A 120,095-nucleotide genomic window follows, 5' to 3' on the forward strand; every position below is an offset into this window, starting at 1 on the left:
GGAAGACATATGGTTGAAGAGTTTAAAATTTGTATTAAATTATAATTTAAAATAAATATTTCATAAAATTATGTATCCTCTTACTTAACCCTGATAAACTACCAAAGATATATAAAGGAATTTCAATTACGTGTTTGAAATCTAAATGTAAAAAAGGAACTTTTTACCAACTCTGCTGGACTTGTGACAAAGGAAAAAAAATACCGGGGTAAGATTTATATTTCACCTGCAACTCAACCTGCTCCTTCTTCTCCTCCGCCTGGCTCAGGAGGAAGCCTTCCACCAGGGCCACCGCCTGGGAGCTGGTCTCTGCTCCACACTCCCGCACCCAGCTCTCCATCTGCAGGGGCAGAAGGGCCAGGAACTGCTCCAGAACCACCAGGTCCAGCATCTGCGCTTTTGTGTGCTTTTCTGGTTCCAACCATCGACTACAAAAGAAGTGGAGCCGACTACAAAGTCCTCGGGGACCCTCATCCTCCTGATATTGGACGCTCCTGAAGTTCCAGGCCTGAACTTGTGAAACGATGGTTCCTTCTTCCAGCACCTTCTGCCCAGTTCTTGCCCAGATCTCCCCACGGATTCCAGACTGAGCAATGGAAGGGCCTTTTCCACTTCCCTCACTTGCTAAAGGAAGACCAGCCATTCTCTCTCTGCCCTGTAACACAATTCAGAATTACTGCAAGGAAGATTGTGTATGTCCAAATGCTTTTTTCATTTCTTGAGAGAAATATCCACCTGCTTCAGTTCCAATACAGGAGGAAGGCATTGGGAATAAAATGGAGGCTGGAGGCTGATTGGAAAGAAAGCAGAACCACCAAGCACATGTCATTCTGGGACAGCTGACAAAATGGAGTTTAGAGTGGGTGGATTTTATACCTTCTGGATTCCATAGAGGTCATGTAGGGCTCATGGGTGTCACTTTATAAGCAAAAGGGGAAATGCAAATCCTAGGTATTTGTCTGAAAACATACAATTTTGTCTAATGCCCACGAGTACAAGTTCTGGGATTATCTTTCCATTCACATAGATTCTAATTTTCTCTTTAAGATCTGAGCAGGACTGGAGGATTACAGAAGGCACTTGTGTTACTGTCATATGACCATGCATGGTGGGCATTTCTAAGCTGGAGAACCTTTATAAAAAGTCTCCCATCTTTGTGATCTGGATTCCTACCATCCTGTATGTTTTCTTCCTTCCTTTGGGGAGTTCTGCAAAATCTCCAAATGGCTATACGTTATGAAACATTATGAAAAACAGGGGAAAGGAGAGGACCTTGTCAAGATTGAAACCACTGCTCTAAAAACACTAAACCACAACCGGTATTATGCCATTCATATATCAAGGCAAAGCCCAAGTTTGTCAACCTTTGGCTTAATTGTGTTGCTTATCTGAAGTTTCTGACCCAGTCTTTCTGAATGGATTACCAAATCTGCATTTCTAAAAGCTGCCCCCCTAAGTTTCCCCTTGGGGCAGGGAGACTGAAGCTGGCTTCTGCCTCCCTTAAGAGCATGTTTCTCCATTTCTCCCTTAGGGGAAATATAATATTCTGATTCTTTTTAATATTCCCCCAAATAGTTGGTTCTCCGGGGGAGGGGGGAGGCTTCCCACACATTCATAGCCATGTTCATCTAGCCATGGGAATACCTAAAGTCCTCTTACCCAAAGAAATAACATTGTCTCTAAAGAAGATGAACAAAAGACCTCCATTTTGTGATTCTCTCACAAAAAAGGGAATATATTCAAAAAATCTCCAATTAGGACACAAATACTACAAATGGCAAGAGACAAAACATTGAAATACAAAGATTGTGATTCTGAAACAGGTACCAAGGAGACTGAGAGAGATAAGAAGAGAATATCAATTTTTGACTAAAAATTCTACAGAAAAAAAAGAGTTAATTATAGATGGCTGATCCCAGAAGGTTTGATGTTTCTATGGCAAGGACAAAGACATAGAATAGATTCAACTGATAAAGCAGAACTATTCTATGCAGAATACTTTAGAGGGAAAGAGGGGGAGACAGGAAAAGAAGAATCATTAATTGAACTACAAGATAATGGCCAGGCTGCGACTGGAAAAGAAGAAGGCACTGTGGATACTAAAGAACAATGAGAACCAAGATCTACTAGAGCAGTAAACCCTACGTATAAAACATAAACATGGAGGAGAAAAAATTAATTTCAATAAATATAAATGGACTTAACTCAGCTATTAAAAGAAGGAAAACATTTCATAAATTAGAGAAATTAAAAGTGGATGTAATTTGGCTTCAAGAAGTTCACATTAAAAAACAACAGGAACAATTATTGATACAACCTAAACTAGGGAAAATATTTACTACATTGCCACGATGCAAGAAAAGAGAAGTGGTTCTGTATATTAAGGCTACAATTTCAGCAGAGCAAATCTACACAGATGACGATGGAAGAATCTTAATGGTGGAAATTATGGACAATAACAAGAAAATACTTTTAACAGCAATTTATGCTCCTAACGTTAGCCAAGAGGAATTTTATAACAAATTACATATGAGAATTATTGAATTGGACAATGTTCATATTTGTATGATGGGAGACTTTAATGGAAATGTAGATCAGAATATGGACTATAAAACACACAAAACCCCACAAAACTAAATAGAAAGACTCTTCCTAAATCCATTTTTAAAATAACTGATGAAATAGACTTAAAACCCCACTTTTTCAGCTCTACCCTATGGATGAGTCAACTTCTTCCTACCCTTCCTTCATTTCTGAGGATGTGGATTTATTCCCGAGGACAGCATGCTTGGTCACTGCTTTCCCCCCATGCCTGTTACAATCACGCAAAAGGGCGGTTAGACGGGAGGGAACCATAGGATCTGGGAAAGTTTCTCAAACTCAAAAAACTGAACCTGGATGAAAAGTAGGCATGTTCCTCTACCTCTTTTTTTAGAGTGAGAACCCTCCGTTCTCCCTTTCTGTGAAAAGAACACGCGCACACACACAAACACACACTTACCTTTCCCACCTGTGGAAATTTAAGAGTTTCTCTCCGCCTTTCTAAACTCCTGCGCAGCACGTGTGTTTAAAGAGAGAGAGAGAGAGAGAGAGAGAGAGAGAGAGAGAGAGAGAGAGAGAGAGAGAGAGAGAGAGAGAGAGAGAGAGAGAGAGAGAGAGAGAGTCTCGTATCCTAGAAAGAAAAAAACAGAATGACGTCACTGCCTTCCCAACTTGTAACCGGGGCTCAAAACTGAGCCCCCCCTGGTGGATTTTCTGTGCGCGCAAAGTGGAAAGAGCGGAGAAATGGTGCATTTCCCCATGGGGGGCCTGGTGGGGCTCCTTGATTGGGAAGATTTTGGCAATGTTATACTTCAGTAGATAGCTTTGTATTTAAAGTACTGCTATTAGGAGAAAAAGAAAAATCTCATTTAAATCTGTTGCTGAGGAAGAAAGGAATAAATCAACCAAAACAAGAAGGAAAAAATGAAAGGTGGCTGTACAATGTACCCCGGCTTCACTTTCCGAAAGAAAGGGAGAATACAAATCTAATAAATTTCCTTCTCTTGCAGTGAGTTGGAATTTTGGCCACTTTTTCAGCTCTACCATATGGATGAGTCAACTTCTTCCTACCCTTCCTTGTTAGGGAGACTTAGCAACAAAAACGTTGGGCTCAATCCAAGGCTACCTATAATATGTACATCATCCAATTTCCTGAGGGACGGGGAGATACTAATCGAGTTAGTGAAAGTCCTTTTCAATGCTTTTTCAAGTATAGCAATGTTCATCTATCCAGGTGTTGCAGAAAATGACAGACTTAGACTTCTCAGGATACAGGAAAAGTTTATTTGGCAAGCCCTTAAGCCTGTGATGGTGAACCTATGGCACATGTGACCAAAGTGGCACACAGAGTCATGTCACCTGGCACATGTGGCATTGCCCTTTCCTCTTCCGGGTTTCTGCCCTGCATGCGCAGGCAACAATCAGCTGGCCTTTGTGCGTGCAGCAGTGCCAGAAACCGGAAGAGCTGGTCTTCTGTTTTCCGCCATGAGCATGTGTGCTGTCCAGCTGATTGATGCGTGCACATGCCTGCCAGAAACCCGGAAGAGGAAGGGGTGATGCCGCACATGCCAGGCGACATGGCATGCGCACATCAGAAAACGGAAGTTCATTTTCCCCTGGTAGCTCCTCTTTCTCGTTGCACTTAGTGCCAAAAATGTTTGCCATCACTACCTTAAGCCTTCAACAACCATTCAGCCAAACTCATCCCCCTAGAAATAGTTTTCTGAGATGGTAAATGGATGCCTTCCACCTAGGATATTCAGTGTATTTGGCATTTAACAAAGGATGAAAATTCAGTCCACATCAAATGAAATGCCAGTCAACTGACCCTAGTTTAGGATGCTCCATTTCTCTTTCTTCCTACACTCAGCAATGCAAGATGCTTGAACACAAACAAGTCAACCAAATCGAGGGGCTCAGTTCACATGAAACACAAAGGCTTAAAAGCACACAGCTGAACATGATGATCTGGTTCACTACCCCCCTATGGCAAATTGAACTGCTGAAGCACCAAACCTAGTTTAGTGTCATCCAGCACATAATGGGAATGCAGGCATAATCTTTTGCATCTCTTCCTTCCTAACCTTTTCTGACTTCCTGCTCGAGATTTCCCATGCAAGCTCACCCACGTCCCCTATGCAGGAGCTGAAGAAATGGGGCAGAAAAGACTATCCAGTTCACCCCTTTTCTTTTCTGGGACCTGAATTTATTCCTGGTCTGGACTTCTGCTTCCCCCCCTGCCTGTTAGAATCATCAAAAAGGGTGGTAGGGAAACATGGGATCTGGGGGTCTCCCACTCCCAAGACTCAAAATATCCTGTCATGAGTGGATTTCTGCAGGCAGTATTTGCTTTGCTTATGAATGGAGCCATCCAGATAGTTGGGTTCCTGTTTCAATAAGCTCCTTATCTCCTTCAGTGTCTGCATCCCTTTGAACTTGGCTTCTTGTTATAATGTTTTCTTTAGGCATCTGGCTGAAATGTGGAATGGGCTTCAGACGGTTTTTAGTAGCATCTTTGGGTTTTTTTTGGCTTTTCTGAAGCTTTTCCTTATGGATAATATTTGAAAGGCTTTTCCTTATACTTAATATTTTATTTGGGATAATGGGGGGGGTTGATTTCTGCTTACATATGGGAAGAACTCCCCCCCCACACACACACACATGCACACACCAGCCCTTTCCACATCTGGCTCTCTTTCCTTTAAGACATTCTTGTGGCCTTTTTAATTGCCTGCGAAGCTCAAAGACCTTAAAGAGTTAAAGAGAGGGAGATTAATTAGAGGGACTCCAGCGTCCTGGGGAGGCAGGTCTTATGATCTCACTACTTTCCAAATATGCAACAGTGGCCCAATGATGAAGTACCCTTCTCTTCGCAGAATCAACTGGTGGAATTTCTGTGGGCCAGAGGTGCTGCTACAAAAATTAGGGAATGGTGCATTTCCCATGGAAAACCAGGAGAGGGCATTCATGCTCCCTTTCATCAGGAACCCTTCACAATCCATCTGCTTTTGGCAGAGTTACACTGCAGTAAAGAGTATTGAAATTAAAAGTACTAGTTTTAAAAAATAACATTTGCTAATAGGAATCTCTCTTAAGTTTTTGTTGCTCAGAAATAACCCTTTTCCTGACAGTTAGAAAAATGGATCAGTGGAACAACTTCCCTTTAGAAGTTCCAACACTTTCAAAGAAGAGATTGGAAAACCATTTGTCTGAAACAGAATAGGGTTTCCTGCCCGAGCAGAGGGTTGGACTAGCAGATCTCCAAGGTCCCTTCCAACTCTGTTATTCTGTAAAAGAATGACTCAGAACAAACAAGAAGGAAAAATGAAAGGTGAAAGTGTTGCAGAAAATAACGGGACTTGGACATTTCAGGATCAAGGAGAAGTAGTTTTATTTGGCAGCCAAAGGTTCAGAATAATTTAGCCAATATAGTAAGGTGACCAGATTTTAACATTGGTAAAGAGGGACACCATTGAGGGGAGGGGGCGGGGGTGGTGGTTTCTTGATTAAATTTTTTAAAAAAATCAGGACTATTTTAAAACACCACAGGACGCGGGAGAAATTGTTCAAAAGCGGGACGTCTGGTCACCTTAATTTAGATGCCCCTCAAAGGTAAAACTCAGGGGGCTGAATTCTACAGGGCGAGGAGTAAAGGGGGGGGATTTGAGGGGCAGCCCAAAGCTATTTTTGGCAACTCTTTATGGACTTTCCGGTGACATTAACACTGAAAAGATTATGTTTTATGGATTTGTTTGTAGATAAGAGCTTGAATATGGGATGTATATTTGTATCCTTAGAGGGGTGTGAAGAATCACTAAATTTGTTTATAATTCTTGCAATGAAAGTTAGAAATTACATCTTTATTTCTTTTCTCTTTCATTATTACATTCCTTTTATTTGTAGTGCATTTTTTACTTTTTATTCTTTTGTTTCTTTACATTTAAATTGTATTATAATCAAAATTCTTAATAAAAATTATATATACGCACACACACACACACACACATATATATGTGTGTGTGTGTGTGTGTGTGTGCGTATATTTAAATATATATATATGTTTTTTATTTGTGCTGATAAATAAATAAAGGGAGACTAGTATAGATCTATTTCAAGCTATTTAGCTCCCATCAGCTAGCCATACCCTTACTGGGATTTGAACCTGGGCTATATGGCATACTAGGCACACCAGGCAGAGATCTTAGCCATTAGGCCACAGGCTCTTATCCGTTATCAGCCGAAGCCAGGGTGAAAGGTATCTATTAGATTTTTACAACCCCTGGTAAGCCCCAATTATGGGAGGAAGCTAACTGCTTCCATCATCTGTCAATCGGCTCGTCACAAGAGTCCATCACGACAGAGACCCAATATTTTTACTGTTGCCTTTGTTATATTTGTGTTTTTTTATTTGTGCTGATAAATAAATAAAGGGAGACTAGTATAGATCTATTTCAAGTTATTTAGCTCTCATCAGCTAGCCATACCCTTACTGGGATTTGAACCTGGGCTATATGGCATACTAGGCACACCAGGCAGAGATCTTAGCCATTAGGCCACAGGCTCTTATCCGTTATCAGCCGAAGCCAGGGTGAAAGGTATCTATTAGATTTTTACAACCCCTGGTAAGCCCCCAATTATGGGAGGAAGCTAACTGCTATATATACATACATACATACATACATACATACATACATACATACATACATACATACATACATACACAAGTAATTCTTGACTTACAACCATTCATTTGGTGATATTTCAAAGGAATACTTTGAAAACAGGACTGAAAAAGATGACATATGATTGTTTTTCCTATGGCCACTGCAACATCCCCATAATCACATGATCAGAATTCAGGTGCTTTGCGAGTGGCATGTTTTTGAGACAGTTGCACTATATTAGGCTCATGTGATTACCATTTCTAACCCTTTCCAGCCAGTTTCCGACAAGCAAAGTCAATGGGGAAACCAGACTTGCTTAATGACCTCATGATTCACTTAAGAACTACAATTATTTTTTTAACAATGATGGCTAAAAGATTGTAAATTGGGGCAAAATTCGCTTAGCCAAAGAAATATTGGGCTCAATTGTGGTGTTAAGTTGAGAATCTTATGTTTGTCAGTGTGTGCCTGTTTTGCAGGAACGATGGGAAATTATTCCTTGAGGATATGCTTTGCAGTCACCAATTTGTAAAAATGGATTAAACTTTGAGTATTGCCTCTTACTTTGCAAAGGAAAAAATGAATTTAATACTGAAAAATATACTCTATGCATGTTGAAATAGTCTACTTATAAACCATGATTGTCTGAACTCAGCTAATTGCAGTTTATTGAAGAAACCATAATTAAGCAAACTAATGGAATACTGTGTGAACACAGCTATTATTTTTCACAAAGGAGTACTATGAAGATAAAATGAAAAAATAAAATGATAAAAAAATCGGGACTTTTTAAAAACGCCGCGGAGCGCGGGACAAATTGTGAAATATCGTGACTGTCCCGCTAAAAGCGGGATGTCTGGTCACCTTACAATATAGCCATTTGAAAATCTAAACAGTGTTCTGAAGGAAACATACATTCTTATACTTTGTCAAAAGCAGCACAACACGGAAATAGTTAACCCATTTCTGATTGGTTACCTTGAGGAAAGAAGCCTTATAAGCAGACACCGTCTTGTTTCCCCTTTTGTCTGGGCCGCAGGTCATAATGGCTACGTGGCTTTGTAAGAACTTTAGCTGAACTCTGTAGTTGTAGGGGGTCATCTTCTACACCCAGTTGTCTTATATGCAGGAAAATATGGTAATTGCAATGTGATTCTTATCAGAGCTCAGGCTGCATAAAGGTGAAGAGGAAATCCATCAGAAGCGACTCCTCTGTGTTCAGGGAGGGAGGTGAAACAAACCTGGGAGACATAAAACTACACAGCAGGACAAAAGAAAACTGAGGAAGAAGAACAAGGGGCAGAAAAGTTTTTAAACCTTGGTTGAAACCTGAATAAACTTCTCAATATAAGTGCAACTTTCAACTATTAAATTTCTTTGGTTATTATATAATTAAATTTCAGTCCTCCCATGGACTATCTGGTAATCTCCTTATTTCTCTTATCCACTTTCTATCTTGTCTTCCCTTGCATCTTCTTCATTCATCCATGCTACGCATAATTCTTTTCTCCTTATTGTAGGTGATCGTTATGGCTTGTGACAGGTCCTATCCCTTCTGGATTACCTCTATGACCCACAAATGCCTTTGAGAGGCAAGAAAGAACCTGGAGCAGCCTGAGCAATGATACCCGGATTCATCAATCCACAGATCGCGAATAAACAGAGAAAAACCTTCCAAACACAAGACCTGAAGATTTCCCAATGGTTTGAAGAGATTCCTCTGGATATGGAGGTGAGGAAAAAAGAGAGATTTAGCTACAATTGCAAGAAAGAATGTAGATCAAAAGAAAAAAAGGTTAAAAAAAAAGAATTGAATTAACCTCTCTGCTCTTTTCAGTCTCTTTACTGTCCAACTTGACCCAAAACTATTACTGACAACTGAGCTTCAAACCAACATGAGCCTCTCAAATCCTGAAATATGCTCCCTCCAAATCCTTCCCAAAATCTTGTGTTAATACATTTTTAAAGCAACTAAAGAGTTTAATACACAAGAATAATACATAATTAGAACAAAATCACACAATTGATATTTAATTGATTTTATTTAAATCGAATTTGGACTTCTTAGCCCTCACCATACTACAGAAGAGCAAAACATGGCCATAATGCTTGAAAATAAAATTACACAAGCACTTGGGGCACTTCTGGCTCCTTTTGTGAGAGAGGAATTGTTCATCCTTTCAGCTCTTCCCACACGCTCCACATTGATCTGCATGTGAGAATTCCCTCATATCATGAGGCCTTTGACTGAATAATGTTCAATGTTTCTGCACAGATACCGGCTGACTCAGGTCTCAGTTCTACACTAGGGATGCAAATTTAACTACTGTGGAGGATCCCAATTCTCCCAAATAATGCAATTTGATTATTTTTTTTTTTATATTTCCCTTTTTGGGTTAGGGAAGCAGCATCTGTTAAATGTCTTCGCATCCCTCTGAGAGCTATGAATAACGGGGGGAATAATGACAGTTGGGGAATAGGAAGCTCATTTCTAAAAAATAAAATAAAATGAATGTATATACCACGGATTTCAAACTCCATGTGTCAAGTGGCCATCATGTGACATATTGCAACAGTTTCCCTATTCCTGGAGCTGGGGTGGGAGTGTCCTCCATGTAGCACAACCAGCCTGTGTTCTGCCAGTTTGACATTCCTATATGCTTTATATATATATACATTAAAAATTTATGAATTATAATTATAATGATTCATGCCCATTGTTTCTTTTAACATTACTAAAAACCTTTTTCAGAGTGCAGGCTGTAAATTTGAAATCCATTCATAGAACTCATTAAATGAATAATTACCATACATTCTCATCCAAATGTATCTTTGTTTTGGGGATTCTCCAGTCTATGAATCATGCTATGGGAAATAAGACTATGGGGTGTGCTGAAGCCCTTTCCACACTCCGTGCATTTACCAAATTTTTCGAAGTATAAGAAGCACCTTCCCCCCACCCTCCCAAAAAAACAGAGTGAAAATCTTTATATGGCTTCTCCCCTGTGTGGATCCTTTGATGGGATGTAAGTTTAATCCTTGTTCTGAAGCCCTTTCCACACTCCATACATTTATGTGGTTTCTCTGCTGTGTGGATCCTTTGATGGGATGTAAGACTACTGCTTATTCTGAAGGTCTTTCCACACTCCATACATTTATATGGCTTCTCGCCTGTATGGACCCTTTGATGGTATGTAAGTTGACTGGCTGTTCTCTCCTGTGGATCCTTTGATGGCGTGTAAGATTACTGCTACTTTTGAAGTCCTTCCCACACTCCATGCATTTATATGGCTTTTCACCTGTGTGGATCCTTTGATGGGTTGCACGATCTTTCGTTGTTCTGAAGCCCTTTCCACATTCCATGCATTTATATGGCTTCTCCCCTGTGTGGATCCTTTGATGGGTTGCACGATCTTTCGTTGTTCTGAAGCCCTTTCCACATTCCATGCATTTAAATGGCTTCTCCCCTGTGTGGATCCTTTGATGAGATGTGAGTTCACTGCTTGTTTTGAAGCCCTTTCCACATTCCATGCATTTATATGGCTTTTCCCCTGTGTGGATCCTTTGATGGCGTGTAAGATCACTGCTACTTTTGAAGTCCTTCCCACACTCCATGCATTTATATGGCTTTTCCCCTGTGTGGATCCTTTGATGGGTTGCACGATCATTCGATATTCTGAAGCCCTTTCCACACTCCATGCATTTATATGGCTTCTCCCCTGTGTGGATCCTTTGATGGGATGTAAGTTCACTGCTTCTTCTGAAGCCCTTTCCACACTCCATGCATTTATATGGCTTCTCCCCTGTGTGGATCCTTTGATGGGATGTAAGTTCACAGTTTCTTCTGAAACCATTTCCACACTCCATGCATTTATATGGCTTCTCCCGTGTGGATCCTTTGATGGGATATGAGTTCACTGCTTGTTTTGAAGCCCTTTCCACACTCCATGCATTTATATGGCTTCTCTCCTGTGTGGATCCTTTGATGGGATGTAAGTTCAGAGTTTCTTCTGAAACCATTTCCACACTCCATGCATTTATATGGCTTCTCCCCTGTGTGGATCCTTTGATGGGATGTAAGTTTAATCCTTGTTCTGAAGCCCTTTCCACACTCCATGCATTTATATGGCTTTTCCCCCGTGTGGATCCTTTGATGGGATGTAAGTTCACAGTTTCTTCTGAAACCCTTTCCACACTCTATGCATTTATATGGCTTCTCCCCTGTGTGGATCCTTTGATGGGATGTAAGTTTACTGCTTGTTCGGAAGCCCTTTCCACACTCCATACATTTATATGGTTTCTCCCCTGTGTGGATCCTTTGATGGGATGTAAGTTTACTGCTTGTTCGGAAGCCCTTTCCACACTCTATGCATTTATATGGCTTCTCCCCTGTGTGGATCCTTTGATGGGATGTAAGATCACTGCTTGTTCGGAAGCCCTTTCCACACTCCATGCATTTATATGGTTTCTCCCATGTGTGGATCCTTTGATGGGATGTAAGTTCACTGCTTGTTCTGAAGTCCTTTCCACACTCCATGCATTTATATGGTTTCTCCCCTGTGTGGATCCTTTGATGGGATGTAAGTTTACTGCTTGTTCGGAAGCCCTTTCCACACTCTATGCATTTATATGGCTTCTCCCCTGTGTGGATCCTTTGATGGGATGTAAGATCACTGCTTGTTCGGAAGCCCTTTCCACACTCCATGCATTTATGTGGCTTCTCCCCTGTGTGGATCCTTTGATGCAATGTAAGTTCATTGCTTGTTCTGAAACCCTTTCCACACTCCATGCATTTATATGGCTTCTCTCTTCTGGATGTCCTTTTATTAACAGTTTTGCTTTCATGTTCATTGCATTTATTTGTCTTCTCTCCAATGTGAAAACTTTTCTGTGATTCAAGAGACCCATTTTCTTGAGAAAGTGTGAACATCCCACTGTATTTTTTTTCTCTGTCTTTGTCCATATTGGCTGCTCCTTTGTCTTGTGATGGACAGGGTCTATTTACATCTAATGTCTCTTTCAAGATTCTTACACCTTTCTCAATATATTTGTTGTTTAGTTTTTCTTGTTGATCAATAAAATCCTGCACCTGAGCAACAATCGAAGGACATGAGCTTTCCTTATTCCAGTTATTCAACAGGTTTCTCTCCTGCCTTTGGAAATCTGTTTGAATTGCAGGTTTCTCCATTACATCTCCTTGTCTGTACACTTTGACTGGTTCTCCAGAACCTTTATTCTCATTCTCATTATCACCTTCAAAAGAAAAGAGGAATGAAAGGGGAGAAAGGTTAGGGGAAAAAATCACTCTGTCAGAAGTCATATTGATTGCCTTCAGGTATTGTTCAAAATTCTAATATATACTGCATATTTCTATCCTAATATTGGCCTGGTATAGAAATGATAATATCTCTTTGGATGAGGCATAAAATCTTGGAAAAGACATTTAAGTTAAAAAAACCTGAATGGCAACTCTTGATAGGAAGCATCTGGGCCAAAATAGTTGAAATCTGTGTGATGAAGTTTGGCATTACCTCAAACAAAGGAATTACTTTGTCATAAAATGTTTATATAGAAATATAAATTAGATAAGATATATCTAAGGAAAATGCCATTGATCTATTTCTTTCCTAGGAGCAGTAGAAAAACAGAACTTTCCCTTCTGCCTCTGAAGATATCAATTTATAAATGTTTTCATAAGAATTAGCTAATGGCATCTAACTACAAAATGTCTTCCTGAACTCTCTGAGGGAGAGTGGGAAACCCTTACCAAGAGAGGCCACATTCTTATAATTCTCCAGCATGACTTCCCAATGCAGAGCTTTTTGGTCAGGATCCAGCTGAGACCACTCCTCCTCGGAGAAATAAACAGCCACCTCCTCAAAGGGCAGAAGACCCTCCTTGAAAGGAAAAAAAAATACAGAACAGACCAAGAAAGAACTCCAGGATCTTTCCTATTATTAAGAATTTTATATAGCAAACATAGACGTTAAGATAAATGGCTCTATGCTTAGTAAGGATCTGCGGTTTAGATGACAAAATTGACAGAACCAAAAGCATTTGACTAAAGAAAGATTTTAGGCAGGTTTTATCAACTTGGATGATTCTGTAGGACTTTCAGTGCCATTCAGGTTAAATAAGCCCTGTTTTCTTCTGGATCAATTGATCTACCAAACAGCCAGCCAGACCTCATCAAAATACTCTTCCTTCTGGATCTATTAATCCATCCATCCACAATCAAAAGGTCCTAAGTGACTGGAGAGAATCAACTGGCTGGTGGGCCTTGGAAAACTCACCAATCAGTGACACTAATCCTTCCTTGGATAGTGTTCCTGATTGGTGGGTTTTCCAAGGCCCACTTGCCAGTTGATTCTCTCAAGACACTGAAGGCCTTTAAACCCTTCCTGCCTTTAAAAAAGGAAATGTGCCTGTAGGGGAAAGGATTCTTTGTAATGTTTTATGAAATGCCTTATGTTGTCCTAAGAAGGAGCAATCCTGTTCATCCTCAACACCTTCATGAAAGTGCTGGGAGAGCTCAACCAGGGGTCTGTGTGGTGTGCCATTAATACGCAGAGACTCTGCTCCTCCTCAGATTGCAAGGAAGTTGCTAGTAGTCTGAGCCATTGGCTGGACAGTAAATAAGAAAATGAAGAATGTTTTCCATTGAAGACAATTCTTAGCCTGTGCAAAGTTGGATTGTTTGGCTTCCTTATCCAGGCACAAGTCAGAAGATTAAAATTTACTTTCTAAGCTAATGGGGCCTTGGCTAATTGTTCTTTCAGAACACTTTTCACTTGGAGATGTTTCTATATTTTGACTGTCCTGGGATTTGAATAATCTTAACTGTTAACCATGTATTTTTTTTATTAATGATTGTAAATGAAGCATTTGAAAAATGGAAATTTGCTAGTTTGAATATTTAAATATTTTTGAGGCTCCTAGAACAAATTCAAGTCAAATAATTATAAAAGGGGCACCATGTAGGATAGTTTAGGGTTGGGTAGGGTAAGATAGGATAGGATAGTTTAGTTAGAAGGGATCTTGCAACTCTTCTACTTCAACCTCCTGCTTAGGCAGGAAACTCTATACCTTTTCCGACAAATGGCTATCCAAGTTTCCACCCATTGCTTCTTGTCCTGCCCTCAGGTTCTTTGGAAAACAGCTTGACTCCCTCTTCTTTGTGGCAGCCCCTGAGATATTGGAACACTGCTGTCATCTCACCCCTAGTCCTTCTTTTCATTAAAAAAGACATAACCAATTCCAGCAACCGTTCTTTATGTTTCAGCCTCCAGTTCCATAATCAGCTTTATTGGTCTTCTCATCTAGGGTGGACAGGTGCTCACTTACCTATTTTAACTTCTGTTCCTAAACTTGTGGTGCTGTTTTTGATAAGTTGGACTGGTTTTTTTCCCTTTGCATAAAGGCAGATGAAAAACACGAGTTAAGTAGTTCTGCTTTCTCCCTGTCGCTTTCTTACCACCTGTTTGATTGCAGATTGTATGGCACTCACGATTAAATGCTTGATTTTGCTTGACAGCAAGGTTGATATTCTTACCCACACAAACATCTATGTTATATGCACTATATTAATCTATCAATTTTAGATTGCTGGGGACAGAAATGTTCTGTATCAATTAATTGTCTGTCCCCACTGTTTAGTTTAAATGTTTATTCATAGAATCTGTGAATGTAATGCCAAGTAATCCATTTGTTTGATGGACACAAACCATCTCTTTTGTACAGTTTTTCATAGGACAAGCTGCAGACGTCATGACTAACATAAAGAATTCTGTAAAACATTATTTATTGAAAAGTTGGGAGAATCATTAGCGAAAGGAGGTTTTAGTTTTTAAAGTGCTAATCTTAAAAAAAATCCTAAAAAGAATCTCCAACCAAAAGGAAAGGGGAAAATGGCAGGAGACAGTACAGGTAGTCCTCAACTTATAACAGTTTTTAGTGATTTACAATGACAAAAATGACGTATGCCCATTTTTCACACCTACGACTGTTCCAGCATCCCCATGGCCACGTGATCAAACTGACTCATATTTATGATAGTTGCAGGGTCCCAGAATCATGTGATCCCCTTTTGTGAACCTTTGACAAGCAAAGTCATTAGGGAAGCCACTTAACAACAACCATACTTCTAACTTCAGCACTTCACTTAACACCTGTGGCAAGAAAGGTCGTAAAATGGGGCAAAGTTCACTTAACAAATGTGTCACTCAACAACAAAAAATTTAGGTTCAATTGTGGTCCTAAGTCAAAGACTACCTATAATATGTACAACGGCTGATTTCCTGAGGGAAAAATAGAAATCTAATAAATCAAAGTTATTATCATACCTGAGTTGAAGGTTCAATCATGGTTTCCACTCCCCCTAAACAAAGAGTCGACTTCCTTCTATGCTTCCCTGTGAGAGAGACAGAATTTTAAAAGGCCTAATTAATAAAATGGGAGGAGGTTTGCTATAGAGGAGAGGACACAGAGAAGATGAGAAAGTTAGGATTTATCAAAGGAGTGGAAGGACCTTATATTACCTCCTGAGGTGTCCTGAATTGGTTCTTCCTGAGGGATCCTCCTGAAAGGCAGTTCTTGAGGGAGATTTGACAGATGTCTTTTTGTCTCAGGATCTCTGATCTCCATTGCAAAGGACTTGAAATAGGATGCAGGAAAAAAAGAATTAATGGACATTACATATCATGAAGTGGTGTGTACCTCTTTTTAACACCTGATAAACTGTCAATGATTTTTCAAATCTCAAAGGAATTTCAAATACACGTTTGAAATGTAAATGTAAAAAAGGAACTTTTTACCAACTCTGCTGGACTTGTGACAAAGCAAAGAAATACTGGGGTAAGATTTATATTTTACTGCAGAAGATTCTCAAAGTGGGCATGAAAATCAAACCAGAGACTTTTCTTTTAGGTTTAATAGACAAAGAGATGGAAAAACATTCTCGAACTTTGCTGTTATTTATGTTGAGAGCAGCAAGGATGCTCTTTGCAAAGTGGACAGATATTTTAATAGCCACAAAGGCGAAGTCGTTGGGAAAACTGATGGACCTAGCAGAGATGGAAAAATTAATTGCTTTATTTAAAGAAAAGACCAAGCCAACCTTGCTTCTACTTTGGAACCACTGCTGGGTTTTGTTCTTGAGATCGAAAAAAATGAAACTTTGATTGAGTTTTGCTGATTACATAAGTTTGTTGTTATATAGAATTTGCTAGTACATATTAAGTATGTAAATGTAAAACATTGAACCTGTAATATTACAGTTGAACCCATTTTATTCAACTGTGCTAAAAAGATTCAGATTTTCAATTATTTTGTTTTTTCCCCTTTACCCTACTCTTCTTTCACTTCACTTCCCACTTTCCTACTATTTTCATTTTCTTGCATTTTATATCTTAATAAACCTACAAAAATTTGATATAAAAATTTGAACATATTTTTATTATATTCAGGCCCAAGAAGAAGTCCTCTCACCGGCAACTCAACCTGCTCCTTCTTCTCCTCCGCCTGGCTCAGGAGGAAGCCTTCCGCCAGGGCCACCGCCTGGGAGCTGGTCTCTGCTCCACACTCCCGCACCCAGCTCTCCATCTGCAGGGGCAGAAGGGCCAGGAACTGCTCCAGAACAACCAGGTCCAGCATCTGCGCTTTTGTGTGCTTTTCTGGTCTCAACCATCGACTATAAAAGAAGTGGAGTCGACTACAAAGTCCTCGGGGACCCTCATCCTCCTCATATTGGACGCCCCTGAAGTTCCAGGCCTGAACTTCTGAAATGATGGCTCCTTCTTCCAGCATCTTCTGCCCAGTTTTTGCCCAGATCTTCCCACAGATTCCAGACTGGGCACCAGAAGGGTCTTTTCCAGTTCCCTCAGTTGCTAAAGGAAGGCCAGCCATTCTCTCTCTGTCCTGTAACACAATTCCAAATGGGTGCAATGAAATCTGTGTATCTTCAAATGCTTTTTCATTCATAGCAATGTTCATTTAGTCTTGGGAATACCAGAACAAGCCATTAAGCCCTCCTTGCCAAAGGGATCATTTTTTTCTCTACATGAAGATCAACAAATGGCCTCAATTTTACAATTTTCTTAAAGAAGAAAGAATAAATCTAAGCTAGTAGATCAGATCATTTATCAACACTCATCCTCACAGAAGGAAGCATTATTCTGACCTGTAAAGCGGTGACTTCCAGCAAGAAGATTCAGTCTATATGGGCATTTTGGATAATTTAAATTTCTTTTTACTCAAAGGGAAAGACTTGCATTTTAACAATATAGCTCTACGTTTACCTTTAAGCAGGGTTCACTCAACATACAACATAGAAAAGCCCAGAACCAGTTCACAAAGCAGGAAAATTCAGTTCACAAAAAATGAGGTGCTAATCCTTTGACTCTGCTCCATTTCTCTTTCTCCCTTCACGCAGGGGGGCAGGGTCGCACAATGTGTCCTAAGCACAAACAAGTCAATCAAATCAAGGGGTTCAGTTTGAAATGTTGCAGAAATGAGATCAGACCAGCTCTTTATCAGAGGGAAAGGTTTATTGCACAAGGTTCAGCAAGGATAGGTCAAGCAAAATCTGAACCCCGAAGGGCAGTTGTTTACAGACTTTAGCCAGCATATCAATCACCCCAAAGTACATTGCCTTCCTGTGCCACATACACCTCTTTCCTGTGCCCAGCCCCTCATACTGTGACAAGACATTCATTCAGCTTACTCAATTGCCCCCCAAAAGGTAGTACTTGTACCAATATCCTGGTTCCTTTGTTTTAGCTTGGAGAGGCAGACAAAGCAATTAATCCTTGCCCTGTTCCACATGGTCAAGAAACTTTAATATCCAGCTTTATTTATCTAGTTGCCAATTTCTCTTTTACTATGAAATATAAAAGATTAAATGCACACAGCTCAATACGATGACGCGATTGACTATCTTCCTGAAACAAATTGAGTTGCAAAAGGCTCCAAGCCGAGATTGATGTCATCCAGCACAGAGTGAGAATGTAGGCAACCATCTTTTGCATCTCTTCATTTCAAAGTTGTTTTGCCATACAAGCTCCCGCTCTCCCCTATGCAGGAGCTATTCCCACGAAATGGGGAGCTAAGGACGATCCCTTTTCTTTCTCCTAAGATTGACTTGGTATATAAATATATATCCTTTCCTTCTCTAGTGTGAGAACCTTCTGCCTTTCCTTGTATACACGCTCGCACAAGGACAGTAACACACACACATACACACACATACATTTTAAGTATTGACGGAGGGACAACGCACAGCCAGGGTTTCAAACAAGAAGAACTCTTTATTCGGTTGAAGGCGATTCAAGGGACGGGAAACTCCCGCCAAGGTATTTATATTCTAGTTTAACCAATCACAGGCCGGGGACGCGACAGCAACTGCTGACGTCAGTCCCTCGGCCAATCAACAATAACAGTGTGTCGGCAACACCCTCTGGAGCTCTCAGCCACTCAGAGAGCTCAGAGGATGTTACTGACAGTCAGAACAATTCAACAATATTTAACACCCCTTTCCCCCAGTTCTGCGCATGCCCGAAACAGAGCATGCGTAGTCCTTAAGATATGCTGGGCGGCGCCGGACCCGCCCAGATCTTCTCATTGCAGGAGAAGTCGTATCATAACATACCACAAATCATAACTAGCAACTTTGAAATTTCAAGAACATTGTAAAATTTCCCTTTACATTTTCCCCAGGTTAAGTGCCCATTTTTATTAATTCATTCAAGCAGTTTCCCCATTTTTATTAATTAATATCACACATCAGTTCCTTGAATGTACAACTACATGTGTGTGCGTGTGGTTCACTTAATACATGTGTGTGTGTGATTCACTTAAGAAGCAATTCTATGTCTCTTTCTCCTTCCCTCCAGCTCATTTATTCGTATTTGCATTGCTCCTCCCTCCAGTAATTTATTCCCATTACGTTACGTTCCTCCTTCCCTCCAGTTAATTTATTCACATTACGTTACGTTTCTCCTTCTCTCCAGCTAAGTACACTTTATTCTCTATTAGCCCACTTTTTCCGAGTTCTCAATTCATATTCCTCCCTTTCCCTCCAGCTAATTTATTTGCATTACGTTTCTCCTTCCCTCCAGTTAAGTACACTTAAGTCTTTATTAGCTCAATTTACATTTCCCTTTTCTCAATTCAGATTTCATTCCTCCCCTTTCCCTCCAGCTAAGTACACCCTTTGTTAGCTCCATTTTAAGTTCCTCATTTCTTCGTTTCCCCCAAGTTGCTTTACACACATTTTATTTATTTAAATTTCCCCCAAGTTTACTGCGCATGCCCAACAGAGTTTTTTTAACAGTCCTGGCTTGCAAAACGGCCCTGGAGGCGGCTCCCGGCTTGCTGAGAGCTTTCACGGAGGTGTGGATTGGCCAGGCAGCATGGAGATCGTTGAGGCAGGCAGGAGGGATTTCAGGCCCCTGAAGGCAGCTAAGACAGCTGAGGCAAGACAGCGCGGAGGTCTTGGAGGCTAGGAGGAGCGTTGAAAGAGGCTCCTTGGCTTCCCGCTGGGAAGCAGGCTCACGGGGAGGCAGGGAGGGGCGGCTTTCCCTCCAGGCAGAGAACGGAGCTAGCAGGCAGGACAGGAGGGAATGACAGCTTCCCTCCCAGCATCGGGAGGCTTTGGCCGGAGGAGAGGCACAGCGGCAAGGCTCGGGGAGGCCGTGGAGGCATCGGGGCCCTTCTGGGAGGGCGCGGAGGCCGTGGGAGGCCGTAGAGGCGACGGAAGGCCGTGGAGGCGTCAGGAGGCCGAAGAGGCAGGCGCGGAGACATTGGGGCCCTTCTGGGAGGCGGAGAGACGACGGGAGGCCGTGGAGGCGGGCGCGGAGGCCGAGGAGGCAGGCGAGGAGGCTGCGGAGACATCGGGGCCCTTCTGGGAGGGCGGAGAGGCCGTAGGAGGCCGTAGAGGCGACGGACGGCCGAGGAGGCTGGCGAGGAGGCCGCGGAGACATCGGGGCCCTTCTGGGAGGGCGGAGAGACGACGGGAGGCCGAGGAAGGAAGGCAGGAGACGGATGTCAGTCCTCCTTCTTTCTCTCTCTCTCTCTCCGGGTCAAGCAGTTCTTTTTGTATGCAACGAGGCTTTAATGGTTGGCTGGCAGGCAGCTTCCGCAGCCAGGCTAAGATTCTGGATCGCGACGCGGCTTGGGCGATCAGAAAAGCTGGCTTGCTCCGTGAGGTGCACGGGCAGCCCCACGACCTCGGGCCCAGACAGTTCCAGCTGGCTTTCGCAGATTGAAGCCTCTCGAGTGCTGGTAACTGCTTAAGCTGGGCGCATGCTGGCCGTGGGGTCCGGCGGTCCTTCACGAGCCCTTCCAACTGTAGTTTAATCAGGTAGCCTCTGGTGTTGCGCTGCGACTGCTCTCTCCTCATTCCAGGCTCTGCGGAATCGCCGGATCCCACCCTCGTCGCCAGTTTTAAGTATTGACGGAGGGACAACGCACAGCCAGGGTTTCAAACAAGAAGAACTCTTTATTCGGTTGAAGGCGATTCAAGGGACGGGAAACTCCCGCCAAGGTATTTATATTCTAGTTTAACCAATCACAGGCCGGGGACGCGACAGCAACTGCTGACGTCAGTCCCTCGGCCAATCAACAATAACAGTGTGTCGGCAACACCCTCTGGAGCTCTCAGCCACTCAGAGAGCTCAGAGGATGTTACTGACAGTCAGAACAATTCAACAATATTTAACAATACACACACACCTACCCTTGCCACCTCTTTCGTCAAGACTTCCTTGCAGCCTTTTTAATGGCCTGCGAAGCTTAAAGGGTTAAAGAGGGAGAGTCCTGCATCCTAGAAAGGCAAGACCTAGTGACGTCACTCCCTTCCCAACCTGCAAGAGCGGCTCAACGCTGAAGCGCATGCGATTCCTTTCTCTTTGCTGAGGGAGCCTCGGATATATTTTCTGTGCATGGAAGGTATTCATGGAAAAAGGAGAGATGGTGCATTTCCCAAGTACGGCCAGGAGGGGGTGATCTCGAGAAGGCCAGGAAGCCTTCTCAATCTGCTTTGGGCAGTATTATAATTTAGTGAAGAATTTTGTATTTAAAGTACTGTCGTTTTTTAAAAATCCTAATAGCAATCTCACTTAAATTTTTGTTGCTCAAAAAAAAGAGCAAACGCAAACAAGGGCTGAAAATGAAAGGTAGTATTCATACTAGCTTGACTTTCTGAAGGAAAGGCATAATACAAATAATTTCCTCCTCTTACTTTACTTGGAATTTTAACTTCAGCTCTGAATTTTTAACTTCATTCAGGAATTTTAATTTCAGCTCTGCAATAGGAAGGGTCAACTTCTTTCTACTCTTCCTTGTGAGGGAGACACAATTTTAAAATGTATAATTCGTAAAGTAGGAAGAATTGTTCTATAGAAGACAGAGATGAAATGGTTGGGATTTCTATGGGGAACAGGAGGACCTTATATTAACTCCTGAATTGTCCTTACCTGGATATTCCTGAAAAATCCTACTCAAAAAAACAGTTCCTGGGGGAGATTTGATGGAAGCTTCCTTCAGTGTGTGTGTGGGGGGGGGGTTCCAATTTTTTTACTACATGTTTGCTCGTGTGGGTGAATGTGCTTGTGTGCACTTCTGCACTTGCCCAAAAGTGTTGGGATGGGTGGGCGGAGCCTTCCGCCACCACTACTACAGGTTCGCTCGATCCGGGACAAACCAGGAGCAACCCACCTCTCATTTCCTTCCAGTTGTGGGTTTCAAAAATTTTTGGAACCTATTCTGTGGGTGTGGCCTCCTTTGTGAGAGTGGCTTGCTGGCCATGTGACTGGATGAGAGTGGCCAACTTGGAAAATGTGATGAAACTCACTTAACAACACTCTTGCTTAGCAACCAAAATTTTGGGCTCAATTGTGGTCATAAGTTCTCTTTCTTTCTTTCTTTCTTTCTTTCTTTCTTTCTTTCTTTCTTTCTTTTATCTCTCCCACTTTCTTTTCTTTTTTCTTTTTTCTTTTTTTCTTTCTTCCTTTCTCTCTCTCTTTCTCTTTCTGTCTCTATCTCTCTGTGTGTGTGTGTCTGTCTGTCTGCCTGTTTCCCTCTGTGTGGATCTGTATCTCTCCCCCTCCTTCTCTCTCTGCCTCTCTGTCATTCTCTCTCTGTGTCTGTCTCTCTGTATCTCGCTATCTCTCTTCCCTCCCCCCCATCTGTTCACTCTGTGTGTGTGTGTGTCTGTCTGTCTGTCTGTCTCTCCCTCAGTCTGTGTGTGTCTCTCTCTGTCTCTCTCCCTCCCTCTCTATCTCTCTCCCCTCCCTTTCTCTCTCTCTCTCACTCTGTGTGTATATGTGTGTGTGTGTCTGTCTGTCTGTCTGTCTCTCACTCACTCAATCACTCACTCCTTGTGTGTGTGTGTGTCTCTCTCTCTCTGTCTATCTGTCTGTCTATCTGTCTCTTCCTCCCTCCCTCCCAACCCGCAGATGGGCTCCGGACCAGCGGAGGCTCTTCCTTCGTTTTAACCAAGTGATCTTTCCTAAGATATAAAAAAGAACCTTAATTGCAGGCTCAACAAAAGAAGCTGGAAAGAGATACTGAAGCCAGGAAGCTGAAACCTGGGACTGGAGAAAAACCTTTTCTATCCCCTTACCAGCCCATCCAGGAAGATGAGTAACACGAGGGGGATCCCTCTCCCCGCGGATGGGTACCAGACCAGCGGAGCCTCATCCTTCTTTTTAACCAGGCGGTTATCTTCTTTTTAGACAGGCGATCTTTTTAACTAGGAGATCTTTAACCAGGAAATCTTTGGCTGCTGCACAAGCACATGGGGACGCACTGCCCTTTTCTCTCTGATAGCTGCCTGGTTAAAAAGAAGGAGAAGGCTCCGCTGGTCCGGAGCCCATCCGTGGGGAGAGGGATCTCCCTCGCGTTCCTCGTCTTCCTGGAGGGGCTCCGGACCAGCGGAGAAGAAGCGGCAGGGGCTGTCGGGCTGGAAACCCAAGCCCCATTAGCCCCAAAAGCCTCTTCTGGATGTCTATTGCAGTTGCAAGGAGCCGAGGAGAGCGCGGAGAAGGTTCTCAGTGCTTCGGAAAGCTGCGAAAGTGGCTGGGAGAGGCGAGCGGCTTGGTTTAGCCTCCTTGGACGTCGCAGCAGCAGCAGCCCCAAATGCGCTGATCTCGACATTTTTCGCATCGGGGCGTGCTGCAAGAGGGAGGGAGTAAAGACCTTTTCCAGCCAGCACAAAGGACTTCCCCGGACTTGCTTTGCTGAGCAGGGGCGATGGGCCCACACCTCCACCACCAGCATTCTGTAAAAAGTCTTCACTCACTCCCTTTTGCAGCACGCCCCGATGCAAAAAATGCCGAGATCGGCGCACTTGGGGCTGCTGCTGCTACGAGATCCAGGGAGGCTAAACCAAGCCGCTTGCCTCTCCCAGCCGTTTTCATGGCTTCCAGAAGCACTGAGAACCTTCTCCGCGCTCTCCTCGGCTCCTCGCAACTGCAATAGACATCCAGAAGAGGCTTTGGGCGCTAATGGGACTTGGGTTTCCAGCCCGACAGCCCCCGCCACGTCTTCTCCGCTGGTCCGGAGCCCATCCGGGAAGACTAGGAATGTGAGGGAGATCCCTCCCATCAGTGACATGCGGTGAGGTTGATACCTGGTGAGGCTCAGCAGGGCAGCAGTCGGCCTCGGCGGGGGGGTGCGAATTTGCATCGCGGGAGCAACCAAGCGCCCGGGTCTGCAGCAAAGGCGCTTGGTGGCTCCCGCGATGCAAAGTGCCCCGCTGCCCCCCCCCCCCGCTGTCCCGGCCTGTGTCCGCTGCTTCTCCAAGCTCCGCCGCTGGAAGTCCCGGATCGCCTCTGGGGGAAGGCTGAGTGAAAAAGGGAGCGAAGCTTCTCTGCGGCCTCCCGGCGCTGCCCAGAGGCTCTTGCAGGAGCACGTGTCAGCGGCCGGCGGTCTGGAGTGGCCCCGGCTGTGAGACAAGGGAGCACTTAAATTAGCCGCTGCCGCTGCCGCCACCACCGCCCCACTTCTCACCCAGCCTTCCCCCAGAGGCGATCCGGGACTTCCAGCGGCGGAGCCTGGAGAAGCAGGCCAGGGCAGCGGGCGGCAGCATCGGGGATGGTGGGGCACTTTGCATCGCGGGAGCCGCCAAGCACCCAGGTCTGCAGCAAAGAGGCAGCCTCCTCCTCGCCCACTCCTCTCTCCTCTGAAGCACGCCCCGCCCAACGTAAGTGTGCTCAAGAAGACACGATTGGCTGCTTCCAAATCAGGAGGCGGGAGAATTAGTGCCTCTTTTCCATCTGAACTTCTTTGCCTTTTAACTCTTCATTAACTTTTAGAAGGCGAAAAATTCCTTATGGAAAAGAGGCCCCGAGTTCTCTCGCCTCCTGCTTTGGTTAACACTAAGCAGACACCAAGCCACTGGGACCTGGAATCTGGTAGCAACTATCTTGGCTTTAATTATTTAAAAAAATATATTTAAATTTCTTTCTTTTTCCTGAGGAGACTGGTGAGGCTCCGCCTCCCTTGCCTCTAGTGACTGCACGTCCCTGCCTCCCACCATGAATGGGCTCCGGACCAGTGGAGCCTCCTCCTTCTTTTTAACCAGGTGAAAAACGCCAAGATCGGCACGCTTGAGTCTGCTGCTGTGACGTCCAAGGAGTCTAAACCAAGCCACGTGCCTCTCCCTGCCGCTTTCGCAGCTTCCCAGAGTGCCAAGAACCTTCACGCTCTTCTCTGTGCTCTCCTCAGCTCCTCGCAACTGCAATAGATGTCCAGAAGCGGCGGGGGCTTTATGCTCAGAAAAGCAACTTCAAGAAGGTCCTTTGCTAGCAGGCAGGTTTTAGGATGCCTGCCGCCACCAAAGGACCTTCCCGAAGTTGCTTTTCTGAGCATGGGGAAAACGGACGGTATTTTGTCCCTTCTGTCTCCCCGCTGCTTAGAAAAGCAACTCCGGGAAGGTCCTTTGGTGGCGGCAGACATCCTAGAACCTGCCTGCTAGCAAAGGACATTCCTGAAGTTGCTTTTCTGAGCAACGGGGAGACAGAAGGGACAAAATGCCATCTGGCCTGACGGGTATACAGGGCTGGGGGCGGGGCAGGCTTACTTCCAGGTCCAGTCACCAACTGGTTCGTGAGAACCGTCGGGGACCGGCAGCAACCCACCCCTGCTTCTTTCCCTCAGGATCTCTGATCTCCATAGAGAAGGATTTGAAATGGTAGACAGAAGAAAAGAAGAAGAAATGAACATCATACCCTCATCTCATGCTCCTCCTCAAATTTGCAGATGACACCAAGCTGGCAGGAGCAGCCAATGCCCCAGAAGACCTGTTCAGGATCTGAAAGATCTTGGCAGGCTTGAACAATGCGCCCCATGCAATGAAGTGAATTTTTTTTTAATTGATCATTTTTGAAAAAAACAAACTTTAAAAATGTTTAGTTCCCACCATCCCCCTCCCCCCAAGCCCTCCCCCCAAGCTTCCCCCTCCCCCCGACTTCCCAGAACTAATACAGGGTATAAATCTTTAACAAGATCGCCTAGGTTTGTTATTTTCAATGTCCATTCTTGAATAGTAGGCAAATCTTCCTTCTTCCAGTATTGTGCCACCAACAATCTAGCTGCAGTTATTAAATGCAATATCAGATCAGTCTCTACAACTGTACAATCAGTAAGTATGCCTAACAAAAATAACTCAGGGGTCTTTGAGATATGCCGATATTTTAGCCATCTTGGCTAAGTTTGTTACTTTCAATGTCCATTCTTGGATTGTAGGCAAGTCTTCCTTCTTCCAATATTGCGCCACCAACAGTCTTGCTGCAGTTATCAGGTGCAGAATCAAATTGGTCTCTACCACTGTAAAGTCAGTACATATACCTAGTAAAAATAACTGAGGAGTAAACTTTATCCTTCTTTTAAAAACATTTTGCATGACCCACCATATTTTTATCCAAAATGCCTTAACCTTTTGGCAGGTCCACCATATATGAAAATATGTAGCGTCCACACAATCACATCTCCAGCATTTAGGTTGTAAATTCAGATACATAGAAGCCATTTTTTTAGGATCTAAATGCCATCTATAAAACATCTTATAAAATTTTTCTCTCAAGTTTTGGGCTTGTGTAAATTTTACATTTCTCACCCAAATCTTTTCCCATGTATCCAACATTATTGGTTCTTCAACATTTTGAGCCCATTTTATCATACAGTCTTTAACTAGTTCTGTTTCCGAGTCAATTTCTATTAATACATTATATAATCTCTTTATATGCATTGGACTTTGATCTCTAATTTGTTTAAGTAACTTATCCTCGACTTGCATAAAGCCAATTTTTTTATCTATTTTCCATCTAGCCTGTAACTGCCCGTACTGAAACCATGTTTGAATTACCTTTTCCTCTTTTAGTACATCCAAGGGTTTCAGTTGTAGTACACCTCTTTCTAGGGTAAGAAGCTGTCTGTAAGTAGTTACATCCTGTTTTTGTACTATGTTCATATTTTCTATTGCGTGTCTGGGAATAGCCCACATGGGTATCTTATCGGTTAGTTTATATTGATATTTTTTCCAAACCCGCAGTAGAGCATTCCTTAAAATATGACTTTTGAAATTCTTATCCACCTTTTTGTTGTATAGCAGATAAGCATGCCAATCATATACCAAATCATGTCCTTCAATATTAAGTATTCTATCATCTGTTAAGTTAATCCAGTCACTAATTACAGATAAAACTACTGCATCGTAATATAGTTTTAAATTGGGTAATTTCAAGCCTCCTCTTTCACGCACATCTTGCATTATTTTTAGTTTTACTCTCGGCTTCTTCCCTGCCCATACAAATTTATTAATACCCTTCTGCCATTCTAGCAGGCTTGCATCTTTTTTAAGTATTGGTAACGTTTGAAAAAGAAATAAAAATTTAGGTAGAATATTCATTTTCACTGCTGCTATTCTTCCCAGCAAAGATAACTGTAATTTCTCTCATTTTTTCATCTCTGTCTGTATACTATGCCATAGTGGTTCATAATTATACTTATATAACTTCCCGTTTGAGGTTGAGATATAAACTCCTAAATATTTGGCCTTTTTAACTATTTTACATCCTGTCATTCCTTCTAGTTCTTCCCTTTGTTTAGTGTTCATATTTATAGCTAGTATCTTTGTTTTCCCTAAGTTTATTTTAAATCCTGACACTTGACCATATTGATTAATCATATTCATTAAAACCTTACTAGATTCCTGTGGTTGGGTTAATGTTATAACCAAATCATCCGCAAAAGCACGTACTCTTGCTGCCTAATCTTGATTCCCTGTAAGTCCCCTGAACGCCGTATTTTATTCAACAATAGTTCCAAAGTTATAATAAACAATAATGGAGATAAGGGACAACCCTGCCTTGTACCTTTCTCAATTTTAAATGAATCTGTTAGACTCCAATTAATTATGATTTGAGCTGTTTGTTCCTGATATATTGTTTTAATTGATTGTAAAAAGTGCTCTCCTATTTGCATTTTTTGCAATATTTTCAGCAGGAATTGCCAATTCACTCGATCAAAGGCTTTTTCAGCATCTAAAAATATAAGTGCATCAGGAATTTGGTTGTTCTTTCCCAGGTATTCTAATGTATTGAGAATTAGTCTTATGTTAGTTCTCATTTGTCTCCCTTGAATAAAACCTGTTTGATCATTATGAATCAATTGCTGAATAGCCAACATTAACCTATTCGCTAGTATTTTAGTGAAAATTTTATAATCTATATTGAGTAATGATATGGGTCTATAATTTTTTGGTTGAGTAAGATCTTGATCTTTGGGTATCAAGGATATAAAGGCTGTGTTCCAAGATGGGGGTACCTTCCCTTCCACTTGGATCTTATTAAATAATTCCTTAAGCGGTTCTACCATTTCTAATTGCAACTTTTTATAGTAAGCTGCCGTCAAGCCATCTGTACCCGGTGCTTTCCCTACTTTTAGCTGTTTTTTTATTATGTAAAATATTTTATTCAATTTTCAATTTTCACATTCCATTTGCAATCATTTATACACAGGGTATTTACTATAAGAAAAGAAGAAAAAAAAAAGGAATAAAGCGAACAAATAAAAAGAAAACACATCTCATCGTTCACAACCCCACCTAACCCTTGCATCCTCCATACACCCCATCTACCCCCTCCAACTTTCCTTTCTCCCTCTAACACTCCCCTCCTACTTCCCTTTCCCCTCAAACCTTCCTTCTCCCCTTACTCCCCAGACACCCTCCTTACATTCCCCTTACTCCTTACATTCCCCTTACTCCTTCCTTACTCCTCCCTCTTCCTTCCCTCTACCTCCCTCCTTGGTGTATGCCTTTATTCGAGTGTTGTTTGATCTAATAAATGTAAAATGAACCAAGGAAAAAAAAAGATAATAATAATAATAAAAAAAGGAACCACCGTATATAAATACATTCTTGTTCTTATTAAGACTATGTTAACCCCCCCCACCCCACCCCCCACAATCCCCATCCCTATTCCTCCCGGCTTCCCAGGGCCCACACCTGGCACTACCTTCTATCTAAAATATCTTGTATACATATGGATTAAAAAATAAAAGTAATATATAAAAAAGAAAAAAAAAGAAACCACTCTTTGTGTTGATCTCAGCCCCCCATCTTTATCTATGCTTAAATAGTATAAATCATTCTATCTATATTTTATTCTCGTCTCTTACTTCTTTGCTATTTACCCCGATCTTCTGTAGACTCTCCCGTTCCCTTCCTAAACCTCATGATCCCTTCCAATAAGATTTAAGCAGCATAGTTCCTGCCATACATTCAAATATAACCTTACAGACAAGTAATCAAACTTTCCCTTCTAGTAAAATCCAAACAACGTAAATGATCTTTCTTTACCCCTTCTTCAAACCGTAATTCAAAATAATCTAACCAGATTTCCCCTTCCTAGTAAAGTTAAACAGCATAGATCAGATATTACTTTACACAGGAATCAATTTCTATCTTAAGATAATTCCAACCGACTTCCCCTTCTAGTAGAATTTAAATAACTCAGTTCATTCCACATGCATTTTACCCTCATCCCCCACCTGTCTGATATTTACCACTATCAAATTTATACTAACATTTGTTTAAAATATAGCTCAGAGCGATTTGTAGCATGAATCATTCCACATATTCCAATAATACTTTCAGCAAGAGTCAGTTAACCTTCTATTTTAAGGTAGTCCCTTCTAACAAAGTTTAAACAACATAAATCATTCCGCATTCTTTTTACAGTTATCTTAAGATAATCCTAAGCGGCTTCCTGTTCTAATAAGAAATTTTGCCCTCTTCCCTTGCTTGTCTGGTATTTACCACAAATAACGTAGTTCATTCCACATGCATTTTACCCTCATCTCTTGCTTGTCTAATATTTACCACTATCAAATTTATACTAGCGTTTATTTAAAAAGTAACTCAGAACTATAACAACCAACTTTCCCTTCAAATAAAAGTTAAATAGCATGGATCATTTTCAAATAATACTTTCAGCAAGAGTCAGTTAACCTTCTATTTTAAAATAGTCCCATCTAACAAAGTTTAAACAACATAAATCATTCCGCATTCTTTTAACCACTATCAAATTTATGCTAACGTTACTTTAGAATCTAGCTCAAAGTAGTTTCACCCAACTTTCCCTTCTGATAAAAATTAGTCCACTTTTTCTACCGGAGAGAGGTCTCAAACCCCCATTCAGTCCTCAACTTTAGGAAGTCTTTTGAAGTATCTAAGTTCTCGATCTGCGTTCTTCTGTTTCTCCGAGGGAGGAGGGGCTGCCCCCTCCATCTTGCAGCCGCATGGCCAGCCGTTTGCTTTCTCCTTCCGCTTGTCTCTCCTCTCTTCCAAGCGCGTCAGGAAGTCCCGCCTTCAGAATCCTACAATAGAAATCTTGAGCCTCCGAAACAGAGTTAAGACGAAATCTTTGATTCTCAAATGTAACCGTGATGCCGGCAGGGGCCTCCCATCTGTATCGAATCTGTTGACTCCTAAGCTCTTTAGTTAAAAAGGCGTAGTCCCTTCTTGCTCTCAACATCTGGGAAGGAATATCTTTGAAGACAATCAGGTCCTGGTCATCAACTCGGAGACAGTTATTATGAAAATTTTGCACAATCGCGTTTCTAGATTCTTTTGTAGAGAAATGTATAATTATGTCCCTCGGGAGCTGTCGCTGTTCCGCTATCAATGAGTTCTGGCGATAGATTTTCCGAATCTGCCAATCAAAGTTAAGTCCCGGGCTTCCCAGCGCATGGCTGAAGGCTTCAGCAAAGGTCTGTTTTAAATTCTCTTGCTCCTTTTCACGGAATCCTCTGACTCTAATTGCAAATGCCTTCCTATTAAAATTTAACATCACAAGCTGTTCTTCGTTATTTCTAATTTTTTCTTGTAAAATTTGAATATTGGTAGTCAAATTAAAATTAGCCTTCTCCAGACTTTCCAATTTGTTTTCTATTTCAGCAGAGTAATCTGACAGGGCAGACACAGCTGCAAAAGTATTCGCCTTCATTTGATTAACTTTAGATTTTAAATCATCATATAATTCCAATACAAATTCCCTGATTTCTTTCTTAAAAGCGTTAAGCATTTTAAGGAGATATTCCTGTGTTAAAAGTTCCCCAGCAGAAGGCATAGGAGACAAAGGCTGTGTTTCCAATGAAAATTCTTTAAATTCTTTTGTAGCAAGACGCTTCTTTGATTTGGGTGGCATAATAAGTAAGCAAGTAAGCAGAGCTTCGCTCCCCTCTATTTCCAAAGAAGAAAAATTTATTTTGTTAAGGAGCAGTCTGCAGGAAGATAACACCGGCTAAGTATATCAATCATCCACGGAGAGAAATCGCCATTTTGAGGTCTATTTAGACAAAGAAGTCTCTAAGACGAATGGTGCTGGTATTTACGATAGTACTGAAAGCATAAATCTCACAGGGGTGGGACCCGCCCGTATCAATTCTAGCTTGAAAAAACTTTGTCTTGTCCTGGGGGGGGCTAGCCTGTCTGGGGCTGCCAAAAAAAAAGGCAGCTGAGAAGAAATGGCTGGAGATAAGAGCTCCGCTTCGGCCGGAACTAATCTCTTTCCACAGCCAAAAAAGAAAAAAGGCTGTGGTTTACGATTAGATCCTGACCTACGGGGCTATCCTCCCTGCCCCTTTCTTAGCCAAAAAGGGGTGCTATCTATGATCTTATTTAGATATACAGACCAGATCTCTGAGGAGCTCGGTGGAGCCCTCCTCGGCAACAGGCCACGCCCCCGGAAGTCTTTTAGCTGTTTTAATTACCTGGAGAATTTCCCCCGAAGTTATTGGTTGATTCAGTCTTTCCCTCTGCTCGTCTTTTAACTATAGGTATTTTTTTCTTTATCCAGGTATCTATCTATATCTAACCTTTGGATTTTATCATTCGTGTACAATCCTATAAAGAATTCACGAAAGCACTTTTGAATCTCATCTTGTTGATACACTTCCTTCCCTTTAAAATGTAATTTCTATATATTATGAGACTTCTGTTTTTTCCTAATCAAATATGCTAGCCATCTACCAGATTTATTTGCATTACAGAAAGTGTTGTGTTTTGCATATAGCAAATTGGTAGTCAACTGGTCTGACATCAGCATGTTAAATTGCTCTTTTAATAATGTGATTGTTTCTTTGATCTTTTTGTCTCCTGGTTTTAAGATTAGCTCCTGCTCTCTCTTCCTAATTTCATTTTCAAGTTCAATTATCTTTTCATCCTGTTTGCGTCTATGTAATCTATTCATATTTATCAGAACTCCTCTCATATACACTTACTTGCATCCCTTACCATTTCCATAGATGTACCCTTATTCATGTTAAAAACAAAATATTCTTTTAACAACTTTTTACATTCATTAATGTTTTTCTCATATTTAAATAAGTTTTCATTCAGTCTCCAAGACCTTCTTGCTTGGATCCCAACTCCCAACTCCATCTAAACCGCAACGAAGTGAAATTTAATGTGGAGAAAAGCAAGGTTTTACACCTGGGCAGAAAAAACCAAAGGTACAAGTACAGATTAGGAGAAGCCTGTCTCAAAAACAATAACTGTGAGAGGGACCCTGGTGTTTTAGTGGACGATCAGTTAAATGTGAGTCAGCAGTGCGTGGCAGCAGACAAAAAAACTAATGGAATCTTTGGTTGCATAAATAGAAGCATAGAATCAAAATCATGTGACGTATTAGTATCACATTCTAAAGCCTTAGTAAGGCCACAGCTGGAATACTGCAACCAGTTTTTATCACCACATTATAAAAAAAGATGTTGAGACTTTAGAAAAAGTGCATAAAAGAGCAACTAAGATGATTATATGCGCGGAGACTAAAACACATGAAGGATTTGGATTTGATTAGTGTTGAGAAAAAGGACTGGGAGGGACATGATAGCAGCATTCCAGTATTTGAGAGGCTGCCACAATGAGAAGGGGGTCAATTTATTTTGCAAAGCACCAGAGTGCAGGACAAGAAACAATGGATGGAAACTAAACAAGGAGAGAAGCAAGCTGGAATTAAGGAACAACTTCCTAATAATGGGTACAATTAACCAGTGGAAAAGCTTGCCTTCAGAAGTGGTGGGTGCTTCTGTTTCATCACTGGATGTTTTTAAGAAGAGACTGGACAGTCACTTTTCTGTAATGGTATAAAATCTCCTGCTTGAGCAGGGGATTGGACAAGACCTCCAAGGTCCGTTTTAGCTGCATTCTGATTGATGGATGGATGCTTACTCTCCCACATTTTTCTAGTTTACCAAGAAGCAGGTTGTGATCTACTTTGTCAAATGCCTTGCTGAAGTCTATTTCCACAGCATTATGCTGATCTTCTAATTTAGTCAGTTTGAAAAGCATGAAATAAAATTGGTTTGGCATGATGTTTTTAACAACCCTTTGATAGCTACTAGTTTTAAATTTATTTGTTTATAGATTTTCACAGATCTGTTTTTTCTTTTATTATTTGCAGCATCGTCCCAGATATTGGCGTTAGACTGATTGGTCCTTAATTCCTTGGGTCTGTCCCCCCCCCTTTTTTTTTTTTGAAGGTGGGAACCACATCAGCCCTTTTCCAATCTTCTGGCAGTTCCCCAGTGCTCCAGATTTTTTAAAGATATTCTACAGTAGTTCTGAGATAACATCTGCCAGTTCTTTAAGAACTCTTGAGATGTTATGTGATTTATACCGGTATCTCTTGGATAAGTTTTCCTCCGTTATTTCTTATGCTGTCGTTGGTTCTTTGGAGAATAGATTGATCTCTTCTTATCCGTGGCAGCCCCTCAGTATTAAAAGGCTTCTGTTATGTCATTCCTAATCCTTCTCTTCCTTAGATTAGACCTATCCTGTTCCTGCACCTGCTCTCAATTCCTGAAATATGCCCCCTCCAAATCCTTCCAAATATCTTCATGTGTTAATACATTTTAAAGCAACTACAGAGTTTAATACATGAGCATAATACATGACTGGAACATAACCACACCGTTGATATTTAATTAATTTTATTTAAATCCAATTTAGACTTCTTAAGAAGAGAGACAAACATGCTCCAAGAAAATTGAAGCCGATTCTACCCATTTAATCATCACCCCACACTCTCAAACCAAGTGCCCAAGTGCCTGCTGAGAAGCCAGACTCCATTTCCCTTAAAATTTGGAGAAGGCAGAACCCACCTTAATCTGTGGAACATGGTCATCCAAGGACAAACCCACGTCCCACCCAGAGCATCGTTGGTGAGATTTAAATTGATGCAAGGTGGAAATGTTCGAGAGAAGGAAATTGCGAAAAATATTTTTTTCTTTTTGTCTTTTTTTTTAAACTGTTCAATAAAGTATTTTTTTCAAAAAATAAATAGCTTGTATTTATTCCTTATGTTTAGCAATAACTTAATGCTCTGTATCTTGTATTTGTTCTCATTGTATGTATCCCTATTTTCCCCCGTTTCACCATATCCTATTCTTTCAATAAAGCATTCAGATCTACACACACAGTCTGTTTTATTGGAGGATAGGTGGATTTAGCTGCCTGTCGAGCTGCACACAGACTAAGGTGCAGTGGGGACAGAACATAGCTCTCCCGCCATTCTCTCTTCTTCTGCAGAGATCTGTCAGGAGAGAAGTTGAACTCGGAGGAAACTGCTTCCTGCAAACTTTCTCTTATCCCAAGTCAGCTGAGCCCAGCAGCGTCCAGCCGGCCATGCCTACCCAACCATGCTCACCTGGCACTGAATCATCATAATCTTCATTGCAACTGGTCCTTTGAGAGCAACCATAATGCTGATGAGGCCCTCAATCAATTGATCTTGATATCCCCGCTTTAGAGAGATACAAAGCCAAAAACTCTGTATATTTTCTGATGCTTCTATCACAACAACAGCTGCTGTTACCTACTTAAAAACAATAGATACTAAAGCACAATGTCACATTGGATTTGTTATGGGCAAATCTGTGCGCACTGTGCAGTCTGAAACCTATCCCAAGAAATTCACTGTATGTTAAACTAAAGACTTATCCCTAGAGAGAGCTCCCTGAGGAAACGTGACCTGTTTTTCGATCAAAATGGTCTTTTGGGAATAGGTATATGCCCTAAGGAAGAAAAAGAGAAAAAACCCTCCTGGCAATCATCACATTGCTTCTTTGATTGTGCTGCACTTTCACCATCAAGTCAAACATGATTATTTATAGAAGAAGCTTTAAGAACCTCTGGTTTGTGGATAGTTGGAGCTAAAAAGGTAATCTTTGGGTGTATTACTTGTCGCAAGCTCCATGGTAGGTTACAAAGAAAAAATGGCTCATCTTCCAGCTGACAGACTCAGCACAAATCCTCCTTTCACTAACGTTGGCCTTGATGTCTTTGGCCCCTAGTCTGTGACCACAGATCACACTAGAGAGTGTGAAGCAAACAGTAAGAGGTGGGCAGCCCTATTCACCTGTATGACCATTAGAGCTGTCCACATTGAAGTTATTAAGCATGGACACTTCTAGCTTCATAAAGGCCCTCAGATGTTTTATTGCTATCTGAGGCCCTTCAGAGCCGAGGTGGCGCAGTGGTTAGAGTGCTGTACTGCAGCCACTTCAGCTGACTGTTATCTGCAGTTCGGCTGTTCAAATCTCACCGGCTCAGGGTTGACTCAGCCTTCCATCCTTCCGAGGTGGGTAAAATGAGGACCCCAACTGTGGGGGCGATATGCTGTCTCTGTAAACCGCTTAGAGAGGGCTGAAAGCCCTATGAAGCGGTATATAACACTGACTGCTATTGCTTTAAAAACATTCGTTCAGAAAGAGGCACCAACTTTTGGGCGGCAGCCAAAGAACTGCGTGTTTCTTTGAATATTGACACCAAAAGCATAGAGCAGAGGTGTGAAAATCAAGGCAAGGACACCAGATCTGGACTGTGGGGTGCTTAGAACTGGCCCATGGATCCACCCTGCAAATAACAAACGAACGACCTGCGTTGCCTTTGCCAGAAAAAAAGGAGCTCAGGAGAGCCACATGTTCAGGAGGAACATGGCCCTTGCAAGCTCCATTTTCGTGGGCTGTCGCAGTCAAAAGTGGAGCATGTAAGGGCCATGTGCAAGACTCCTGAGCTCCATTTTCACTGGCAGAGGGTTTCAGTAGGCTATCACAGTCAAAAACTGAGCTCAGGAGCCTATTTTTGTTGGCAGAAGGCTCAAGCCACAACAGCGATTGACACAACTGACATCCAGTTGGCCACATCCATCCCAGCCCCCTGAGGTCAAACACAACTCTGATGCAGCCCTCAATGAAATAGAGTTTGACACCCCTGGTATAAAGAGATATCTAAGTGACCAAATATGCACATGGAGTTAAAACCCAGTTCAATCTTCATGGCCAAACAAGATCCGGTCATTTGACCAGCCAGTGAAGCACCAAGTTTGTTTTTAGTTTTTTGGTGCTGTACGTGACGCATTGCAACATTTTCCCTATTCGCGAGGGCTGGGTGGGCGTGTCCAGCACGGGATACAATTAGCTCAAGAGCCACCAGTCTGACACTCCTATATACTGTATATAGATACAATAAAAATTGTATAAGTAATTATAATGGCTCATGCCCATTGTTTCTTTTTTATTATTAAAAATCCTTTTCAGAGATCTGTCTGTAAATTGTAAATTCATACATAGAATCCATTAAATCAATAATTAGCATACATTCTCATCCAAATTAATCATTGTTTTGGGGATTCTCCAGTCTATGAATTGTGTAATGGGAAATAAGACTATGGGGTGTGCTGAAGCCCTTTCTACACTCCATGCATTTATATGGCTTCTCCCCTGTGTGGATCCTTTGATGGGATGTAAGACCACTGCTTATTCTGAAGCTCTTTCCACACTCCATGCATTTATATGGCTTCTCCCCTGTGTGCAACCTTTGATGGGATGTAAGTTTACTGCTTATTCTGAAGCCCTTTCCACATTCCATGCATTTATATGGCTTCTCCCCTGTGTGGATCCTTTGATGGGATGTAAGTTTAATCCTTGTTCTGAAGCCCTTTCCACACTCCATACATTTATGTGGTTTCTCCGCTGTGTGGATCCTTTGATGGGATGTAAGACTACTGCTTATTCTGAAGGTCTTTCCACACTCCATACATTTATATGGCTTCTCGCCTGTATGGACCCTTTGATGGTATGTAAGTTGACTGGCTGTTCTGAAGCCCTTTCCACATTCCATGCATTTATATGGCTTTTCCCCTGTGTGGATCCTTTGATGGCGTGTAAGATTACTGCTACTTTTGAAGTCCTTCCCACACTCCATGCATTTATATGGCTTCTCCCCTGTGTGGATCCTTTGATGGGTAATAAGGTTAATATTTTGGCTAAAGTCCTTTCCACACTCCGTGCATTTATATGGCTTCTCCCCTGTATGGATCCTTTGATGTGATGTAAGAACACTGCTTATTCTGAAGCTCTTGCCACACTCCATGCATTTATATGGCTTCTCCCCTGTGTGCAACCTTTGATGGGATGTAAGTTTACTGCTTATTCTGAAGCCCTTTCCACATTCCATGCATTTATATGGCTTCTCCCCTGTGTGGATCCTTTGATGGGATGTAAGTTTACTGCTTGTTCTGAAGCCCTTTTCACACGCCATGCATTTATATGGCTTCTCCCCTGTGTGGATCCTTTGATGGGATGTAAGTTTAATCCTTGTTCTGAAGCCCTTTCCACACTCCATACATTTATGTGGTTTCTCCGCTGTGTGGATCCTTTGATGGGATGTAAGACTACTGCTTATTCTAAAGGTCTTTCCACACTCCATACATTTATATGGCTTCTCGCCTGTATGGACCCTTTGATGGTATGTAAGTTGACTGGCTGTTCTGAAGCCCTTTCCACATTCCATGCATTTATATGGCTTTTCCCCTGTGTGGATCCTTTGATGGCGTGTAAGATTACTGCTACTTTTGAAGTCCTTCCCACACTCCATGCATTTATATGGCTTTTCCCCTGTGTGGATCCTTTGATGGGTTGCACGATCTTTCATTGTTCTGAAGCCCTTTCCACACTCCATGCATTTATATGGCTTCTCCCCTGTGTGGATCCTTTGATGGGTAATAAGGTTAATGTTTTGGCTAAAGTCCTTTCCACACTCCGTGCATTTATATGGCTTCTTCCCTGTGTGGATCCTTTGATGGGATATAAGTTCACTGCTTGTTTTGAACCCCTTTCCACACTCCATGCATTTATATTGCTTTTCCCCTGTGTGGATCCTTTGATGGGTAATAAGATGACCGTTTTGAATAAAGCCCTTTCCACACTCCATGCATTTATATGGCTTCTCTTTTCTGGAGGTCCTTTTATTATCAGTTTTGCTTCCATTTTCATTGCATTTATTTGTCTTCTCTCCAATGTGAAAACTTTTCTGTGATTCAAGAGACCCATTTTCTTGAGAAAGTGTGAACATCCACCTGTATTTTTTTTCTCTGTCTTTGTCCATATTGGCTGCTCCTTTGGCTTGTGATGGACAGGGTCCATTTACATCTAATGTCTCTTTCAAGATTCTTACACCTTTCTCAGTATATTTCTCCTTTAGTTTTTCTTGTTGATCAGAAAAGTCCTGCATCTTAGTAACAGTCGAAGGACATGAGCTTTCCTTTTTCCAATTATTCAACAGGTTTCTCTCCTGCCTTTGGAAATCTGTTTGAATTGCAGGTTTCTCCATAGCATCTCCTTTTCTGAACACTTTGATTGGTTCTGCAGAGTCTTTATTATAATTCTCATTATCACCTTCAAAGGGAAAGAGAAATGAAAGTGGGAGAAAGGTTAGGGAAAAAGATCACTCTGTCAGAAGTCATATTGATTGCCTTCTGGTATTGTGCCAAATTCTAATATATACTGCATATTTGTATTCTAATATTGGCATGGTATAGAAATGATAATATCTCTTTGGATGAGGCATAAAATCTTGGAAAAGATATTTAAGTCAAAAAACCTGAATGGCAACTCTTGATAGGAAGCATCTGGGCCAAAATAGTTGAAATCTGTGTGATGAAATTTGGCATTACCTCAAACCAAGGAATTATTTTGTCATAAAATATTTATATAGAAATATAAATTAGATAGGATATATCTAAGCAAAATGCCATAAACCTATTTCCTTCCTTGGAGCACTAGAAAAACAAAACTTTCCCTTCTGCCTCTGAAGAGATCTATTTACAAATCTTTTCATAAGAACTAGCTAATGGCATCTAATTACAAAATGTCTTCCTGAACTCTCTGACTGGAGAGTAGGAAACTCTTACCAAGAGAGGCCACATTCTTATAATTCTCCAGCATGACTTCCCAATGCAGAGCTTTTTGGTCAGGATCCAGTTGAGACCACTCCTCCTCAGAGAAATAAACAGCCACCTCCTCAAAGGGCAGAAGAACCTCCTGAAAGGGAGAAAAAAATACAGAACAGACCAAGGAAGAACTACAGGATCTTTCCTATTATTAAGAATTTCTAAAGCAAACATAAACATTAAGATAAATTGCTATGTTGAGGAGCCAACGTTGCAACGATACGGATGTGCAGTCTCGATGCTCCGAGACCGCAGACAATACTTTTGCCGCTGGATGGTCCAATCGGATCTAAACCTTCCTGAAGAGACGGTGAACAGGAAGAATACGTCTTGCTGACGTCAGGGACATCACAAAGTCCCTGATCGATGCAAGAGTTCTTCAAGCTAGCAACAAGAAATTCAGCCAATGCTGACGAAGTCAGGGCGTCTCCAAAACTGAAGGATAGGGAAAGAGAAAGTGTTTCCAGCTGGTGATGAATTTTTACCGTTTTAAGAAGAGACTGCCTATAAAAAACTTAAAATTAATTTAAATTGGAGAACAGAAGAAATAGGCGGCGGAATTAAATTTGGAATGGTTTTGGACAGTGTGTTATCTTACTTTTTAAATGCTATTTGGATGGAATTAATGCAAGCCTTTTAAAACGAATGGACTAAGTTTTCTTCTTCTATTTTTTTTCTTTTATTATTCTTTGTAACCTATGGGCTACAATTCTCCTCTTTCATTACTGTGGGTGTTCTTCTAACTCATTCAAGAATTAGACTTTTTTTAAACTTGAAATACAAAAAAGATACAAAAAGAAATAAAGAACATTGCAACAATAACACTGCTACTCAGAGGCTGGAAGGTTTGTGTATTGGAAACGAAACACTCTTGTTTGTCTCACTGATTATCCTGGCTTGGCACTCCAAGTTCTTGCTGCTTGTTTATAGAGAGTAATAAGAAGAAAAGCATACAGATGTCCCTTTGAAGTATATCTTTAACCAGAGAAAAGTGAAAATAAAATGTTATTGTGAATCTATGCTTAATCTTATTAACCTTCCAAGCTAGAACATCAGTGTTTGTTATCTGGAGATAATGACACAATTTCAATAGCAGAGAGAAACTTTAAGTCTGCAAAAGATATTCTCAGAAATACAGAAATTATCAAATACATATGAGAGGAAAGAGAAGAAGCTGGAAGACTTAGAGCATCTAACAGCAAAAAAGAGTAGAATACTGAAAGAGGAACTAAATGGAGGGGAAATCTACCCTAGATGGCAAGATACAGAAGAAGAAAAAACAAAAGAATTTATGGATTTAAAGAGAGAAATTTTATTAGCTATAGCATTGATAACACTACTGACAATCAAAGATAAGCTGATTAAGGAAACAGAAGAAGGGCATCGAAATTACATGAGAAATTTTATAATCGGATTTATATCCTAAAAAGCTGGCTTCTATGTATCCGAACTTACAGCCTAAATGTTGGAGATGTGGCTCTCTCGATGCTACATATTTTCATATATGGTGGACCTGCCAAAAGGTTAAGGCATTTTGGATAAAAATATGGTGGATTATGCAAAATATCTTTAAAAGAAGCATAAAGTTTACTCCTCAGTTATTCTTACTAGATATATGTACTGACTTTACAGTGGTAGAGACTAACTTGATTCTGCACCTAATAACGGCAGCAAGACTGTTGGTGGCGCAATACTGGAAGAAGGAAGACTTGCCTACAACTCAAGAATGGACATTGAAAGTTACAAGCTTAGCCGAGATGGCTAAAATATCGGCATATCTTAAAGATCACTCAAATGAGATATATAAACGAGACTGGAAAAAATGGATTGATTATATACAAAATAAATACGGGACCAAGAAATTCCAGTTAGCCTATGCTTAAGATCAGAAATGATTTAAATTGTTTAAAGTTAGTTCAGCAAGAAGAAGCTAAGGTCAATGCAGAATGTCATTAATTTCTTTATTTCTTTTTTCTCAATAGATTTTAGACTGTGTTTGTTAAAAATCCATACCGTGTACGGGTTCTGGGAAGTCGGGGGGGGGGAGGAGGAGGGGGGTTGGAGGGAGGGTGGAGGGAGGGTGGGGTATACATTAGGCTAGACAAGAATTTAGTGGTAAACTAGAACTATTTTGACATACAAAAAATTGTACTTCGATGTCTTACTGATTGAGGAATGATGAAATGTTTGTTTTAAAAGAAATAAAACTTTTGAACCCGAAATTACATGAGAGATTTTATAAGCAAGGAGTTGCTAAGAGGAGTCCATACAAAGTTGATTAAGTAGATGATTAGAGGACTGACATCACAAATGGCAGAAGATATGAGACTTCTGCTACTGGAAAGATACAGGTTGATAGATGGAAGAGCACAATTTAAAACTAGTTAAACTTAGTGAAATTTAGTGACAATAGATATAGTTAAATAAATAATTGATAAAGTTACTAAGGTATACAATGTGTAGTGTTATGATAAGTAATAATTAGATATGAATATTGAATGGTACCCATGAAAGGAAGATTAGAAATCCTTTTGGATTATATATAAAGGTTAATAAAAAAGAACTAAGTTAGATACAGTTAAAGTCTTGATTATTAGGGGGGAAATGTTATGATACAGGATATAGTTAAATAAAGGAGGGATAATGGTAACAACCTATATATAGGTATGGGAACAACATAAGGAAACTGTATGTAAACTGTAAACCGTGATTTGGAAAGGAGGATCAGAAAATGTTGTTATTAAATATTATGGATGTTTTGCTGGAATAGGACATAAGGATTCAGTGTTAATGGAGGATTTTGGAAATAGTAAATGAAATGCCAGTATGTGATTATATGGTAAATCTTGGTATATTTTATGATGAAGGATGTTTAAACAATTATTGTCAAAGAAAATGGAGGAATGATGATGGTAAGATGTATAAATATCTGAGTTAAAATACTTCAGTTAATATGAATTATGTTTGTTGACTGAGGAAGAGATGCACGAAAGTCTTTATGAAACCAACTGATACACTTTCTACAGTATGTAAAGAAGGATGTGTTGTGTTTGTTTTGAAAATAAAAAATAAATTATTTTAAAAAAAGGATAAATGGCTATGTTTAGTAAGGATCTGTGGTTTAGATGACAAAATTGACAGAACAAAAAGCATTTGACTAAAGAAAGATTTTACGCAGTTTTTATCAACTTGAATGATTCTGTAGGACTTTCAGTGCCATTCAGGTTAAATTAGCCCTGTTTTCTTCTGGATCAACTGATCTACCAAACAGCCAGCAAACCCTCATCAAAATACTATTCATTCTGGAAGCAGGAGCCAGGTCACGATGTTACAACGTGCGGTCTCAACACTCTGAGACCACCGTTGACACTTTTGCCGCTGGGGGGTCCACTGAGACCTAAACTGTCCTGTAGAGACAGTGATCAGGAAGACAAAGTCTTGCTGGTCTCAGGGATATCGCAAAATCCCTGTTAAACCCAAGGGAAGTGCTTCAAGCCCGCGGTGAACAGGCAGCCCTAGGCTGATGAAGTCGGGACGCTCTGGGAGGAAGGAAGTGAAAAGAGAAAGTGAGTCCATTGGTGAGGTATTTTTTCTATTTTGCTAAAGACTATAAGAAATATTTCCTTAAAGCCAAATTGATACTTAAACAAAAGAATTGAGCTGCAAAAATAATCCTAATGGGATCGCTGTGGAAAGGTTTTTTTTTTCCCTTTGTCATTATAACTATTTTTTGTGGATTGAAATGTTCGTCACATTCTCCATTTCTCCTCTTAAAGTGAACGGATTGATTTTTTTTTCCTTCTGCTTCTTGTTGCTTATTTTTTGACTTCTGGATTAAAACCTTCCTTTTTATTTTAACAGTTCTTCCTACTATTTGTTATTAAATCACACTAAAAGCAATCTAAAGAACTTTGTTTCCTACAGAAGGTGAAAATTAACTGCCAGTCGAAGGTTTTTTTTTTCTGAAACAATGCATCTCTTTCTTTATTTAACTTTATAAACTCTGCAGCTGAAGGGTTTGCAACTTGTTTACAGAAACTGATAAAAAACCAAGGGCACCAACTCTTTTCACAGGTGCCTCTGAGAACTATTTTGGCAGAGAAAGAAAGAGAGAGAGAGAGAGAGAGAGAGAGAGAGAGAGAGAGAGAGAGAGAGAGAAAGAAAGAAAGAAAGAAAGAAAGAAAGAAAGAAAGAAAGAAAGAAAGAAAGAAAGAAAGGGGGGAACAGAACCCTTCCCCTTTGAAGAGCATAAAAGAACTTGTGTTTAAGTCATCTTAAATAAAATAAAAGCTAAGAGAAGCCTGGAAGACTAGACTGGCAGTCATTATTGGGGTTTTTTTTTCTTTCTCTCTTCTGTTTTGGAAACATGGGTCAATACTTGGATGAGGAAACCTTAACATTCCAAAATATTTTGGCTGGAATTCAAAATCTATTGGAAGGATATGGGAGAATTGAAAAGAAGCTGGAAAGACTAGTCTTCCTCACAGCAAAAGATGATAGGGTTGGAGCCCCCAAAATTAAAGGGGAGAATGAAGATATAGAAGATAAAGATAAGAAAATACATGAATTTAATAATGGACCTATCCTGTTCATCCTCAACACCTTCATGAAAGTGCTGGGAGAGCTCAACCAGGGGTCTGTGTGGTGTGCCATCAATACCCAGAGACTCTGCTCCTCCTCAGATTGTAAGGAAGCTGCTAGTAGTCTGAGCCATTGGCTGGACAGTAAATAAGAAAATGAAGAATGTTTTCCATTGAAGACAATTCTTAGCCTGTGCAAAGCTGGATTGTTTGGCCTCCAAATCCAGGCACAAGTCAGAAGAATTTATTTTCTAAGCCAGCGATGGGGAACCTTTTTTGGTTCGCATGCCATAAGTGGGGGGAGCGCAGGGGGTTCGTGTGCAGGCGTGCCGCACCCATAATGCAATGCGCTCCCCCCAGTGCGCATGTGTGCACTACAGGTACTCCCCCCCCATTTTTTGCATGCTTTTTTTGCCCTCCCCAGGCTCCAGAGGCTTTATAGGAGCCTGGGGAGGGTGAAAACAGCCTCCCCCCCCCCCAGGAGCCCCCTGGAGGCTTCAGGGACCTTCAGGACGCTTCCCTGAAGCCTCCGGAGCAGTCAAAACCTCCGAGCAAACCGGAAGTTTGTTCCCAAACTTCCGGTTTGCTCGGAGGGTCGTTTTGAGCGTTCTGAAGGTTTGAGGGACCTTCAGGAGGCTTCCCAGAAGCCTTCGCAGTAGTCAAAACCTCCGAGCAAACCGGAAGTTTGTTCCCAAACTTCCGGTTTGCCCGTAGCGCCTGTTTCTTTGCACTCTGGAAGCTTTAGGGAAGCTCATGAAGTCTCGGGAGGGCCTCCAGAGGCTTTTTCGCCCTCCTCAGGCTCCTATAAAGCCTCTGGAGCCTGGGGAGGGCAAAAAATGGCTTTAAAAAAGGGTGAACTCAGCTGACTAGCCCGTGCATGCACAGTGGTCAGCTGACAGGGCAGCGCCTCACGTGCCCTGACAAATGGCTCTACGTGCCACCTGTGGCATACGTGCTATAGGTTCGCCATCACTGTTCTAAGCTAATAGGGTCTTGGCTAATTATTCTTTCAGAACACTTTTTACTTGGAGACGTTTCTATATTTCGACTATATATTTCAGGATTTGAATAATCTTAACTATTAACCATGTATTTTTCTTATTAATGATTGTAAATGAAGCATTGGAAAAATGGAAATTTGCTACTTTGAATATTGAAATATTTTTCAGGTTCTTAGCACAAATTCAACTCAAATAATTACAAAAAAGGGGCACCATTTAGGATAGGGAGTAGGATACTGTAGGGTGTGGTAGAGTAGGGTAGGATAGAATAGAATAGTTTAGTTGGAAGGGACCTTGCAGGTCTTCTACTCCAACCTCCTGCTTAGGCAGGAAACTCTATACTGTCATGTCACCTCTAGTCCTTCTTTTCATTAAAAGACATACCAAATTCCCGCAACCGTTTTTTATATGCTTTAGCCTCCAGTCCCCTAATCAGCTTTATTGGTCTTCTCATCTAGGGTGGACAGGTGCTCACTTACTTATTTTAACTTGTGTTCCTAATCTGGTTTTTGTGGTGCTGTTTTTGATAAGTTGGACTATTTTTTTTCCTTTGTGTAAAGGCGGATGAAAAACATGAGTTAAGTAGTTCTGCTTACTCCCTGTGCTTGTCACCTTCTTCCCACTTTCTGCCACCAAAGGATCAATTGTGTCCTTGACTTCTTTTTAGGTTTTAACATGTTGAAAGACGCTTTTTTTGTAACAAACATTACTTCATTAGCTTTCCTCACTTCATCTTTGCCTTAGTTATGTGCCCCTCTTTCTCTTTTTTTACTTGTCCTTTTTGTCTTTCAATTTATCAGAGTTCTTTATGCAGAAATGCTAATTTCTTTTGAGAAGAAATTAGTTATTTGTATTAGAAATTTGTTATTTTTCTTCTTAGTTGGTTTTGTGCTAGACTGGGCTTTTACAATCTCACTTCTCAAAAATTCCCAAGCTACTTGAGTTGTTTTCCCCTTAAAGATTCTCATCCATGGAATAATTCCCAAACTATCTCTAAGTTTATTGAAATTAGCTCTTTTAAAGTCCAAGACTTTGTTCTATTGCTTGCATAATGTGGAATTCCAGTATTGTATTATCACTCCCCCACAAGATTCCTTCTATCATTTCATCACTGTTAGTGAGAATTAAGACCAATCTGGTTGATTCCCTTCTCTGCTTGTTGGGAAACAAAGTTGTCTTGATAGGTTTATCAAGAATCTGTTTGACCTTCCACTTGGTGCAGAGTTTGTCTCCCAAGATGTCAGGGTAGTTAAAATCCACCATTACTAGTGTCATGTGCTTCCTACATAACTTAGTTAACTGACTAGCAAAAAGTTCATCTATTTACTCTGGTTCGGTGGCCTATACCAATGTTATCCCCCCCCTCCAATATTGACCCAATTCAAGGCAGTTTTCAGCATTGTTGTGCTCTATTTCTGTAGAGAAGTATTTCTTATATATAGTGCAACTCTACCACCTCTTTCATTTGGTCTATTTTTTAAAAAATAATTTAAATCCCTTTAGCTGTATGTTTCATTTGTAGGTTTCATCCCACCAAGTTTCCATAATGGCAACAATATCATGTTTGCCCTCATTTACTTAAATTTCTAATTCACCCTGTTTCCTCATACTCTGTGCATTGGTGTATACACACTTGCATCCATTTTGACTGATCCTGTGTTTACTGTCTACATAACCTGTGTTGTGTCTGACTTCCCCTACTTTCTTACCACCTGTTTGATTGCAGATTGTATGGCACTCACTATTAAATGCTTGATTTTGCTTGACAGCAAGGTTGATATTCTTACCCACACAAACATCTATGTTATATGCACTATATTAATCTATTAATTTTAGATTGCTGGGGACAGAAATGTTCTGTATCAATTAATTCTCTGTCCCGACTAACAGTTGCAGGGTCCCAGGGTCATGTGATCCCCGTTTGTGAACCTTTGACAAGCAAAGTCATTAGGGAAGCCACTTAACAACAACCATACTTCTAAATTCAGCACTTCACCTAACACCTGTGGCAAGAAAGGTCGTAAAATGGGGCAAAGTTCAGTTAACAAATGTGTCACTTAACAACAAAAGGTTTAGGCTCAATTGTGGTCCTAAGTCAAGGACTACCTATAATATGTACAACAGCCGATTTCCTGAGGGGAAAAAATAGAAATCTAGTAAATCAAAGTTATTCTCATACCTGAGTTGGAGGTTCAATCACGATTTCCGCTCCCCCTAAACAAAGAGTCGACTTCCTTCTATGCTTCCCTGTGAGAGAGACAGAATTTCAAAAGGCATAATTAATAAAATGGGAGGAGGTATGCTATAGAGGAGAGGACACAGAGAACATGAGAAAGTTAGGATTTATCAAAGGAGTGGAAGGACCTTATATTACCTCCTGAGATGTCCTGAACTGGATCTTCCTGAGGGACCCCCCTGAATGACAGTTCTTGAGGGAGATTTGACAGATGCCTCTTTGTTTCAGGATCTCTGATCTCCATTGCGAAGGATCCAGGAAAAAAAGAATTAATGGACATTACATATCATGAAGTGGTGTGTACCTCTATTTAACACCTGATAAACTGCCAAAGTTTTTTCAAATCTCAAAGGAATTTCAAATACAAGTTTGAAATGTAAATATAAAAAAGGAACTTTTTACCAACTCTGTGGGACTTGTGACAAAGCAAAGAAATACTGGGATAAGATTTATATTGTACTGCAGAAGATTCTCAAAGAGGGAATGAAAATCAAACCAGAGACTTTTCTTTAGGTTTAATAGACAAAGAGATGGAAAAACATTCTTGAACTTCGCTGTTGTATAAGTTGTGAGCAGAAAGGATGCTCTTTGCAAAGCGGACAGATATTTTAATAGCCACAAAGGAGAAGTCGTTGGGAAAACTGATGGAAGAGATGGAAACATTATCTACTTCAGTTAAAAAAAAGACCAAGCCAACCTTGCTTTAACTTTGGAACCACTGCTGGGTTTTGTTCTTGAGATAAAAAAAAATGAAACTTTGATTGTGTTTTGCAGATTACATAAGTTTGTTGTTATATAGAATTTGCTAGTACATATTAAGAATGTAAATGTAAAACATTGACCCTGTAATGTTACCATTATATTCAACTGTGCTAAAAATATTCAGATTTTCAATAATTTTGTTTTTTCCCCTTTCCCCTACTCTTCTTTCACTTCCCTTCCCCCTTTCCTACTATTTTCATTTTCTTGCATTTTACATATTAATAAACCTACAAAATTTTGAACATATTGTTTATTATAGTCAGGCCCAAGAAAAAGTCTTCTCACCGGCAACTCAACCTGCTCCTTCTTCTCCTCCGCCTGGCTCAGGAGGAAGCCTTCCACCAGGACCACCGCCTGGGAGCTGGTCTCTGCTCCACACTCCCGCACCCAGCTCTCCATCTGCAGGGGCAGAAGGGCCAGGAACTGCTCCAGAACCACCAGGTCCAGCATCTGCGCTTTTGTGTGCTTTTCTGGTCTCAACCATAGACTACAAAAGTAGTGTAGACGACTACAAAATCCTCGGGGACCCTCATCCTCCTGATATTGGACGCCCCTGAAATTCAAAGCCTGAACTTCTGAAATGATGGCTCCTTCTTCCAGCATCTTCTGCCCATTTCTTGCCCAGATCTCCCCATGGATTCCAGACTGGGCATCGGAAGGGCTTTTTCCACTTCCCTCACTTGCTAAAGGAAGGCGAGCCATTCTCTCTCTGTCCTGTAACACAATTCCAAATGGGTGCAATGAAACCTGTGTATCTCCAAATGCTTTTTCATTCATAGCAATGTTCATTTAGCCATGGGAATACCAGAACAAGCCATTAAGCCCCGTTTGCCAAAGGGATCGTTTTTTTCTCTACATGAGGATCAACAAATGGCCTCAATTTTGCAATTTTCTTATAGAAGAACGAATAAATCTAAGCTAGTAGATCGGACCACTTATCGACACTCATCCCCACAGAAGGAAGCATTTTTCTGACCTGTAAAGTGATGACTTTCAGCAAGAAGATTCAGTGCATATGGGCATTTTGGATAATTTAAATTTCTTTTTACTCAAAGGGAAATACTTGCACTTAAAAATATAGATCTACATTTACCTTTAAGCAGGGTTTACACAACATACAACATACAAAAGCCAAGAACAAGTTCACAAAGCATGAATATTCAGTTCACAAAAAATGAGGTGCTAATCCTTTGACTCTGCTCCATTTCTCTTTCTTCATTCACGCAGGGGGTCAGGTTCACACAATGTGTCCTAAGCACAAACAGGTCAATCAAATCCAGGCGTTCAGTTCCTATGAAATATAAAGGATTAAATGCACACAGCTCAATACGATGACGTGATTGACTACCTTCCTCAAACAAATTGAGTTGCAAAAGGCTCCAAGCCGAGTTTAGTGTCATCAAGCACAGAGTGAGAATGTGGGCACCATCTTTTACATCTCTTCCTTTCAAAGTTGTTTTTGCTTCCTGCTTGAGTTTTGCCATACAAGCTCCCCCTCTCCCCTATGCAGGAGCTATTCCCACGAAATGGGGCACCAAGAACGATCCCTTTCCTTTCTGGGATCTGGAATTCTTTCTGAGGACAGCATGCATCTTCTGGAGCTCTCCTTTTCTACGATCATGGAAAAGGGCGGCAGAGAAACATGGGAATCTCCTAAGATTGACTTGGTATATATATGCACACGCACTCTCTCTCTCTCTCACACAGACACACACACACAAACCTACCCTTGCCACCTCTTTCCTTCAAAACGTCTCTGCAGCCTTTTTAACTGCCTGCGAAGCTTAAAGGGTTAAAGAGAGAGAGTCCAGCAGCTGGAAAGGCAAGACTTAGTGACGTCACTGCCTTCCCAACCTGCAACAGCGGCTCAACGCTGAAGCGCATGCGGTTCATTTCTTTTTGCAGAGGGAGCCTCGGATGGATTTTCTGTGTATGGAAGGTGCTCGTGGAAAAAGGAGAGATGGTGCATTTCCCATGCACGGCCAGGAGGGGGCTCTCTTAAGAAAGCCAGGAAGCCTTCTCAACCTCCTTTGGACAATGTTATAATTTACTAAAGAATTTTGTATTTAAAGTAGTGGTTTGTTTAAAAAGAAAATTCCTAATAACAATCTCGCTTAAATTTCTGTTGTTCAGTAACAAAAGAAAGAGTAAACCCCCCAAAAGGGGTAAACAATTAAGGTACTATTTCTACTAGCTTGACTTTCTGAAGGAAAGGCATAATACAAATAATTTCCTCCTCTTACAATACTTGGAATTTGAACCTATTTCAGCTCTGCCATAGAAAGGGTCAACTTCTTTCTACTCTTCCTTGTGAGGGAGATACAATTTTAAAATGTATAATTCATAAAGTAGGAAGAATTGCTCTATAGAAGACAGAGATGAAATGGTTGGGATCTCTATGGGGACCTTATATTTCCTCCTGAATTGTTCTTACCTGGATATTCCTGAAAAATCCTACTAAAAAAAAAAGTTCCTGGGGGAGATTTGATGGAAGCATCCTTCAGACCATCCCAATGCCACCCCATCTATTTGCTTACCAAAATATGCCACAGGCCTTTGCCATGAACCTAGTTACTGGGTGAAAACTCCTGCAGCAATGCCTTTCCATTCATGTACAAAGAGGGAAAAAGTCTAGTGGGGTTCGGAAACCCCAGTGCCAGTGCTTTCATAAGCTCACTCTTTATTTGTGTGAATGCTTGTTGCCTTTCTCCAGTCCATTCAAATATTTTCCCACCCACCCACCCCTTTAACAATAAATCAAATTAACAATAAATCAAAAATTAAGAATCCAAATTCTACAAAAACCAGCCATCCCCAAGAATCCCAATTGTTTTCTATTAACAGAGGGCGTTAATAGATTGCTTCCCTCTTTAGGCTAACAGTCTCTGCTGTCCTGTAGAGATGCCAAACCCTAAGTTTTCACCTCCTTCTGTGCAGTTTGGGCTTTTGTTATAGCCTTTCCTGAAGCCCCAACAAAAGGTATCTCATCGGTAGTCGGAGGAGCAATACATCCAGGGGTAGGTTCCTGCCAGTTCTAACGTCTTCTATAGAAGAGGTTCCACAAATCTACAGTGCCGTTTAGAACCGGTTCCAGCTCTCTCTCCCCGCCCGTCCGCACATCATCAAGATGAAGAACGAGAGGAGGAATTCTGGGAGTTGAAGTCCACAAGTCTTAAAGCTGTCAAGTTTGAACACCCCTGGGGTTTTTTTCTAAAAGGATAGAGGTGAAAGGGTCTTGTAACTTGACAGCTTTAAGACTTGCACACTTCAATGCCAGAGTTTCTGAGCCAACATTTTGTTTGCTAAGTGCCAAGCCATGCCCACTCAGTCACATGGCTGGCAAGCCACTCCAACTCGGTCACATGGTTGGCAAGCCACTCCCACAAAGCAGGCCACACCTACAGAAGAGGTTCTAAAAAGTTTTGAAACCTACCACCCACCACATCTGCTAAAAACAGATCTACTGGCTCCTGTATCTGTTAACATCTTATGTTTAGATCCCCCAATTTGGACTTCCACAGAGATGGGGTGGAGGAGCAACAGCTCCCTGTCCCTGGCCTCTTCACCCTTCTTTTTCTGCTTGCATGGCTATAGCCACCACTTGCATGGCTATAGGCATCCACTCTTCCAATATCCTTCTTTTCTGCATGTAGCATGCTGGTAAGGTCCCAAGGGTTTGCAACTTGTTTACAGAAACTGATAAAGAACCAAGGGCACAAATTGTTTTCACGGGTGCCTCTGAGAATTATTTTGGCAGGGGAAAGAAAGAGGGGAGGAAACAGAACCCTTCTCCTTTGAAGAGCATAAAAGAACTTGTGTTCAAGTCAATCTAAAATAAAAAATAAAAGAGACCTGGAAGGCTAGAGTGGCAGTCGCTATTAGTTTTTTTTCTTTTTTTTCTTTCTTCTATTTTGGAAACATGGATCAATATTCAGATGAGGAAACCTTAAAATTCCAAAATATCTTGGCTGGAATTCAAAATCTACTGGAAGGATATGGGAGAATTGAGAAGAAGTTGGAAATACTAATCTTCCTCACAGCAAAAGATGATGGGGTTGGAGCCCCAAAAATTAAAGGGAGATTGAAGATATAGAAGATAAATATAAGCCAATAGATGAATTTATTAATGGAGCAAATGTGGATGAAAGTGGAAAGAAGGGAATATTCCAGGACACAGAAGAAAAATAATTCCAGATTCCAGGACACAGAAGAAAAAAAATACTAATGATGATAGACATAAGAAGAGAAATTTTTTCAGAAGCAAGATTGACAACAAAAGACAAGCTAATTTTAGTAGCAACTGGTGGGCAACGAGATTATCTGAGAGACCCTTCAAGCAACAAAGTGCGGAGAGAAGTCTATAAAAACTTTATAAAGGAGATAAAAAGAAAAATGACACCACAATTGGCAAGAGAGATAAGACTGTTTTGTTACTGGAAAAATACAGGTTGACAATGAAAGTTGATAATAAAAAATTAGTTGATTTTGGTGATTAATAAGAAGGAATTTTGTAACCCTTAAGTTTGTTTTAGATTGTTATCAAATGTCTATTCGCTAACAATTAATTAACCATAATAATAATAATGAAATGGCAGGAATAGCCAACACTCCAGAAGATAGGCTCAAGATACAGAAGGATCTTGACAAACATGAACATTGGGCACTATCTAATAAAATGAAATTCAATGGTGAATAAGGTTCTACATTTGGGCAACAAAAACGAAATGCACAGGTACAGTATAGGTGGTACCTTGCTCAATAGTAGTAACTGTGAAAGGGATTTTGGAGTCCTAGTACACACACAAGCATTTACATATCGGTATACTTACACATTTATCCTCCATTCAAACTGCTTGCATAAAAATCCACATACAAATATTTCCTTTCATACTTTCTCCAGGCAAACCAATCATTATTATCATTATTTTAGGGAGCTTTCACAAGCCAATAAGCACCATTTTTTTCCAAATCCCTTTTTTAAAGTAAAATAATAAATAATAATAAGGCCTTTTTTCATTGTTATTAGAGGGTCTTACTCCTCTCCCAAGTCTTGGAAATGATACAACATAGAAACATATATACACAACCTTCACACTCCTCTAACAGAAATGGATTATTAACAAGTTTCACAAATAAACTGAAATATTGTGTATCTGTCTGACTTGTTTGTTTCTGCAATATTGTTTTTAGTTACTCAATAAGTCCCATATTATGAGGTCCCTGAAATGGCCAAAAATCACCTGGATTGTCCAAAGGAAGATGAGGCCAGACAGACATACAATAATGAGAAAAAGACCTCCTTTGATTCCTATATCTAATCCTCCTAATATCTCAGATTGAGGCAAAATACAACCCACCGGCAAATCTTTGAGCAGCTTCCCTTTTGGCAACTCTGTCCTGGACTGGATGCCTTTTTCCTACCAGTTTCCCATTTCAAAGCCGGATCTCAGGTGGATTCCTCTAATCCCCTGGGACGTCTCCTGCCTGGTCTTTGTCTTTCTTTGCCTTTTACTTAGGTCTGGATATCAGGCAGATACCCCTTATCCCCTGGGACGTCTCCTGTCCAATCCTTACCTTTCCTCCACATTTTGCCTCTTTCTGTTCTTCCACCGGTTCCTGCTCTTCCCTTTCTTCAGGGCTTCAGCTTTTGAGTTCAATTAAGAAGTCACCAAGGATCTTACCGAGGCTGGACCAGGGACGTGCAGTCAGGGGAGGCAAGGCCTCACCACTGTCATCATGAAAAGAAAAGAAAAATTAAAAGGAAAAAGGCAGAGGTAGTTGCTGCCAGAGTCACAGTGGATGACTCTGCTTAGTGCTTAACTGTTTAAAAAAGCCTCTTAAAAAAGTGCCCTCTGCAGGAGGAAGCGAGAGACCCACGTGCCTCATTTAGTCTATCTTTATGATCACTTGAGCAGAGTCAAGCAAGGGTTGAAAGCCGAAAAATTCCTTATGTAGATGAGGCGCGTGGTTCTCTCACTCCTCCTGTAGAGGGCACTTTTTTAAGAGGCTTTTTAAAAACAGTTAAGCAGAGTCATCCATTGGAGACTCTGGGAGCAGCTAACCCAGCCTGACCTGAGCAGCTCTTGCCTTTTTCCTTTTACATTTTCATCATGGCAGACAAGAGCAGAGTTGAAATCCTCTGTGATTGTGACACAGCTGGAAAAGCTATGTGGGTCGGAGGGAGGGGGAGGAGTTCAAAATTAATGTGATTTGTAAGTAATTTTTTATTCTAAGTAATTTGTGTATGTGTGTGTGTGTGTGTGTGTGTGTGTTGCATGCGTGTATTTGTTTCTTCACTTCACTCAAACTCTCTCCCAATTTGAGAGAGAGTTTGTTTGAGAAGAGAGGGGCAGCCTTGTTTGAGAAGAGAGGGGCAGCCTGCCAGCAGAGGCGGGACTTTTACCCGCCTCTGCTGGCAGGCTGGCGCTTTCTTTCTTTTGCCCGCTGTGCCCCCCTTTGCTTTCTCCTCTCCTCCCACCGGGAGCCCCGTCCTGCTCCCCTCCCCCTTTCCTCCTCCTCCTCCTCCTCCTCTCCCCTTTCTTCGCCGGCTGCCCTAGCCAGCTAGCCCACTCATCCCCCGCCCAACCTACTCCCTGTGTCTCGCGTCTATGGCGGACACAGCGCCGGAGGGGCCAAAAGCCTCTTTCTTTGTCCGCTGTCAAGAAAGAGGCTTTTGGCCGCTCCGGCACTATGTCCGACATAGTTGGTACTCATGAGCGTGGCTTATGTCGGACATAGTGTCGGTACTCATGAGCACGGCTCGGAACGGCAAGCTCTCCGGTGGTGGTGGTGCCGGCGGCGGCAACAGCAACAGCAGCAGCAGCGATGGCAAGAGTCTCGCCGCCCAACTGGATTCACCAAAAGCGGCGCCAGCGGACATGCTTGGGGAAGGGAGAGCCAGAGCTAGCTGCCCAGGTTTGCACTCCAGCCACCGCCACTGCTTCTGCTGCTGCTGCTGTTGCTGCAACCACCAGAGACTCCTTCCCCTCTGCCGCCTGCATGAGATGGGGAGTGAGCATGCGAAAGGAGGAAAAGGAAAGGGCAATGGCCCTGGGACCCAGCGACCCGTGGGAGTGCTGGAGGAACCGGCCGGAGGTTGGGGTGGAAAGGATTTCTTCACCTCCGTCCCACCCTCCAGTGGCTTAAAGGGGCAGGACCCGGTTACCAGGCAGCTGGCGCTGCGGTGGCAACCATGTTACCACAGGCTTTGTTGCATACACACCTGGGCTCGGCCCGAGAAGCGACGTCTCCAAAGGGCTGTCACCTGAGCCTGCCTCGCCTCGTTTCCTCTGCCCCACTAGGTTGCGGAAAAATGAGCAGCTAGATTCTCCGCTCTCACTTTCCTCAGCCTCCGCGCTATTTGTGTGTGTGTGTGTGTGTGTGTGTGTGTTAAACCATCACCTTGTGCCAGAATTGATAGGAAATAAAAGGCTGAATTGTTTTTAGCCTACTTACTTCCCCAATATGCAAAAGATCACTTGGAGTTAAGTAAGACCTTTAAATGGTATTTGCTTCAAAACGCTTAAGAAACTTGGTTTCCCTATTTTTCAAGGCAGGCTTGGCGTTTAACTAGTTCTAATCCATCTCAGTAACAGATGATATTTCTTCACGCAACCGGCAATCTATGATTTAGATTTAAGGATTGGATTTTGAAACGCTTTGCTAAGATGGCATATCTGCCAAATCAAGGAACAAAATCATGCCGCCTCCCCCAAACAATTTTGTCCTGTTTAGTTTTGTTCTGTTCAAGGTTATTTTCTGTGTTTGTATTTTATCCCTTGAATAAAAAAATAGAAAAAATATGTGAAGTTACTTAACCTAATATACTTATGTAACACATCTTGTTTACACATCATGATCAGTTCCAAACTATCAATTTATAGATCACAATTGTTGTGTTCATACAATAAGTTAAGCCAAAACAAATCATAGATTAGTTGATTGAGCCAAACCAATATGTCCCTTGATTTATACTTTATAACAAAATGAAGCCCCTTTGCCTTAGTACATGCTCATACATCTTATTCAGCCTTAGGCAAATGAAAGATTATTTCACTACGATATATGGAAAAGAGAAAGTCGCCATGAAGTTTAAGACACATTAACTTGCTATCAGGAATCTTTCCAATATCCTACAAAGAAGACATGATTTTTTGTTAATTTGTTTAAGCAAACAGTTGAAGTTCCTTCAAGTGTTTTGGGATAGATTCTTCTACATTTAGCTCACATTTCTTATTTAGCTGATGATACTTCTGTTAACAATAACCCATTGTAAAAATAACAGCAATTGAATGTTTTACCACAATCAACGCATTACATGACTGGAGTAAAGTTAGCGGCAGGGCGGCTTTTGCCTCTATGTCGGACATGGCGTCCCGCCTCTATGCCGGACATAGCGCTGGGGCGGCAGGGCGGCTTTTGCCTGCTTGCCTCACCAGCCATAAACCTCACCGCACATCACTGGGCTGGACGTTCATTTAGACAGTGGCTCATAGCATTCAGTCAACCCACTCTTTGCATCAGTGGGACACGCAGATCTCTGCATTACCCCTTGCTTTTCAGAGTACTCAATCACTGTCAAAAGACTAATGAACTCTGAGGGCGGCAGTGCAGAAACACACAGTCCTGGGCACCGACCAGGAGTTTTATTTCAGAGAAATCACATACCTTTCAGCCACTAAGTCTTACCCATCCAGGGGCCCTCCTCTGGTAGTCTTTGGTGCCTTCCAATTGAATCCAGGTGTGGAATCCTGGACGAGCCCCCAGATTGTTGTCCCCAATTTGGGTCTGAGCCTGGTGCCGAAGCCAATGATGGACGCCAGACACAAGGTGCAGGTTTTCTGATTGCTTTTTATTGGAGTACTCCAAGGAAAAGGGTTCCTAGTCAAAAGACCAAGAACCAAGAACAAAGGATTAAGAAAGCTTTATACATTTTCACGAAAGGAGAAGGCAGGACAAGGTAATAAGAAATATCCTCTAATAAACATTTTAGCAATAATTCTACAATTTGTTCGATTGGTATAGGTTCCCATTCCTAAGCATTGGCTAATGAATGCTCCAGAGGTTATCTTAGACATTTCATTTGCTGCTGGCCATCTCTATTCCTAACTTTTAGCTGAGGTCTACAAGTTGTCTAATTCTTGTTACTTTTATCAACTAACTACCCATAATTGCTACAACTTTATACATGCATATTTCCTGTTGATAAGCATTCTTTGTTGTTGCCAGACAGACACACACACACCAATTACAGTCTTCCTGATTTACTTTCAAGTGTGTGCCATGACCTTGCTTTAGCAGCCAGCCCACCAACATGTTTGCTGTTATTGCTCCTGAGTTGTCTTATGTAGTAAAGCTGTCCGCACTCTGACAAAATATGAGCCCGGGGGGGGGGGGGGAGACAAGATGGCCACACATTAGCAGCTCCTGAAATAAAATTCTGGCTTGTGACAGGCCTTATTCCTTCTGCCTTACCTCTACAACCCATAAATGCCATTTAGAGGGAAGAAAGAACCTGGACCAGTTCCAGCAATGATATTGGGACCCATCAATCCAAAGATCATGAATAAACAGAAAGTACAAATTCTCCTCCAACCACAAAACGTGAGGATTCCAACAGTTTGAAGAGTTTTCTCTGGATAGGGAAGTGGCAATGCAAGAAAAAAGAGATTTAGCTAAAATTAGTGAATGTTGATAGAAAGAAAAAAAGGGGATAAAAGAGAATTGAATTAATCTCTCTGCTCTTTTCAGTCTCTTTATTGTCCAGCTTGACCCAGAATTATTACTGACAAGTGAATAAAAAGCTTCAAACAAACATGAGCCTCTCAAATCCTGAAATATTTCTGCTCCAAATCCTTCCAAAAATCTTTAATTTAACTGATTTTATTTAAATCGAATTTGGACTTCTTAGCCCTCACTATACTACAGAAGAGCAACACATGGCCACAATGCTTGAAAAGAAAATTGCACAAGCACTTTGGGGCACTTCTGGCTCCTTTTGTGAGAGAGGAATTGTTCATCCTTTCAGCTCTTCCCACACGCTCCACATTGATCTGCATGTGAGAATTCCCTCATATCCTGAGGCCTTTGGCTGAATAATGTTCAATGTTTCTGCACAGATACCGGCTGACTCAGGTCTCAGTTCTACACTAGGGATATAAATTTAACTATTGTGGAGGATCCCAGTTCTATACCATGGGTGCAATTTGATTATGTTTTTGATATTTTCCTTTTGGGCTTAAGGAAGCAGCAGGTGGCGAGATGGCGCAGTGGTTAAATGCAGCACTGCAGGCTACTTCAGCTGACTGCAGTTCTGCAGTTCGGCTGTTCAAATCTCACCGGCTCAGGGTTGACTCAGCCTTCCATCCTTCCGAAGTGGGTAAAATGAGGACCCGGATTGTTGTTGGGGGCAATATGCTGACTCTGTAAACCGCTTAGAGAGGGCTGAAAGCCCTATGAAGCGGTATATAAGTCTAACTGCTATTGCTATTGCTATCTGTTAAACGTCTTGGAATCTCTCTGAGAGCTATGACTAACTGGTAGGAGATATTATTGACATGGTAGGAGATACTAAGAAGGTGGACCAAAGATAGTGATTGAGGAACCATGGGATGGCCTCTCCCAGGGGGAAGAAAAGAAAGACGGCACAGTGCTCACCAAGTAGTAAGGAAGGTGGAACTGGATTGCAAGAGCAGCAGAGAATCGATGGATACTGTCAGCTTATTCCACCAACGGTGGGTCATACATCCTCGCCCCCTTCCCCGGCCGGACAGCTGCGAAGTTTTGGCACTGTTTGCGGATTTTTCCCCGGAATGGGATCGGCAGGCGCAGGCCGAAGAGAGTCAGTTGGGAGGCCTGCTGGGAGGCTCACAAATCCCTCCGCATATTTGGAAGACAAATGACTCAGCAACTTTAAGTGAGTCAGCTCCATGCCAAAATAAGGGACTAGAATTGGAGCTTCACAACTACAGTGGACCAGTTTTAGAGCCTGAAAATCAGCTAAGTGATAGTACAAAGGAGTTTTATCAGCCGACACAGCATGCTCACTTCTCAGACAGTCTTGGCCATTTTTGACCAGTTTTAAGAAGTGCATTTAAAGTTGGACTCCGTGATCAATCTTATCACGGGGGAACAGGCGGAAAAGCCGCAGGTAACATTGACTGGTTGCCAGACAGAAAGATCTGGTCAAATATCATCAATGAATCAACTGAGGGAAGGAGTAAGCAGACAGCATTTTGACTGTACTTGTGGAAGAAAAAAAGATGATGTGCTGGTGAGGACCGAAATCCCATGGTATAGGAGTGTGTGTGTATGGGGTGGGGGGGGGGGCAGGCGATTGTTGAAGGAGCAGATTGTATTGAACATATATAATTCTGAGATAAATACGGGTAGATGGACTTCAAAAAGACGGATAGGACCTCTCTGTCGCAGCTTCCGCAGAGTGATAAGGGAGCAATAGATTTGGCAGCATATGAATATCTTCCGCAATGTGATAATTATTCCAGAATTCTTCTTAAGTTCAAACAACAGCTCTTTCCAAGCCTGCTCATGCAAATGAGAGGATTCTTGGCTTTCTTCCAAATTTTACCAACTCGAGTTTTTTCTAGTAGTGAAGTCACCCCGCTGATCCAGAGAGCCCCCAGGGAGAGCATTGCAGCGCATGGAAAAGCTGACCTGAAAAGTAAACCAAATAGGGAAAGCAAGTCAACTGAAATAGGGAGGAGACCTAGCATTACCAAGGAAATGTCGGCTGAGGTTTTGGATCCAACTAATGTGAAACTTCCTTCAACTGGCTTAATGCAAGATGAGACATTTCACTGCCTGCTTAGAAACTTTTTCTCTACTTTCAATATCGGAGCAGCAAGAAGTCTTAAAGAAACTCAAAGAGATGAGAAAGCTGCTGAAGCAGACTATCTCCTCTGCTGCTCCTTTGGGGTCGTTTGTTCTGTCCCCTTCAAGGCATGATACAATTCCAGAGAGTCAGCTGCTTAAAAGCCCAGTACAGCACATAGTGCCAGAGACAGCTGACAGCTAACAGTGCAAAGTGCTGTGGGATGAACACCAGAGTTGGAAGGTATCCAGGAAGGAATTTCCCAGTCCCCCTTAAAATGATACCAAGGAACGACATAAGAGGGGTGCCTCAAGTAAAATCATTAATCGTGGAGGCAGAGATTAATAGAGTTTATAGATCTGCAAGCCAGAAAGCAACAGGCAGAGAAACGACGCTTAAACAGACTTTTATGGAGTGCAGGCGATTAAATGGGTGTGTGAGCACAAATGGGGAAGGATGGGTGGAAGAGATTACTCAAGAAGCCTGACTAGGAAATAGCGTACAATCACCTTAAGAATACACTTCCTCTCATGGAATGTGGCAGGATGGAAAGGAAGTTGGTGTACGGATGACTGTATTAAATTTCTAAACAGGTATTGTGTAATTGCCTTGCAGGAGACTTGGGTTAGTGGTGACGAGGCCCCTATTGAGCTCCCTGGGTTTAATATTTGGCAGCTACCAGCAAAGAGGGTAGCTATAAAGGGAAGAGCCCCAGGAGGGTTGTGCATTTTGGTAAAAGCCAAATTAGGATGGAAGGGAAACGAGATATGCTCAGACCTTTATTTTCTCAAGCAATCCATTAGGCATACGGAGGGAAGTCAATAGTATTCATAAATGTGTATGTTAACCCAGCAATGGGAGACCTGTGGGAGGCACTAGAGGTAAAGATATTAGATATACAGAAAAATATTATAAAAACACCTCTAATTTTGGTAGGAGATTTTAATGCCCGTGTTGGCCCCTCGTTGGAGATTTTGTTGAAAATGGTACAATTCCAGATGGTTATTTACACAACCAACAATCATGGGACTCCCAAGATAGGAAAAAGAATAAAGACGGAGGGAAATTTTTAACAATGGTATACAATTATAACCTTCAAATTGTAGGCCAGTACTCAGAGGTTAGAAGGTACCCCATAACCTTTTTTGGTCCCAAGGCATGTAGCTCTATCGATTACTTTTGTGTTTCTCACAGCTTGGTCTCAGGGGCTACTTCGGTCTTGACGTTACCAAGGTCTGAAAGTGATCATCTTCCAATTGAGATGTCCCTGGTATTTCCTTCTGATTTAAGGAAAAGGAATCAAATAATTCAACAAATAGGCCACAACTTGGAAATAGCCCAGGAGAGAAGGCTAACATGGAAGAGGGTTGATGGGAAAGTAGTGACATAATTTTTGAATTCATCATGTATGGAAACCCTATCACTTATATGCTCAAATAGTACAGGTGAACAAGAGCTTTTAGTATATTTTGCGGAAATATGCCATAAATTGAAGCATTTTTTCATGAGGGCCAGTCTGATTATAGTCACTCAACAAGACATTATGACAGAAGATGGCAACATGAAAACAAAGATGGAATTAGAGCAGCAGGGCAGGAATCTGGAATGGTGGGAATATTTACAGATTAGAAATAGGTTTAAAAGCGATAAGGAACGGTTTGGGATCTATCTCAACTTTCAGGAGTTGGATAAGATTTTGTTTGGCGGAGATAAGAAAATGTTGTTGAAGATCTATCAATTTTTGACCTGTCAAGATGCTAAAGAAGAGATGGATAAAAGCCTTCTAATAGCATAGGAGAGAAATTTTGGCTATGAGATTGAAATGGGTGGGATCTATGGAGTAAGACTATTAAACTTACGATATCTACAGCGTTTAAAGAAAATATATACAAGATGGTTTATAGATGGCACTTTCCCCCAATGAGGTCAGCCAAAATGTTTCCTGGGTTATCCCCACTGTGTTGGAAATGTGGAAGAAGGGATGGCACATTCTACCATATTTGGTGGTCCTGTATTGAGGCCACGAAATACTGGAGAAGGATTCAAAACTGGCTAAAAGAGGTTACTGGGACAAGAATGGAATGGAAACCCGAGACTTTTTTACTAAGCATAAAACCAGAAAACATGAGTAAATCTATATGGCATTTGAGCCTATATATAATTGTGGCCGCAAGAATAACCTATGCGCAATTTTGGAAATCCACTACCATACCATCAGAAGATGCCATAATTAAAAAGATTTATGAGTGTGCAGAAATGGATAGAATGACGGGTTTGCTGAGGGACAAAGGAGAAACGGAACATTATCTTAGCTGGAACCTATGGTATATGTGGGCAACAAATAGAACAGCAGGGACGTAAAACTGGGAAAGTTAAATAGCTGTTAGTTGTTAACAATGGGAACTAAAAGTGAACGTGGGTATTGTAATACATCCCTGAATTTTGTAACAAGAAGATGCTGGTTAGAGACTAAACAATGAGGAAGAAAAAAAATGTTGGGCTGTGAATGACTGTCACCGGGGGGCGGGGGAGGGTGGTTTGTATGTTTAAAGCTGTATTTGTATGTCTTATTAAAAAATGAATAACCAATAAAGACTATTTTAAAAAAAACATGGTTTGATAACGACTGCAAGGAAAGGAGAAAACAGCTCAGGAAATCACTTAGGAGATATTTAATCAGCCCAAACATGGAATTACAGGAGTATATCATGATGAGGCAGAAATATAAGCAGCTATTGAAGAAGAAAAAGGCCTCTTATACTGATAATTTATGGGCTGGCTTGTTTGTTGTTTGTTTGTTTGTTTATTGGATTTATATGCCGCCCTTCTCCCAAAAGGACTCGGGGCGGCGTACAACATAAAAAAAACACATATTACATAAGCTTAAAAAAATTAATAGAATATCCAAAAAACAAACCCAATTAAGATTAACAATAACATTTTAAAAATTCAATTAAAATTAACAATAATCAATCATTTATTTTATTCTGTTCAGGCCAGGCCAGCCTGCTGGAAAAGCCAACTGTTTAGGGCGCGTCAGAAGGACCGGAGGTCGTGGATTATACGAACCTCCAGGGGCAGCTCATTTCAGAGGGAAGGCGCTCCCACAGAGAACAGGCAGCAAAGCTGGCATCACCCACTCTTCTGGTTGGGAATCTCAAATAGCAATAGCAATAGCAGATTTTTATATACCGCTTCATAGGGCTTTCAGCCCTCTCTAAGCGGTTTACAGAGTCAGCATATTGCCCCCAACAACAATCCGGGTCCTCATTTTACCCACCTCGGAAGGATGGAAGGCTGAGTCAACCCTGAGCCGGTGAGATTTGAACCGCTGAACTGCTGATCTAGCAGTCAGCTGAAGTGGCCTGCAGTACTGCACTCTACCCACTGCGCCACCACGGCTCAAAAATTATTGAAGATAGAAAATCAATAAGTGACCCAAATATTACTGCAGTTGGGAGTAAGTTGGGAGAGGCATTTGGCCACTCCAGCAGTAGCGGAATGTTCTGATGATGTGATATCTTCTCTGAGCCTGAAACAGGGATATGAAGCTTTATCCCAGTGGGCAGAAGTGTCAATCATGGAGGTGAGTCCTTCCTGAAGTTAAACAAAGCTCCAGGACAGGATGCGCTCCCGACATCGTTATTTAAAGAAAACATAACCTGGTGGGCGCCTGTCCTGGAGGGTCTCTTTACTTTTATTAATAGAACAGGGCAAATTCCTGCTAGTTGGCGCACATCAATAATTATTCCACTACATAAAAAAGGCTCTAGAGATAACCCAGATAATTTCTGGTTGTCTAATCGATATTTCAGCAAAAAATTATGCTAAGTATTTCCTTCATAAATTAGAAGATTGGATAAAAAGAGATAACATCCTAGCTGAAGAACAGACAGGCTTCAGGAGTGGAAGATCTATTATGGACAATTGTTTTGTATTGGACCATCTAATAACAAAGTTTAAGTTTTGGAACAAACCACTGTATGCGGCATTTATAGACCTGAAGGCTGACTTCGATACAAGTAATAGACAAATTTTATGGGATAAATTAGAGGCCATGGGAATAGAAAAGAAATTGCTATATTTAATTAGATTGTTATACATGGAAACCCAGGTTAGAGTTAAGGTGAACAGGATAGGATCGGTGACAAATGCAATCCCAATAAATAAGGGCGTAAGACAAGGTTGCATTTTAGCTCCAACACTTTTCAATTTATACTTAAACGACTTGCCAAAATGTTTGGAAGACATATCACTCCATGGGCCTAGTATAGGAACAAGACAGGTAAATTGCTTGTTATACGCCGATGATATAATTTTGATGTTGGTCTCACAGGTGGGGCTACGAAGGTCACTCGGAAGGTTGGCAGCATATTGTATAAAGAATCGCTTGATGATTAACGTAGAGAAATCAAAGGTAATGATATTTAGCAGACAACAAAAGATGAGGAGATGGGTTTTATATGGCAGTCATTTACCCATTTAGGGATAGTATTCCAGACAAATGGTAAATGGAATAAACATGTAAAAGCCAGAGCTAAGAAGGCCCTTGCTCGGAAGGCCCAATTAAATAAACTTATCTTAGAGAAAACTCCATCTTAATTAACCCCCGTGTTAAAAGATCTTTCAGGTGAAAATTGAACTAGTACTTACCTATGGGGCAGAAATATGGGGGTTAGTTAAGTTGCCTGGGTTGGAAATCCCTCAAAATAAGTTATTGAGGAGAATCTTGGCAGTGTCCCCTGGAACCCCAGCATGCGTAGTGAGGGCAGAATTGGGAGTACATGCGATTGGCACAAGGGCCATGTTGAAGACCGTTTATTATTGGCTAAGAATAATCGAGATGGAGGAAGGGAGGTTAGTAAAGGTAGCGCTAATGGAGCAATTATCTCAAGCAATAAAAATAATTGGTTATCAAGAATTTTGAAGCAGGTATCAAGCTTTGGTATTCCTTTAAACTGGCAGAAGCACCATCTCAGGCAGATCAGAACTTGGATTGCAGAGATTTAAGGACATAAGTGCACAATCAGACATTGCACAGATGACAGCAGTAAAAGTTTGCCCCTGATTATCAGTAAACAAACAAATTTTTAAAATAGAAAAATATTTCACTTTGCCTTTATCTCCCGTCATAAGGAGATTTTTTTTCCAAATTGAGATTGGACCAACTTTAAACAAACAAGTTTTGGGGCAGGTATAAGGGGATCCCTGCAAGTGAAAGAGTCTATTTTTGTGGGACAGGGGAAGTCGAAACAATGTCCCACGTAATTTTTGATTGTCCCCTGTACTCAAATTTGAGGGAACACCAGTTGGGTAGGATCTTTTATACTCTTTTTGAATTAACAAAGCCTTTTATTTTTTTTTCAGTGATTATGTTTTAGATTCCTTATAGAAGACATGTGAAAAGTATGTTTAAATTATATAAACCCCTAAACCCCTATATAAATTATATAAACCCCTAAGTCTAAAGAGCGCTTTTTGGAACATGGTTTGTTAGGTACCAATTTGCAGTTGGTGAAATGGATTGCCAAATTTACTGAAAAATTGATGAAAATAAGGACAAAGTTGGTGCAGAACATAGTAGATTGTAGAAAAGACCACTTGACGGGGTAGACATAGGGGTGACATTATAATATAATTTCAAGCATATTTAATTTGCATCTTAAATTATTGCATTCCATTCTGATTATATTTTAAATTGAATTTTATTCCATTTACATTTTAAATTGTGGTTTATTTCAATCTCATTTTAAATTGTAGTTTTTGTCTCTGGAACTTAATATTTTGATATGGCCTAAGGGCTAATCAATAAAAATTGATTGACTAACTGGGAGAATAATGACAGTTGGGAAATAAAAAGCACATTTCTAAAAATAAATTAAAATGAACGTATATACCACGGACTTCAAACTCCATGCATCACGTGCCCATCATGGGACATATTGCAACAATTTCCCTATTTCCGGAGCTGGAGTGGGCGTGTCCTTCACATAACACAACCAGCCTGTGAGCTGCCAGTTTGACATTCCTATATACTGTATATATACATTCAAAAATGTATAAATCATAATTATAATGACATGGCCATTGTTTCTTTTTTCATTACTAAATTCATCTCTCGATGACTGTCAGGAGGGTGTTTTGGCGATTCTCCAGTCTATAAACCATGTTACGGGAAATAAGACTATGGGTGCTGAAGCCCTTTCCACACTCCATGCATATACGGCTTCTCCCCTGTGTGGATCCTTTGATGCCATGTCAGATACTTATTTGCTCTAAAGTCCTTTCCACATTCCATGCATTTCTGATATTCACCTGTAGGGATCCTTTGATGGGATGTAAGTTGACTGATTATTCTAAAATCCTTTCCACACTCCATGCATTTATATGGCTTCTGCCCTTGTGTGGATCCTTTGATGGGATGTAAGTTCCTTCCTTGTTCTGAAGTTCTTTCCACACTCCATGCATTTATATAGCTTCTCCCCTGTTTGGATCCCTTGATGCCATGTAAGATAACTGCTTGCTCTGAAGTCTTTTCCACACTCCATGCATTTATATGGTTTCTCACCACAACAAGCCACAACAGCGATTGACACAAGTGACATTGAGCTTGCCATGCCCATCCCGGCCCCCTAAGGTCAAACACAACTCTGATGTGGCCCTCAATGAAATAGAGTTTGACACCCCTGGTATAAAGAGATATTTAAGTGACCAAAGCTGCACATGGAGTTTAAACCCAGTTCAGGCTTCATGGCCAAAGAAGATCTGGTCATTTTGGGAGCCAGTAAAGCACCAAGTTTGTTTCTGGGTTGTTGGGTGGGCATGTCCAGCACGTGACACAACTAGCTCAAGAGTGACACTCCTATATACTGTATATGTAGATACATTTTAAAAATGTATAAATCATAATTGTAATGAAAAGTGCCCATTGTTTCTTTTTTCATTTCTAAAAATCCTTTTCAGAGTTCAGTCTGTAAATTATAAATCCATACATAGAATCCATTCAATCAATAATTAGCATAGATTCTCACCCAAATTAATAATTGTTTGATGATTCTCCAGCCTATGAATCATGTTATGGGAAATAAGACTATGGGGTGTGCTGAAGCCCTTTCCACACTCCATACATTTACCGTATTTTTCGGAGTATAAGAAGCACCTCCCCCCACTGCTTGTATGAGCCAAGGTGGCGCAGTGGTTAAATGCAGCACTGCAGGCTACTGCTAGATCAGCAGGTCAGCGGTTCAAATCTCACCGGCTCAGGGTTGACTCAGCCTTCCATCCTTCCGAGGTGGGTAAAATGAGGACCCAGATTGTTGGGGGCAATATGCTGACTCTCTGTAAACCGCTTAGAGAGGGCTGAAAGCCCTATGAAGCGGTATATAAGTCTACTGCTATTGCTATATAAGTCTACTGCTATTGTTCTCAAGTCCTCACACTCCATGCATTTATATGGCTTCGCCCCTGTGTGGATCCTTTGATAGATAATAAGATGAATGTTTTGGCTAAAGTCCTTTCCGCACTCCATTCATTTACATGGCTTCTCCCTTGTGTGCATCCTTTGATGGGATGTAAGTTTACTGTTTGTTCTGAAGCCCTTTCCACACTCCATGCATTTATATGGCTTCTCCCCTGTATGGATCCTTTGATGGGATGTAAGTTTACTTCTTGTTCGGAAGCCCTTTCCACACTCCATGCATTTATATGGCTTCTCCCCTGTGTGGATCCTTTGATGGGGTATAACTTCACAATTTGTTCTGAAACCCTTTCCACACTCCATGCATTTATATGGCTTTTCCCCTGTGTGCATCCTTTTATGGAATGTAAGTTGACTGGTTGTTCTGAAGCCCTTTCCACACTCCATGCATTTATATGGCTTCTCCCCTGTGTGGATCCTTTGATGGGATGCAAGTTTACTGCTTGTTCGGAAGCCCTTTCCACACTCCATGCATTTATATGGCTTCTCCCCTGTGTGGATCCTTTGATGGGATGTAAGATTACTGCTTCTTTGGAATCTCTTTCCACACTCCATGCATTTATATGGCTTCTCCCCTGTGTGCATCCTTTTATGGAATGTAAGTTGACTGGTTGTTCTGAAGCACTTTCCACACTCCATGCATTTATATGGCTTCTCCCCTGTGTGGATCCTTTGATGGGGTATAACTTCACAATTTGTTCTGAAACCCTTTCCACACTCCATGCATTTATATGGCTTCTCCCCTGTGTGCATCCTTTTATGTAATGTAAGTTGACTGGTTGTTCTGAAGCCCTTTCCACACTCCATGCATTTATATGGCTTCTCTCCTGTGTGGATCCTTTGATGGGATGTAAGTTTACTGCTTGTTCTGAAGCCCTTTCCACACTCCATGCATTTATATGGCTTCTCCCCTGTGTGGATCCTTTGATGGGATGTAAGATTACTGCTTCTTCGGAATCTCTTTCCACACTCCATGCATTTATATGGCTTCTCCCCTGTGTGCATCCTTTTATGGAATGTAAGTTGACTGGTTGTTCTGAAGCCTTTTCCACACTCTATGCATTTATATGGCTTCTCCCCTGTGTGGATCCTTTGATGGGATGCAAGTTCACTGCTTGCTCTGAAATCCTTTCCACACTCCATGCATTTATATGGCTTCTCCATTGTGGATGTCTTTTTATTAACAGTCTTGTTTCCATCTTCATTGCATTTATTTGTCTTCTCTCCCATGTGAAAACTTTTCTGTGACTCAAGAGACCCATTTTCTTCAGAACGTGTGAACATCCAACTGTATTTTTTTCTCTTTTCTTTGCCCATATTGGCTCCTCCTTTGGCTTGTGATGGACAGGGTCCATTTACATCTAATGTTTCTTTGTAGAGTCTTACACCTTTCTCAATATATTTCTTCTTTAGTTTTTCTTGTTGATCAATAAAGTCCTGCATCAGAGCAACAATCGAAGGAGATGACCTTTCCTTATTCCAGTTATTTGACAGGTTTCTCTCCTGCCTTTGGAATTCTGTTTGAATTGCAGGTTTCTCCATTACATCTCCTTGTCTGAACACTTTGACTGGTTCTCCAGAGTCTTTATTCTCATTCTCATTATCACCTTCAAAGGAAAAGAGAAATGAAAGTGGGAGAAAGGTTAGGAAAAAAATCACTCTGTCAGAAGTCATATTGATTGCCTTCCGCTATTGTGCCAAATTCTAATATATACTGCATATTTGCATCTTAATAATGGCATGGTATAGAAGTGATAATATCTCTATTGATAAGGCATAAAACCTTGGAAAAGATATTAAGTCAAACAACCACAATGGCAACTCTTAATAGGACTGTGTGATGAAATTTGGCATTACCTCAAACAAATAATTACTTTGTCATAAAATATTTATGTAGAAATATAAAGTAGATCAGATATATCTAAGGAAAATGCCATTGATCTATTTCCTTCCTAGGAGCAGTAGAAAAACACAACTTTCCCTTCTGCCTCTGAAGAGACCTATTTATAAATGTTTTCATACGAACTAGTTAATGGCATCTAACTACAAAATGTCTTCCTGAACTCTCTGACTGGAGAGTGGAAAACCCTTACCAAGAGAGGCCACATTCTTATAATTCTCCAGCATGACTTCCCAATGCAGAGCTTTTTGGTCAGGATCCAGCTGAGACCATTCCTCCTCGGAGAAATAAACGGCCACCTCCTCAAAGGGCAGAAGACCCTCCTGAAAGGAAAAAAAAATGCAGATCGGACCAAGGAAGAACTGCAGGATCTTTCCTATTATTAAGAATTTTATATAGCAAACATAGACATTAAGATAAATGGCTCTATGCTTAGTAAGGATCTGTGGTTTAGATGACAAAATTGACAGAACAAAAAGCATTTGACTAAAGAAAGATTTTAGGCAGGTTTTATCTACTTGAATGATTCTGTAGCACTTTCAGTGCCATTCAGGTTAAATAAGCCTTGTTTTCTTCTGGATCAATTGATCTACCAAACAGCCAGCCAGACCTCATCAAAATACTCTTCCTTCTGGATCTATTAATCCATCCATCCACAATCAAAAGGTCCTAAGTGACTTGAGAGAATCAACTGGCAGGTGGGCCTTGGAAAGCTCACCAATCACTGACACTAACCCTTCCTTGGATAGTGTTCTGGATAGTGTCCTGAAGGCCTTTAAACCATCCCTGCCTTTAAAGAAGGAAATGTGTCTGTAGGGGAAGGGATTTTTTGTAGTGTTTTATGAAATGGCTTCTGTTGTTCTAAGAAGGAACAATCCTGTTCATCCTCAACACCTTCATGAAAGTGCTGGGAGAGCTCACACAGACCCCTGGTTGTGCCATTAATGTGCTATTAATACACAGAGACTCTGGTCCTCCTCAGATTGCAAGGAAGCTGCTAGTAGTCTGAGCCATTGGCTGGACAGTAAATACGGAAATGGAGAATGTTTTCCATTGAAGACAATTCTTAGCCTGTGCAAAGCTGGATTGTTTGGCTTCCAAATCCAGGCACAAGTCAGAAGATTAAAATTTACTTTCTAAGCTAATGGGGCCTTGGCTAATTGTTCTTTCAGAATACTTTTTACTTTGAGATGTTTCTATATTTTTACTGTCCTGGGATTTGAATAATCTTAACTATTAACCATGTATTTTTCTTATTGATGATTATAAATGAAGCATTTGAAAAATGGAAATTTGCTAGTTTGAATATTTAAATATTTTATATATTTTTATATAGGATAGTTTAGTTAGAAGGGACCTTGCAACTCTTCTACTCCAACCTCCTGCTTAGGGAGGAAAATCTATACCTTTTCCGACAAATGGCTATCCAAGTTTCCACCCACTGCTTCTTGTCCTGCCCTCAGGTTCTTTGGAAAACAGCTTGACTCCCTCTTCTTTGTGGCAGCCCCTGAGATATTGGAACACTGCTGTCATCTCACCCCTAGTCCTTCTTTTCATTAAACTAGACATACCCAATTCCAGCAACCGTTTTTTATATGTTTCAGCCTCCAGTTCCATAATCAGCTTTATTGGTCTTCTCATCTAGGGTGGACAGGTGCTCACTTACCTATTTTAACTTGTGTTCCTAAACTTGTGGTGCTGTTTTTGATAAGTTGGACTGGTTTTTTTCCCTTTGCATAAAGGCAGATGAAAAACACGAGTTACGTAGTTCTGCTTTCTCCCTGTCGCTTTCTTACCACCTGTTTGATTGCAGATTGTATGGCACTCACGATTAAATGCTTGATTTTGCTTGACAGCAAGGTTGATATTCTTACCTACACAAAACATCTATGTTATATGCACTATATTAATTTTAGATTGTTGGGGACAGAAATGTTCTGTATCAATTAATTATCTGTCCCCACTGTTTAGTTTAAATGTTTATCCAGAGAATCTGTGAATGTAATGCCAAGTAATCCATTTGCTTGATGGACGCAAACCATCTCTTTTGTACAGTTTTTCATAGGACAAGCTGCAGACGTCATGACTAACATAAAGAATTCTGTAAAACATTATTTATTGAAAAGTTGGAGGAATAATTAGCGAAAGGAGTTTTTAGTTTTTAAAGTGCTAGTCTTAAAAAAAATCCTAAAAAGAATCTCCAACCAAAAGGAAAGGGGAAAATGGCAGAAGACAGTACAGGTAGTCCTCAACTTATAACAGTTTTTAGTGATTTACAATGACAAAAATGACGTATGCCCATTTTTCACACCTACGACTGTTCCAGCATCCCCATGGCCACATGATCAAACTGACTCATATTTATGACAGTTGCAGGGTCCCAGGGTCATGTGATCACTTTTTGTGAACCTCTGACAAGCAAAGTCATTAGGGAAGCCACTTAACAACAACCATACTTCTAACTTCAGCGATTCACTTAACACCTGTGGCAAGAAAGGTCGTAAAATGGGGCAAAGTTCACTTAACAAATGTGTCACTCAACAACAAAAAATTTAGGCTCAATTGTGGTCCTAAGTCAAAGACTACCTATAATATGTACAACAGCTGATTTCCTGAGGGAAAAAATAAAAATCTAGTAAATCAAAATTATTCTCATACCTGAGTTGGAGGTTCAGTCATGGTTTCCGCTCCCCCCAAACAAAGAGTCGACTTCCTTCTATTCTTCCCTGTGAGGGAGACAGAATTTCAAAAGGGATAATTAATAAAATGGGAGGAGGTATGCTATAGAGGAGAGGACACAGAGAAGATGAGAAAGTTAGGATTTATCAAAGGAGTGGAAGGACCTTATATTACCTCCTGAGGTGTCCTGAACTGGATTTTCCTGAGGGATCCTCCTGAACGACAGTTCTTGAGGGAGATTTGACAAATGCCTCTTTGTTTCAGGATCTCTGATCTCCATTGGGAAGGATCCAGGAAAAAAAGAATTAATGGAAATTACATATCATGAAGTGGTGTGTACCTCTATTTAACACCTGATAAACTGCCAAAGATTTTTCAAATCTCAAAGGAATTTCAAATACATGTTTGAAATGTAAATGAAAAAAAGGAACTTTTTACCAACTCTGCTGGACTTGTGACAAAGCAAAGAAATACTGGGATAAGATTTATAATTTACTGCAGAAGATTCTCAAAGTGGGCATGAAAATCAAACCAGAGACTTTTCTTTTAGGTTTAATAGACAAAGAGATGGAAAAACATTCTCGAACTTTATATATGCTGTTATATATGTTAAGAGAAGCAAGGATGCTCTTTGCAAAGCGGACAGATATTTTAATAGCCACAAAGGAGAAGTCATTGGAAAAACTGATGGAAGAGATGGAAAAATTAACTGCTTTAGTTAAAGAAAAGACCAAGCCAACCTTGCTTCTACTTTGGAACCACTGCTGGGTTTTGTTCTTGAGATCGAAAAAAAATGACACTTTGATTGAGTTTTGCTGATTACATAAGTTTGTTGTTATATAGAATTTGCTAGTACATATTAAGAATGTAAATGTAAAACATTGAACCTGTAATGTTACCATTTTATTCAATTGTGCTAAAAAGATTCAGATTTTCAATGATTTTGTTTTTCGCCCTTTACCTTACCCTTCTTTCACTTCACTTCCCACTTTCCTACTATTTTCATTTTCTTGCATTTTATATCTTAATAAACCTACAAAAATTTGATACAAAAGTTTGAACATATTATTATATTCAGCCCAAGAAGAAGTCCTCTCACCGGCAACTCAACCTGCTCCTTCTCCTCCTCCGCCTGGCTCAGGAGGAAGCCTTCCACCAGGGCCACCGCCTGGGAGCTGGTCTCTGCTCCACACTCCCGCACCCAGCTCTCCATCTGCAGGGGCAGAAGGGCCAGGAACTGCTCCAGAACAACCAGGTCCAGCATCTGTGCTTTTGTGTGCTTTTCTGGTCTCAACCACTGACTACAAAAGTAGTGGAGTTGACTACAAAGTCCTCGGGGACCCTCATCCTCCTGATATTGGACGCTCCTGAAGTTCCAGGCCTGAACTTCTGAAATGATGGCTCCTTCTTCCAGCATCTTCTGCCCAGTTTTTGCCCAGATCTTCCCACAGATTCCAGACTGGGCACCAGAAGGGTCTTTTCCAGTTCCCTCAGTTGCTAAAGGAAGGCCAGCCATTCTCTCTCTGCCCTGTAACACAATTGGTGCAATTGAAACCTGTGTATCTTCAAATGCTTTTTTATTCATAGCAATGTTCATTTAGTCTTGGGAATACCAGAACAAGCCATTAAGCCCTCCTTGCCAAAGGGATCATTTTTTTCTCTACATGATCAACAAATGGCCTCAATTTTGCAATTTTCTTATAGAAGAACGAATAAATCTAAGCTAGTAGATCAGATCATTTATCAACACTCATCCCCACAGAAGGAAGCATTTTTCTGACCTGTAAAGTTATAACTTTCAGCAAGAAGATTCAGTCCATAAAGTCCTCGCTGTTACGAATGACAGCTCGGAAGCAGCCAGGTGCGTCTTAGCCAATCAGACGTGCCTGTCAGTTGCCGAGCTGTCATCAGCGCGAGCTGTAACACGAGCCAGGTGCTTGCAGTTTAAAAGGCAAGCCGTTTAAACAGTTAACTGTCTTGTTAGAGCAACAACCTTGCCGATTGCTCTATTGTTTTCAGCTGTTCCTGCAGCCGCCCAGCCGGCTTCATCTAATACATTGTTGCGAGTTTTGTTACACTACTTCAGCTACTGAATAAAAGGTTACAGTGTTTTAAAGGACCTGCCTGGTTTTTTTTCAGTTACAATACTGGCGACGAAGGTGGGATGGGATGGGATTGATATGCGATTCCCGCAGGAGCCAAACAACATCAGCCAACTAGTAAGGAGCCACAGGACAGCCAGAAGCCTGTCGCTGCCTTCGTTCTCCGGCCGTGCTGCCTGCGCCCACTGCGAGCCTTGCCGCCGTGCCTCAACTCCTGCCGAAGCCGCTCGTTGCAAGCCTTCGGCGCCTACATGCCTCCAGGGCACGAATTCCTCCCTGCGATGCCTCTGCAAGCATCTCAAAGCCCCTGTCTCCACTTCGCTGCCTCCAGGGCACGAATTCCTCCCCGCGATGCCTGCCTGACCAGGAGAGAGAGAGAGGAAGAAGGAGGAGGACTGAAGCGTGTCCCTGCCATCCGTCTCCTGCCTTGCTTCCTCGGCCTCCTGGCCTCAGCTCCGCGCCTCAACGAAGGGAAAGGAGAAGCCTGCCTTCTCGGACTTCCGACGCCTCCTCGGCCTTCCGTCGTTCCCCTGTCTTAGCTGCCTCCAGGGCCTGAAATCCTCCTGTCCTGCCTGTCTCTTAAGATACAAACCTGCTTCCCACTCTGCTCGAGGCCTTCAACGAGCCTGGACTGGGGAATTCAAAGTTGTTTTGTTTGGGCATGCGCAGTTAAGGGGGGGGGATTTTAAATAAATAAAATGTAATTTTCAAAGTTGCTTGTTATTGCAAATATGCAAATGTAATTTTCAAAGTTGCTTGTTATTGCAAATGTAATTTTCAAAACTAATTGAAGCTACTAGCCCAGAATGTTCCTGGACAGAGTTGCTAAATTTCTACTTCTGTTACAAAGTTAAGCATTACATTAAAGTGGTTACAAGTGGTTACAGTTATCAGGTTGACTGGGGGGAAGGAGAGAACACAATTGCAAATGGTAAAACAGGAAGACAAAAATGTAAATGAATTGTACAACACAGAAGGGCAAATGTATAATGTACAATTGAATGGTTATTATACAAATAACTGGGGGGAAGGAGTGTTATAACCCAGCAACAACCTGTGTTGCGTTCTAATTGGTTGGTCAAGGCACAGCATCTGATTGGCTGGCCTCGTGACAGTTGGGCTTGACAGTTGCTTCTGGCTAGTATAAATACCCTGACAGTTGCAGGGAGAATCGAATCGCTTGTCATCTGGTACTAATAAAGATCTGTCTTGCATACATGGCTCCTGCGTGTCAATCCCTCACAACAACAACCCACACTCACACACGAGTTTACAATAATGGGCATTTTGGATAATTTAAATTTCTTTTTACTCAAAGGGAAAGACTTGCATTTTAAAAATATAGATCTACATTTACCTTTAAGCAGGGTTCACACAGCATACAACATACAAAAGACCAGAACCAGTTCACAAAGCAGGAAAATTCAGTTCACAAAAAATGAGGTGCTAATCCTTTGACTCTGCTCCATTTATTTCTTCATTCATACAGGTGAGCAGGGTCACACAATGTGTCCTAAGCACAAACAGATCAATCAAATCCAGGGGTTCAGTTCGAAATGTTGCAGAAATGAGATCAGACCAGCTCTTTGTCAGAGGGAAAGGTTTATTGCACAAGGTTCAGCAATGATAGGTCAAGCAAAATCTGAACCCCGGCCGAAGGGCAGTTGTTTACAGACTTTTATACCCTTTAGCCAGCATATCAATCACCCCAAAGTACATTGCCTTCCTGTGTCACATACACCTCTTTCCTGTGTCAGTCCCTGTACCCAGTCCCCCCTACTGTGACAAGACATTCATTCAGCTTACTCAATTGCCCCCCAAAAGGGAGTACTTGTACCAATATCCTGGTTCCTTTGTTTTAGCTTGGGGAGGCAGACAGAACAATTAATCCTTGCCCTGTTCCACATGGTCAAGAAACTTTAATATCCAGCTTTATTTATCTAGTTGCCAATTTCTCTTTTACTATGAAATATAAAAGATTAAATGCACACAGCTCAATACGATGACGCAATTGACTATCTCCCTGAAACAAATTGAGTTGCAAAAGGCTCCAAGCCGAGTTTGATGTCATCCAGCACAGAGTGAGAATGTAGGCAACCATCTTTTGCATCTCTTCATTTCAAAGTTGTTTGCCATACAAGCTCCCGCTCTCCCCTATGCAGGAGCTATTCCCACGAAATGGGGAGCTAAGGACGATCCCTTTTCTTTCTGGGATCTGGAATTCTTCCTGAGGGCAGCATGCATCTTCTGGAGCTCTCCTTTGCTACGATCATGGAAAAGGGCGGCAGAGAAACATGGGAATGTTTCTCTGCCAAAACATGGGTCTCCCCCACTCCTAAGATTGACTTGGTTTATAAATATATATCCTTTCCTTCTCTAGTGTGAGAACCTTCTGCCTTTCCTTGTATACACGCTCGCACAAGCACAGTAACACACACACACACACACCCCTACCCTTGCCACCTCTTTCTTCAAGACTTCCTTGCAGCCTTTTTAATGGCCTGCGAAGCTTAAAGGGTTAAAGAGAGAGAGTCCTGCATCCTAGAAAGGCAAGACCTAGTGACGTCACTCCCTTCCCAATCTGCAAGAGCGGCTCAACGCTGAAGGGCATGCGATTCCTTTCTCTTTGCGGAGGGAGCATCGGATGGATTTTCTGTGCATGGAAGGTATTCATGGAAAAAGGAAAGATGATGCATTTCCCAAGTACGGCCAGGAGGGGGTGATCTCGAGAAGGCCAGGAAGCCTTCTCAATCTGCTTTGGGCAGTATTGAATTTTGTATTTAAAGTACTGTCGTTTTTTTAAAATCCTAATAGCAATCTCACTTAAATTTTTGTTGCTCAGGAACAAAAAAAAGAGCAAACGCAAACAAGGGCTGAAAATGAAAGGTAGTATTCATACTAGCTTGACTTTCTGAAGGAAAGGCATAATACAAATAATTTCCTCCTCTTACTTTAATTGGAATTTTAACCTATTTCAGCTCTGCCATAGGAAGGGTCAGCTTCTTTCTACTCTTCCTTGTGATGGAGACACAATTTTAAAATGTATAATTCGTAAAGTAGGAAGAATTGCTCTATAGAAGACAGATGAAATGGTTGGGATCTCTATGGGGAACAGGAGGACCTTATATTACCTCCTGAATTGTCCTTACCTGGATATTCCTGAAAAATCCTCAAAAAAACAGTTCCTGGGGGAGATTTGATGGAAGTTTCCTTCAGTGGTGGGTTTCCAACTTTTTTACTACATGTTTGCTCGTGTGGGTGAATGTGCTTGTGTGCGCATGCCCAAAAGTGTCTGGGTAGGTAGGCGGAGCCTTCCACCACCACCACTACCGGTTCGCTCGATCCGGGACAAACCAGGAGCAACCCATCTCTGGTTTCCTTCCCTCAGGATCTCTGATCTCCATAGAGAAGGATTTGAAATGGTAGACAGAAGAAGAAAAGAAAAAAATGGACATCATAGACCTCATCTCATGCTCCTCCTCAAATTTGCAGATGGCACTAAGATGGCAGGAGCAGCCAACACCCCAGAAGACCAATTCAGGATCCAAAAGATCTTGGCAGGCTTGAACAATGGGCACCATGCAACGAAGTGAAATTTGATGTGGAGAAAGGCAAGGTTTTACACCTGGGCGGGAAAAGCCAAAGGTACAAGTACAGATTAGGTGGCTCAAAAACAATAACTGTGAGAGGGACCCTGGTGTTTTAGTTGACGGTCTGTTAAACATGAGTCAGCAGTACGTGGCAGCAGCCAAAACAGCTAATACAATGCTTGGTTGCATAAAGAGAGGCATAGAATCAAAATCATGTGACGTATTAGTATCACATTCTAAAGCCTCAGTAAGGCCACAGCTGGAATACTGCAACCAGTTTTTAATCACCACATTACAAAAAAGATGTTGAGACTTTAGAAAAAGTGCAAAAAAGAGCAACTAAGATGATTAAATGCCTGGAGACTAAAACACATGAACAATTTGAGTTTGACTAGTGTTGAAAAAAAGGACTAGGAGGGACATGATAGCAGCATTCCAGTATTTGAGAGGCTGCCAAAATGGGGGGGGGGGCATTTTATTTTGCAAAGCACCAGAGTGCAGGACAAGAAACAATGGATGGAAACTAAACAAGGAGAGAAGCAACCTGGAATTAAGGACAAAGTTCCTAATAATGGGGACAATTAACCTGTGGAAAAGCTTGCCTTCAGAAGTGGTGGGTGCTTCTGTTTCATCACTGGATGTTTTTAAGTAGAAACTTGACAGTCACTTGTCTGTAATGGTATAAGATCTCCTGCTTGAGCAGGGGATTGGACAGGACCTCCAAGATCCGTTTTAGCTGCATTCTGATTGACGGATGGATGCTTACTCTCCCACATTTTTCTAGTTTACCAAGAAGCAGGTTGTGATCTACTTTGTCAAATGCCTTGCTGAAGTCTATTTCCACAGCATTATGCTGGCCTTCTAATTTAGTCACTTTGTTAAAGAATGAAATAAGATTGGTTTGGCATGATGTTTTTAACAACCCTTTGCTAGCTACTAGTTTTAAATTTATTTGTTTATTATTATTTCCAGGATCTTCCCAGATATTAGTGTTACACGGATTGGTGTGTAATTCCTGGGTCTTCCCCCCCCCTTTTTTTCTTTGAAGATGGGGACCACGTCAGCTTTTTTCCAATCCCCTGGCAGTTCCCCAGTGCTCCAGTTTTTCTTAAAGATCTGGTACAATACTTCTGAGATAACATCTGCCAGTTCCTTCAGAGGTCTGTGATGTACCTACCATATTTTTCGGAGTATAAAACACTCCGAAGTATAAGATGCACCTAGCTTTTGGGGAGGAAAACAAGGGGAAAATATCTGCTTCTGCCTCCCAGCAATTTCCCTCCTTACAACAAACAGCAAACAGAACAGACAATATACATTGTAGTGTTATATTTCAGACTATACTTGTACAGATGCTGTTAAAAGTGATGTGCTTTCTGGGAGTATAGTTATTATCTACTATTTAAAAGAATAGCACTTTTTAAAACAATAACACTGGGCCTCTTCAGTTCAAGCATTTATTTTAAAAAGCTTCTTCATTTTGTTGTCTAGAATAATAATAAAGCATTCTTTAAAAAATAAGTCTAATAATTTGAACATTCTATAGGCATTTATAGTTGTTGACTTACCTCCTTGCAGCAAACAGCCTGATTAGCACAAGAAAAAAAAATCTGTCTCTGTTTTCCAGCAATTTGCCTGGTGGAGCAAACAAGTAAGTTTCACTTTGAATTTATCTCGATCATCAGCTGTTAGGCTGCAGGGATTGCTATAGTCTATTGAAGCCTCCGGCAAGCCCCGACAGCATTCCAAATATCACCCAGATTTAAATCAGAGTTCAAGGCATAGCTTTCATCAAAGTTCCAATTTAATAAGAGAGACATGTTGGTACATCTGTTGAAACCCGAATCTGAAAGCTTCCTGCATTTTCACCCAGCTGAAAGTTCAAAACCTTGCCCCCACACCCACAAGTCCTTCACTGGTGCAATCTTCCACTGCCACGCTGGAACTTCCACCCATGTAGTTCCGGTCAGGTGCAGAGACAAAGAATGACCTTGGGCTTCTAGAAAGGAATGTTTTATTTTGACAACAACACATTCTACTCTTTACTATTCCCCCCTCCCAATTCCCCACTAATGAAACAGCATAGTAAAATAAGAAAGCGTGTGTGACAGGCCAAAGATCCTAAAAGGAATATGACTACAGGCCTGACACCCCCATTTGCTGAAAAGAGGTAAATTGCTGGGAGACAGAGACCAAAGGGTTGGGGCTGGTGGTTGGGTAGGGCTACATTCAGTGTATAAGATGCACCCACGTTTTCACCCTCTTTTAGGGGGGGGGAACAGTGTGTCTTATACTCCGTAAAATATGGCAATCCATAAGGTCCTGGTGATTTATGCTGGTATCTCTTTGATAAGTTTTCCTCCATTATTTCTTATGCTGCCATTGGTTCTTTGGAGAATAGATTGACCTCTTCTTATCCGTGGCAGCCCCTCAGTATTGAAAGGCTTCTGTTATGTCATTCCTAATCCTTCTCTTTCTTAGATTAGACCTATCCTGTTCCTGAATCTGCTCTTCATGTTTTAGTCTCCTTTCCTCTAATCATCTTTGTTATTCTTCTCTGCACTGTTTCTGGAGCCTCAATATTTTGGGGGGATCATGGTGATCAAAACTCGATTCCAAGTGTAGTCTTACCAGTGCAGTATATAGTGGAACTAACCCTTCTCATGATATTGATACTGTCCCTCTGTTGATGCATCCTAGGACTGCATTAGCCTTTTTGGTAGCTGCAGCACAATGCTGGCTCATATTTGTCTAATTCTGTTAATTCTTTATAAAATCCATATAGTTTTAACATCTTTCTCATATCTAGAATGTATCAGCACTTGTGAATACCATGCCATACAAATCTCTTGATCGCTCAATTTTTGTTTAGTTTTGAGTTCCCCCTTTTCATTCAAAATATCTTTATATCTAACAATATTTTCCACATTGATAACATTTGGGTGAATCAGTGCTTCCATTGTTGAAAGCCAAACTGGTATCCTCAAGTAGTGTTGTTCTCTAGTTTTCTCCCACACTAACAATAATGCATTCCTAATGTAATGTCTTTGAAAGTAACCATGTACTTTATTTTTCCCATATCACAAGAAGGCATGCCAGCCCGGTTGCAAATCATGTCCTTCCATAAGTCAGTTGTCTTGTGTGCCTCAATTCAATCCATTCTTTCACCCATGTAAAATAACAGAATTCCCAATTCGATAGCCCAAAGCCCAGCAAGCGGCCCTGCTTTCTTTGCAGCTGGCCTAGATGCAAGCGACAGCCCTGGTATGTCCCCATCAGAAATGCCCAGTGCCCGTGCCAGAGAAATTTGATGGGACTGTGGAGTAGTTTCCTGGTTTTGGAGACAATGGCAGCTGTTTATGATCTTGGGGCTGGATGACTTCCAGCCAACTTTTGGACGACTATGCAGGGTTCTGTACCCAATTCCAATTGAGGTCTATGTTTGAGGACCCTGTGAAGGCCCAGAAGGCGAACCAGAAGCTGCTGAGCTAAAGCCAGGGTGAGTCAGTCATAGAATATACCAGTGACTTCCAATTGATAAGCCAGGATCTGAGGTGGAACCAAGATCAGAATTTGTTTTCTGAAATAGTTTTTTTTTTTAACTCAAGCTTATTTATTTCGGTCCGACTGATTTATGATTGGCACCTTTCTTGCTTGATCATTTACAATGTCAACACAGTGGCATCACTTTGTTATTTTTGTGAGTATCCCTAACTTGGGACAAAAGAGAGAGGGAAAGGGAATCCTGAAAAATTAAAAGTAGAAAACCTCTTACTTGTCACTTTTAAGGCAAAATCACAATTACTCAATGGGACAATATAATACTACATTCCACCTCACTTTAAACTTTGAAGGAACTTGAATTATAATATTTTTTCACAGCCTAGAATCATTCTGCTGCATTATTTCCAACTTTTCTGAGACAAAGAACAGTATTCTAAGAAATTATGTATATATTGATGAATAAGAAAGGAAGGTGAAACAATTATAAGATTAGGAAAAAGAAGAAAAGTTTAAAGTCTTTTAGTGTGATCAAGTGGGAAGAACAAACAACTAGGGAATAGGCAGCTTCACTTTTGAAAAAAAATGTAGCTAAATATACAAAACATTCAAAAAACCACAGTTTATAATTAAAATGGCATGTCCTCATTGTTTACATTTTCATGAATAAACTCATCTCCCTCAGGCACCAGTGGGATCAAACTAAAAAAATGTCTTTCCAAGTTACGTCTCTGTAAATAGAAAAAAAATCATAAATTTAACTAACTTTCTAGAATTAACATAAGATTCTCACTCAAGTGTATCTCTGTATGGGAAATTAAGTCGCTGCTCCTCCTAAAGCTCTTTCCACAGTCTATGCACTTATCTTGGCTTCTCCCTTGTGTGGATCCTTTTGTGGCGAGTAAGGTGATGGCTCTGACTAAAAGACTTTCCACATTCCCTGCATTTAAATGGTTTCTCCCCTGTGTGGATCCTCTTATGGAGAGTAAGGGAACTGCTCTGACTAAAAGTCTTCCCACACTCCGTGCATTTAAATTGTTTCTCCCCTGTGTGGATCCACGTATGGGAAGTAAGATTGCAGTTTACACTGAAGCTCTTTCCACATTCCATGCATTTAAATGGTTTTTCTCCTGTATGGATCCTTTTATGACAAGTAAGACCACTGTAGTGATGAAAGCTCTTTCCACATTCCATGCATTTGAATGGTTTCTCCCCTGTGTGGATCCTTTCATGAGTAGTAAGTTTACTGTGTTGGCTGAAGCCCTTTCCACACTCCATGCACCGGTATGGTTTCTCCCCTGTGTGGATTAATTGATGGGAACTAAGTTGTTTCCTATAAGTAAAAGTCTTTCCACATTCCATGCATTTAAATGGCTTCTCTCCTGTGTGAATCCTTTTATGGATTGTAAGATTACTCTTTTTGTTGAAGCCCTTTCCACACTCTGTGCATTTATATGGTGGATCACCTGTGTGAATTCTCTTATGTCTCACAAGGGATGCAACTTTATGGAATTCAGTCCCACAGTCCATGCATTTATATGGCTTCCCCCATGTGTAGTTCCTTTTATGAACAGTAAAAGTCTTCCTTTCACAGAAGCCTTTCCCATTTTCCATGTATTTATCTGGATTCTCCCTGATGGAAAGTGATGTAAGAGAGGTGGTGTCTTTAGATAGTTTTACACCTTTCCTAAAATATTTTTTCTCTATTTTTTCCAGTTGCTCAAGAAACTCCTGTCTATGACCCTCAATGGATGAGCTTTCCTTATTCCAATTACTTGAGGGGTTTCTCTCCTGCCTTTGGAATGCCATTTGAATTGCAGGCTTCTCCATTACGTCTCCATGCCTGAACCCTTGGAATGATTCCCTTGACTCTTCATGGTCCTGCCCATTATCACCTTCAAAGGGAAAGAGAAACATGACAGCAAGTTTAAAGGAAAAGATCAATCAGTCGGAAGTCATCATTATTGCCTTTTGAAACTTTACAGACTCTAAGACATAGCATGTTTGATTGCTTACAATGGTGTAAATGATAATTTCCACGTTAATGAAGCATAAAAGATTTAAGAATAGCAAACATTCTTTTTCTTTATAATTATCCATAGATACTCAAATCTCAACAAGGATCAGCTCTGACTTAATGTAAAATCAGAGGAAGCATCCAAAGATGTATTAGCAGAAAACCTAACATTCATTGGAAGGGTACCAATTCCAACAGAGACCTGCAAGAACTAAATTCCCTTTCAAACTCCTCTTTTTCTTCTTACCCAACCTATATTGCACTTGCATTTAGTTTTTTATTTGCCCAAAACCACATGATTGAAGGGGGGTGGAGAGAAACAAACTAGTGTTCTTCTATTAAGCTTAAGCTGCATGTTTTTCATGGAAAAAGAGCACCATTTCATCCTTAATTCCAAGGCTCAGGATAGCAGTGAAACAGAAGTAGTTAACCCACATACCTGACTGACAAGGCTTCACAGGACTGATATGGAATTATTTGAACCAAAAAAAGCTGAAATCTGCAATGAAGTTTAGCATTACATCAAGACAAGAAATTACTTTGCCACTGACATCTTTAAATAGAAATAGAAAACACACCAGATGTGAAATGGCACAGGATGCATCTAAGGAGAACGCCACAGATCTATTTCCTTCCTAGGAGCAGGAGAACAACATATTTCTACCTGCTTTCTCTCCAGATATGACATCAATTGGAGATTTTTTAAATGAGAAACATTTAACATCCAACTACAAAAAGTTTTCCTGAAGTCTCTGACTGCAGAGTAGGAAACACCCTTACCAAGAGAGGCCACGTTCCTGTAATTTTCCATCATGACTTCCCAATGCAGAGCTTTTTGGTCAGGATCCAGCTGAGACCATTCCTCCTCGGAGAAATAGACAGCCACCTCCTCGAAGGAGACAAGACCCTCCTGATGGGGAAAAGCCCAGGAGGAATTGTTTAAAAAAATGGTCCTATGATTTATAAATTCCCAAAGCAACATTGGGCACTAAGGTAAATGGCTCTGCTTGCTAGGATTCCAAGGTGTACATGAGAACATGGACAGAGCAAAAACCTTGTGACAGAAGAAATAGTTTGGGCAGTTTTTATCAATTTGATTGATTCTGCAGGACTTTCACTGCCAATCAGTGAAAGTAACACATTTCTTTCTGGAGCTACCATCATCCATCCATTCACCAACCTTCCCACCCTTCAGCAACCATCAAAGACATCTGGAATCAATTGGTATCCGGGTTACAAAACTCCAGTGACCCCACCCTACCTGTGTTAGCGGAAGGAAATAGTTCTGTGTTTGGGGGGGGGGAGGATTCTTTGCAGCATTCTAATAAATATCTCATGATGTCCCAAGAAAGAGCAACCCTGTCTCTCCTCAACACCTTCATGAAAGTGATGGGAGCACCCAGCCAGGAATTTGTTTCTGGTCCTCCCCACATTGTAAAGAAGCTGCTTGTAGTCTGAGATATCGACTGAATGGAAGATAACAAAAGTGGAAGAAATTTCCCGAGGAGGAAATTTCTTAGGGGTCTATGACAATTCACCGCAGCCAACTCAACATAGCCAACTCACCATGGTTAACTCGCCATGGCCAAATCACCACAGGACAACTCGCTATGGCCAACTTGCCAAGAAATTTATATTAATATCGAAGAAATAGTGAAATAGAATTATTAAACAAAGGATGACATAGGACTGACAAAATGAAATGTGAATGACAAAAAATAAAATAAATTTTAAGTTTTAAAATAATTAAATACAATTGTTGAATTCTCCTGCAGAGAGTTGTCCTATGGCGAGTTGGACGTGGTGAGATAATCATGGCTAGTTGGCTGTGGTAAATTGTCCCATTCTGTTTATTAGCTTTTGCAAAACTAGTTTGTTTCAAATACAAATCAAGGCATTAGAATATACTTTGCAAGCCAAATGTGCCTTGATTATATACTCTTTCAGAACAATTTTTACTCTGAGAATTTTCCATAAACCTGCATTGTATTTTAATAGTCTTGTCTTTTGATGTCCATTTATCTTATCCCAGATTGCAAATAAAACATTTTTAAAAAAAAAATGTAATTTGCAGGTGTGAATTCTTAATTATTTTTGCGCATCCTTGCACAGATGCAAGTCAAAGAATTACAAAAAGAAGAGCCATCATGAAGAATTATTTGAAAAGTGAATAATTAGTGTAATTATAACCATTATAATAATTGGCAACAATTAGCATTTATTTAAAATACTGATCTTAAAATAAGATTTCCTAATAATAGCCTCATCTCGCTTGGGAACACAAAATAAGCCAACTCAACAAGAGGGAAAAATGAATGGAGACTATACTATGTACAACACATTGACTTTCTGAAGGAAAAGGAGAATACAATTCTAATACATTTCATCTTCTTACTTGAATTGGAGTTTCAATCACTGATGCAGCTCCACCTTCAGAAAGGGTCAACTTCCTTGTATTTTTCTCTGTGAGGGAGACAGAATTTTAAACTACATAATTCATAACATAGGAGGTGGTGTTCTATAGAAGAGATGGCATAAAGAATATGAAACAGAGAGCCTTGTATTACCTCTTGTTGTTTCTTGATCTGGATCATCCTGAGAGATCCTCCTGCAAAACATTTCTGGAGATGAACTTGATGGATGCCTCCTTCTCTTAGGATCTCTGATCTCCATCATGAAGGACTTGAAAGAGTAGGCAGGAAACAAGAAGAATGAATGGGCAATACATATCAAGACTCTTTTTCTGTGAACAACATTTTGAAGCTCCATAATCCATCAGTGTGGTCAGAAAGTAGGAAATGAATGACTATCACAAATAACAGAACCATGTCCTTCAAGTATCTCTACGTATAATGAATACCTAAAAAAAACCTCTCATAGGCAAGGGTTAAGAATTCACTTTATTAGATTTAACCATTTCTGAGCTCCTAAATGAAGGTGTCTCACCTGAAAATCAACCTGCTCCTTCTCCTCCTCCACCTGGTTCAGGAGGAAGCCTTCCACCAGAGCCACTGCCTGGGAGCTAGTCTCTGCTCCACATTCTCGTACCCAGCTCTCCATCTGCAGGGGCAGAAGGGCCAAGAACTGTTCCAAAACAACCAGGTCTAGTATCTGTGCTTTTGTGTGCTTTTCTGATCTCAACCATCGACTACAAAAGGAATGAAGTTGACGGCAAAGTCCTCGGGGTCCTTCATCCTTCTGGTGTTGGAAGCTCCTAAAGTTCCAGGACTCAATTTCTGAAAGGATAGTTTTCTCCTCCAGGATCTTCTTCTCAATTCTTGCCCAGATTTCCCCACAGCTCCCAGGCTGAACACTAGAAGGCCCTTTTTCAGTTCCTTCACTTTCCAGAGATTGGCTTTTCATTCTTTCTCTGTCCTGTAGCACAACTCCAAATGGGTCCAGGGAATCTTGTGGATCTCCAAACGTCTTTCCAGTCATAGTACCATTCCTCTAGCTACTGTTTAGACAAGAGTTTCAGCCATCTTTGTCCATGTTTTTGCCTCCGAAAGCAGGAGCACAAATGGCTTCCAATTTCTGTATCTTAATTAGAAAGTGGTGGATTTAATGCCCGAAGAACACTCATTCTAATAGAAAGAAGTATTTTTCTGATTACAGTTAGTCCCTGCATATGAATGTGTGCTTGGGTCTGACATCCATGAGAGACTTGGAACATTGAATAAATGTATTTTGGGTCATTTTTAATTTCTTTTTAGGGCTTGCTTCATAAAAACTTAGATCTACATTTACTTACAAGCAGGTTTTACCCAACATACCAAACTCTAATTGGTTAACAAACCATGAAAGTTCATTTAAAGAAAAAATGAAATGCCAATAAATGACCTCAAGGTTTGCTTGTTAAGAGCCAAATCACACCATTACACACAGGCAGATTCTCAAAACATGCCCTAAACACAAACAGGCTAAGCAACCTCAGAGGCTGAGTTCACATGAGCCGCCAGGGTTGATGTCCTGGTTCACTCACCCTCCTAAGAGAAATTGAACTCCTGGGGATCCAACCCTATTTTAGTCTCCTGCAGCACATAAGGAGAAGGCGGACACAATCTCCTGCAGTTCCTCCCTTTGCCCTCCAAGATCTTCCCATCTCCGACCTCGGAGCTTTCTCCAGGCTATGGGGGACCCTCCCTCCTCTCTGGGGATTTGTTCCTGGGCAACGCTTCCCTCTGCCTACCACCTGCATGGAGAGGGGCGGCAGAGGAACATGGGATCCCGGGTTAGGGTTCTCCCACCCCCAGGACTCAGAAGTCCCCCTATATGGGGACTTGGCTTCTCTCCCTTCCTTCTCTAGCACCAGAACCCTCTGCCCTCCCTCCCCTTTTGCACGCGGAGACACACTCACATACACACCCACTGCTCACCCTGCCCACCTCTAGTTCGTTTCCCTTCAAGGCATTCCGGCACCCATTCAAACCTCCTGCGAAGCTCGAAGGCTTAATAGAGATAGAGTGTTGGATTAGACCCAGTGAGGTCATTTCCTTTCTATTCTCTTATGATAAACCACCCTCCAGTGGCCAAATGGTGAATCATACGGTGTGGAAGACTGAAGCTTGTCTTCAGCTACTACCAGTAGTAGCGTGGAAAGTGATTTAATTTGTGTATAATACTGTTTGATTACTGGAAGAATCTGTACAAAGAGGAAGTTTGCTTCATTTTTATCCCCCCCTCCTCCAATCTTTCTCTTTGACCCCAGCTGTTTTACCTTTGCTGTGTTTAATGCTGGATTTTAGAGTGGGGATGCCACCTACTTGTCAAAGAAGATACTATATTAGTACATGGTGGGAATAACCGTGGAAAATAAGAATTATTTGTTAATACAAGAATAACAAAGAGGAGAAAGAAAACATTGAAAGGCAAACACCACCAGTGGAAGGCCTTTTTATTTTGGTTCCATATCTACTGGCGCCTTGGCTGCTTGGAAGTATTAGCGAGCCTTTTGAAGATTTCTAAGGCAAGGTGGATTACAATTAACAAGAAATATCCTTGAAACTGAATATCTGACTTTGTGGAATAAAGGCATTTGAGGAAATTCAGATCATCAAGATCATTTAACAGAACATTTCACGAGACAAAAGAAGAAAGAAGAAAAGTTGGACAAGACTTAAAAATTTGGAAAACTTAAGAGGATGCAAATTGGACAATTTTAAGGACTATAAATTTGGAGGATATGAGGAACAGTTCCAGGACTGTGTAAATTTTACGAATACTGTGGTTTTTGGTGTTTCTGAACAATTGGGATGTTGACATTTTGGTGGAATATTGAGTAGTGATTAGTTTATTATATCATCACAAAATGCTTCAAAAGGGGAAAACAAATGCAGTTTATAAAGAAATATGATTGAAGTGTCCATTTATTAAGGAAGATATAACAAGGAATCAAAGGGAGATGATGGAATTGATGCAGGATACAGGTGTGAGACTAGAAAGGTCCCAGCAAATGACAATAAAAATGAACAAAAAATTCAGAAAATAGAGGAGAAATTAGAAAGAGTTGAGGAAAGAATAGTGGAGATAAATCCAAAAATGATACAAGCAGAGAAAGATATGGAAGAGATAGCAACACAGAACAGACAGAATATCCCTTAAGAATTCAAAATATAAAAGAAAATAAAGAGAAAGATATCCTAAAAATGATGGGGGGACTGTGCTCTAGAACTGTGCTCTAGAGATCCAACAGCAAAAGAGATGTTGTGACAGATGAAATATTTATATTAAAGAAACATTTACAAAAGGAGTTACAAGATAGCATGAACAATTCACCAAAAAGTTAGTAAGAATTGAAATTCTAAAAAGGGTAAGAGATGATGGATAGATATAGAATATTTTTTAACATGGTAGTTATTTTATTAAGTGTTAGAAAAAAGTAGAAATTGGGAAAATAGTATTATGTATACTGAAATATAATAGAACAATTATAATTACTATGCATACACAATTGTTAGCAGTTGAAAGATTATGATTATGTATATTTTAAATGGTACTATCATTATTAGAATTGTGTGCAAGGAGCCGAGGTGGCGCAGTGGTTAGAGTACAGTACTGCAGGCTATTTTAGCTGACTGCTAGCTGCAGTTCAGCAGTTCAAATCTCACCGGCTCAAGGTTGACTCAGCCTTCCATCCTTCCAAGGTGGGTAAAACGAGGGCCCAGATTGTTGGGGGGGGAGGGGGCAATAGGCTGACTCTGTAAACCGCTTAGAGAGGGCTGTAAAAGCACTGTGAAATGGTGTATAAGTCTAAGTGCTATTGCTATTGACACAGTGTTCACGAAGGACTTTTGGATGTTAAACAAAAAATTCATAAATAAAATTATAAATAAGAAGAGACAGAAGGAATGCTATAATGAAAATGAGGGAGGGTCTCAGGGAAGTCGTGCCTTGGCTACCACAGGTGCCCTTACACAAGTCCTGTGTCACACCCATCATGCCCACACTCAGCCCAGCCCTCCAAGGTCAAACATAACTCTCATGCGGCCCACAGTGAAATTGAGTTTTGACACCCCTGCTCTAAACTGATTCAGCTTACTATGCCTGTTCATACTTATAAGTGGATAATCAGCTTTTTGATAAGATAGGTTTAGTTTGGAAAAATTATATCTAGTACCGATGTAATTAGCATAGGTGCCCCTCAGGGCTGTGTACTCTCTTCATTGCTCTTCTCCCTCGGTACTGTACCTGGGGGGGGGGAGGGAAAGGGAGGACACCCTCTATTAAAGTTCTAGAATTTGCAAAGGATACAACCGAACAAAAGTCTTTAATTTTGGGTTGTCTAGGCACTGGCAGCTATGTTTAGCTGGTTTTGTTTGCTTAGTAGAGAAAACTTTCCTCTCATTCACTAAATCCTTTACTAGCTGGAGTAAAAGCTGAACTTCTCAACTGGTGAAATTAAAACTTTTTAAAGTTAAAAGTTAAAAACTGATTTGAAAGTAGAAAGTATTTTTTAAAAGAGTAAAAATAGAGTAAAAAGAAGAGCAAAGCTCAAAGCTAGGCCTCACTGTCACCATCTTTCATTAAGATTTGAGTTTTGGGTGTCTTCTGCATAACCATTATTATATTTTTCCAATATGATTTGGCATCTTAATAAGTCCACCTCATGAGATGAAACCTACCTGGAGTTTAATTACATTTCCAGAATTTATTGGAAGTAACATTATATATTCTTGCCAATCTATCTGGAATCAAATACCATCAATACATCATCTTACAAACATTTTCTTTCAAACTGTAATTCAAAGTAAACTTTAAACTGTCAGTTCACATATTTTCCCATTGATCTATCATTATATTATAACCAAGGTTTTTCTCCCATTTTACCATACTATCCTTAACATGTTCTTCTTCCATGTTTAAGTTAGTATTTTATAAACATAATAAAACAAGTGGTCATACAATTAAATATTTTGTGTTAGTGCCTTTTTCCACATTTTTGGCAAACCCGATTCTCAGATAAAATTCTTACTCCTTCAAATCCAATAGTAATAAAATGCCTGTGGTTTGTAATTTAAGAGCATTTTCTATTAAAAACTCTGTATAATAAGTTGGATGTTAAAATCTTGTTTTTTTCTCTCTTTCTTTCTTTTCTTCTTCTTTCACTCTTTCTTTTCCTTTGTTTTATTTTTCTTTCTCTTTCTGTTTCTTCCTTCGTCGCTCTCTGTCTTTCCTCTCTCTATTTTGCTTGTTATGTCGTTCTAAAAATACTTCGTTAGAGTTCTCTGATTCTTAATAAACTTCAGTGACCTCATGGCCAATATACAGCATGCCAAATAAATAATCTTTAAGCAATGTTCAATATCAAAAAGAATTCAAAGTGTTCCTGAACACTTTCTTAGATCAAAACTGCTGTTCCTATAATGAAAGGAAGAGGAAAGGGAAAAAAGAGAGGAAATTTTCCTCTTCTTGAATTAAGGAACAGTATATATGTGTAAAATCAAATGAAATACTAAAGTTCTTCAAAATTGATAGAGCAATTAAAATAAATAATGTAGCCTTTTCAATAACTAATGAAAAAGTCAAAAATGGCTAAAATAACTTCATTTCAAGATAAAAGACTGAACTCTGCCATTGCCCTTCCACGCCATAAATCAGATGAAAGTGATAACTCAGATGAAGTTTCATCCTGAAAGCAATAAAAGTCTTTAATTGTAGTTCATCAAGGGAGTGCATTGGACTTGACAGCATTCAACCTGGCAATTAACATGTAATCTACTCATCCAAAGAAAAAGGCAAAAGAAAAAGAAAAAACCAAGTTACAAATGAAAGTTAAAATTTAATAGCAGAAGCAGCACCTCTAAAAATGCAGACAGATGTCACTCACAAGGAGCAGAAATTACCTCCCTTCGACCGATTAGATCGCACAGACTGGGCCTCCTCCGAATCCCATCCGCCAGTCAATGTCGACTGGCGACTACACGGAGGAGAGCCTTTTCTGTTGCAGCTCCGACCCTGTGGAACGACCTCCCCGTGGAGATCCGTACCCTCACCACCATCCAGACCTTCCGCGCAGCCCTCAAGACCTGGCTCTCCCAACAGGCCTGGGGATAGGTTCCCAATTTACCCGCCCGAGTGTTGATTGTTGAATGAAAGTTGTGTTTTATTATTTTTCTTTTGTTCACATTTTGTTTTGTCTTTTGATACTGCACCCCCTCCCCTGTGATTGTAAGCCGCCCTGAGTCCCCTCAGGGAAAAGGGCGGCCTATAAATCTTAATAAAATGAACAAAAAATGAAAGAAATGTATTTCTAAAAAAAGTTAAATAGGTACATAGATCATTCATTCATTCATGATTACAATGAAAACATGCACATTGTTTTCATTTTAATTAATATATTCCTTTCTCTCTCTGGGGCTACCAGTTGCCAAACTCAAAAAAAACACATTCCTTTCTGAGTCCAGTGGGTTAAATAGGAAAATCCATAGATTTAATCCACTAAATTAGCATACATTCTCACCCAAATCTCTCTCTGTTTCAAAAATTGGCTCCACATCTCTATGGATCCTTTTATGGGAAGTAAGCATATTGGGTCGGCTGAAGCACTGTCTGCAATCTGTGCATTTAAATGGCTTCTCTCCTGTGTGTGTCCTTTTATGGGAAATAAGATGACTGTATTTACTAAAGCACCTTCCACATTCCATACATTTATATGGTTTCTCCCCTCTATGGATTCTTTTATGGGAAATAAGGCTACTGGGTTTGCTGAAACCCTTTCCACACTCCATGCATTTATGGGGCTTCTCCCCTGTGTGGATCATTTTATGGTAGTTAAGAGTACTGTTTTCACGGAAGCTCTTTCCGCACTCCAAGCATTCATATGGCTTCTCTCCTGAGTGGATCCTTTTATGGATTGTGAAAGTCCTATGTATTCTGAAGTCCTTTCCACACTCCATGCATTTATATGGTTTCTCGCCTGTGTGGATCCTTTTATGGGATGTAAGATCACTGTTTGTTCTGAAGCTCTTACCACACTCCATGCATTTATATGGCTTCTCCCCTGTGTGTGTCATTTTATGGGAAATAAGATTACTATATACACTAAAGCACCTTTCACATTCCATACATTTATATGGTTTCTCCCCTGTATGGATCCTTTTATGGGAAGTAAGGCTACTACTCTGTCTGAAAACCCTTCCACAATCTGTGCATTTAAATGGCTTCTCTCCTGAGTGGATCCTTTTATGGGAAATAAGAGTGTTGTGTTCACAAAAGCACCTTCCACATTCCATACATTTATATGGTTTCTCCCCTGTATGGATCCTTTTATGGGATGTAAGATCACTGCTGTTTCTGAAGCTCTTTCCACACTCCATGCATTTATATGGCTTCTCCCCTGTGTGGATCCTTTTGTGGGAAGAAAGACTACTGTTGGAACTAAAGTTCTTTCCACACTCCATGCATTTATATCGCTCCTCTCCTGTGTGGATCCTTTTATGGGATGTAAGATCACTGTTTGTTCTGAAGCTCTTTCCACACTCCATGCATTTATATCGCTTCTCTCCTGTGTGGATCCCTTTGTGGGAACTAAGCTCATTGGGCTTGTTGAATCCCTTTCCACACTCCATGCATTTATATGGCTTCTCCCCTGTATGGATCCTTTTATGGGATGTAAGATTACTGTTTGTTCTGAAGCTCTTTCCACACTCCATGCATTTATATGGCTTCTCCCCTGTGTGGATCCTTTTGTGGGAAGAAAGACTACTGTTGGAACTAAAGTTCTTTCCACACTCCATGCATTTATATGGCTTCTCTCCTGTGTGGATCCTTTTGTGGGAACTAAGCTCACTGGGCTTGTTGAATCCCTTTCCACACTCCATGCATTTAAATGGTTTCTCCCCTGTGTGGATCCTTTTGTGGGATCTAAGCTCACTGGGCTTGCTGAATCCCTTTCCACACTCCATGCATTTAAATGGTTTTTCCTCTGTGTGGATCCTTTTATGAATCGTAAGAGTCTTGTTTTCACTGAAGCTTTTTCCATGCTCTAGGGATTTATTCGGCTTCTCTGCCATGTGGATACTTTTATGTGATCTAAGAGACACATTTTCTTGAGAAAGCGTGAAAGTCCAATTGTATTGTTTTCCATTGTCTTTGTATATACAATCTTGTCCTTTGGCTTGGGTCAGATACTCTCCATTTACATCTAATATTTGTTTGGATAGTCTTATACCTTTCCCAATACCATTTTTCTTTACTTTTCTTGGTTGCTCAAGAAACTGTATATGAGCATCAATGGAAGATGAGCTTTCCTTATTCCAATTATTTGAATGATTTCTCTTCTGCCTCTGGAATTTCATTTGAATTTCAGGCTTCTCCATTACATCTCCATGTCTGACCACTTGGAAGGAATCCTTAGACTCTTTATGGTCCTGCCTGTTATTACCTTGGGAACAGCAATAAAAGCGATAGCAAGGTTAGGAAAAAAGATCAATCTATCAGAATTTATAATAATTGCCTTCAGATATTTACCAGATTCCAATATATTGCATGCTTGCATATTTATAATTTCCCAACTTTAATGACCCCGTAATCCCTTGCATTGGGGTGAAGTCGGAGCAACTGAACGGAGCTGAGGCTTTACTAGCTGAATGCCCTTCCTGTCTCCAAGGCGGAGTTCGCAGCAGATATATTTTCATTGTGCCCAGACAAAGAAATATCTGCCACTACCTAGGATAAAAGTCACAGCCTTCTGATTGTGAGGTGAGAGCTCCACCTCTCAGCCACTGCACTGCTCATGTCCATGCTTATAATAGCATGACAAAAATAATTATTGTTATTATGCATAAATTATAAGTCTGAAAATAGCAAAATAATAACAACAATAATTGTATATTTTAAGAATGTACTTGGTTGATACCTAGAAGCTGGCAGCAAACCGTATCAAACATTAGCACCAGTCAGTGGTATTTGTGATGCATTTTTGAATGTTCAGTTGACCGAATTTCATGTTTTATGAATAAATAATAACAACAACAATAACAACAACAATAATAACAACAATAATAGTAATGAAGTCCAAACTAATGTTTACCCATGTAAAGAAAAAACTTTGAACTTTTGGAAAGAACTGTGAGAAAACCCAGTGGAACACAACAAAACTGCCTTCTGGATCAAAGATATTCAATAACAAAAACACAAAACAAAATGGAAAAATATTGTAATAAAAACTGACATGGTGGCAAAACAAGCAAAGAAGATTAAGAATTGGAGTGCACCTGGCCTGGATGAACTGCATGGATACTGGCTAAAACACCAATTTGATCAAATGCTTCAAAATGTAACAAGTGAAAAATGGTTAACAACTGGTCGAACACACTTGATAATGAAAGATCCAGAAAAGGACACAGAACCAAGCAACTATCACCAAATTACTTGTCTGCCAACAACGTTCAAACTTTTTACAAGGATACTGGTAAATTCAGTATTCAGTCATCTGATGGAAAACAGTTTGTATCCAGTAGAACAAAAAGGAAATTATAAAAAATCAAGAGGAACAAAAGATCAGCTGCTCATTGACAAAATGGTACTAAAAATGCAAAATGAAGAAAAACAAATTTAAATATGGCGTGGATTGATTACAAGAAGGCATTTGACTCATTACCCCACAGTTGGATTAAGACCTGTCTGGAAAACTTTGGAATCAGCAAAAATATCGGTACATTTTTGAAAGGAAATATACAAAAATAAAAACAGTTCTAACAGCAAATGGGGAGAACATTGGTGAAATCAGTATCAGATGAGGAATCTTCCAGGGGGATTCACTTTCACCTCTACTGTTCAACATTCCACTGCAATAATTCCACTGACAATAATCCTACAAAACACAAAACTGGGATACCAAATCTCAAGCCAACATAGCAAGATAAACCATCTACTTTACATGGATGATTTAAATATATATATATGTAAAGCCTCACTGAACTTAAATCAATATTCAACACAGTTCAACTGTTCGGCAATGACATGAAAATGAACTTTGGACTTGAAAAAGGTGCTATATTATCCATGCGGCAAGAAAAAAATGGAAAAAACAGAAGGAATAGAACTGGGAAATGGAAATATAATGAACATTTTTGGTTATAATAATAAATAATAATCAGAAGCAGCCTATAATTACAAAACATCTTCCTCTGACTGCGGAGTAGGGAACACTCTTACCAAGAGAGGCCACGTTCCTGTAATTTTCCATCATGACTTCCCAATGCAGAGCTTTTTGGTCAGGATCCAGCTGAGACCACTCCTCCTCAGAGAAATCAACAGTCACCTCCTCGAAGGAGACAAGGCCCTCCTGATGGGGAAAGAGAGTACACAGAAGGCCCAGGAGGAATTGTTTAAAAAAGGTCCTATTGCTTATAAATTCCCAAAGCAAAGCTATAAACTAAGATAAATGGCTCTGCTAGGTAAGGAAATGTGAGAATCTCTGTGTGGGGGGCATTTTTGTGGCATTTAATAAATGGCTCATAGTATACCAAGAAGCTGCACTCCTATCTATCCTCAACCCCTTCATGTAAGTGCTGGGAGAACTCAGATAGGCATTTGGCTTCTGCTTCTTCTCGGATTTAAGGAAGTTTCTTCTAGTCTGAGACATCGACTGAATGGAAGATAACAAAGTGGGAGAAGTTTCCCAGGAAGGACATTTTTACCTTTTGCAAAGCTAGGTTGTTTAGCCTCCAAATTCAGGCACAAATGAAGACATTAGAGTTTACTTTGCAAGCCAAAATTCCTTGATTATGTGCTCTTTTAAGAACAATTTCTACTTTGAGAATTTCTATTAACGCACATTGGATTTTAATAGTATTATCTTTTAATCTGCTCCACTTAGTTTTATCACTTTGTAAACAAAGCTTTTTTTAAAAAAAAATGATAATTTGCCAGTGTAAATATTAAGTTATTTTTAAGCATCCTTTGCACAAATCCAACTCAAAGAATTACAAACAGATTGGGCATCATGAAGGATTACTTGAAAAGGTTTAGAGTAATCCCCAAAAATAAGACCAGGTTTAATTTTTTTTCTCCAAAAGAGACATTAGGTCTTACATTTGTGGAATGTTTTTCCCAGTCTCACTTCGCGACGGCAGCACCAACAGCAGCTCATGTGGCCACTGCCGGCTCACTTCTTCTGTGGCCACTTGCCAACAATTGTGCATATTGCCCCCAACCTCCATTTTGCTGTCATAGGCCTTCAGAAAGGTGCCCATCAATCTGGATCTCGTTTCTCGGCTGCAGGGGGCTTTCCTGAAGGCCTCTGACAGCAAAAAGGAAGCCAGGGGTGATACGCGCAAGCACTTTTTAAAAGTAGTGGTCTTCAAAAACATTAATGGAAGGAGACAGTATTATGTACACCACCTCTGACTTTGTGAAGGAAAAGGAAAATACAATTCTAATAAATAAATTTCCTCTTCTTACCTGAATTGGAGTTTCAACCACTGTTTCAGCTCCACATTTGGAAATTGCCAATTTTCTACTATTCTTCCCTGTGAGGAGACAGAATTTTAAACTACATAATTCGTAACATGGGAGGTGGTATTCTAAAAAAGGCAAGACATACAGAAGATAAAACAGCTGAAATCTCTCTGGGGAATGGGGGAGCCTTGTATTACCTCTGGTTGTGTCTTGATTTGAAATATCCTGAGAGATCCTGCTGCAAAACATTTCAAGAGATGAATTGGATGGATGCCTCATTCCCTCAGGATCTCTGATCTCCACCATGAAGGACTTGAAAAAGTAGCCAGGAAACAAAAAGAATGAATGGACAATAAACATCAAGATTCTTTTTCTGTGAACACCATTTTGAAGCTCCAGAATCCATCAGTGAGATTGGGAAGAAGGAAAGGAACGACGATCACAAATAACAAAACAATGTCCTGCAGGAATTTTCAAAGTATCTCCACATATGATGAATGCCAAAGAACTCAGGTAGGCAATGGATAATAATTCAAACACACTTTATTAGATTTAACAATTTCTGAGGTCCCAAATAAAGGTCTCTCACCTGCCACTCAGTCCTCTCCTTCTTCTGCTCCACCTGGCTCAGGAGGAAGCCTTCCACCAGGGCCACCGCCTGGGAGCTGGTCTCTGCTCCACACTCCTGCACCCAGCTCTCCATCTGCAGGGGCAGAAGCGCCAGGAACCACTCCAAAACAACCAGATCCAGCATCTGCGCTTTTGTGTACTTTTCTGGTCTCAACCATCGACTACAAAAGGAATGAAGTCTGCTGCAAAGTCCTCGGGGACCCTCATTCTCTTTGTATTGGAAGCTCCTGAAGTTCCAGGGTTCAACATCTGAAAGGCTGGTTGTCTTCTCCAGGATCTTCTGCCCAATTCTTGCCCAGATCTCTCCATGGCTTCCAGACTGAGCATCGGAAGGGCCTTTTCCAGTTCCCTCACTTGCTAAAGATTGGTGTTTCATTCCTTCTCTGTCCTGTGGTGCAACTCCAAATGGGTCCAGGGAATCTTGTGGATCTCCAAACACCTTTCTATTCATAGTACCATTCCTGTAGTTATGGGTCAAGTTCAGCCACCTCTGTCCAATTTTCTGGCTGCAGCACAGAGTATTACAAATGGTATCCAACTTCTATGGTATATCTGAGATCAATTAGAAAGTGGTGGATTTAACTGTGAAGAACACACATTCCAAAGGAAAGAAGGATTTTTCTGAGCCAATACAGGATTACAGTGGCATTGAGCACTTAATCCCTTTACATGAATCTGTGTTTGATATAAACTTTGGGACTTGCGTCCATCATGGACCTAGAACAATGAATAAAATGCATTTTGCATCATTTTCAGTTGCTTTTTTCTCAGAAAGGAGTGCTTGCTTTATAAAAGCCTAAATGTACATTTACCTGCAAGGGGGTTTAGACAAACTCTAACAGGTGAAAAAAACAGGAAAGTTCACTTAAGAAAAAAAAACCTGCTTTGGATGTTCCCTTTCTTCAGGTTTTCCTTTTTAAGAGCCAAATCACACAATTACACACAGGCAGGTTCCCAAAACATACATACTCTAAACACAAACTGGCTAAGCAACCTGTTACTTAGGCTGAGTTCACATGAGACACCGGGGTTATTGATGTGCTGGTTCACTCAGCCTCCCAAGAGAAATTGAACTCCCGGGGATCCAACCCTATTCTAGTCTCCTGCAGCACATAAGCAGAAGGCGGGCACAATTTCTTGCAGTTCCTCCCTTGCAACCATCTTCTTATACTCTGCTCCAGATTTGCCGTTCCAAGCTCTCCCCTTTTCCGATCTTGGAGCTTCCTCCAGGCTATGGAGGGGCGGAGGATTCCCCCGGGACCCTCCCTCCTCTCTGGGGATTTGTTCCTGGGGCGACGCGGCTCGTCCTGAGCACCGATTCCCTCTGCCTGCCACCTGCGTGGAAAGGGGCGGCAGGGGAACATGGGATCCCGGGCTCTCTCACCCCCAGGACTCCGAAGACGGAACCTGCATGGGGACTTGGCTTCTCTCCCTTCCTTCTCTAGCACCAGGAACCCCTGTTTCCCCCGCCCTTTTGCACGCGGAGACTCACACACTCAAACCGCCACTTACTCTGCCCACCTGTAGTTCTCCTCCCTTCAAGACTTTCCAGCACCCATTCAAACCTCCTGCGAAGCTCAAAGGGTTAAATAGAGACGTCAGATCCAGTGACGTCACTTCCCCCATTCTCTTATGGTAAATCCCCTCTGGCGTCCGCCCTCCAGTGGCCGAATGGGGAATCGCAGGGCGCCCGGCTCTCGTTTCTGAGGGACACAGCTGGCATATTCTTGTGTGCATGGAAGGTGCTTATGCAAAGGGTGGAAACGGTGCATTTTCCATCAGGGCGGAGTAAGGAGGAGGTTTGTTAATCCTCCTTCATCCAATTGTTTCAGACAGTGTCACACACATGAGCACTCTTTCACTTTCAAGGACAGTCCTATAAAAAGCTTCATACCTTCATAGAGGGGGCAAAAGAACAGACAAGTACAATTATTCTTACTCAAGAGATTCAAAATACAGAATTCAGAGTAACATACTTGGAAGGGACCTCGGAGGACTTATGCCACCGCAGACAAATGCCTCTCAAAACTCTTCTTAAAAACCTGCAGGGATGGAGCACTTATAACTTCTGGTGGCCAATTGTTCCACTAGTTAATTGTTCTGTCAGGAAATTTCTCCTTCATTCTAGACTAGATTTTCATCCATTTCTTCTTATTCTGCCAGAGGTTCTTTGGAGAATATGTTGAATTCATCTGTGTTGAAAGTCTCATGTTACATCATCCCTAGTCCACTTCATTTGAGTAGACCGGCCCAGTTCCTGCAACTGCTCTTCATGTTTTTAGCCTACTGTCCCCTAATCATACAATACAAATACAATAGCAGAGTTGGAAGGGACCTTGGAGGTCTTCTAGTCCAACCCCCTGCCTAGGCAGGAAACCCTATACCGTTTCAGACAAATGGCTATCCAACATCTTCTTAAAGACTTCCAGTGTTGTGGCATTCACAACTTCTGGAGGCAAGCCTTTCCACTGATTAATTGTTCTAACTGTCAGGAAATTCCTCCTCAGTTCTAAGTTGCTTCTCTCTTTGATTAGTTTCCACCCATTGCTTCTTGTTCTGCCCTCAGGTGCTTTGGAGAATAGTTTGACTCCCTCTTCTTTGCGGCAACCCCTGAGATAGTGGAACACTGCTATCATGTCTCCCCTAGTCCTTCTTTTCTTTAAACTAGACATACCCAGTTCCTGCAACCGTTCTTCATATGTTTTAGTCTCTTATCATCTTTGCTGTTCTTCTCTGCAGTCTTTCTAGAGTCTCAACATCTTTTTTGTATCATGGTGACCGAAAGTAGATGCCGTGTTCCAAATGTAGTCTTAGCAGTGCAGTACAAATCGGAACTAACACTTTATGTGATCTTGATGCTATCCCTCTGTTGATGCGTCCTAGGGCTGCATTGGCTCTTTTAGCAACTGCAGCACACTACTGGCTCATATTGAATTAGTTGTCTGTAGGACTCTTAGAACTCTCTCACTGTTACTGTTGCTGAGCCAGATATAGCTATTAAGTACTTGTGTATTTGTTTTTTCTTACCTAAGTGTAAAACCTTACTTTTCTCACCAATGAACTGCAATTTATTAGATAGAGACCAGTATCTGAGTCTTGTCAGAATCTTGAGCCTATCTTCTAAAGCAGGGGTTCCCAAACTTGGCCACTTTAAGACTTGTGGACTTCAACTCCCTGCTGGCTGGAGAATTCTGGAAGTTGGAAGTCCACAAATCTTAAAATGGCCAAGTTTGGGAACCCCTATTCTAAAGTATTGGCTATTCCCCTAGTTTGGTGTCATATGCAAATTTGATGTATTCCCTTTTATCTAAATTATTAAATTATTATATTGAAATAGACCATCAAATGGATTGATAATAACACTCAGCTTCCCATGGCAGATAGCAGAACACACACACTGTTAGATCCGCGGATTATTTTTTTTAACCGTAAGTTAACTGCTTTATTACAGGCAAGAACGAAGAACAGAAGTAGACCGGCACCCTTCCTCCGTCTGACAGCTTTTTATATGGAGCTGTCAGACGGAAGAACCAATAGCCACCCGTATGACAGCCCGGCAACTTGCAGGACGCGCCCCATTGGTTAAAGCGCGCCTAGCTGCTGCCGAACTGTCATTCGTAAGTCCGAGGACTTACTCGGGCTATAACACACACTGACACACAATCAGGTTTCAATCCGTCCCACTGTCTCTTGGCTTGCCTGTGTTTCCCCCAGAAATAAACTGTGATGCATCTTTTGCCCCCCACCCACAAAATATAAGACCGGGTTTATTTTGTGGAAAACACAGTAATGATTAACAATATTCATCAGCTGTAAACCTTTTTATGCTCTGCAAGAGTTTTCCTCATTTATCTTGGTTGGGGCCTATATACCACTGCAGGTTTGCACAAGCAGCGCATGTAGACTCTTAACTGACCAGATACAGTACTTTGTAGAGAACGGAAATATCCAGACTCCCTACTTACCATAATTGTCTTAGCCAATTTTAACAGAGTCACCTCACCCATGAGTTGTCCATATATATATACAGCACATTAGTTGTCTCATTAGAGGCAACAGCATATTGGATCACTGCTATTCCACATTAAAATGGTATTACTGCTCTTTCCCTTGTGCAACTATGGGCAGTAACTCAAAACTGCAAACCCTATATTAAAAATAGTGAAGAGATTGACTGAGGAGCCAAGTTAAAGCTAGTGGCTTGCTCAATTGGAATATTTTTGAAGCTGTTTCAATGGACTTGGGTGAATTTACTGATAATGTGATATCATGTGTTAGCTTTTCTGAGGACAATTGTATGCCTAACAAGAGCTTGGGCAACAACAATATAATAACAATCATCTTTGGTTTACGACAAAGCTCAAGCAGCTTTGTCATGCTAAAGAGGAGGCCTACAGAAAAGGAGATAGAATCTCATATAATCAGGCCAGGAACTATTGACAAGGTAGAAAAGAGAAGCTACTCTGAAAAGCTGAAAAATAAATTCTCAGCTAATGAACCTGCAACTGTATGGAAAAGCCTGAAGAACAGACATCCCTGCCTTACTGAAGAGAATCACCAACTGGCAGATGACCTGAATGTGTTCTACTGTAGGTTTTTAGAGATCACTGTTTTCTACTGTTACCTACTCCAACCCAAATACACCAACAGTAGCTAATTTACGAACATCTATCTGCACCCCTGAGCCCGCCCTCCCTCCAACCTCTGGTGATCTCAGAAAAAAATGTGCCAGGTGTATTTCATAGACAAAAGATTGGAAAAGTATGGACAAAGTGACTCCCTCTTGCTTGAAAGCTTGGGCCAAACAAGTGTCCGCCATCTTCACACAGGTTTTTAATAAATCACAGGAGACGCCTTATCTTCTTTCTTGCTTTAAACACTCTACCAACATCCTGTTCCTAAGAAATTCTCCATCAGGGTGTTGAATGACTACAGGTCAGTTGCTCTGACACCTATAGTCATGAAGACTTTTGAGAGGTTACCTGAAAGTCTTCACGGATCCACTGTTAGACCCCTTGCACTTTGTCTACTGAGCAAATAGATTGGCAGATGATGCTGTTAATGTATCATTCCATTACATCCTGCAAAATCTTGAATCCCCAGGGACCAAAAAGGTCCTTTTTGTGGACTTCAGATCAGTGCTTAATACCAACACTCCAGAAATTCTTCACTCTAGCCTAAACTGATTCAGCTCACTATGCCTGTTCATACTTGTGAGTAGATAATCAGATTTTTGATAGATAGGAAGCAACAGGTGTACTGTGGGAAAATTACATCTAGTACCCAGGTAATTAGCGCCCCTCAGAGCTATGTGCTCTCTCCATTGCTCTCCTCCCTCTGTACCGATGACTGCATCTCAGGGGACCCCTCTTTTAACATTCTGGAATTTACAGAGGATACAATGGTCATTGGTCTCATTAGAGATTTCAGGTTTCATGTTTCATTGATATTTGCGTTTTAGCTTCCCCCTCCCAAATAACTGTTATTATATTCATTATATTTATACTCAGGTAGTATTTTATAAACGTAAGAAATCAAGAGGTCATATTACCATTAATTAAATATTTTATGTTAGTGCCCTTTCCCGCATTTTTGACAAACCTGATTCTCAGATAAAATTCTTACTCTTTCAAATCCAACAGATAAATTGGCTTCTATGGCTCCCATTTGCATATCTAACTTTTATGTTTTTATATTTTTAGCCATTGCATCAAATTCATCAAACACCTTACATGTTTTCTATATTCAAGAGCATTTTCTACTCAAACTCTCCATAAAAAGTTGAACATTATAATCCTGTCTTAACTTTCTTTTTTTTTCTTTAATTTTTCTTTCTTTCTCTCTTTCTGTTTCTGTGTCCCCCCTTCCCTTCTCTTTTTTCCCTCTCTCTATTTTGTTTGATGTGTAGTTCTAAAAATACTTCATTAGTTCTGATTCTTAATAAACTTCAGTGACCTCATGGCCAATATACAGCATGCCAAATAAATAATCTTTAAGCAATGTTTAATATCAAAAAGAATTCAAAGTGTTCCCAAACAACAGTTTCTAAGATCAAAATTGCTATTCCCATAATGAAACGAGGAGGAAAGGAAAAAAAGAGAGGAAATTTTCCTCTTCTTGAATTAAGGAACAGTATATATGTGTAAAATCAAATGAAATACTAAAGTTCTTCAAAATTGATAGAGCAATTAAAATAAATAATGTAGCCTTTTCAATAACTAATGAAAAAGTCAAAAATGGCTAAAATAACTTCATTTCAAGATAAAAGACTGAACTCTGCCATTGCCCTTCCACGCCATAAATCAGATGAAAGTGATAACTCAGATGAAGTTTCATCCTGAAAGCAATAAAAGTCTTTAATTGTAGTTCATCAAGGGAGTGCATTGGACTTGACAGCATTCAACCTGGCAATTAACATGTAATCTACTCATCCAAAGTAAAAGGCAAAAGAAAAAGAAAAAACCAAGTTACAAATGAAAGTTAAAATTTAATAGCAGAAGCAGCACCTCTAAAAATGCAGACAGATGTCACTCACAGGGAGCAGAAATGTATTTCTAAAAAAAGTTAAATAGGTACATAGATCATTCATTCATTCATGATTACAATGAAAACATGCAAATTGCTTTCATTTTAATGAATATATTCCTCTCTCTCTCTCTCTGGGGCTACCAGTTGCCAAACTAAAAAAAAAACATTCCTTTCTGAGTCCAGTCGGTTAAATAGGAAAATCCATAGATTTAATCCACTAAATTAGCATACATTCTCACCCAAATCTCTCTCTGTTTTGAAAATTGGCTCCACATCTCTATGGATCCTTTTATGGGAAGTAAGCATATTGGGTCGGCTGAAGCACTGTCCACAATCCGTGCATTTAAATGGGCTCCTCTCCTGTGTGTGTCCTTTTATGGGAAATAAGATGATTGTATTCGCTAAAGCACCTTCCTCATTGCATATATTTATATGGTTTCTCTCCTGTATGGATTCTTTTATGGGAAATAAGGCTACTGGGTTTGCTGAAGCTGAAATAAGGCTACTGGGTATGGCTTCTCCCCTGTGTGGATCATTTTATGGTAGTTAAGAGTACTGTTTTCACGGAAGCTCTTTCCACACTCCAAGCATTCATATGGCCTCTCTCCTGAGTGGATCCTTTTATGGATTGTGAAAGTGTTATGTATTCTGAAGTTCTTTCCACACTCCATGCATTTATATGGTTTCTCGCCTGTGTGGATCCTTTTATGGGATGTAAGACTACTGTTGGAACTAAAGTTCTTTCCACACTCCATGCATTTATATCGCTTCTCCCCTGTGTGTGTCCTTTTATGGGAAATAAGATGACTGTATTCACTAAAGGACCTTTCACATTCCATACATTTATATGGTTTCTCCCCTGTATGGATCCTTTTATGGGAAGTAAGGCTACTACTCTGTCTGAAAACCCTTCCACAATCCGTGCATTTAAATGGCTTCTCTCCTGAGTGGATCCTTTTATGGGAAATAAGAGTGCTGTGTTCACAAAAGCACCTTCCACATTCCATACATTTATATGGTTTCTCCCCTGTATGGATCCTTTTATGGGAAGTAAGGCTACTACTCTGTCTGAAAACCCTTCCACAATCCGTGCATTTAAATGGCTTCTCCCCTGTGTGGATCCTTTTGTGGGAAGAAAGACTACTGTTGGAACTAAAGTTCTTTCCACACTCCATGCATTTATATCGCTTCTCTCCTGTGTGGATCCTTTTGTGGGATGTAAGATCACTGTTTGTTCTGAAGCTCTTTCCACACTCCATGCATTTATATCGCTTCTCTCCTGTGTGGATCCTTTTGTGGGATGTAAGATCACTGTTTGTTCTGAAGCTCTTTCCACACTCCATGCATTTATATCGCTTCTCTCCTGTGTGGATCCTTCTATGGGATGTAAGATCACTGTTTGTTCTGAAGCTCTTTCCACACTCCATGCATTTATATGGCTTCTCCCCTGTGTGGATTCTTTTGTGGGAAGAAAGACTACTGTTGGAACTAAAGTTCTTTCCACACTCCATGCATTTATATGGCTTCTCCCCTGTGTGGATTCTTTTGTGGGAAGAAAGACTACTGTTGGAACTAAAGTTCTTTCCACACTCCATGCATTTAAATGGTTTCTCCCCTGTGTGGATCCTTTTGTGGGAACTAAGCTCACTGGGCTTGTTGAATCCCTTTCCACACTCCATGCATTTAAATGGTTTCTCCCCTGTGTGGATCCTTTTGTGGGAACTAAGCTCACTGGGCTTGCTGAATCCCTTTCCACACTCCATGCATTTAAATGGTTTTTCCTCTGTGTGGATCCTTTTATGAATCGTAAGAGTCTTGTTTTCACTGAAGCTTTTTCCATGCTCTAGGGATTTATTCGGCTTCTCTGCCATGTGGATACTTTTATGTGATCTAAGAGACACATTTTCTTGAGAAAGCGTGAAAGTCCAATTGTATTGTTTTCCATTGTCTTTGTATATACAATCTTGTCCTTTGGCTTGGGTCAGATACTCTCCATTTACATCTAATATTTGTTTGGATAGTCTTATACCTTTCCCAATACCATTTTTCTTTACTTTTCTTGGTTGCTCAAGAAACTGTATATGAGCATCAATGGAAGATGAGCTTTCCTTATTCCAATTATTTGAATGATTTCTCTTCTGCCTCTGGAATTTCATTTGAATTTCAGGCTTCTCCATTACATCTCCATGTCTGACCACTTGGAAGGAATCCTTAGACTCTTTATGGTCCTGCCTGTTATTACCTTGGGAACAGCAATAAAAGCGATAGCAAGGTTAGGAAAAAAGATCAATCTATCAGAATTTATAATAATTGCCTTCTGATATTTACCAGATTCCAATATATTGCATGCTTGCATATTTATAATTTCCCCCCTTTAATGACCCCGTAATCCCTTGCATTGGGGTGAAGTCGGAGCAACTGAACGGAGCTGAGGCTTTACTGGCCGAATGCCCTTCCTGTCTCCAAGGCGGAGTTCGCAGCAGATATATTTTCATTGTGCCCAGACCAAGAAATATCTGCCACTACCTAGGATAAAAGTCACAGCCTTCTGATTGTGAGGTGAGAGCTCCACCTCTAAGCCACTGCACCGCTCATGTCCATGCTTATAATAGCATGACAAAAATAATTATTGCTATTATGCATAAATTATAAGTCTGAAAATAGCAAAATAATAACAATAATTGTATATTTTAAGAATGTACTTAGTTGATACCTAGAAGCTGGCAGCAAACCGTATCAACCATTAGCACCAGTCAGTGGTATTTGTGATGCATTTTTGAATGTTCAGTTGACTGAATTTCATGTTTTATGAATAAATAATAATAATAACAACAACAATAACAACAACAACAATAATAACAATAATAATAGTCATGAAGTCCAAACTAATGTTTACTCATGTAAAGAAAAAACTTTGAACTTTTGGAAAGAACTGTGAGAAAACCCAGTGGAACACAACAAAACTGCCTTCTGGATCAAAGATATTCAACAACAAACAACACAAAACAAAATGGAAAAATATTGTAATAAAAACTGACATGGTGGCAAAACAAGCAAAGAAGATTAAGAACTGGAGTGCACCTGGCCTGGATGAACTGCATGGATACTGGCTAAAACACCAATTTGATCAAATGCTTCAAAATGTAACAAGTGAAAAATGGTTAACAGCTGGTCGAACACACTTGATAATGAAAGATCCAAAAAAGGGCACAGAACCAAGCAACTATCACCAAATTACTTGTCTGCCAACAACTGTTCAAACTTTTTACAAGGATACTGGTAAATTCAGTATTCAATCATCTGATGGAAAACAGTTTGTATCCAGTAGAACAAAAAGGAAATTATAAAAAATCAAGAGGAACCAAAAGATCAGCTGCTCATTGACAAAATGGTACTAAAAATGCAAAATGAAGAAAAACAAATTTAAATATGGCGTGGATTGATTACAAGAAGGCATTTGACTCATTACCCCACAGTTGGATTAAGACCTGTCTAGAAAACTTTGGAATCAGCAAAAATATCGGTACATTTTTTAAAGCAAATATGCAAAAATGGAAAACAGTTCTAACAGCAAATGGGGAGAACATTGGTGAAATCAGTATCAGATGAGGAATCTTCCAGGGGGATTCACTTTCACCTCTACTGTTCAACATTCCACTGCAATAATTCCACTGACAATAATCCTACAAAAACACAAAACTGGGATACCAAATCTCAAGCCAACATAGCAAGATAAACCATCTACTTTACATGGATGATTTAAATATATATATATGTAAAGCCTCACTGAACTTAAATCAATATTCAACACAGTTCAACTGTTCGGCAATGACATGAAAATTAACTTTGGACTTGAAAAAGGTGCTATATTATCCATGCGGCAAGAAAAAAATGGAAAAAACAGAAGGAATAGAACTGGGAAATGGAAATATAGTGAACATTTTTGGTTATAATAATAAATAATAATCAGAAACAGCCTATAATTACAAAACATCTTCCTCTGACTGCGGAGTAGGGAACACTCTTACCAAGAGAGGCCACGTTCCTGTAATTTTCCGTCATGACTTCCCAATGCAGAGCTTTTTGGTCAGGATCCAGCTGAGACCACTCCTCCTCGGAGAAATACACAGCCACCTCCTCGAAGGAGACAAGGCCCTCCTGATGGGGAAAGAGAGTACACAGAAGGCCCAGGAGGAATTGTTTAAAAAAGGTCCTATTGCTTATAAATTCCCAAAGCAAAGCTATAAACTAAGATAAATGGCTCTGCTAAGTAAGGAAATGTGAGAATCTCTGTGTGGGGGGCATTTTTGTAGCATTTAATAAATGGCTCATAGTATACCAAGAAGCTGCACTCCTATCTATCCTCAACCCCTTCATGAAAGTGCTGGGAGAACTCAGCTAGGCATTTGGCTTCTGCTTCTTCTCGGATTTAAGGAAGTTTCTTCTAGTCTGAGACATCGACTGAATGGAAGATAACAAAGTGGGAGAAGTTTCCCAAGAAGGACATTTTTACCTTTTGCAAAGCTAGGTTGTTTAGCCTCCAAATTCAGGCACAAATGAAGACATTAGAGTTTACTTTGCAAGCCAAAATTCCTTGATTATGTGCTCTTTCAAGAACAATTTCTACTTTGAGAATTTCTATTAAGGCACATTGGATTTTAATAGTGTTATCTTTTAATCTGTTCCACTTAGTTTTATCACTTTGTAAACAAAGCTTTTTTTTAAAAAATGATAATTTGCCAGTGTAAATATTAAGTTATTTTTAAGCATCCTTTGCACAAATCCAACTCAAAGAATTACAAAAAGATTGGGCATAGTGAAGGATTACTTGAATAGGTTTAGAGTAATCCCCCAAAATAAGACCAGGTTTAATTTTTTTCCCCTAAAGAGGCATTAGGTCTTATATTTGTGGAATGTTTTTCCCAGTCTCACTTCGCGGCGGCAGCACCAACAGCAGCTCATGTGGCCACTGCCGGCTCACTTCTTCTGTGGCCACTTGCCAACAATTGTGCATATTGCCCCCAATCTCCGTTTTGCTGTCATAGGCCTTCAGAAAAGTGCCCATCAATCTGGATCTCGTTTCTCGGCTGCAGGGGGCTTTCCTGAAGGCCTCTGACAGCAAAAAGGAAGCCAGGGGTGATACGTGCAAGCACTTTTTAAAAGTACTGGTCTTCAAAAACATTAATGGAAGGAGACAGTATTATGTACACCACCTCTGACTTTGTGAAGGAAAAAAAAATACAATTCTAATAAATAAATTTCCTCTTCTTACCTGAATTGGAGTTTCAACCACTGTTTCAGCTCCACATTTGGAAATTGCCAATTTTCTACTATTCTTCCCTGTGAGGAGACAGAATTTTAAACTACATAATTCATAAAATAGGTGGTGATATTCTAAAAAAGGCAAGACTTACAGAAGATAAAACAGCTGAAATCTCTCTGGGGAATGAGGGAGCCTTGTATTACCTTTGGTTGTGTCTTGATTTGAAATATCCTGAGAGATCCTCCTGCAAAACATTTCAAGAGATGAATTGGATGGATGCCTCATTCCCTCAGGATCTCTGATCTCCACCATGAAGGACTTGAAAAAGTAGTCAGGAAACAAAAAGAATGAATGGACAATAAACATCAAGATTCTTTTTCTGTGAACACCATTTCAGAATCCATCAGTGAGATTGGAAAGAAGGAAAGGAACGACTATCACAAATAACAAAATATATGTCCTGCAGGAATTTTCAGAGTATCTCCACATATGATGAATGCCAAAGAACTCAGGTAGGCAATGGATAATAATTCAAAAACACTTTATTAGATTTAACAATTTCTGAGGTCCCAAATAAAGGTCTCTCACCTGCCACTCAGTCCTCTCCTTCTTCTGCTCCACCTGGCTCAGGAGGAAGCCTTCCACCAGGGCCACCGCCTGGGAGCTGGTCTCTGCTCTACACTCCTGCACCCAGCTCTCCATCTGCAGGGGCAGAAGCGCCAGGAACCACTCCAAAACAACCAGATCCAGCATCTGTGCTTTTGTGTGCTTTTCTGGTCTCAACCATCGACTACAAAAGGAATGAAGTCTGCTGCAAAGTCCTCGGGGACCCTCATTCTCTTTGTATTGGAAGCTCCTGAAGTTCCAGGGTTCAACATCTGAAAGGCTGGTTGTCTTCTCCAGGATCTTCTGCCCAATTCTTGCCCAGATCTCTCTATGGCTTCCAGACTGAGCATCGGAAGGGCCTTTTCCAGTTCCCTCACTTGCTAAAGATTGGTTTTTCATTCCTTCTCTGTCCTGTGGTGCAACTCCAAATGGGTCCAGGGAATCTTGTGGATCTCCAAACACCTTTCTATTCATAGTACCATTCCTGTAGTTATGGGTCAGGCAAGTCTTTCAGCCACCTCTGTCCAATTTTCTGGCTGCAGCACAGAGTATTACAAATGGTATCCAATTTCTATGGTATATCTGAGATCAATTAGAAAGTGGTGGATTCAACTGTGAAGAACACAGATTCCAAAGGAAAGAAGGATTTTTCTGAGCCAATACAGGATTACAGTGGCATTGAGCACTTAATCCCTGTACATGAATCTGTGTTTGATATAAACTTTGGGACTTGCGTCCATCATGGACCTAGAACAATGAATAAAATGCATTTTGCATCATTTTCAGTTGCTTTTTTCTCAGAAAGGACTGCTTGCTTTATAAAAGCCTAAATGTACATTTACCTGCAAGGGGGTTTAGACAAACTCTAACAGGTGAACAAAACAGGAAAGTTCACTTAAGAAAAAAAAACCTGCTTTGGATGTTCCCTTTCTTCAGGTTTTCCTTTTTAAGAGCCAAATCACACAATTACACACAGGCAGGTTCCCAAAACATACATACCCTAAACACAAACTGGCTAAGCAATTGTTACTTAGGCTGAGTTCACATGAGACACCGGGGTTAGTGATGTGCTGGTTCCCTCACCCTCCGAAGAGAAATTGAACTCCCGGGGATCCAACACTATTCTAGTCTCCTGCAGCACGTAAGCAGAAGGCGGGCACAATTTCTTGCAGTTCCTCCCTTGCAACCATCTTCTTGTTCTCTGTTCCAGATTTGCCCTCCAAGCTCTCCCCTTTTCCGACCTCGGAGCTTCCTCCAGGCTATGGAGGGGCGGAGGATTCCCCCGGGACCCTCCCTCCTCTCTGGGGATTTGTTCCTGGGGCGACGCGGCTCGTCCTGAGCACCGATTCCCTCTGCCTGCCATCTGCGTGGAAAGGGGGGGCAGGGGAAAGTTGGGATCCCGGGCTCTCTCACCCCCAGGACTCAGAAGACGGAACCTGCATGGGGACTTGGCTTCTCTCCCTTCCTTCTCTAGCACCAGGAACCCGTGTTCTCCCCTCCCCCTTTGCACGTGGAGACACAGTCACATACAGCGACTTACTCTGCCCACCTGTAGTTTTCCTCCCTTCAAGACTTTCCGGCACCCATTCAAACCTCCTGTGAAGCTCAAAGGGTTAAATAGAGACGTCAGATCCAGTGACGTTACTTCCCCCATTCTCTTATGGTAAATCCCCTCTGGCGTCCGCCCTCCAGTGGCCGAATGGGGAATCGCAGGGCGACCGGCTCTCGTTTCTGAGGGACACAGCTGGCATATTCTTGTGTGCATGGAAGGTGCTTATGCAAAGGGTGGAAACGGTGCATTTTCCATCAGGGCGGAGTAAGGAGGAGGTTTGTTATCCCTTCTTCATGCAATTGTTTCAGTGTCACACACATGAGCACTCTTTCACTTTCAAGTGTTGAAAGAAATGTCCTTCTGGGTTCAGCTCCAAGTGGGGAAGAAAAAACTGGAGACATGGAGGCTGTTTGGAAAGATGATTTATTGTTGGACAGGGCCACATGGCTTGAGCCCTGAACAGAAAAGGTGATCACATGTTTCAATGTTGATGGAGAAGAAGAGAGAAGGGGTGAGGAAGGGGCTTGCTAGGCTCTTATACCCTGTTCAGTCCCACCTCTCTGTTTCCTGTTCCTGTGTAAGAAATGTATTCTGACTGGTTGTCAGACTCCCATGGTGCCATGCAGGGGGCTACTCTCTAGGCTGTGATGAGTTCTCAGTTGCCTTGTGGTCAGTTGAGTAATATCCCTTCCCCCTACAGCTGCAGTGAGGAGAAGTCTTTATTATGTAAAGTGGGCTGGCCTGGCCATCTTAATGGCCCATTAGCTGGGGATGGGCAGAAAGCTGTAGGCAACTATTCTGTCTTTTGAAACATGTTTCTTTTCACATCCAGAGAAATATTCTGCCTTTTCAATATTTCCTAGGATATTTCATTTTTCTGGGAGAGGGCTGGATGATAACTTCCCACAATCCCTCCTTTTTTCCCCAAAACATGTGAGTGGAACGCACATGTTTTGACAAAAGATTAAAATTGGTCAGATCAGGGAGACTTAATTCTTCTGATGAAAAAGCATTGAGACAGACAGTAGAGGATCTCTTCAGTGGCTCCCAGATAGCTTTCAACCATGAGGGTCTAGCAACCAGGGCACAAATTTCTGGAAAGAAATTTACAGTATCCAATTTTCCATGCCAATCAGTATCAGATATCATTTTCTCTGAGCTTTCAGACAGGTTTTTAAAAAAAGCAGAAATCCCAAAAATTATTCACAGCCTTGCTTTCCCTTTAAGTTACAGGCTGCCCATTTTAAAAGGGATGGTTCTTCAACCTGCCCTGGCTCTTATTTTAGTGAGGCCAAATTGAGTTCAGATGGTGTGCAATCCAGGTTATCTAGTATTTGTAAAATTACACAGAATGAGCCTGGGGACTCCTGGAGACTCCCTACTCATGAGACCACCAGTGCAACATATCCTGTTTTACTGGGCAGCATGGGGTTTTTTGTCACAGTGAGGGCTTGGGGTTTTTTCCCCCCCTTTGGAGATCGTCTCTGCTAGCTCTTCAACTGGGGGAATTGCCTGAGGGGAATTGACCCGCCCCCAATGGGATTAAAAGGGAGAAATCTGTTTAGGCTTTTGTGCCTGGGGCAAAAATCAAGCTAGGAAAAAACTGTGTGTGAAGGAGATAGTTTCAATCTAATTCTGAATAGGCTCTTCTCTCTTTCTCTCTCTTTTTTCTTTGTGTGTGTGTGTGTGTAGCTGGTTCTACAATACAGAAAATACAGACATTTTGGACAAACTTTCCCTCCCACTAGACAGAAATCTAAGGTGTTCAAAATTGCTGTACTAGCCATTCTTAAATACAATTCTTACATGAATACATTAAACTGATTACAATATAAATGAGACAAGAAAGAAACCTTACAATGAATTTCTGTGAAGGAAGCAAAGAAAGAAAACTTTAGGATCAATTTTCACCCTCCCCTATAGTCTTTACAGCTGTCTTCTGGGGATGGAAGAAAGTCTTTTGGTCTTTACTTCTCCATCTCAGGGTCCATTCTTTCATATCTGTTGGGTGGCATTAAGCTTAGCTTGCTGATAAGAGTGGTCAGTCAGGCTTGGTAGTCAGTTCCAGACTTGGCTAAGTTTTTTCCCCCCTCATGTCAGGTTTTATCAGGATGCAATCACCAGCAGCCAATTCAAGAGTTATGGTTTGAGCTAGCAGTCCTTTGTTTCTGAGGTGAAGAAAAGAGTATACAGTTCTTTACAGACATATCTTTAGTCTCACGTTGTGGAATCTCACCCATTCTGTCCAAATGTGGAAATCCAAACATTATTCCAGAGGGCAGACAATGTAAATTTCATGGAACATGACATTCCCACTGCTTCTATGATTGAAACACTTTTGCAGTAAGATGAGTAAATTTTTTCAAAAAGGACAACAACTTGTGTTGCAAACAAACAAACAAAATATCATAGGGTAGAGCACCTTGACTCACAAGTTTTTAAAAATGCACTCAGGTGTAAAAGAGAAAGGGAAGAAAAACAGGTTTAAAAAAAATGCAATAAAAAAAAGGTACTTTGAGTCAACACTCCAAATATTAGATTCCATTCAGATGGAAGCAAATTCTCATCAAGTATGTTAAAACATTTACAAATGTAAGCAAAATATCTCAAAATTATTTCTTTTTATACCTCAAAATTTCCAGAAGAGAAAAAAAAAATCAAAATTGTATTCAGAGCAGAAAAGGAAATGTAATTGCATAACTTTTATAGATGAAAAGATAGCAGTGAAAGGTAAAGGTGAAGGAGCAAGTCACCCATTTACTCCAAATTTCTCAGAAGAGAGAGGAAAAAAATGGTTAAAGTGAGCAGATTTTTGTGGCTCTGTGAGCTGGGTGTGCCATGTACCATCCTCCTGCCAGGCACATGCTCCCCGATCGGCAAAGACAGTTATAGCGTCTTTGATAGGAAAAGCTGTTGAAGGAGGCTTCCACTGGAGCGGAAGGGCTTTTGTAATTAGGGCTGCAAAAAAGGGCGGGTGTCTGAGAAATAGTGGGCAAGTGTCATGAGATCACATTCTTGGGGAATCAAATTTGGATTGGGGAGGCCGCACTGCAGCGCTTCCATGGGTTGGAGAATTTTATTAACAGCCCGCAAATCATGCAAAAAACGCTATTTACCAGATTTCTTTTTTATAACAAACACAGGGGTGTTATCAGGGGTGTTATAAGGGCTGTGGGATATCTCTTTCCTCTTCCTCTCTTCTCTCTCTTTCCCTCTTTTCACTTTCTCTTTCCCTCTCTTCACTTTCTCTTTCCCTCTTTTCCATTCTTCTTTCACTTTCTCCTTCTCCCTTCTCTCACTCTTTTTCTCTCCTCTTTTTCTCTCCTCTTTTTCTCTCCTCTTTGTCTCTTTCACTCTTTTCCTTTCTTCCCCTCTCCCACTCTTTCATCACTTTCTCTTTACTCTCTACTGCTCAACCTGTCCTCATAATTTACCTACTTTCCTAAATAGGTGCAGTTTCCTTAATAGATCCCTCGCTCACTCAAACACATACACACACATACCATTAAACAACCATGCAACTTACTGTTTCTTTATATGAAAGGAATTAAAGTACATTCATACCAACTTTTACCGTCAACACTCACATTTGCACTGCAATCAGGCTGCTTGTGTAAATTAATTTCACATACAAAAATATCCCATTTCATTCTTTCTTCATACAAAGCGATTATTACAATTATTTCAGGGAGCTGTACATAAGCCAATGAGCTCCATTTTCTATTATTAAGGGATCTCAACTTCCCTCCAGGCCTTGGGGAGGTTCTGTCCCTTTAAATCTTCAATTTCTTTTACTTGGGGAACATGTGGCTCATTCTCAGAGCAGTGGGGAAACTCAGAGAGAGCAGTTTAAATCCTAACTACTCTTCCCTCCCCCACAGCTTCAAGCCCAAGCTTATTTATTTATTTAGCTAGCTGGTCAAACATCTCATCATCAATTCCATACAATTCTACATGTTATTAGATGCACACCTAAGAATTTTTTAACAGACATTACATCAAAGTAATCAAGTCCAATTACCTACGTCTTCCCATTTAGTCAGGCTTTACCTCATTACCTGCTAAATTTCTTACTTTTGCTCGAATTACACCCGTTGTTCTATCTCCTTAAGCACTAGATTGCACTAACTGTCTCTGCCCTGGAGTGTTCCGTTTTAAAATTGGATCTGCCAGCCGACGCTGGCTAATTTTTAAAGATCCAAACTCTTATATATCTTGAACTCCCAGCAGCGCTGGCATATTTTTAAAGGTCAAGATTTATAGAGACAATGTATAGAGATGTTTGTCCACACATTGTTTGCATTGGCCAGGGTTCTAGGTTGGTCCTCCCAGCAGAGCGCTGGCATAGTTTTAAAGAGCAAGATATACAGATATTTTATTAACACATCATTTGCATCTGGGTGGGGCTCGAGCTCTACTTTTCTTTTAAAAGACAACTATTAACAGCTTTCTAACATATCCCTGTGGACTCCTTAGTCACTTTGGGGAAGAAACTCAGGTAGAACTTTTCTTCAGTTCATCTGATGGTGGCCAGAAAATATCCTAGGAATATCCTAGGAAATATTGAAAAGGCAGAATATTTCTCTGGATGTGAAAAGAAACATGTTTCAAAAGACAGAATAGTTGCCTACAGCTTTCTGCCCATCCCCAGCTAATGAGCCATTAAGATGGCCAGGCCAGCCCACTTTACATAATAAAGACTTCTCCTCACTGCAGCTGTAGGGGGAAGGGATATTACTCAACTGACCACAAGGCAACTGAGAACTCATCACAGCCTAGAGAGGAGCCCCCTGCATGGCACCATGGGAGTCTGACAACCAGTTAGAATACATTTCTTACACAGGAACAGGAAACAGAGGTGGGACTGAACAGGGTATAAAAGCCTAACAAGCCCCTTCCTCACCCCTTCTCTCTTCTTCTCCATCAACATTGAAACATGTGATCACCTTTTCTGTTCAGGGCTCAAGCCATGTGGCCGTGTCCAACAATAAACCATCTTTGCAAGCAGCCTCCATGTCTCCAGTGTCTTCTTCCCCACTTGGAGCTGAACCCAGAAGGACATTTCTTTCAACAGATGCTATCCCTCTATTAACAATATTCATCAGCTGTAAACCTTTTTATGCTCTGCAAGAGTTTTCCTCATTTATCTTGGTTGGGGCCTATATACCACTGCAGGTTTGCACAAGCAGCGCATGTAGACTCTTAACTGACCAGATACAGTACTTTGTAGAGAACGGAAATATCCAGACTCCCTACTTACTATTATGTATTCATAAGTTAATAAATATGTATGAGCCATGCAAATGGCTTCACTGTTCTGGTACTTCAGCACCTTTGTGCTGGCCAGCAACAGCCTCCTCCGTCTGGATTGGATAGGACGCGAGGGAGGCTGTTGCCGGCTGGAAGTCGGGTGCTGATTGGTTGAAGCCCGACTATATAAGGTTTTGGCGGGCTGGTTATGAGTTGAATCGCTGTTATACTTAGCTTGGAATAAAGCCTGTTTCGTTGTGCACCCTGTGGTCGCGTCCCTCATTCCGAACCTCAAAACTGGCGACGAGGATGGGATCAGCGATTCCGCGACACTAGGGTGAAAAGAGAGAGACAGACAGTTAGCTGCCGTTCCAGACCGGCAACGAACGCTGCCTGAAGAGGAAAAAATTTTTTTGTGTGGCAAAAATTTTTTTTGTGGCCTCTCGATATCTCTCCCTTCACGAGCCTCAGGATGACATCTGCGTTACCTCCATTTGCCCCTTTTGGTTCTGCCGGGGAATCATGGGAGGGGTTTATGGAAAGGTTCGAATGTTACCTGATAGCTTCCAAAAATCAGGCTCAAACTGAAGAGGAAAAATGCAGTTTTTTCCTCTCATGCTGCGAGCCATCTATGTTCGCCTCAGCAAGAGCCTTGGCTGCCCCACGGCCAGCATACAAGCTTGGGTGGGACGAACTCATGGCCAGATTGAAGAACCACTATGCGCCCACTCCGTCAGTCATCGCCCGCCGTTTCGCCTTCCGCAGACGAGTCCAAAAACAGAATGAATCAATCAGCCAATTTTTGGAGGCTCTGCGGATGGTGGCTGCCCAGTGCGAGTTCTCCAACCTGGAGGAAAATTTGGTGGAACAGTTTGTGTGCGGCGTCCGCGATGTCAACCTGCGGAGCCGCATGTTCCGAAATCACCGAATTACTCTACTGCAGGCCGTGGAAACTGCCCGAGCCGCTGAACTGTCGGAGCAGTCCACGGCGGACATTGAACGATTACAAATTGCCACACCAGAGCGAGCCTCATCGGACGCATCGCCACAAGCCCACATGGTCGAGGACGACCTGGCTTATGAGGATCCGGAGGAAGAAGTGGTGGCCCAAATGAGGACTGTGCCAAAGAGGAAGCCAAAGCCGCAACCTGCAGCCCAACAGGCGTCCGCAGTGCCCTGCCGGGGTTGCGGAGGCCGTCATAAGCGCCAGGCTTGCCCATTTTTAAATGCCATCTGTAACCGGTGCAAGGGCGAAGGCCACCTGGCCAAGGTCTGCAGGGCCCTATTACCGGCACCCTCGTTCCTTCAATCGCCCAGCCGTCCCCAGGCGCAACCGCGCCGCCAGCAGCAGCGGCCACCGAAGAGAGCGGAAGATTGCTACCAGTCCACCAGCCAACCAGCTGATTTTGACAGTACGGCGAGCCACGCCGTTGCAGGGGCCAGGAAGGTCTCGACCTCCGTCCAGCTGGAAGGTCAGCCGTGCCGGATGGAGGTGGACTCTGGCTCTTCCCGGTCCCTCCTGCCCTGGTCACTTTTCGCCAAGCTATGCCCAAAAGTGCCCCAGAAACGCCTAAAGCAATCTGAGGTCTCCCTAAGGGATTACCAGGGGAGGTTGATCCCTACGCTGGGATCCTTCCCTATCTCTGTATCTTATGGCCAATTCCAGGGAAAGCTACCCATCCTCATAGTCAGGGATGACCTGCCGGCCCTTCTGGGCCTGGACTGGTTCCCAGCCCTGGGATTATCCATTGGGGGGGTCCACCGGGTGGTTCCTAACACACTCGAGGACACGTTAAGGGAATTTTCAGACGTTTTCGACGGCCAGTTGGGCTGTTATAAGGGGACCCCCATATCTTTAAGTTTAGACCCTCAGGTTGCTCCCATTAGGCTGAAAGCCCGCAGGGTGCCTTTTGCCTTAAGGGCCAAAGTTGACGCCGAACTTGACAAGTTGTTGGCGCAGGGAGTCATCGAGCCCGTAGATCACTCCCCTTGGGAGACCCCCATTGTTCTCCCAATCAAACCAGACGGGTCGGTGAGGATCTGCGCCGACTACAAGTCGACGATCAACTTGGCCCTTCAGGCAAACCCCTATCCAGTCCCTGTAGTGCAACACCTGCTCCATTCCCTGGGGCAGGGTTGCACATTTGCCAAACTGGATATGGCGCAGGCCTATCAACAGCTCCCGGTGGATGACGATGCGGCGGCTGCCCAGACCATCGTCACCCATCGTGGGGCTTTCCGTTGTCGCCGCCTGCAATTTGGTGTTTCCGTGGCCCCGGGGATCTTCCAAAGCCTGATGGAGCGGCTGCTCCACGGGCTGCCGGGCGTAGTTCCGTATTTCGATGACGTCCTGATCGCTGCTTCCAGCCGCTCAGAACTCATCGAAGTACTGTGGAAGGTCCTCAGTCGTTTCAGGGGCGCGGGCTTAAAATTGAAACGCAGCAAATGTTCATTTGCTGTTCCGAGGGTGGAATTCTTGGGCTTCATGATTGACGCCCAAGGCATCCACCCCACACCTGCTAAGGTCGCTGCCATTAGGAACGCCCCTGCACCCACCTCCAAGGCGGAGTTGCAGGCGTTCCTAGGGCTCCTGAACTTTTACGCCCCTTTTATTCCGCACAAGGCGTCACTAGCCGAGCCGCTGCATCGGTTGCTCGACCGATCTGCGGCCTGGCACTGGGGGAGCCGCGAAGCGCATGCGTTCGCGGCTGTCAAAGAAGCTCTGACGTCAGCGGCCGTCCTGGTCCAGTACAATGACAGGATGCCACTGACGTTAGCTTGTGACGCCTCCCCCTATGGAGTCGGGGCCGTTCTAAGCCATGTCCTCCCAAATGGCTTAGAGGCCCCAGTGGCCTATTACTCCCGGACACTCTCCTCGGCGGAGCGTAACTACAGCCAGATAGACAAGGAGGCTCTGGCTGCAGTGTCCGGGATTAAGAGGTTCCACGACTACCTCTATGGTCGGCCTTTCACCCTTGTCACTGACCACAAGCCACTCCTTGGGCTTCTGGCAGGTGACAAGCCGACCCCCCCCATCCTCTCCCCCCGAATGACTAGATGGACGGAGTTCCTGGCAGCGTATTCGTATACGCTGCAGTACCGTCCAGGCAAGCAGCTGGGGCATGCCGATGCCTTAAGCCGCTGCCCGTTACCGGAGACCGACACCGCCCTAGTGCCCTGTCTCTCAGTCCTGTCTATCGCGTCTTCCGGTTTCCCGATTTCGGCCGCGGATGTCGCGGCCTGCACCAAGGCCGATCCGATCCTCTCCCAGGTCGCTTCCTGGGTCTCGAGGGGATGGCCAATGGACAAAGTGGCAGAGGGCTTCAAGCCCTTTAAAACCCGGCAGGCGGAGCTCTCCCTCCACGGGGGGTGCCTTATTTGGGGGGATCGAGTGGTGATCCCCACCGCGCTGCGGCCACAAGTCCTGTCCCTGCTCCATAAGGATCATCCGGGCATAGCACGAATGAAGGCATTAGCCCGTAGCTATGTTTGGTGGCCCTTACTGGACTCAGAGATAGCGGCCTATGTTGGCCGCTGCCACCCCTGTCAGCAATCTAGGCCCAATCCCCCAGCCGGGCCGGCTCGTGAGTGGGAGGCTCCGAGAGGCCCATGGTCGCGCCTCCACCTAGATTTTGCCGGTCCCTTTCATGGTCAGAACTTCTTGGTAGTGGTGGACGCTTACTCCCGCTGG

The 120,095-nt window shown here is 41.4% G+C and overlaps 4 protein-coding genes across 4 annotated transcripts; all 4 read right to left on the minus strand.

The window, feature by feature from the left end:
* Positions 1-10,209: 10,209 nt before the first annotated feature.
* Positions 10,210-98,791, minus strand: LOC148047949 (uncharacterized). Its single transcript, XM_087708207.1, is given in 13 exon segments — positions 10,210-11,088; positions 11,090-12,453; positions 15,548-15,615; positions 15,743-15,857; positions 34,415-34,510; positions 36,382-37,916; positions 66,944-68,039; positions 81,518-82,206; positions 91,669-93,555; positions 95,331-95,460; positions 96,579-96,887; positions 97,165-97,922; positions 98,727-98,791. Coding segments are annotated over 12 exon segments (8,541 nt in total). The 5' UTR covers positions 97,657-97,922; positions 98,727-98,791; the 3' UTR covers positions 10,210-10,328.
* LOC148047950 (zinc finger protein 232-like) lies at positions 46,119-49,337 on the minus strand. The gene is made up of 4 exons (XM_087708749.1): positions 49,305-49,337; positions 47,863-48,868; positions 46,954-47,053; positions 46,119-46,826 (listed from the first exon to the last, which is right to left on the minus strand). Exons 2-4 carry the CDS (start codon positions 48,364-48,366, stop codon positions 46,753-46,755), a joined length of 678 nt encoding a protein of 225 aa, XP_087564875.1. The 5' UTR covers positions 48,367-48,868; positions 49,305-49,337; the 3' UTR covers positions 46,119-46,752.
* On the minus strand, positions 68,426-75,846 carry LOC148047951 (zinc finger protein 232-like). The gene is made up of 5 exons (XM_087711149.1): positions 74,923-75,846; positions 72,532-72,991; positions 71,638-71,754; positions 71,443-71,510; positions 68,426-68,491 (listed from the first exon to the last, which is right to left on the minus strand). The coding sequence occupies exons 1-5, from the start codon at positions 74,944-74,946 to the stop codon at positions 68,426-68,428; spliced, it is 735 nt and encodes a 244-aa protein (XP_087567275.1). The 5' UTR covers positions 74,947-75,846.
* A 5,285-nt stretch (positions 98,792-104,076) lies between the features above and the next one.
* LOC148047952 (uncharacterized) lies at positions 104,077-110,947 on the minus strand. The gene is given in 7 exon segments (XM_087708737.1): positions 104,077-104,227; positions 104,229-105,975; positions 107,762-107,891; positions 109,006-109,073; positions 109,200-109,314; positions 109,585-110,349; positions 110,445-110,947. Coding segments are annotated over 6 exon segments (2,703 nt in total). The 5' UTR covers positions 110,077-110,349; positions 110,445-110,947.
* Positions 110,948-120,095: the final 9,148 nt, after the last annotated feature.

This window comes from Thamnophis sirtalis, unplaced genomic scaffold (assembly GCF_051295495.1).
Source record: "Thamnophis sirtalis isolate CommonGarterSnake01/CBP01778 unplaced genomic scaffold, rThaSir2_p1.2 scaffold_3, whole genome shotgun sequence".
NCBI lineage: Eukaryota > Metazoa > Chordata > Lepidosauria > Squamata > Natricidae > Thamnophis > Thamnophis sirtalis.

Excerpts from the sequence above, each read along its gene's own strand:
- LOC148047950 (XM_087708749.1), bottom strand. The coding sequence starts at position 48,366 with ATGAACATTGCTATGAATGAAAAAGCATTTGGAGATACACAGGTTTCA. Across the intron at positions 47,054-47,862 it reads AGGAGCAGGTTGAGTTGCCG|ATCAGAGATCCTGAAACAAA; the intron begins GTGAGAAGACTT and ends TTCGCAATGGAG. Across the intron at positions 46,827-46,953 it reads AGTTCAGGACATCTCAGGAG|GGAAGCATAGAAGGAAGTCG; the intron begins GTAATATAAGGT and ends TCTCTCTCACAG.
- LOC148047951 (XM_087711149.1), bottom strand. The coding sequence starts at position 74,946 with ATGCTGTGTGAACCCTGCTTAAAG. Across the intron at positions 72,992-74,922 it reads TGTGTGAACCCTGCTTAAAG|GGCAGAGAGAGAATGGCTGG; the intron begins GTAAATGTAGAT and ends ATTGTGTTACAG. Across the intron at positions 71,511-71,637 it reads AGTTCAGGACACCTCAGGAG|GGAAGAATAGAAGGAAGTCG; the intron begins GTAATATAAGGT and ends TCTCCCTCACAG.